The 142,921-nt window shown below is 51.6% G+C and overlaps 1 protein-coding gene across 4 annotated transcripts; it reads right to left on the bottom strand.

The window, feature by feature from the left end:
* Positions 1 to 61,487: 61,487 nt before the first annotated feature.
* Positions 61,488 to 119,659, bottom strand: ADCYAP1R1 (ADCYAP receptor type I). Of its 4 annotated transcripts, none has more exons than XM_066238867.1 (17): positions 119,525 to 119,659; positions 109,860 to 110,014; positions 108,311 to 108,416; positions 98,635 to 98,742; positions 95,416 to 95,436; positions 94,426 to 94,467; positions 91,721 to 91,833; positions 91,014 to 91,111; positions 90,306 to 90,438; positions 89,363 to 89,516; positions 88,919 to 88,979; positions 88,349 to 88,418; positions 83,048 to 83,139; positions 77,507 to 77,590; positions 69,259 to 69,388; positions 67,697 to 67,738; positions 61,488 to 66,235 (listed from the first exon to the last, which is right to left on the bottom strand). In XM_066238867.1, the coding sequence occupies exons 2-17, from the start codon at positions 109,923 to 109,925 to the stop codon at positions 66,047 to 66,049; spliced, it is 1,509 nt and encodes a 502-aa protein (XP_066094964.1). In that variant the 5' UTR covers positions 109,926 to 110,014; positions 119,525 to 119,659; the 3' UTR covers positions 61,488 to 66,046. The 4 variants fall into 4 exon arrangements, with proteins under 4 accessions (XP_066094964.1, XP_066094963.1, XP_066094965.1 ...); XM_066238866.1 differs by lacking the exon at positions 77,507 to 77,590 and adding an exon at positions 72,862 to 72,945; XM_066238868.1 differs by lacking the exon at positions 77,507 to 77,590 and adding an exon at positions 72,862 to 72,942.
* Positions 119,660 to 142,921: the final 23,262 nt, after the last annotated feature.

Genomic DNA, 142,921 nt, shown 5'->3' with positions numbered 1-142,921 from the left:
TTTTAAAATTTTAGTATCTCAGGTTGTTCTTACATAATACAGTAAGGTTTTAAGACTTATAGTTTTTAACATATTTAAATAACTGACTTCTGGTTTCTCCTAATTGTACTTCCTTATTTCTCTTTTTTGGGAGGGGCTACTTTTTTTACCCATTTATCTTCCAGCTGAACTTTCAAAACACTTTTATCAAGTTCCAAACTGGGATTTTGAATGCATTGCCATCAATATACCAATTATCTTGATATGCCTTTTAATATTGAATGACTTCATACCAATATATGGTAAATCTGCTAATATAGGAATCTTCTATCTATTAATTTTTAAGTTGGGTTTATTTAATTAACATATACTTGTGAGGGTTAGTCCTAAGTTGTATTTTGTTAATATAGTAAATAAGTGCTCTTTTCTCATAATATTTTCTAGGATTGATCACTGCTATCTATGTAGCAAATTTATTTATGTAGTGATTTGCAACATATTGACTTTTTCACCTCACTTGTATTTATGGTTAGTTTAATAGGCTGTCACAGTTGCTTTTCTTGTGTTTTCAAAACTGATTCATATTGTCAGCAAAATCCTTATTTCCTTTTTATTTTTATGCTGCTGCTGCTCCCCCCCCCCCCCATTTTCCTCCTTGGACTTCCTGCATTGGCTGAAATGTTACAGACCAATGTAAATAATCATGAAGACGGATGCACTCTTATTTCATTTCGTAAAGTAAAAAACTGTAGCACCACTGTTGTTATATGGAATTCATTTCAACAAGGACTGCGCAAACACACACACACACACACACACACACACACACACACCAAAGAGCATGAAAACATACAGTAATTCAGTTTATTAACTAAAACACATACTGGAGCATTTAATAGTCTAATGAAAACAGTGAAATTTTGAGACATGAGAATAAGCAGCTTTTTCCACTCTCTCAACTATCCAAGTCTTAATCCAGGACAGCGATTAATATATCTCAGAACCAGTGTTTCCTGAAACACATTTTGGTCCATCAATTATTAACATGACTTTGACTGTTGGTTTGAAAGCTGGCTACTACCAAGGCTTTCATTCATTTATTTATCTATGCATTAAGCCCCTACTATGTGCCAGGGCTCTGACAATGATGTGCCTGACTTCCAGACCTCCGGTGTAATAGGAGATACAGACAGGTCAATACAAAATGACAAGACCGTGGAGTGGAGCGCCTAAGGAAGAGAACGGGAAACTATTCAGGGAAGGGATGTTGGGTTGTTTTTATTATTATTATTAGATTATATATTTTAATATGACAAACCTCAATCTTTTATAAAATATATTTGGAGGCAAGAGTGGGTGGGGGGAAATTTTTACATATTTTTTGTGAGGTAATGATAATGGTAATAAAATTGTTAATAATAAATATTATCCTCATTTAAAATTCAGAGCAGCTAAGTGCTTTGCCCATGAGCACATCTATAGTGAATTTCAGGACCAAGATTTAAATCTATGTGTTTCTGGCCCCAAATCTCACACTATTCTATTCTCACCTGCTTATTTGGCAGGAGGACTTTAAAAAGCTGAACTGAATGTATGAGTCTTAAATTAAATTTAAAATAAAATTAATATTAAAACTGTAAGAATATACAATGTACACATATACAAAATCATCCCATTATATACTTTAAATTCCTAACCATTTTATTTGACAATCATACCTCAATGGTGAAAAAAATAAAAAGTGAAAATAAGTAAAAACAATTCTAAAAGGCAAAATGACAGCATGAGAAAGAACATGTTTTAATAAAAACATTTTAAAAGTGTAAAAACAAAAAAATAGTAATGGAATTAAAATGATTTAGCCAAGTGATTTCGAATACATAAAAAATATATATGAGTTCTTTCAGGTAGATGGGGACCCCTGGATTACTTTAATTAACAGGGTTTTTCTAAGGCTGCATTCATAGCCACACTCATGGACACCGGACTGACTTTTAAGGCACCAGCCAGGTTGAGCCACCTGGTTTCCAGTGCCTCTCCGTGGCAGAAGAGCGTCACTTCCCATTTCAAAGGTCCGTCATGATGGACGCACAGCTGCCCTCTGTTTATGAATACTCCACTACAACTCACTGTCACTCCAGTCTCTATAACAGGGGTCCCCAAACTACGGCCCGCGGGCCGCATGCGGCCCCCTGAGGCCATTTATCCAGCCCCCGCCGCACTTCCAGAAGGGGCACCTCTTTCATTGGTGGTCGGTGAGAGGAGCATAGTTCCCATTGAAATACTGGTCAGTTTATTGATTTAAATTTATTTGTTCTTTATTTTAAATACTGTATTTGTTCCTGTTTTGTTTTTTTACTTTAAAATAAGATATGTGCAGTGTGCATAGGGATTTGTTCATAGTTTTTATTTTTATAGTCCGGCCCTCCAACAGTCTGAGGGACAGTGAACTGGCCCCCTGTGTAAAAAGTCTGGGGACCCCTGCTCTATAATCTTCTCCCTCCCTCCAGGCTTTTGATTCCTTGTGGCTCCCACTCACCTAATATCTTCGCTAAACTTCTTGGACAGTCATCTGAATCTTCAGCTTCTACCCAGATTGGAGCATCTCCATTTGGCAGAGGTATATACCAGGTCACCTAGACTGCTGATTGGCGTAGTTACCGACTCCAGGCACCTGGCCAGGGGACCTGGCTGGGGCACAGCACGCCACTGCATTGGCACGTTGTGAGCTGACGGAGGAGGTCATGTTCTAGGTGTTTCTTTGGTAGACTGGAGAGACAAACTTTGTTCAGCTCAAGGACAGAAATGCAAACAGTTTTTAATGGCTAAAGGAAAGGTAAAAATTTTAAATTCAAATTCTTTATAATAATGAGACTTGGTAAGTCTCGGAATGAGATCCTAAAGGGTATTCAAAAGTCTCCTCCATACAAATTGCTGAGATTTATAGAATTAATGTCTAAAGTGACAGCACTGAAAACCAATTGGAAATTTCCAACTGATCTCACATTTCTGTACTTTGGCCATATATGGTAATTACCAATGAAAAGAACACGTATCGCCTGACCTGTGATGGTGCAGTGAATAAAGCGTCTACCTGGAAATGCTGAGGTCGCCGGTTCGAAACCCTGGGCTTGCTTGGTCAAGGCACATATGGGAGTTGATGCTTCCTGCTTCTCCCCCCTTCTCTCTCTCTCTCTCTCTCTCTCTCTCCTCTATCTCTCTTCCTCTCTCTCTCCTTTCTAAAATGAATAAATAAAATTTAAAAAAATTAAAAAGAAAAAGAACACGTATCAGTCACTATATAGAGACATCAACTCATCCGCCTTTCGCTGCAGCCCGACACGCTCCACGTCCCCGACGTCCAGCGCACTTCCTTCCCCCATTACGGAACAAGCACGCATGTCTGAGCCCGGGGCCACAGCGCAAAGACAGCTGGTCAGTGCTGTGGGACACGATGACCCAGAGAGCAGTGCAGACCCCCTGGAGCAGCGCTGTCACATCCCAGGCCCCTTCAGCCCTGACCACTTGGATGGAAACGGCCAGGCTTTCATCTGCTACCCTTGCATCTCTAGGTCAGAGGGCTTCCTCTGACCGCTGCCTCCAGGCTCATCAGACCAAGCTAACGACCTCACTGCCACCAGCAGAAACGGACTTCCACTAATGCCGTGCTTACCTCCACTCCTCTCACCCCCAGGGCGCATGGCTCTGGGGCATGTGCTCTCCAGCAGTTCCCAGTGCTTCCCAGTAGAATTAGGTTCCAGGTGCCCACAGGAACAACTTGCTTGCCTGTCTCATTTCTATCCTCTCCTACAGCTGTTTCCCGGGACCACCTCCCCGTAGACTACTTGCAGTAGTATCCTTGACTCAGGACCTGCTTCTGGTGGGACCCAAACTAACCATCCAATATCACCTTCAATCCTTGTATTTTACTCAGTGATGCAGATGTTCATTTGTTGCCTTTTGATCGGACAGATAGTTCTCTGCATTTGGGGTGACCCATCCTGGTCCCATTTGTATAGGACTGAGGGGGTTACCAAGATGTGGGACTTCCAATGCTAAAACCGAGAACATCCTGGGCAAACTGGGATGAGGTTGTCCCCTACCGGCAAGTGGCCCTGGTGAATACATGCAGCCATTTTCTTCTTACAGGCAGACAGCTGGAGGTTGCTCTAAACCGACCAAGGATGGAAGAATATCATTAGCATGTGGGTTAATTAACTAGAAAAGCAGCAGAATTCTTCACCCATTGTGCACAACAGGCGTGCGGAGGAAGGAGAAGAAAGGTCCCAGAGCCAGAGTGGACCACACAACAAGCCGTCATTGCCCCGAGATACAGACAGTTGGGCGCCATTGAACAGTTATTAATATTACCTAGCTGTGCCTCGCACAAGGATCTCACATTTTTCCCAAAGTTCTGCAACACATCATGGGATGGGAAGAAAATTACGATGTTCGTTGAAAAAAGTGTCACTGGGTATTATGTTCAAGTCTTAAACACATCAAGGTGTGTTCAGGTCTCTTGTGCATTGTGATTTTCTTACTAAAATCCGAAATGGGCTCCCAAGCACATCCTTTCAATGGAAAAATATAAACACAAACAGTATTTCCATAATATTGCAGGACTCTGGAACCAGGAACATCAGCCCAGATCTGACCGCTAGGTTCTACCTGGAATGTCCCAATGCTTCCATAAGCGTACTTGGGTTCTAACGATGTATGAAAACATTCTGTAAACCATAAAGAACCATGTAAGTTGATTAACCCATCATTCATCCATCACATACCATTGTAGCAATTAAAACTATAAAATTTTATATTAATGTGCTGGAATCGTTTTAATTTGGACTGTGAGCAGGGATTTATTTTTCTTTTTAATCATTCAGTTCCAGCCCTAGAAACATGAATGGCACAGGTCAGGTAATCAACAAATGTTTGCCTCATGAATATATAACCAAATAGATGGGTTAGTGCTGCAGGCTAAACCCAGACCTGTGCATCGAGGTCTAGTGACCTGGTAGGAAGCCTTTCTCCTTTCTAGGTTTAAAGGAAAAGACTTATTTCATCACAGTTCTTGAGTTGTACTGCAATCCACCACATTATAAACATCTTAATCTATTTCTTCCTTCTTTCAAGGGTCAAGTCTATATCAAGTAACTTTTCAAAATTTGTGTCTTAGCAAATACTTTTTCTTCCTAGGATTGTGCTTCCTTCTTTCTGATAATGAAAAATTATGTAATTTTCCACATTTCCCTTTTTGCTTTGGTTTCAAGGAAGCCCAAAATAAACTTGATACATATTTCTATTCAAATTGAACTTCCTTTTTTTTTTATTCCTTTGCATCTTAATTTTTTTTAATGACTTTTCCTTTAAGATATTCCTTAAGTTTCTGGAAGATAGACTATAAACATACATACATTGGTGCCACAAACTTAAAAGTAGGTGTTTATTTTATCAAGTCATTGTTCCAAACCTGTGATAGTAATGTCATTCTTACTTTTCTCTGCAAACTTTTGAAAGTCACCACAAGGTGTCCACAGAACCTAAAAACTTCACTTTAATTCTCATGGAAAGCTAACTTTCATGTTTCAACCAAATTGAAAAACAGTTGTGTGGCCTCACTTATGCAATGTGAAAGATGTTGGGAATCTGTCCTTCAGATGCCGACAATATCCTCAGTGTGCAGGTAAGAGACCTCGCTCCCTCTACTAACTGATAGTTTGAATTGGGGTTTCTCTACTAGTTGAGGAGCTAAAGCTCCAAACCCCATGTGGTCAATAGAGTAGCCAAATCTACAGTCTGATACCCTATATGTTTGTGGCCAGTCTCTGGGCCTCTTAAATAATATAGTCAATACAATTTGGCTTCAGAAAAATCCAGACTCTGCCACTCACAAAGTTTCCTTGGACAAGTCACTTAAGCGTTGGTCATGGTGTGAGCCCTCAATGAATGGTTGTTGTTGATCTTCTTGCAGTCTTTTTGGCCTAAAACATCTACTGTCAGAGATCATTTTCTCCTATAAAAGGTTCCTGGTCGCTCTATATTGGGTGAGGTGTTCCTACCATATGTTCCCTCTATCTTCTATCGTTCCCACACAGACTGAGTTGTCTTTGCTTGGCTAATCATCTCTCTCCACTGCCAGACTGGAAGGTTTGGAAAGGCAGGGACTGTGTCTATTTCATTCACCATTGTACTCCAACAGGGAGCCTAATATCTGTCACATAGTAGGCCCCTGGTAAACCTGATGAATAAATGAATGAATAGATAGATGGGTGAGTGAGTAAAGGAAGGACCTTAGAAGTATTCTGATGCAGTCCTTTTATTTCCCACAAGTACCTTAAACTTGGGCTACAGAAGGAGAATTATCAACAGGCTCCTAACCTATGACCATCTCAACACTTTAAGCTCCTACCCAAGCACACTTGAACTCACTAATAACAGAGTCAGCAAATCTCTTAAGTGCAAGATATGGAATCCATCCGAGCCCTGCAGCAACCTCGGCCTTTTTCGTAAGTGTTGGCCTCTCCAAGGCCAAGCCCCAAATAAACCAAACTTGCTCTGGTAAAGGTAAAGCCAGCTTCTGGTGATTATCACAACTATTCCATCTCCAGGGTTGGAACCCTCTCTGTGTCTGTCCTTCCAATAAACCCTTCATAGATCAGAAAGAAAAGAGAAGAGAGCTGCCCACACAATTCTCAGCGATGTCCACTCAAGGGCATGCCTGTAGGTTTCATCAATCGGGGCTGGCACACTCAAGCACCAGCCGTTGTTTGTCGGAAAAAGTCTACCTATCCTGATCCTTGGGATTCGTCTTCCTAACTGGAGTCTATGGACACCAAGTTGGTTATGCAGCTAAGTTCTCCGACCAACCTCAATGCCGGGGTGCTGGCTCGGCTACTACTTCTCAGAGGAGGCCTGACCCACTAGGCAATGATCCACACTGGATGTGGTTCTGAGCTCCAGCTCCAACCACCAGGCATTCAATGACCAGATGACCCAAAGGTGTGTGTGGTACCAATACACGCCTGTGCAATCCCATCCTCCCCAGCTGCTGGGGATTAGGGGAGTAGAAAGTCGTAACACGTTGTCTAACATACAATTCTCCAACAGGTTCATGATTGATGAGACAGAATCAACAAGGTCAGGGGACACTGTTGGGACCTTTTACCTACATCTTTCTTTACACCTAAAACTCCTTTTTAGTAACTTCCCCCAGAAGAAGTCACCTCCCTGGTCCTCCTGAGTGACTGACTCCCAGGTTAAACTAAGTCAATTCTCTGTGGTCCCTGGATCAATGTACCTCTCTTATCACACAACACGTATATTATTATGTGTCCTGTGTACTTTTAAATATAGTAAGAGTTTCGGCCCTGGCCGGTTGCCTCAGCGGTAGAGCGTCGGCCTAGCGTGCGGAGGACCCAGGTTCGATTCCCGGCCAGGGCACACAGGAGAAGCGCCCATCTGCTTCTCCACCCCTCCGCCGCGCTTTCCTCTCTGTCTCTCTCTTCCCCTCCCGCAGCCAAGGCTCCATTGGAGCGGAGATGGCCTGGGCGCTGGGGATGGCTCTGTGGCCTCTGCCTCAGGCGCTAGAGTGGCTCTGGTCGCAATATGGCGACGCCCCGGAGGGGCAGAGCATCGCCCCCTGGTGGGCAGAGCGTAGCCCCTGGTGGGCGTGCCGGGTGGATCCCGGTCGGGCGCATGCGGGAGTCTGTCTGACTGTCTCTCCCCGTTTCCAGCTTCAGAAAAAAAAAAAAAAAAAAAAAAAAAAAAAAAAAATATATATATATATATATATATATATATATAGTAAGAGTTTCAATATATTTAATAATTTAGCAATAAAATTATATTTGTATATATATTTGTCTCCCTTCAGAGTATGATTTTCTGAAGTTCAGAGTCTATACCTGACTCACCCTGCCCCTCCCTGGCGAGCACAGTGCCCGAGAGCCATGAAGCAGGCAAGAAATATGGGCCGAACGGTTCGGATTTCCTAGGGAAGAACAAGGCGATACTTCTCCAAGAGTGATTTTTCATCGTGAAGCCCTACATTAACGTGCAACATCAGAACTATAGTTTCGGCAGACCAGTAAGAGCATCTATTCTGGTATATTTCAGATTAGTTCCCATGGGTCACCCCCCCCCCAAAAAAAATACCTTAGTAAAATTATTTTATCATCGAAACTGTTCTATCTCCTAAGATAACGTTATGCTGTTGAGGAAGGCACATCAAACGCCCACATCACCTTTGATAGGATTCCAGCGGATAACCTTTGGAGGTTCTCCTCCACATCCCTTTCTTTCATCTTCAACTAAAAATAAATAAATAAATAAATAAATGAGGTGAAAAGTTAAAGTAGAATAATATTGCTGTGTACACAGTTCCCCCCCCTCCCCCTTCCCTTCCGAGTGTTTTTCTCCTCAATGTGCGCAATTGGTAATTAAATATATTTTCTGCTGGCCTTGTGGCCATATGCCTACAATATGTAAAAATACATTTGCGCTCCACCCCCCACCCCCCACCCCATTCCTTTTGTTCCCAGCGCTGAGTGCTGTCAGAGCAAGCCGTCCAGATCCCCGTGTGCTGGTATCCACGGGCTGCGGCGTGCCAAACCGCCAGGCTGGAGCGTCACACCTTACTGCCTTTAAAGATTACCCTGCAGAGATAGAGGGAAATGGCAATTTTTACATGATGCAGTCTGGCGACCCAGGAGATTTGAAGTCAGAACTGGTGCCAAGATGTACCCAGGAGAGCAAGCAGAGGCAAAATCAGAGAACCTGGGCCAAGAGGAAAAAAAAAAAAAAGAGAAAGAAAGAAAGAAGAGGAGGCTGGGGGAGGAGAAAACCACAGTGAACTCTCTCCGGGGGGGTTCTCTCAAAAGGCCGGATCTTAAGGCTGCAGCGTGGGTGATGGCTGTGTCATTAGGAGTCTGTGGGTCCTAGAGAAAGTCAAAGGGAAGAGGTTGGCTTTTTTTTTTTGCATGCCCTAAATTGTAGTAGATTGCAGAATGTAAATGAGACAATTATTACACCAACGCTCATCAAGCTGGGCTGGAAAGACTTCAATAGCCTGATGAATATGCATGCAAATTTGTTAATTAAGTTAATTATTCTGCTGAAAATTCATTTGTCTTCCAAGGACATTTTCCCAATGATTTTAACATGCTAGCGCCATTAGTCATGCTCCATGCTATTTAACATTACTTTTTGTCCACTTTCGTTTCCCCAAACCTTTCTTTCTTTTAATATTTTCAAGTTTTAAAAACAGTTGATTGGTTCTTTTAATTGACCCCTGCAACGTTGGAAGCTGCCTAGAGCCAGCTCTGTAGGCATTCTCGGAAGCACATTTCAATTAAATATTTCCTCGATACGTAAAATGTCTGCAAAAATGTCACATTGGTGGGGAGGCGAAGGGCTCTATCTGGGATCATTAAAGCGAGTATTTGAATCTTTCTCCATAGTGACTACAAGAGGGACTCTGCCCCGAGGTGGGCGATTTCCCCAGCTTTACCTTGCTGTGGGATGGGCGGTGACTCCAGCCCCCCTCTGTCGTCCCGCTGCAGGGCAGGAGAGACCCAGAGAACATGTGTGTTCAAACAGGAACCGGTACTGTGATACTTCTCTGTCACCCATGAGGGCCCAAATCTGTTACCATGGCAACAAAGGGGCATAGTGTGTTTAAAATCACATCTAAATGGCAAATTGAGATATTCAAAAGAAACGGGCATTTGAATTTGTTAGCCAACACTAGCCAAAAACATTGTAGGATAGTATATTTTTTTTTCTAAAACTGTCGGTTATTTTGCCGGGCAAAGCAGGTTTATTTAATGGAGGCCTTCACTGTGGGGCTTGCTCAAAATCAGGACCTTTGTGGGCGTGGGTGAGCTTCACTCTACCAGATTCTTGATGGTTAAGGCCCGTAGACACACTTGAATTACCCCCTGCAAACCTCCCAAGGATCTGGGTACAGCCATTTCAACTCAAAAATCTCAACATGTGGCCTTACAAATGTGAGCATTTTTAGTGGGACAGTAGAGTAGAATATTTGAAATCAAGACTATTCCAGAAAAGCATGGTTGTCTGCGTGCCTTATTAGGCCATCCTATTGAAAGAAGGACGATGCATCTACGCCTCACTCCGAGGCACTGCTCTATGCACGCTTCGAGGCCTCTCTGGGGGCCGTTTATTTCCTTTAGAAAAGAAGGTAAATTTGGGTTCTCCTCGCCCCTCGGGCATCCTAAAAGAGGCTGCCCAGTACGGCTTCAGGTTGCAACCTGTATCTTCCCAGTTAGTGTTGATCAGGTTTGCTCAGAGCCAGGCTGATGGAAACACAAGACTTCATTGAAAGAGTTAAAGAAACATTAATTAGCTCTCTCTTTTGAGCCATTTGTGTGTGTATGTGTGTGTGTGTGTATTTTTTTTTTACAGTATGAATGGAACTGTGTGTCACATAGATCGTAAACCAATTAAAGTGATATTTTAAACCCTGTAATTTCTATAATTCCATCTGTTTTAGAAGGTTTAATTAGTGAAGTTGCAAAAGCCAAACATGTTTGAATATTTTGAAAGCGGGCCAAGCCACAAAACTGAAAAGTTCCCGTAAACAGTTAACCGCACGACCATGTACATTTCATGAGAAGATACTTCAGATTAAAGTGGTACATGCAATTTTTTTCTAAATTTGGCTCACAATAAACTGCATCCAAAGAATATCATGCTCATATATTAGGCTGTGTAAATCAATTCACGGTGGGTTGGCTTTTTGTATTTATTTTTTTCCGTTTTTCATCAAACTTTCCGAGATTTCTTCTGATGAAAATCCCATCCCTGTCATTTAATCTTGATGGGTGGAGCCAAAGGTACAACAGCTACATAAAACTAACGCTGTCGAACATTCTTCCTTAAATATTCTTTCCACAGACTTATGAGAGGGGTTTATCATTTTGCAAGTAGAAGAAAATATTTTTCAGATCTATCCAAAAACATTTTTCAGCCAACCGGTAACCTATTTTGGAGAAATAAGATTACCAGCAGGTTGTGTCATCTTTAAAATTTGAACACAGCCTGACCTGTGGTGGTGCAGTAGATAAAGCATCGACCTGGAACACTGAGGTCGCTGGTTCGAAACCCCAGGCTTGCTCGGTCAAGGCACATATGAGAAGCAACTACTATGAGTTGATGGTTCCCACTTCTCCCTCCACCCTCTTTTTCTCTCCTCTCTCTAGCACTGTCTCTCTCTTCTCTCTAAAAATCATTAAATAAAAAAAAAATCTAAAAAAAACCCAACAAAACAAAAACCCAGCAGAATAAAACTCAAAAAAAAAAAATTTGAACACCAAATCCAAATCTACAAAGTAAAGAATCCAACCCATTTCTCCACAATCAAAGGAAAACACTATTTTGAATTTTTTCAGAAATGGTCAAACAGAAGCTCTTGCTCTGTTCTTTGGTTTGGAGGCTGTGCTGAGCAGCTGTGTGTGATTCTGGGCCTCATATGGTCTCAGTCGCCAGTGATTGACAGATCGATGGTGACAATGTGACGTATAATATTCTCTCTTATCAAAATGCTGGCTGTACCATGATTGTGACTCAGTGGGTGTCCAGCTGTCTTTCCTTTCTGCTGGATTTTTGACATATAACAAGGTGTGATTAATTTTTTTATATGCTTGCCTTTTTCATTACCAGAAATTTGGTGAGTGTAATTTATTAATTCTGCTTCTGTGTGTGTGTGTGTGTGTGTGTTGCTACCTGAACAAACTATTATTGTCTCCATTTGCATTGTAGACTGTCAAGTGGGTAATAAAAGAAAGGAGAATCAAACCCTTGCGTTAAGTGTATACATACGCTGGAAAACTAACATTTATTGAGGACCTACTTACTATCTGACGAGTTTTCTATGCATTGTCACTTTTAACTCAACCGTCCAAGAAAAATGTATGTATCCTCATTTGACAAGGAAACAAAAGCAAAACCCAAAGAGATTAAGTCCCTTGCTCAAGCAATGAAAAAGAGAGAAATGAACATTTCCAATACGCAAGCAGCAGGAGCAAGATTCGGAGTCAGAAAACACTATCAGACTGTTTGCCTTTCCCAAAGCTTTCTATTTCTCTGATATGTGCCTGATACTCTTTAAAAGCTCACCTTGGAAAGCCAGAATACACCCGACCCTGAATAGTTTTATTAGAAGACAGTATCTACTATAGTCACAAAATACTACCTAGACTTCGCACCTTGATTCCATGTTGTTATGTTAAGTTTTATTCTCTTAGGGGTTTTCTATTTTTTAAAAGAATTATCTTTTCTACTTTGATGTATTTTGACTTAAAGGAAAAAAAAAAAAAAGATGGTGAATTTTCCCAAGAAGGAGGTTAAATAGATTTTGTTTGTAAATAGCTCAGCAGTTGCGGGTGGCATCTGTTACTTTTTGCCTCACCTGCACTGACTGCTCTCTGTCTTTGGGTCTGCATTCCCGCCCCACCTGCCAGGAAGGGGCCTGTCCCCCACCCTGAGCGCACACTGCAGGGGGCGGGGCTTCCCAGTGTCCGGAAGAGGGAACGATGCCTATGTCAGAGGAAGGAGGTTCTTTCTCCTAAAACAGTAAGAAGGGTCTACGAAGATAGGAGGCCATCTTTGCTGCAGTGATGAATGAGATTTTTTTTCCTAATAAAAACCAACCTAGTGGGAAGCAGATGAGAAAGAGACAGTCAGAAATTTGATGTCAGCTCAACTTGTCTAGAAGGTCTTAGTGACAAGGGTCTAAAATTCCCTTTTGAAGCTACTTTGAGTTAGATAATTATCCTATCAAATACAGGCTTCTGTAAAAGTCAGAAGAAATATCATGCATCAATTTATCTTTCCTTTTTAAATTTATTCATTTTTAATGATGACATGGTTCTCCAAACCATGCAGGTTTCACTTGTATGACTCAGTATATAACACCATCTACACACTGCATCGTGCAGTTTATCTTTCTTAACTCTGTAGTGTTTTTATGCAAAATTTCCAAGCTCAAAAGTGGATCAATATCTCAAAAGCTACATATCTGCTGATTTTAAAAGGGTATTTCCACGGGCCCATCTTTAATTGCCTATGTATTTTTTAGTCATTGACTTGACTTTACCAAATGTTTCAGTAGTCATGGGGAATCGTCCATCCACCATAGCAATGCATCAATTTGTAATTATGTGCCAGAGTCGAGTTCTATAGTAGCGAAATTGGCCTTGAGACAGAACTAAGTCTTTTTATAGTCTGTGCCTGTCGGTAACACTTTCAGCATGACATTTGGCAATGATCGCTGTGAAATGTTCGCCAGAAAATTCAGATCAAAGAATCCATTTTGTGGCCTGACTGCTTAATTTGCTTGTTTGTGCTAATAAACGTAACATTTTTTTAAATCTTGTGTTCATATTTCCGAAGTTCTAAAATGGATCTAGGGCTTTACTGCCCCTTAACTTTAGGAGTTAATGGGGTTTTTTTTTATTTGTCAGAGATATTTGAACCACATTTTGTAATAATTAGAGAATCTTACAACTTATCGTGAGAGAAATGAATGAACAAGCAGATAGAAATAGTATAGAATCTCAGAGCTTGGAGTCAAGTTATAAATTGACTTGGGTTCCAAACCTGACTCTTTTTTTTTTCTTGTGACAGAGACAGAGAGAGACAGAAAGAGGGATAGGTAGGGACAGATGGACAGGAAGGGAGAGAGATGAGAAGCATCAATTCTTCGTTGCAGCATCTTACTTGTTCGTTGATTGTTTTCTCATATGTGCCTTGACCGTGGGGCTATAGCAGACTGAGTAACCCCTTGCTCGAGCCAGTGACCTTGGGTCCAAACTGGTGAGCCTTGCTTGAACCAGATGAGCCTGCGCTCAAGCTGGGGACCTCGGAGCCTCAAACCTGGGTCCTCCGCATCCCAGCCCAACAGTCTATCCACTGCACCACCACCTAGTCAGGCTGGCTCTGTCTTAATGGCTGGCTCTGTCTTAATGGCATTGCTTCAGCTCTTTGTACCTCAGTTTTATAATGTCCAAAATTGGGATAATAATAGTTTTCCTCTCACAGAGTTGTTGTGATTATAAAATGAGTGAATATTTTTAAAGTGTTTGAAACAGTGCCTGGCACATAAGCAGGGCTCAAGAAATGTTGTAATTATTGGGTTTTAAATGTACTGTGGCCCTCTGGTTGGTTGGCTCCACAGTAGAGCGTTGGCCTGGTGTGTGGATGCCTCAGGTTCAATTCCCAGTCAGGGCACATAGGAAAAGCGACCATCTGCTTCTCCATCCCTCTTTCTTCTCTCTCTCTGTCTCTCTCTCCGTCTCTCTCTCTCTCTCTCTCTCTCTCTCTCTCTTCTCCTGCAGCCATGGCTCAATTAGTTCAAGCACATCATCTCTGGGCACTGAAGATGGCTTTTTGGAGCCTCCACCTCAGACGCTAAAAATATCTCGGTTGCGAGCATGGCCCCAGACGGGCAGAGCACCAACCCCAGATGGGGTCGCTGGGTGGATCCCAGTTGGGGCACACATGGGAATCTGTCTATCTCCCCTCCTCTCGCTTGGAAAAAAAAAAGAAAATAATTTACTAATGGAACAGCTTCCTTTAGGGAGTTCATTCCTACCCCATTAACAGAATGCACAGCAGTTAATTAGTGTACTCAATGCTAATAGTGTGTAAAATTCTGGCTAAAATTCTTCATATTTCTTAGTGGAAATATGAAATTTGGAAGAATTATCCAAATAATTGACACCTATTTAAATCTATTTACCTGAATGTATAGTTCTTATTGTCCATATGCCAGATACACCTTATAAAAAGTTCTGGCCTGGCTGGATGGCTTGATTGGTTGGAGCATCATCCTGATGGCAGAGGTTAGGGGTTCGATCCCCAGTCAGGGCACATACAGGAACAGATCTATGTTTTTCTCTCCCCCCTTCTTTTCTCTCTAAAATCAATAAATAAAAAATAAAAAAAAAAACAATACTCTTAAAAAAAAGAAAAAGTACTAATTTATTTTCTATTCATCTTTTAAAAAGTGTGACATAGCTGTTGTGTGCAAGGAGGTACTGTTTTGAGAGTTTATGGGCTTTACACGGACATATGTCATAACGAAAATGTAGACCCTGCCCTCTCATATTAAGAATATGGCAGGAGATTGATAACATGTACACACACACACACAAAGGAAAAACAGAACACTCTAAGGTGAGACGTGCTGCAAAGATAGGGATTCGGGGCTGAATGATGCCCCCTGTAAAAGTCGAATGTTGAAGCCCTAGTGCCCCGTGTCTCAGAATGTGATTGTCTGGACAGGTTGGTGCTCTAAAGAGATAATGAAGTTAAAATGAGGTTATTAGAGAGGGCTCTAATCTAATGTGGCTGCTGTCCTTTCGAGGGGAGGAGATTAGGACACAGACACACACAGAAGGAAGACCGTGTGAAGACATAGGAAGAACAAGCCATCTACAAGCCCAAGAGCAATGCATCAGAAGAAAGCAGCTCTGGCAACACCTTGATGTCAAACTTCTAAGCCTCTAGAACGGTAAGAAAATGAATTTCTGGTCCTTCATTGTGGCAGCCTTAGCAAACTAACACAATAGGTAAAAAGGCGTTATCGCATGGACTCGGAGAACTGGAAGTGTCTTTCCAACTGGGAGCCTTGGAGAAAGCTTCATCTGGGTGGCTTCCACAGTGGCCTCTGGAGGAGAAGATGGCCACGTGGAGCTGGAGAGGCTGGGGTGTTTTCACGTGGGAAGAGCATGTCAAAGCACACGGCTGGGGAAAGAGGAGAGGTTAGCTCTTCACCTTGGTGGAGTGGGAGAAAAGACCTAACGTGTAGGGTAAGGCCAAGATAACAAAGTTTGGATTTGGGGCCAAATGTAATGGAAAGACAGTGAACTATCTTGATGGCACTCTGAACAAAATCATAGCGATGCTTGAAAAAGATTAAACTGGAAGTCACGTGAGGCTCCGTTGGAAGAGGGAAGCATTGAGTGGGGGCAGAGTGCTGACAGCCCAGTGCAGTAGCGTCAGAGGGGAAGGAAGAAGGTTCAGAAAAGGCAGGCTCCAGTCAGGTGAGGTCCCTGGGACCTGGCTGATGGCTTTGCTATGGGAGGCAGGGAAAAAAAACTGGATAACTGAGAGCCAAATGAAAGGAACAGATTTTGTGGTCTGGGAGGATGGGGTGATGGAAAAGAATCACAGAAATAGGAAGAGAGTAGAAAAACAGGTCTAGGAAGCGTGATGACCAGAACAGTTTCCAAGGGGAGTTCATCCTTTTATTTTGAAAATCATAGTAATAGTATCCTTTAAACTTTCTAACAGTGTGAAATTTGAACATGAAATTGGTCTAAGTAAACAACTAAATAAAAGCCTTAGATGCAATCTTTAAAAGTCAAAGTTTCAGACAGGATTATGTTTAAATAATCTCAAACAGATGGATTTCTATCATACTGAAAGCCACTCCATGAATAGGCTCCTTAACATACTTCTAGAGTATCTGTTCCAGGGGTCCCCAAACTTTTACACAGGGGGCCAGTTCACTGTCCCTGAGACCATTGGAGGGCTCCCACATATAGTGCTCCTCTCACTGACCACCAATGAGAGAGTTGCCCCTTCTGGAAGTGCGGTGGGAGCTGGATAAATGGCCTTAGGGGGCCAAATTGCGGCCTGCGGGCCATAGTTTGGGGATGCCTGGCCCAGAAATAATTAATTAAACAATAAACTCTCAATTGAATAAATCGAGTTTATTATTCCTATTGCAACATCTTGGCTATTAATATTTATCAATGTTTGCCTACAACCGCTCAATTAGCTTTCTGAATAAACCTCTAAATATTTTATAAAATTTGGATGTATAGGAAACACAGACCATATAATGCAGTTGAAGAAAATCTATCATTATTTCTCTTTCACAACTAGAAACTAGCAGCTAGGAAAAATGGAAGGTTTTGTCTGTTTGATCAAATCAATTCATAATCACTGACCTGAGTGTGTCTGTCTGTCGCCGCCCAAATAAGATTTGAGAGTGACTATCCACAAATAGTGTCCATTCAATAAGTTTATATATACACAGAAAATCAGAGCCATGACTAATGAAATAACAACAAATTGAAATCAACAGCAAAAACAGAAAGTTATCCATTCTTGTATACACAGTGTGTCCGTAAAGTCATGGTATACTTTTTTTTAATTCATTTTAGAAAGGAGAGAGAGAAGGAGAGAGAGAGAGAGAGAGAAGAGAGAGAGACAGAGAGAGAAGGGGAGGAGGAGCAGGAAGCATCAACTCCCATATGTGCCTTGACCAGGCAAACCCAGGGTTTCGAACCAGCGACCTCAGCATTTCCAGGTCGACGCTTTATCCACTACGCCACCACAGGTCAGGCCCATGGTGCACTTTTGACTGGTCACAGGAAAGCAACAAAAGACCATAGAAATGTGAAATCTGCACCAAATAAAAGGGAAACCCTCCCAGTTTCTGTAGGATGATGTGGCAGCATGTGCGCATGCACAGATGATGATGTAACACCATGTATACAGCGGAGCAGCCCACAGCCATACCAGTCGAGATGTGGATGGTACAGAGGAAAGTTCAGTGTATTCTGTGGCTTGCTAAATTTGAATCCGTGACCAAAGTGCAACGTGAATATCGGCGCGTTTATAACAAAGCGCCACCACATAGGAATAACATTACTGGGTGGGATAAGCAGTTGAAGGAAACCGGCAGTTTGGTGGAGAAACCTGTTCTGGTAGGCCATCAGTCAGTGACGAGTCTGTAGAGGCTATACGGGACAGCTACCTAAGGAGCCCTAAAAAAATCTGTGCGTGAGCCCACATCGAACTGCACTGAATAGGTATGAAACTGGGAGAGTTTTCCTTTTATTTGGTGCAGATTTCACATTTCTATCATCTTTTGTTGCTTTCCTGTGACCGGTCAAAAGTGCACCATGACTTTACGGACACACTGTATTTCAGTAACTGCAAACTGGTGGGGTTCAGGACATGCTCCCTCCAAATATGGCACCTGGGTGTATGACTGTCTCAGCCTGAAGGTGTTTGAGAAGACAGAAAAAGCAGGAAAATCACTTTGACCCACTCTTCTGCTCCTGTCCACTGAACCAGGTCATAAAATCCCTCACCTGAGAGGTGCCCTCCCTGCACCTGGAGGAAAGGAACAGCCTTATTTTGGAGACAAAGGGACACACACCATCCTAACAAATGACCTTGTTTCCTTTCCCCCAGTTGACTACATTTACCTCATCTATTAACCGATCCTATTTCTTCATGACTACCCGCTCTTCACCAAACCGACCATCGACATGCACAGTTCCGCTTGCTCTTTGAGCCTTCATTTCCTTAGGAAGTTTTCCTGTGTCATGAAAAACTTATAGTATTTTGTTTGTCAATTGAATATTCAGACCCAGCCAGAGATTCTAGAGGGTCTAGGAAAACTTTTTCCTTCCCTAGAAAGTCATCAAGTCAAGAAAGGTAAGCCTCAAAATACATTTGCTAGTTAGTGTTCAATTATAGAATAATGCTGACCATCTCAGGGATTCAGTTAAAAATGCTTAAAAGGATTTTCTCTCCACCTGCCCCATAGGGCATAGTACTGGTGCTCTCGGCACTTCCGGAAGCATCAATAATTAGATTGAACATCATAATCATCATAATATGTTCTATCCCAACATTTCTTCCCCTAAAAAAACCTTTCTGAATGTTTTATCTCAACAAAGAATTACTTTCTTGGTGTCCTAAATGGAATTTGTACAAAACCACACTATCTTTTCAAGCTGTGTACCGACCAGGTAGCATTCCTGATATTAAATTTTCCTCTTAAAAAAGATGGCAACCTTGAACTTGAGGATGTGTCTATAAGCATTGGTGACTCAGTGACAGAGGTGTTTAATTACAGTGGTGCAAGAAATTAATATGCATCTGTTCTACAAAGATGAATTTCAGAATGTTTATCATACGTGCATTGATGTTGCAAGCGGAAAAGGTGAAAAGGTTGTTAGAGATGCAGTTTGCTTTGGGGGGGTGGGGCAGAAAATTGGGTCAGTCACATTCACATATTAAGGAGTTGTCTGCCGGCTACCACTTTGGCTGTCACGGTCTGTCTCAATCAAGCACGACAATAGCAGATCTCCGAAAAGCTGTTATTGATCAAAATTTTTTTTAAAAATCTACATTTTATTTAGGTTCAAACAAACAGCCAGTGTCGATAGCAAATATATTTGATCACCAAGTGTGCGACAGTTAAATATTTAGTTTTACTCTATGCGGCTTATGAAAATAAAATTTTTAAAAATTGGTCTCCTTTGAAACACAGATAGGTTTGATTATTCAGCTCAGTTTGAGAACATAAGTGATGGCGAAGGAATGACTGTTTCTTTGATGATGTCCCATCTTCAGATAAAGAAAACAACAAAAAGAAACCACAACAAATTATAAAAACAGTTAAACCTCATCACACACACACAAAAAACAAACAAAAAACTTCTGACTTCCGTAATCAATCAGTATTTCCTGCAAACACATGTGCTTCTCTTCATCGTCTATCTACACGGCTCAAAAAACAGCCTCACGATGGACAGACTCCCTTGTTAGAGGAAACAATGACTTGGTAGTGTGGGTTATTTTAATGGACGTATCACTTTAAATGGAGCCATTACATCTGTTTCGCCTTCTAATTACAAACGCAAAAGGAATACAATTCACCAATGCGTCATAAAAAAGTAAAGCCTAAGTGATTTAAATGCATACGTATATTCCATAATCAGTGCAGCATGCAATCTGCTATGTTTCTTACATGTTCTGGGCACAAATCAGATGGCAAACCTGTTCTCTGATGAAAGGGGACTTCTCGCCGGATACGTTTGGTGCTGTAACAAAGCAGTGGTTTGCACAAACGGTTTACAGTGTACACACTACTCATCTAGCAAGTGATCCTGGCTGAACTCTTTCTGGGGACTGGTATTTTATGATTAAGACAATGTGTGGCACCATTCTGATGCAGGTTGAGTATTAAATATATATTGATCTAATGTAAAGGAGAGATTTTTCACTGATATGCAAGAAATATTTTTTTTCTTCATAAAGAGGGAATTAGCAAAAGTATTTTCATAGGTTACCCACTATTCTTGCTCACAGGGGTGACTAAATAGTATTGACTGCTCCCCAATGGTCGTTGAAAGAATTGTGTGTGACCCTGGCTGGTTGGCTCAGCAGTAAAATGTTAGTCCGGCCTGTGGAAGTCCCAGGTTCGATTCCCGGTCAGGGCACACAGGAGAAGTACCCATCTGCTTCTCCACCCTACCCTCTCACCTTCCTCTCTGTCTCTCTCTTCCCCTCCTACAGCCAAGGCTCCATTGGAACAAAGTTGGTCCAGGCACTGAGGATGGCTCCATGGTCTCCACCCCAGGCACTAGAATGGCTCCGGCCACAATGGAGCAATGCCCCAGATGGGCAGAGCATCGCCCCCGGTGGGCATGCCAAGTGGATCCCAGTCAGGCGCATGCGGGAGTCTGTCTGACTGCCTCCCCGCTTCTAACTTTGGAAAAATATAAAAACAACAACAACAAAAAATTATGTGTAATTCTCATATAAAATAGTAAATACACATTGGTAAATGATATTAGTTTCTTTAAAAAAATAGATTACTTGTTCCTTGTAAAAAAAAAAAAACAGCACCATTTAAAGAGAACATTTGAGTGGACTTCCTTTCCCCAATATCTGAGTGGGGCAGGAAGGCTAGAACTTGATTAGACCAAGGGGAGGTAAAATTCCAAACTTAATTTGGACAAAGCAGCAGCTTCATCAGAGTGTGATTATTGTATCTCTTCCTCAGTCAAAGTTGGATTCACCCAGGGTTTTTTTTACGCATTTTTCACCCAGACTGGGAGTGTTCTACCATTGGACATCCACTGAAGAAGAGGATGTTAGTAATTCGGCGGACAATGGGACCTTGTCCCCAAGTGTTGGGGTGGCTGGAGAAAGAAGTTAACAGATATCCTCCAGATATGGTGACCCGACGTGACATTCTGAGATATCCATTCGAAGGGCTGCAGAAGATTCAGTAGCTTCTTCTCTGTTATGCTTTGAACCAATGTAGTAATAGTAATAGCAATCCTCATACTAATAACTGCTAATAACATGTTTATTGAGCTCTTATTCGATGTCAGATACTGGGTGAAAAAAATAATACTTCCTCTGCCATAACTAAATTATTTTTCCCCTAAACCCTATAAAGTTCCCTTATATAGCCCCCAATCTCCGGATATCTGCTAGCTTCTTTCTCTAGCCACCCTGACACTTGGATGACAGTCCCATGTACAAGCTGCTCTGGTGGCAGAGAGAGCGTTGAGGCACAGACACTAGGATACGGACTTCCCCTCGCTGAGGGCGCACTGCACTACATCCTTTGCTGAGGACTCAACCATCAGCAAAGACCAACCGGGAGCCTCCACTAGGACACCTTCCAGGGCAACAAAACAAGTAGAGGATGTGTCCTGAAGTCAAACAAATCCACTTTAGAAAGATCACTCCCTGTTCTGAGATTAGGTCCTTCTACTGTTTGGTGTGAAATATTTTATTTGATTATATATATAATAATGGTAGAAAATACTAGGGTTTGCTTTTTTAATATAATTTGTTTGTTACTCGATGTTTATACTTGGCAAAAAAAAATATGACTGCATTGTGTTGGTTTATGGGAATTTTATGAGTTTGTGAAATCCAAAGGTCCAGAAACCACTGGTGTATTGGTTAAGAGCACTGTAGTCCCTGGGAATAGAAAATTCCAACCCCAACTCTACCATCAATATCTGGAAGAAATTTACTTACCGTTTCTGGACCACAGTTTCCTTGTTGATTTGATAGAGTTGGGGGGAAATTAAATCAGTTATTGCACAGAAAGTGGGTTTTTTTTTCTACCAATATCTGACACATAATAAGAGCTCAATAAACATGTTGTTATCAGTTGTTATGATGATGATTGCTATATTATTACTATTACTACATTGGTTCAAAGCAGAAGAGAAAAGAAGCTATTGAATCTCCTTCACCCCCCTGGGTGGGAATCTAAGAATGTTACATCACCTGCTCTTAGGATACAGTGTGATTACCTGGATTAGACACTGACGTAAGAATCGAGCAACTTGGATACCTACCCGGTCCTCTCCCTAACTTCCTGTGCAACTACTGCATCACTTCACATCACAAATGAAGGATGGGAGGAGATGGTTTCTAAAGGCCCCTTAAACCAGTGACCTCGTTTGGCTATAGGAATCATTGCCAAGATGTTTCTAAGCTCTCTGTAATCTCTCCATCAGGAAAACGGGGATGGGGGCGGCAGCGCATGACTCAAACATCTGTGCTTTCTAGTCGCTTTGGGGTTTTTTTGGGGGGAAGTTCATTTAACATGAAATTAGTCATTTTAAAGTGTACAATTCAGGGGCATTGGGTACATTCATAAAGTTGTGCAACCACCACTTCTATTTAGTTTCAAAACATTTTCACTACCCCGAGAGATGACCTCATGCCCACGAAGCATTCACTCCCCAATTCCCTTCCCTTCCGTTCCTGGCACCAGCCCGATTTTTGTCTCTATGGATTTGCCTATTCTGGATATTTCATAACGATGGGATCATACACTAGGTAACCTTTCGTGTCCGGCTTTTTTCACTTAGCCTGTTTTTTTTTTTTTTTTGGAAGTTTGTCCATGTTGTTGTAGCACATACCAGTACTTCATTTATTTTTATGGCTGAGTAATAGCCCATTGTATGTATATACTATAATTTGTTCATCCATTCATCCATTGATGGGTATTTGAGCTGTTAGAGCCACTTCTTAATCACTCATCATTATTAATGATTTCCTGTGTGATTATTCCCTTTTGTTTTTCATTTGCCTTTCTTATTTCACAATGAAAGACATCCCAGACCCAGTCGACGCATTGGGCAACGTTAAAGGATTCACATTCCAACAGGACCTTGTTTCAAAGGGTAACTTTTGGTGCACAGTATCTTCCATGGCTCAAATCATTGTCTTTTCTCACCGAGAGCGGCCCCATTTGAAACATGTACTTTAAAAACAGCAAGAAGAAACACTGACTCCATAATCTGCAGTGACCAATATATATATATATAAGCAAATAAGTAAATATGTTCTGGAGAAAGAAAATCAAAGAAGAACCAGGGTGTTTCAGCGAAAACATTGGAGGACCAATGACATGGAATACGGGCTTCCATATCAGGAGAGAACCTTGGCCCAGTCTATAAAATGGCATGAGAGGCCCGTCTTCACAGCACTTGTCCCCTCTCTGAACTGAGATGTCATGAAAACGGTCTACCCTCGGGGTCAAAGGGCTTTTTCTCACCTCTTCTACTCTGTCTGGTCGCTCAGTCTCCTCGTCACAGACCAATAGCATGAGGACCATTTCCCCAGTTGGATAACCCACTCGCAGGAAGACAGTGAGGAGCATGGCTGCACAGCAGCATTTGGGAGGTTGCTGGGTTGATTATGGGATTTGGACGTACACTGAGTCCACGGCCTCTTGTAGGAGCTATCCAAGTGTAAGACGGTCATCATCACTTCCTTTGTGGCCCTTTTTCCCCTCCCACTTCAATCCCGCCGCTTCACGTGATGATGAATATCGTCCCTGAAAATGCCTCACCCAAAAAGTTGTGTCTACACCCCACGGAGGGAAACGGAGGTCTGGCAAGGCTCCAGTTCATTTGATCAACATAGCTGGCGGAACCAGATCGTTTAAGCTCCAAATTTCCCCATTAATCAAAATAGTCTGATGACGGATACATCTGCTTTTACTTTGGGCTGTGTGGACACAGTCTAATTGTGCATTTCCTAAAAACAGAACTGTATCATCTGTACCGCTCACCGAGCCCTTCCTGCCCACATTCCTTTCCCAGCTTGTTTAGCTGAACAGATAACTCAGTAATTAAAATTCATAATCAACACATGTTGAGTATTTTTTTCCTCTTTCCTCTGTTTTTACAATCCTTTACCCTGACTTCTGGGTGGCTTGCCAACTGTTCCACGTTTCAAGAGTGAAGATGAGAGGCTATCTCCCATGGGGCCGCCACCTGGGTCATCTTCCTTAGCCCTTTTCTCGTGCCCCTGCCTCGACGGGCACCCCCCATCACCTCCGAGGGCAGGAACTGCAGCGGCATTGACAGTTCTGAGCACACCTTAAAGGGCCAGTTGCAGAATAAAGTCCTGAGTAGTCGGAGAAACAAGGAGTGGAGACAACAGAGAGTTTGGTTTCAAGCCAGATATACCACTGGGTTCACCAGCAACATCTCCCTTCTCAGAAGGGATGTGAGTCCTAAATGTCCCCATAGTCTTTGGCCCCTGGCATGGAACCTGTCCGAGCCAACCTTGCGTGGAACAAACGAGGAACGGGTCTGGTAGAGGCTGGCAAGCAGCTAAGTTAGTGGGAGGTAAGAGGGTCCCTTGTAAAATGTTTTCCTGGGGACATGTTCTGCAAAGGAAATTCAAGCTCATGAGCCTGACTTAGGTGCTTTGGGAGCTGACTACATGAGAGCCATGCTCAGCTTTAGAGGGAAGAGCTCCCCCGGCTTCTACAGTAAACTTGAGCCACGACGTCACCAGTTTCCTTCACTGGAAACGGACCCCAGAGCCGCGATCTTCTGGAGTCCTCGCATCCCTTCCTCCAACCTGCTGCTCCCTTCTTTCTCAGCACTTATGGGATAGCCTTCCCCATAAAGTCCTGTTACTCCATCTTGGACATGAGGCCGCCACCAAAGTCACACCTTGACCAAGCTGCCAGCCCCTCCCCTTTTGATGCCCCAAAGCCTTGCTCCGGCCCCACTTTGGGGTTCAGAGGAGGTGGCTGGTTCTTTAACATTTAAAGCAATGAGATCCAAAAGCTGTTGTTGCATAATCCAATTAGAGAACCACTTTTAACTGGCTCGTGCATTTCTCCCAGACTTACCTTCATCAGGGAACCAAAATGAGGATGCTACCTCACAGTTCCAGGAAACTGTGAAGCCGGGATGGTATTTTTAACGCACCCGTTTTAAACAATGTCTGTGCCAGGGCACTTTCGCTCTCGCTGTAGGTGCAGGTGAGGAGCCACCTAACAGCTGAGCTCCGGAGCCGACATGTGCGGCCCAGGGCGGGCCCGGGATCTTTCAGAGACGAGCGTTTTCACGTGCGGGAGAGCGCGCCAGTGTTTTCAGCAGGCATGGCTCAGGATAGCTCCTCCGTGTGCGTTTCGTAGACAAAAAAAGAGGCCTCTAACAATGGAAATTCTGCCACCTTATCTGTTTCACTCTGCCTCCCATCTGGGACACACACACACACACACACACACACACACACGGGTAGTTCGCTTTCTTCTTGAACTCCAAAAAAAAACTTTCACGATCGTACTTAGAATCTTCTCAGAGGGCCCAGAAGGACTCTGCATGTTCTCCAAACCATGAAGAAAATGAGGTCTGGAATTCTTTATCCCGGGCCAGAACCAGGCCTAGGAGCAGTACAGTTTCCTGGTTACCAGATAAATAGGACACTATCTTCCTAGCAAGGGGAAGGCCATGTGTCCTTTCCCGTGGGCTACGTGGAAATGCAGGCGCAATGCCCTTTCTTCATGGTGCAGAGAAGCTAAGGTTGGCCAGACAGCACATCCTCAAAGCAGGGCCGCCTGGTCAGCTCTCTCTGCAGAGGAAAGTAGAAAAAATAGGCCTTTCCAGGGTCTTCCACAGGCCACGCTAACTTCAGTGGCGTTGAAGGGCTCCAGAGCACACCATGATGGCAGAAAGGTTATTTTGAGCAGAGGCATTTGTATTCCTGGACAGAGCCTCTCAAAAGAACTCAACTGTCCTAAGTTTGCTCCCCAGAATTTCTTACAACCAGGGGAAATCGACTCTTCCCCCCAGAGGGAAGATGATACAGTAGAAGACCTCATGGCTGTCAGTGTGCAGGGGACCACAAGGCATGTGGCCTGAGCAGCGGAGGGGGTGGGGTGGGGAGGAGAAACAGCCGTCGCTTCCTTGGAACAGGACCCTCTGCAAGGTCAGGAGGTGCCCGCTCCCCTGCAGAGTAAGCAGCAGGCGGTAAGGGACAAGCAAGCCTCCACTAGCTCCTCGGGGAATCAGGGGGTCAGAGTCGGAGCCGCTGCTGCAGCCCTGCTTCCGGAAACGAGGAATGGAGGGGGAGAGAGGCTCGAAAGAGGAAAGAAAGAGAACAGAGAAGCCCGTGCCATTCTTGAAAGTGTAAGTCTCTGAACTCCCACAGTGTCCTAAGCTGAGCTCTAGTCTCACACCCTCTGCACCTTTCTGTGGCATTCCAGAAACCTGGCCAGACCCTGCAGCTGGTGGGGGGGGGGGTGAGCCGGGGGGGTATCCAGAGGTCAGGGCTGGGAGAGGGGGGTTCCGGGCAGTGCTGCATCATGGCCTCCCCCTCCCCGTGTGCCAGCCTGGGGTGCTGAAGCCCCAAAGGAGCAGAGGGGCTCTGGGTCCTTGTGTCCTAACTTCAGGAGAGACAGCCCCTCCTTCAGGATTTCCTCCGTCCAGGACCCAAAGAGGCAGTTCACAAATGGAGAAACAAAAGATCCAACAGCACATGTAATGCTGGACAACCTCGCTGCAGACCAAAGACACGCAGATTAAGGCAAGATCCAGCTTTTTACCCATCAAGCTACCAAACACTGAGAAGAAAGGTAGGGCCCATGACTGGGGAGACTTCAAAGAAACACAGCCTCTTATAGATTACTGGCGGTCACAGAAATCAGAACTGTCCTCCGGGCGTTCCTTAGGAAGTATCGGCCCGAAGAGTGGCACACCTGTCACCTAGCCACCCCACTTAATGGAATTTACCCCAAGTGATTAATTAAGGATACGACTAAGGTACAAACTCTTATTGCATAATTACTTTTTGTACGATCCTCAATCGTCCACACTGGAGCACCGAAGATAGTATTTACCCTCTTACCCAACAATTCCTCCTATGTCACCAGCTGAGGGAGGAGTGCACCCCCCCGTTTGTGGCAGCATTGTTCACAATAGCGAAGACCTGGGAACAGCCCAAGTGTCCGTCAGTGGACGAGTGGATTAAAAAGCTTTGGTACATTTACACTATGGAATACTACTCAAGCCATAAGAAACGATGACATCAGATCATTTACAACAACATGAATGGATCTTAATAACATTATACGGAGCGAAATAAGTAAATCAGAAAAAACTAAGAACTATATGATTCCATACATAGGTAGGACATAAAAATGAGACTCGGAGACATGGACAAGAGTGTGGGGTTACGTGGTGGGGGAGGGAGAAGAGGGAGGGGGTTAGGGGAGGAGAGGGGCACAAAGAAAACCAGTTAGAAGGTGACAGAAGACAATTGGACTTTGGGTGATGGGAATGCAGCATAATCAAATGTCAAAATAATCTGGAGATGTTTTCTCTGAACATATGTACCCTGATTTATCAATGTCACCTCATTAAAATTAATAAAAAAAAAGAATGTGATGGTAACAGGGGTGGGATGGGGGGGTGAGGAGAGGGCGAGGAAGGAGGGGGGGAGGGGAGGGGCACAAAGAAAACCAGTTAGAAGGTGACAGAAGACAATCTGACTTTGGGTGAGGGGTATGCAACATAATCAAATGTCAAAATAATCTGGAGATGTTTTCTCTGAACATATGTACCCTGATTTATCAATGTTACCCCATTAAAATTAATAACAAAAAAGGAGTGGTGTTTAATAAGCACACGCATGACAAAAATATTCCTTTAATGGCCACGTAAACTAAAGTTCCAAATCCATTAACTTGCTAGGTTAGGCCTTAGTCCTTGACTTTGTTTCCACTGCTGCTTTCTGGGAAGAGTTCAACTCTTCACATTCTTTTTTTTTTTCTAACTGAACAGCCTTATATAGTAGACGGTGTTGTCCTGAGTTGTACCCTTGAAACCTGCATGGATTTGTGAACCAATGCCATACCAATAAAGTCAATTAAGATATAGATAGATAGATAGATAGATAGATATAATTTAATATGGATTTGGCCATGCTGGGCTAGCCAGGAAAGACTAAGAAACAGTAACAAAAGCCCTTCACATGTTGTGGTTTGCCATCACAATGCCTTCTTCCTTGCTCATGCTCCACTCCCACGTGGGTCAGCAGGAGGGTCTGGTTCCCATCTCCTCACTCGGGGACCCAATGTGCTGAGGACCTACTGCTTGTCCAGGTACAGGAAAGGAACAGCCAGCGTCGCACAGGTAATTCCACTCTCCAGCCTGGGAGAGACACCCATCACGTCTACTCACAGTCTTGGAACAGAGCAAGCCACTTGGCCACACAAATAACCTCAAGGGTTTGGGGAAGCGTGATACCACCATGTCTGGAAGGAGAAACCCAGAACCTCAGTGACTCACCTCATGCCACCACACAGGCCAGGACCAGGGAGTTGGCCTCCCAGGTATCAGACTGAAATCCATGCCTGAAATGTTCTGAGTGCATTGGGATGGAAGAGGAAACAGGATCTGCCCCTTTAACTGATAACTCATTTGGCGATTAACTACTGTGTATTTATTCAGCATTGTGCTAGGAATTAGGAAAATACAAAGAGTTACAATCACAATGTTTCCAGGTGCTGAAATCTCAATCCAGAGGTAATACTTCACATGTGAAATTGCACGTAAAATGTAGGGTCTCAGTAATAACATCCTACCACAACGGAAGACGATGGCCTCTTAACCCGCTCAGGTATTAAAATCACCCAGGTAGCTATTTCAAACGATACACAATCAAGCTCCAGCACCAGAAATGTTGAATCAGCAAATACTCAGCGAGGTGAAGACCAGGCGCACGGATTTTGATAAAACTTGTAAGATGACTCTGCATTCACCCCAGGTCAAAAATCCTTGAAATACGAGAATTCAACAGGCACGCTCTTTTTTTTTTTTTTTTTTTTTTTTTTTTTGTATTTTTCTGAAGCTGGAAACGGGGAGAGACAGTCAGACAGACTCCCGCATGCGCCCGACCGGGATCCATCCGGCACGCCCACCAGGGGTGATGCTCTGCCCACCAGGGGGTGATGCTCTGCCTCTCCAGGGCATCGCTCTGCCGTGACAGGAGCCACTCTAGCGCGTGGGGCAGAGGCCAAGGAGCCATCCCCAGCGCCCGGGCCATCTTTGCTCCAATGGAGCCTTGGCTGTGGGAGGGAAAGAGAGAGACAGAGAGGAAAGAGGGGGGGTGGAGAAGCAAATGGGTGCTTCTCCTATGTGCCCTGGCCGGGAATCGAACCCGGGTCCCCCGCATGCCAGGCCGACGCTCTACCGCTGAGCCAACCGGCCAGGGCACATGCTCTTAAAGGAAAAGAGAGTATTACAGATAGTAAATAGAGGTTTAGAGGAGAAAGGGGAAACTATAACTGGATCCTTGTGATCAGGGAAGATTTCAAGAGAGGGGTAGGTCCTGGCCTTTGAAGAGGGTGCAGTGTTTGGCTAAGTGGTTATAAGAGGTGAGGTCTGGCCAGAGGTCCCAGGTAGGTATATGTAGATATAAATCATACGTGGATGGGTAAGAAATATTTCAATCAAGTGAAAACTTCAGTTGCGATGAGGATAAAGATCTCAGTTTCCTGAAAATGAGTACTGAGTCTCTCTAGACCAGGGGTAGTCAACCTTTTTATACCGACCGCCCACTTCTGTATCTCTGTTAGTAGTAACATTTTCTAACTGCCCACCGGTTCCACAGTAATGGTGATTTATAAAGTAGGGAAGTAACTTTACTTTATAAAACTTATAAAGCAGAGTTACAGCAAGTTAAAGCATACAATAATAATTACTTACCAAGTACTTTATGTCGGATTTTTGCTAAGTTTGGCAGAATACATCTTTATAAAACAACTTACTATAGTTAAATCTATCTTTTTATTTATACTTTGATTGCTCTACTACCGCCCACCATGAAAGCTGGAATGCCCACTAGTGGGCGGTAGCGACCAGGTTGACTACCACTGCTCTAGACCAATAACTGACTGTAGAAAGCCTTTGAATTGGCACCCTTCCTCAGCACTTTGGACAGTGACAGGCAAATGATAAGTGCTTCATGAATATTTGTTGAATTAATTAAATTATTAATTAATCAATTCTGAATTGAGCAACTGAAGATCAAACTTCAAAAGTCTATGAAGGTAATTAATGGCTGTTTATGAATCATTTATGTCCAACTTCTCCTTTGGTTCTGCTTCTCCCAGAGAGTGAGACAAAAAGTTCTACGGCTCTTTTGTTCTTTTTAATAATATATATGCTGCTCCTACTTCCACAAAGCCTTCTCAGCGCTCACTAAATGAGCTGAAGGGGCCTGGGAGATCTCCTTGAAAGGCTCAAGCATGCCGTGGGGGGGGGGGGGGGCTGGTGCAGGAAAACGGGCAAAGCCATAACTGCTGGGGTCAAGCAGACCTTGCTTTGTCCCTTACTAGCTGTGTGACCTTGGACAGATTAGTCACCGTCTTTGGAAAGTTGGGATAATAATACATAACTCATAGGAGTGTTTTGAGGATTAAACAATACCAAGATCATAAAGACAATTCAGAAAAATTTAGGATAACGGCATGGTCAGGAGCAGTACATCTTAACAATCACCTGGATCCATCCCCCAAGACCAATGAGGATACAAAGACTCATCTTCAGCGAGAGCGGCAGAAAGACCTGCATGATGAAACTCAAAACATCAGACCACACAGAGGCATGTGACCCAACACCAGTTGATGCTGGGTTTTAGATTTTATTGACACCACTGCACTAAAAAGGCTGGAGAGGCCTGACTAGGCAGTGGCGCAGTGGATAGAGCATTGGACTGGGATGCAGAAGACCCAGGTTCGAGACCCCGAGGTCGCCAGCTTGAGCACGGGCTCATCTGGCTTGAGCAAAAGCTCACCAGCTTGAGCCCAAAGTCGCTGGCTCAAGCAAGGGGTTACTCGGTCTGCTGAAGGCCTGCGGTCAAGGCACATATGAGAAAGCAATCAATGAACAACTAAGGTGTTGCAACGCGCAACGAAAAACTAATGATTGATGCTTCTCATCTCTCCGTTTCTGTCTGTCCCTGTCTATCCCTCTCTCTGACTCTCTCTCTCTCTGTCTCTGTAAAGAAAAAAAAAAGTTTAAAATAAAAAAAAAAATTAAGAAAAAAATAAAAAGGCTGAACATTCTGCCATCTGCTTCAACTCCTTGCTGATAGATGGAGAAAACTCTCCACATTTCATTTCCGCAATCACCGAGACACAAATGCTTTAGCCGACATCTTTGCATTGGCCTACCCCGTATTTACAAGGTCCTCTGCTGGCCACCCCACCTGGTTCTCTTCCCAGCCTGTGCCACTCGCTTAAACAAACACGTGCATCTGCTCAGAAGGGACACACTCAGGTCTTTGTCTCTTCCAGGCAAGGAAACAAAACAAACAAGTCAACAAAAAAGGTTGATATGATAAAAAACGAGCCAGCCACGATTTTTGGCTATGGAACACCAAACTGGCTAAGCTAATTTGAAAAATCAAAACAGACCTGACCGGGTGAATGCACAATTTAGCAGATACGAATCCAGTTGAGTGGGTTCATAACTGGCCAAACAAAAGTAATAGTAAGCGTAGTTAACATTTTTAAGCATCATATTCTGTGCCAGGAATTATGCTAAATGCTTTGTATGGAGTATTGTGCTATCCATGCAACCACTTAATAAAATATAGTACAAGTTTATCAACATTTTTCAGACAAGATGGTAGTAATGGTGAGACAGTAAACAATCAGCAGAGAAAGAGGCAAATCACTAAAACTCAAGTTGTGATACACTAACCTCATTTCCGATGCTTGGCCATTTATTTGAATATCAGGAATGCCATGGAGATATGCACCTTGATTTTAACATGGCAGTCAGCAGAATGTCCTGAAATCCTGCGGTCAAGATCAGAACATTTAAGCTAGGTCTTAGCAAAATGACATAAATGTATGGTACACTGATAGACTCTAGTCAAGCAGTGTTAATTATTGTCATTATTGTTATTAAATTTTATGAAGAATTTTGTCTAGTTATGTCCTATGTAGCTCTGTCTTAATCAAAATATTACTCACTTGAGATGAAAATATAGAACATTTCATATGTTTACATGTAACATATTTACATATTACAAATAATGTTCTAAATGATCATGAATAAGAAACTTTAGAGCCAAAGATCCTCAGTAGGCTTGTTCCTTCAGTCCACGAATATTCGTTGTTGTCAATCATCTATGAAATGTCAGGCGCTGTGATGGGCACTAGACACGCAGAGTTGAGAGACAGTCTCTGACCTCCAAGAGTTCATAGTCTGGCCAAGGAGACTAACAGTCTGCAAAATTAACAAGTTGGTATTGCTGGATAAATATAAAATCCAATTTTTAGCCTCAAATAATCAGCCAATCAAGGACAGGATGGGGAGGGATGTGGCTCAATGGTCACTAAGGTGAAAACGACTTGGGGTTCATTATGCTACAGGTTCCACCACTCAAGAGCACAATGCTGCTCTGAGAATGTACTCCAGGAACATGCTAATGACAGCATGGGTTCTGAGTAAGGCAAGAGGTAAACCAGAACTCTGGGAAGAGCCGATCTGATTGTAGGTAGAATCCATAGTTCTGGGTTCTTCTCTGGGTACCGAAATCTAAGAGGTGATGAGAGACATTTACAAACTGGGGGAGATCTAGACGCTAGTGTGACCAGGATAATGATGATTCTCTGAATCACGCTCTGTGAGGAGTGGGGGAGGCCCAAGAAGGGAGACCTCGAGGAGTGTTGGTGGCTGTCTTCACGCATCTCCAGACGTGCCTTGTGAAGGGCGGGTTAGATGTCAGCCCTTCTTCAGTCGTAGGCAAGATCTTCAAATACTCCAAATGGTAGGCAAGATCTTCAAATACTCCAAATGCAGCCAAGTCGATGGAAAGAAGACAGAAAAGCCTGAAGACACTGGTCTATTGTTGGATTGACTTTCTTATTAATCTGATATAGGGCGTCTGCACAGAAAGACTGGTCCCCGTGTCTGTGAGGAGGAGACTGCAGTGAGCGTCCTCTCCAGCAGCCACACCCCAGGGAAGCATTTTCATAAGAACGCCCTGTACCCAGCGCCACGGGCGGGGCGGAAGCTCAGCCTTCTAGGAAGCTGCCCTGGGGTGTAAACAATGTGCAGCTAACTGAGCCACCGAGCAAGTCATGAAATACCTGAAGTTTCTGCGAAGGTCCTGATCCTTTGGGATTTGAACTTGAGGGAGTTGCTGAATTCTGGGAATTCTTCCTTGAAAATGTCTCCTGGGCAGATTGCCCAATACCTGCTACCCTGCCCGTTATCACCCCCGCGCCCGACTCCTGCACCGGGTTCCCGGGGGACACTCCTTCTGCTTTAGTGCCACACTGCGCTTGCGTGTGAGACGGCGGAAGGACTCACAAAGTGTGTTTAAAGAGGATCACTCCGGCCGTCACATGTCACACGGGAGACAAACTGGACAGGGTTCTCACCCCTTCCTCCAAGTTCAAGGACTTCCCTTGCAATACTTCTGATCTTAATTTAATGTCAGCCAACATTCCTTGGGTGTTTACCGAATTCTTCTGTAGGGCTTTAAAAAAAAATGAATCCAGCTCATTTATCCTCACTTTACAGAAGAGTAAACTGAGGGACAGATAGGTTAAAGGCTCAGGACTTTACAGAGAGTGCTAACCCTTTCCCTCCCCACCCCGTCCGCGGCTGAATGCAGATAATCTACCTCTGAGGTCTGCCAAGTAATTACTAGGCCATATTTGTCCTCTAACCACCTAACAACTGCTTTGTACTACAATTCTTGGCCTTGACAACTAATAAGCATTCATAAGATTTTTTGAAAATAATGAGTAAGAGCAGTTAGTGGAGCTAACCCTCAGTTGAGACTTCCTGTGTGAATGTCTGTCTGCTTCTCCTCTGGACCTCAGTTTCTTTGTCAAAGGGTGGGTCGATCGAAGGGGTCCTGCAGCCTCGCAAGGCGCTAACACTTTGATGGCTCCTGGGATGCCACGGGCTGAATATGACGCAAGCCAAAAATTAGAGATTTATTACAAATATTACTAAGCCGTCTAGATCCATGTTTTCTGTTTTGGATTTTGTTTTCTTAACCTTTGTACCATTAAGAAGTGAGGTTAACCCGAGCCCTTGATGAAGGTGCAGAAAAATTTGCCCTCTCCGGACTCGACAACGCCCATGCTGAGGCCAGGAACCGCGGGAAGGTGACTGAGGCCGGGCAGGCGGAGCGCAGCGGCGGGGACAGAGCGCTCGCTCCGCGGCTCCGGCTCGGAGCCCAGCGCCAGCCAGCCGCTGCTGGAAGCCGCGTGGTCCCGGGCGCCCGGCTCCCCTTCCGCATCCAGCGCGGCGCGGGTCGGGACAATCCCTGGATCAGACTGACCCCTAGGGGCAGCGCGGCAATCCGCAGCCGCGGCTCCAGGCACACAAAAGGCGCCGCCCGAGCTTCCAGCTGGAGCCGGCTGAGAAATCTGCCAGGAGTGCTCTCAGATGCAGACACTACAAAGCCAAAACATTAACATTTTGCTTGATATTTATTCAGCTTCTCCGTCTTTAATTCCCCCTCGCCAAGTAGCCTCCAAATGTGTCTCTTTGCGTATCAAAGTGATCACTTTGGATTAAAGTATTCCTTCTCGAAAGATACCTTAATTAAAATGTTTGCGATGGCGGAGGTGGCCGGGAAGAGACCTCTGTACTTTTAATTCCTCTATAAGAAGGAACAGAAATAGTTAAAGGAAAGGGAAGATGGCCTTTTCACAACACAAGGTGCAAAACAAGTTATTTTTAAGCCTCTTATCTGCTTCTTTCTGATAATTGTTCAAACACTCTGGATAATGGAGTCAATAACAGCAAAAGGAAGGCCGTAACATTTACTCAGTGCTCACTGTATGCCAGGCGCTGTTCTAAGCGCTTTCATGGGCCATACACCTTTCATTATGTGGCAGCTAAGGCTCAGAGAGGTTAAGTGACTTGTCCAAGGTCACACAGCTGGCAGGTTGCAGGTTCCTTCTAAGCCCTAGCTCTTGAGGCATATTGCAAACCTGAATTTACACTCAACGACTTTATCCAGCAATAGCAAAGTTCTGTTAACACTGAATTCTGTTATCCTGCACCCCTCTACTTCACAAGGAAAAGTCAAGACTTTCTCATAGAGAAGGAAAGGAAGGGAGTGGATCCACAGGGCTGGCTCACTGTCACAGACAAGGACTCAACACTGGAGACCAACCCCAGTTACATGGGGCATCACTTAAAGTTCCCTTGGGTGAGATTCTTAAACTCTCTCTCATCCTATTTCCTCCTCTCTAGAATGTGAATACCCAGATACCTTTGTCAGAAGTCTCCTGTGAAACTATGCGGGGTGATTCACATTGAGGGCCTAGCACCGTGCCCGGTACAGGGTCAGCACTCAGAGAAGGTGCCTGATTTTACAGTGTGGTCGTCACCGATTCTTACTGAAGTCTGGCTGTGCAGGTTCAGGGTGGTGGAGAAAAGGATGTTTATGAAGTTGATTTCCGTAGGCAAGGTTCCCTTGGGAAGCCCACCACAGAGAAGGGGAAAGGAAGAGTCATCCCCAGAGCTCTGGTACCAGTCAAGAAATTATCAGTGAGGTGGATCCTGCAGGAGGAGAGTCCAACCTGATGTGGGAAATGTGATTATTTAATTAATCAGATAAAAGAAATAATCAAAGATAGTGCTGGCCCTGGCCGGTTGGCTCAATGGTAGAGCATCAGCCTGGCGTGCAGAAGTCCCAGGTTCGATTCCTGGCCAGGGCACACAGGAGAAGCACCCATCTGCTTCTCCACCCCTCCCCCTCTCCTTCCTCTCCGTCTCTCTCTTCCCTTCCTGCAGCCAAGGCTCCATTGGAGCAAAGATGGCCCGGGCGCTGGGGATGACACTGTGGCCTCTGCCTCAGGCTTTAGAGTGGCTCTGGTCGTGGCAGAGTGATGCCCTGGATGGGCAGAGCATTGCCCCCTGGTGGGCATGCCTGATGGATCCCGGTCAGGTGCATGTGGGAGATGTTTAAAGAAAATAATTTCTTCTAATCATCATTGCTGGAGGGATTGGGGGGTGGGGTGGACACAGATGCAATTATATTTGATGTAGCTATGTTGAGATGCACTTTATTTGCCGTGGGTTATATTCAGATGTCTTTTGACAAAAAGATGTTTTGTTTGCCTCATGACTTTTACAACATCATTATCTATTTAATACCAGCTACAAAATTGGAAATGGACATGTCTTTTCGAGAAAAAAGAAAAAGTAGGCATGGATGTACTTTTGTGTCTCACAATTCTGGGGAACCCTTGGATTCCAGTCTGCGAAAACGGTGCTGCCTGGAGCAGGGGCCTTCTTGACAGATCTGGAAAAGATGGTTAGAACGCCTGGAGCTTGTTTGTTGAGGGAGAGATCTAACAGGCCCTAAGGAAGAGGGAGAACCTTTCTGAGCAGGTAGAAATTGAGTCTCTGATGCTCCAGTAAGCTCTCCAGGCACCATTCACTAGGAATGGAAGGCACTCGTATCTCCTATAAAATGAGCTTGAAGCCCAGAGAAGTGAGGTGACTAGTCCGAAGTCACATGGCTGGACGTTGGCAGAGGCAGGCCTAGAAGTCAGGCCTGAAATTTGTATTCCACGGGGCCTTAAGATTTCTAAAATCTTATTTCATTGCCCCTCAGGAATAATAAAAACAGTCTTAATACTTCCTCCATGGAGGACTAATTTTTCATATTTTTCCAATTAAGAAACCAGAAAAATCAAAAGCCAGCTTAGCTGTGCAGGTGCTGGCCCTTCCAAGGATCTGCTCCATAGCTTCACAGAGGTGAACATGATTAACTGGCATTACCCTGGGTAGGACGCCTGTGCTGTTGATCCCGGGCGTGACACTCGATCACCATGGATACAGTCTACACCTACTTGGTGAAGCTGAGATGTGGAGTTCTGAAAGAATGAACTTCATCTCATTACATCTCCACACCAGGACAAGATGGTCTTCGTGAGGTTTTGCTCATTTATTTTAAAGGTCTGCTGATAAATGAACAAGCGCAGATTTTCTGGGACCTTGGCAGGCATCTGAGAACTCTGACAGTGTCGGAAAAGTCTCTGTCTGCAGGGCAGGCAGGAGAGTCGGCTCCGGCACCTTGGCCTGGCATCCTGACGGAGGTACCCTGGGAGCGAGGGCAGTGCCCAGCCTGCCAGAGGCACTCAAAGACATCTGGTCACTCTTGTGAGAAGGCAGAGGCTCAAAACATCCAGGAAAATTAATTTAGAGAAGCAGGATGAGCAGCTCCATGCTGCTGACGGTAGACCTCAGCCGAGCACGTGTGCATCAAAGGCGGGCAGAGAGCACCAAGACATGGGCCCAGGCTTCCTGTCCAACCCGATTCGGCATCTGGACCAGGTTGAATAGTAAGCCTTGGGGTGTGCTGGTAAGTCACCAAAATGGGATGGAAAGGTTAGACAGTGTCCTAGTAGGAACAGTCAGTGGTACCAGTAGGAGTCAGTGTGGCTTCTGCCACCTCGGCTGCTGTTATTTTACCCCAGAGACTTGTAGATGAGGACTTGTATCCCCTCCATGTGCAGAAGGGTAGCACTTGTGGGAGAATTTGGTCATGCAACTGGACTGGTGGTTGATCGGTATACATTATGGATGCCTGACCTCACTCAGTTGTTCACTTCCTGGGACAGCCACTGTGCTAAAAATACTAGACACACAAAAATAAAAAGGACTTAAGTTCCTACCCTCAATGGCGTCATGCTCTAACGAGGAGTCCAGATAAGCAGTTATGTATAATATGCGGTGGAGTCCACAGGTGAGGCATGGAAACACAGTGCCGTGGGAACTTAGAGGGCAGAGCGACTGGAGGGAAACGATGGCTGGGACGGCTGCGCAACAGAAGTGACATCTGAGTAGACACCACGTGAGATCAGTTCACCAGGTTGGGACAAACGTTGTTCCCAGGAGTAAGATCAGCACGTGCAAAGGCACAGAGAGTCTGCAAACAGAGGAACCGCGTCCGCCGGCCTCTTGCGATGGCTTCACCACCTTCTGTCCGGGATGACCCGGAGCTCTGACGAGTTCCCTCCCAAATGTGTGGTTTGGGTCACTCACAAGATTTGTTTTGTTTGTGGTCATTCTTATCGATGCTCCTGTGTGGGCCAGTGATGGCACAAACAACATGGCAGAAAAGTCAGTCCTCCCTTTAATTTACAAAAGTACAAGGAAATGTGTCTGACCAGGCGGTGGTGCAGTGGATAGAGCGTAGGCCTGGGATGCTGAGGACCCAAGTGCAAAACACCAAGGTCGTTGGCTTGAGCACAGGCTCACCAGCTGTGCGTGGGGTCGCCAGCTTGAGTGTGGGATCATAGACATGACCCCAAGGTCACTGGCTTGAGCCCAAGGTCACTGGCTTGAGCAAGGGATCATTGGCTTGGCTGGAGCCCCCCGGTTAAGGCACATATGAGAAAGCAATCAGTGAACAACTAAGGTGCTGCAAATATGAGTTGATGCTTCTCATCTCTCTCCTTTCTTGATTGTCTATCCCTGTCTGTCCCTCTCTTTCACCAAAAAGAAAAAAAAAGAAAAAAAAAAAAAAGAACAAGGAGATAAACCTTCAAAATATGCAGCTAAAATGGACACTAGTAAACACGTCCCTTCCACTCAGACACATTAGGACTCAAGAGGTATTTGTAGCCTATTTGTAGCCAAGCACGTGCCCTCCAGAACACCTCTCTCAGCATTGCAAGAGCAAGGAGGTCATTCGTTGGTAGCTAGGGTTTTCTAGTTCCCCGCACGAGTTTCCAGTCACCTTGGATTGTTCTGCCATGACACTTTTCAGGAAAGGTTCATTGCTTGTTCATCCATTCTTGCAATGAAAGGTGTTATGCACCCTACAAAATTCTATTTTTATTTTAAATGCTCAGTTGGGAACCTTAAACTTTGTTTTGCTAACTCATTTGTAACTGAAACCGTGCAATAGCATATGATCCGAATTCCGTAATTTTTTTTTTCTCCTCGTTTCAAAGACTTTCACTCCCAAGAGCTTGAACTCGGGCACTTTACACAGCCACGTGGTGCGAATGTGTCAGAGGGCTAAGTGTAAAAATTTCCATCAGAATAGCATTTGGGGCTTTTAAAAAAAAGTCCCACAGTCACAATTGGGGCATCCCCGCCCTTCTGTCTGCGATTTTTGCTGCCCTCACCAGTCATTCTGACTCCCAGAAGGAAAGGAGCTAAAAACAGAAGAAAAAAGAGAAAAAGGAGCTCTCTGGAATATAAAAATACAATTAAAGTTCCCTGTGGGATTCCTGCATGTGCCCCTCTTCTCAGAGCAAAAGCAGCCCCAGCTACATCATTGCACCAGTGGCGAGGGAGATGCCCTCCCAAAGAGAGGCGTTAGGAGACAGGTAGCGACAGGGACAGAGGTAATGCATTAGGCAAGGTTCTCCAGAGAAGCAGAACCAGTAAATAGAACAGAATATAGATAGATACAGCTATAGAGTCACTTTTGTACATATTTTTTTTTGCAAGACAATCACCTAATGCAATATTTTGCTGAGAAAATATTTTTTTCTTTGCAAATGCATGTTTCATTAGGATTAGAAGAGATCTGAATATAAAAGCAGTTTCTAAACCGTGATAAACCACATGTATCAGCTATATTATTCTATCTTAGTAACCCCTTGACATCATCAACAGGACCAGTATCCACTGATCCACAGCCTCGTGATGAAGAAAACAAGAACTGTCACTGATAACGGCTAAGAAACCTCCAGTTCCAAAAAGCGTGCTGGGAAACCCAGAGCAGGTTACAGAGGGGAGACTTCAGCAAGTTAATGCAGAGCGGCGACAGACACTTAGGCAAAGGGGACATCCTTCCAAAGCAGCTGTGAGACTTAAGCAAAGAAGGAGAAAAAAAAAAAAAAGAAAGAAAGCAGAGTCAAAATAGACGTGATATTTTCTATTAGTTAAAAATATTTAATTTTATTTTTTCTTTCAGCAAGAAAATGGGCTATTAATAAAAAAAAAAAAGCAAAGTGGTACTGGTGTTTTACATAGTATTTCTAGAAATATGGAAATGTAATCATTTAGTGCCTAATATAAGACTAGTTGATAAAGCCAAACTCTCCCTTCTCCCAATAGCTGTTCTGAAAGTTTTCTGCCAAAGAACCAACCACCTCAACAGAAAGGAGTCGGCCCACGGTTACTGCGCACGCGCGGAGAGCGTCTTCTCCTACAGGAACCTGGCACCCAGACATTCAGCGGGAACGCTGAGAGCGCCTCTGGGCGCTCAGAGTCAGAGATGAAGTTTCCTACTGGAAATCTGAATGCTTTGGATGGACAGGCCTTCCACTTTACTGGCTATGTTTCCACTGCTGTGCGATTCTTGACGGCGTTAAGAAAGGATCAAAGGCGGGGAAAATGAAGTTTTGTGGAAACCAGAGATACAGTGATCGTTCAGGGACCCCATTGTTGACTATTGCAGTGCGCTTGCCAGGGGAGGGGCTTTTCGGAGAATGCCCACTGGGGCGGAGCCTGTACTCGGCCTACATCTTCAGCTTCCTTTAGAGACAAAGTAAAACATCTTCAATGCCTGTTCTCTGAGTCTGAAACACCTAGAACAGCAGATCCCAACAGGTTAAATCTAGACGGTTCCCACAATCGGAATAAATTTGTTTAATATCTTCAATTGCAGGGAGATTTTTTTGTTTTGTTTTTCTTTTATAAACGCACTGATTCCTGTTTGTGAAATACAGTTTCACTCCCGGCAGGCTCTCTGCCTGCACAGGGCTGTGGAGAGCCTAAGATCGGCATTTCTCGAATGTTTCTGAGGTCATTCCTTGCAGAACAGAATTGAAACCACATGATCTCCGTATGGACTGACACCTGCGTGCACACACAAACACACAGAGACATAGCTCTCGCTCTACATAATTTCCCCCACTTCCTCCCGTTCCCATACTTTCCTACCAGTGCATATGCATTCACATGAGCTATGCCAGTTGTAGCAAAATGCAATGCGTTCCCTGGAATCCTTGCAGGTAGCTATCCTGAAAGCACACAAGTGCAGGCTGGTGTTCAGAAAGGACGCAGGGTGTGGGGTAAGCAAGGCAGTAGAGCCTGGTGGTCAGAGCAGGAGACTCAGATTCCCTGCTGGTTGACCTGTTGTGACAATTTGGCCAAGTTACCTTCGCTATTCTCTCAGCTATGGAAAAGGGAAACAACAGTATTAACTCATAGGAGAGGCACTGCCCAATTGTGCCAGGCACTTGGTAAGCTCTCAATGTTATCAATTACCTTATGCTTTCACTAACTTAAACTATAAGTCATTTATTATTTCTTTACTCCCTCCTTTATGTTCTTCCAAATCTCATGACTCAGGAACACACAGATTCATGAGACGTGAAAGGAGACAGAGACTCCAATTCAAGGACAGTCCAAACAGGTGGTCACCTGTCTCTCCTGGAGTCCTTCCTGTAGGACCTCTAGGATGCTCAGCATGTTAAACTGTCATGAGGCACCACAACAGGAAGTCCTGTTGACATCTTCCTTTAGGGAAGAGCCATGCTAGTTCTTTCTAAATCTGTGGGGCACTCGTTTCAACTCACGTGGACTGCTGAGTCATTTTCTGCTCTTCCCTTTGGACACTGATTTTCTGCAACTTTCCTGTTTGACCTAATCTTCCTCCAAAGTTAATTTTAACAACAACAACAAAACCGGTGTTATATTTTTCTCCCTTTCACATTTGTAAGTTTCTTATTTCTCCTGGCAGGGCTTCCAAGGATTGTTTATCCTTCTCTTCACTCAGTGGCCAACACTCATATCTCCCTCCCTTTTGACCCACATAGTTGCCGAAGACATGTCAGTCACTCCCAGAGGAACTTGGCCTTCAGATGCCAAGTACCGGGAACCATGGGAGGAAAGGGAAAGAGGAGAAGAACTATTTTGCCAAGAAGAAATTTTAGAAAACAAAACACTGCTTCCATACTTCTGCAGGCAAATCAGCTCCACAAATGTCTGAAACTTCCTGTTTCTCCCAAGAAACAGCCGACAGGTTTAATTTTAGCACAATCCTTGATAGAGCTTAGGGAGCCCAGGATAACTGGTTGTACTATACATCCGTGATACAACAGGACAGGAGGGGTGTGTGTCCCCTAATAAATATTGATACTGGCTCTCAGATTTTCCTATGATGACTGTGTTCAAAGGCAGAGTCATTTATCTGAAGGATCGGACTGACAGATAGTGATTCGGAAGCTCTTTCATCCACAAAGTGGGTGGAGAAACATGAGTCCATGAGTATAATCCTCGTCTTTGCTGCTGATTTGTTCCCAGACCTAGGATTCCACAACTCTCAATTCACTTGCCTCTTTCTGAAGTTCATTCCCCAGCTGGTCAAGGAAGGTCTACCAACTTCTTCAAGGTCAAACAACAAACCCGTGGGAGATCTGAAGTCAGGCTGCCTCTGCATGGTCGTGGCTGAGTCAGAGAGGAGCACGGGGGTGGCGAGTGTGACCCTCTGCGGGCAGCCGGGGACCTGTGGCTATCAAAGCACCTCAAACCCAAGGACTATTTCCAGTTACACAATTTCACAGAGAACAAGTACAAACCCAGGAGAAACTTGGGGTGCAGCCCCTGGGAATCCGAATAGAAAACAGAAGGGAGTGTAGGTGGTGTGCCATCTCCTTCCCTAGAAAGTCTTGACTCTGGGGGGACAGGAGTAGGGGCCAGTTGCATGTGATGTCTAAGGTACCCTTGACAATGCCAGCGTGGTGGCTATCAGCTGGGGGCAGAGTGTCTCCCGTGACAATCAAGGAGAAATTTTTGGCCAGATTCTCCTGAATGGAGCAAGAGAGAAAAGTACCCACTCGGAATGGTAAACACAGAGATTGACAAAAGACAAATCAACATTAGCATATAAAAGAGAACATTTGGCTACTTCAGAGAATACGTTAAAAATCCTAAGCTCTTAACATTATTCTTCTTACAAGAGCTTTGTGTAAACCATTGACAGTATAAAATTCATGACTTACATTCAGCGTGGAAAAGACTTTCAAATGAATGTGATTTCACTTTAACAGGAGCAAACGAGATGATGCACGCAAAGAGCTTGTTAGCCCAAACTGTATTCATTCACTCGCTCACTGACGGGTTCTATGCAGATTTACTGCTCAGCAACCCCACGTCAGACTCCCTGCTATAGGCAGTGCCATCGTGTGGGTAAATATAACCACGTATTGCTCTTAAAAAGCTTTTTAGCTAGTGAGCGCTCCATATCCATGTCATATCAGAAGGAGATGTGATTGATGTCAGAGAAAGGGGCAAAGGATTACAATACGGGTCACGTGAAAAAAAGACCACAGATTACAGCGTTGACTTGAGAAAGCTTTGAAGTCATCTAAGCGAGAATTAAACGCAGTCCAGTGCAACGATTCAGAGAAGGGGTCTTGTTACCTGGCAGACCTTCTGGAGAGATGATCTCATCTGTGTGTCTCTTCCTCATCATCTGGAAAAGAGGAATAATAATGCCCATGTAAAGAGCTGTTGCAAGAAATGAATGAGGGTATGTATATAAAGTGTATGGGGTGTGGTAAGTACCCAGCAAACAGAGATTTTTTTTTTTTTAATGAAAGAAATTTCTACTCTTTGTTATATATTTCTGTATTACTTACAGTTTCACAACAAATATGTAATACAATAATCAGAAAAAAGGAGGGAAGGGGGACTAACCAAAATACGAAGAAGTATGAAAATTAACCCTCAGAAAATACAAGGAAGTGCAGAGGTGAAATGCTGATCCCCAAAACAAGGGCAGAATTATCCCAAGCTAACTTCTGTTTCCTCTGTTTCCTAGAGGTCATGCTACGGACCGAAGCACCCACCCAATCAGCATCACGACCTGAAGTGGAGTCCCACGTGTGGGGATGCTGCACTCCAGCATGGCTGTTTGCCACACCCACCAAGAGCCTGCCATTGTCAGATACTGAGAAGGGAAACCCAGGCCCGCCGCAGACGGGGCAAAGCAGGGGTTCTCTGGGGGGTCGAGCTGCACAGAGGCCTTACACATGGTAATCTGGGGGAAGGAATCCGCTTTTTTCTGGTACCCATAGAACTGGACGTTAAAGGGATGCTTGTGCCACATAAGGAAGAAGGAAGCTTCAGAAAGCAGCTATGCTACTCAACCGGTACAGATCAGCCCAGGTGCATTATTCAGGCCATTAAGACGTTTTATACAGCAATTTTTCCAAATACTCTGTGTTCTGCAGTGGAAAGGGTAGGCCTTGGATTGAGACAAGCCTGGTGTCAAATCCTCTTCCCCGCTATGCATAGGTGGTCACCTGTAGTTTACTTGTGAAGGAGAACATTCATCAAATAAATACCACAAAATTTTTAAGTGTATGGAAAAAGATGCTAAGTCTAGGCAAGAAGAAAAATAAGGTGACAGGGAGTTCTATTTTATGTGATGGTCAGAAAAGACTCGCTATGCAAAGAGTTTGTTTGAACAGGGACCTTACAGTGGGGAGGGAGCTAGCCATGTGGCTCTCTGAGGGCCAAGCGACCCAGAGACAGAGAGTAGCACTACAAAGCCTTGACATGGAGCTTGCTCGGTGGCAGAGACCTCGGGGAGAAGATCACAGAGATGGGTGGACTACATAAAGGTGAAGAATTTTAGGAGAGAATGTTGGCGAGACAGCATTGGACCAAATTACGGGGGGGGGGGGCACTGCAGGTCACTTGAAGGACTTGGAAGAGTCTTACGGACAGGAGTGTTATGGACTCATTTGCTCCCCCAAAATTCACATGTTGAAATGTGCCTGTATTTAAAGACAGGGCCTTTAAAGAGGTAATTAAGGTTAACTGAGGGTGGGCTCTAATCCAACAGGACTTGTAAGAAGAGGAGGGGACACCAGAGATACACAAGTGCAGACAAAAGGCCACGTGAGGACACAGTGAGGGGCAGCCATCCGCAAGCCAAGGAGAAGGGTGTCAGCAGAAACCAGTCCTGCCCGTACTTCAACCTTGAACTTCCAGCCTCCAGAGCTCTGAGAATATTCTGTTGTTTGAGCCATCCACTCTTTAGTATTCTGTTATGGGAGCCCTAGCAAGCCAAGGCAAGGAGTGACGTGATCTGACTTCCATTTTTCCTGCAACCAGTTCTTTCTTCCCAGTATCTTCCTTGCAGCTTAGAATATCTTCCTATCACTCTGCCAGAGTCTTCGCCTCTTACATCCAAGGATTGTGGGTTCCTCGGAATGGTCCAAACGTGGACTGATTTCCTGTTGTCTCTTTACAATCTGGCGTTTTCAATCTTGCATAAAATTCCTTCATATTTCCGGCACGGAGAGGCGTCTTCTCTAGCTTCCATTACTGTGGTATTTTTGCCCTGTTTTATATTCAAAAGGCCGTTTCACTGAGAATCTGCAAACACTGTATTATAGACACCTAGCTTTCTTCTTCAGCTTCCTAGGAAGTCTGGCGAACAGTCTTCTTGAATGACTGTTGGCGATACTGGCAGATCTGTTAAATTTTGAGGTAGCAAGGTTTTGCATTTAATAGTCTTTCTGGTTTATGAAAATCTCCTAACCTACCTAGTAATGAAGCCGCAGACAAACAACATCTGGGCAGATATTTATCTTGTTAAGTTAAACATGCACCTGGCTCCTTAATTATCAACTGTAATTGACAACTTCATCATCGCAGAGCACTTTTCTGTCCATGGCACAGTGGTGCAAGTAATTAGGTAATAATTAATGATTCTTTAAGTGCATTATTTCCTACGAGTTCCATTTTTACTGTATGTATATTTAAAGAGCAACAATTCTGTTTGTTTTGCCCATATAGACAAATGTTAGAAGGAACGGCTACGGCCTTGCTTCTCACGGGCCCCTCAGAGGATCGTCTATAATCATATCTGACCTTTTTCCTACTCCATATAGGGGCTTATTTCCTTTTCATTCAGTCTTACCAAATAATCATAAAGGTTTAGAGCTAATTACAAACACCGAATAATACAGCACAATCAAATGTCAAAATAATCTAGAGATATTTTTTCTCAACATATGTACCCTGATTTATCAATGTCACTGCATTAAATTTAATAAAAAAAAAAACAACACCGAATAAATACCATCGCCAAGATATTTATCATCACGTCACACATACTTAGGAAACATGTAAATGTATAAATAAACCAACCTTGGGGAAAGGATAAGTCGGTTATGGTACATGAGCTAAACAAAATACTATACAAAATTTTAAAACAGTTCTGAAGAGTATAAAAAATATGAAAAAGTTATCATATGAAGAAAAAGGACATATAATTTTCTGATGATAAGCACATAAACTAGGTATGTTACTCGGTTAATAATGGAAGGAAAAAGTTTGGTCATGTCCACAAATGGAAATTCTCTCACTAGGATACAGGAAAATGTGTTTTCTTTTTAAAAATAACTTATTTACATTTTTGAGCAAGTTACACATCCCAAAGAGGTACAAGGATACGCATCGAAAAGTTAGTGTTCATCTTGGATCTGACTCCCTGGGACCTTGTTCCATTTCCTGGGAATAACTTTGCTAGAAAGGACTATCGTTTACTAGTTTATGCATATTGTCCCAAAGACAGTTTGTAAATTTATTTAAAAATATGCACACATAATTTTTTTCATACGCGTGGCAGCAATAACAGGACGCACCTTGCTCTACACCTTGCTGTTCTCACTCAATATCCCTTGGAATAATTCCATGCCATTACATAGAAAGCCGCCTAATTATTTTGAGTGGTTATGATGTTTTATTATATGAATTTATCATAATTTATTTAACCACCCTGTATTCATGTACAGTTAGGTTCATTCAGTCTTTTGCTATTTGAAATAATGTTCCAGGAAATAGCCAATGTGATACATTTAAAATGCAAATGAAATCAGACTTCAGATGTGAAGATAGTGTTATAAAGCTAAAATTTTCCCTTTATTTCCCTGAAGTCTTTGTAAAGTGAAAAGCCTTGGAAATATAAACATAGAAATCATAAACCTTTTCATTGTAGCCATGTTAAAAAGAGAAAAATCCCACATATATCTATCCAGTTTATAGAAAAAAAATAAAGATTAAATGAACTTACATATCAAGCCCTAGGTCATAAGAAAATCTTTACCTAGCTTTACACAGAGCCTTTAATATTCTTCTATAGGAAGCACTACAATCAAAACTTATTGCACGTTCTTTAAAGATTTGTAATCAGAGATTTATGCTTCTAGTAATCAGAGAGTAATGGTTTCAGACCAACTCTCCTGCTAAAATCAAGTAGAAATGCTTGGGAATATGGTTTTTTAAATATGTATTTGCAGATACCAAAGAACTACAAAGGCAGTGAGGACTTAAGGAAACAAAATCCTGGAGAAAGAAAATTTACAAAAAGGTGAGCTTGACATTAACTTAATATTGCTTTTCTGATCAAGGGATTTAATAATTCACAAGTGGGAGCTAAGAGACAGAGAAGCTGAGCAAGGATTTCCTACATCAGGGGTCGGGAACCTATGGCTCGCGAGCCAGATGTGGCTCTTTTGATGGCTGCATCTGGCTCGCAGACAAATCTTTAATAAAAAAAATGTTAAAAATATAAAACATTCTCATATATTACAATCCATTCATTTCCTACTGCTCATGTTCATGGTTGCAGGTGGCTGGAGCCAATCACAGCTGTCCTCTGGGACAACACCAAATTTTCATTGGATAATGCATAACGTACACAGGTCATTGTAAGGCTCTCCTGGAATTACATTTTAAAATATGTGGCGTTCATGGCTCTCTCAGCAAAAAAGGTTTCTGACCCCTGTCCTACATGCTTATAAGACTTGGGGGAAATAATTGAAGAAGGTGTTCTAGCAAACATCCCAGAATTTCAGTTGACAAGCCTAAAGGACCTATACTGTAGTGACAGCAATGAACCAGTAATAGACCATCCCTTACAAAGACTGAAGCCCAGTTTCAAACCAATTCAAGATCAGATTGAATCGAAATGATGGTATCCTACCCTAACCACCACCAGAAGCACAAATAAACCATGTTTAGGCATTGATAACACCACCCAGAGCATCTCTAACATGTTTTTATAGTCAATAGAGGGATATAGTCAAACATTTTTACATCAGGAAGTAAAACCAGATGGTTGAAATCATGGGGGAAAAGACAAATAACAGAAATAGAGCCACGGGTAATTCAATTCTGGTTTTGATCAGACGTGGTCTTTAAAATAAGTGACTATTATTGTTCAAGAAATTAGAGAAAGAGAGTAGATTTTATTAGAAAATTTTACATTGTAAAATAAAACGTAAAACTGAAATAATAAAAAAAAATTTAAAAAGATGTGCCTGGACCTACAACACCACTTCTGTCATCACAGCAAAATTGGCCACCAGAAGACTGAAAGACCAGGAGAAGCTCCACAATTTGAAGATTGCTAGCCTATTATAATTGGGTTAACTTATGTAACAACATAAAAAAACTCAGGTGTGTCTAACGGCAATGTTATGTCTATAGAGAGAGATCTATAGACAGACGTACATAGAATAAGTAGAGATAGAACACACAGAGAGAGAGAATTCATTAACAAGGAATAGATCAGAAGAAAATGTTCAAGGTGAAGCATGATAAAAGAAAGAAGGGTGGAATGAGAGACATAAGACATAGCAAAAAGTTGTAATATGTATAACTGTAGTCTAGGAGAGAATGTTAAAAAGTGAATGGGATCGAAGTGATACTTGAAGTGATACTAGATAGAAATGCTCTAACCCTGGTGAAAGATATCAAGCCACAAGTTTAAGAAGCACGATAAACCCCAAGCAGAAAAATAGAAAGAAAAAAACACAGCTAGATTTATCACGGTAAAACTGCTGAAGAAAATATAAACAAGGAAAATGTGTTGCAAACAACAGTGGAAAAAGGAAACCTTCAATAAAGCAAAATAAGAATAACCCTTAACTTCTCAATGGAAATAATGGAACCAAGCTGACAACAGAGTAACACCTTCAAAGTATTAGATGAAAATAACTGCTCACCTTGAACTCTTCCCGGGGGGGGGGGACCTTAAAAAAAAAAGACACTTCAGACAATCAAAATCTGAGGGAATTCATCAGCAGCAGGTATATAACCTATGAAAGACCAAAGCACCTAAGGAAAACGATCCTGAATTAATCATGGAATGCGTGAACTGAAGAATGAAATTAAACCTGAAGAGAAGGGGGGAGGGAACTGTTGAGAGGGGGGTAAGGGAGATGTTAAGAAAAAGAAAAAGAAATCATGGAATGCAAAAAAAGGATAAAAAAACTAAAGAAAAGTCAATATGAGAAGTAATCAAAATAAACGTGATTGTGTAAAAATAATAACCATTCCAAGGTCTTTGCATTTAACAGAGAAGTGGTAAAAGTACTCATTTACGTTCCATTTTAATGAGTCAGCATTTGAAGGTGACATGATTGTGTGCAGAAAATTTTTTAGAATTACAGATAAATTTATAATGCTTAATGAATACATTTAACAAAATTGTGCTGTGCAAAAATTAATTGTATTTCTTTAGACAGGCAACAAAAAAAATCAGGAGAATCATAAGATACCAATATTTTTCTAGACAAGGCCTCATCCAAAGCCATAACTGACATTGTGCCTATTCGTTCACTAAGTATTTCCAAGGCTCTACAGTTCCCACCAGTGGCTCTCAATGACCTTTACGATAAAGCCTCCAGCGGCTCCTATGGCTTCAAGAACGCACTCTTCATTGGCCTTGAAGAGTCTAAACGCCTGATGCAACTCTGCACGGTGGGTCTCCAGCCACAACCCCCCACCTGTCCTCCCATAATAAAAGTATTCCAGTCCTTTCGAAAAAGCCACGTTCTCTCCTCGCCTCTCTGCTTCCTCAGTCGCAGGGTTTTTCTGCTTCCTCAGCACTGCTGACGTTTTTCAGCTGAATAATTCTTTGTTGTGGGGTTGCCCTGCTGTGCACTGAGGATGTTTAGAGGCATCCCTGGCCTGTACCTACTACCTTCCCTTCCCCACACTCACCCCGCCCCGAGTCCGGTCATAACAACCAAAAGCCCCCTTTTGAGGAAGGAAGAATTGGGGGGGAACGAAGGGGGGGCAGAGAGCAGGCACCCCTACATGTTCCAAGAAACCAGGAGGAAGAAGGGAGTGTCCTTGAGAAATACCCGTGTGGGCACTCAGTCCAGAACCCACACGGCTCTCAGAAGTCCTGGCAAATCCTGCTTCCACAAACAGGCCCGCAGCAGCAATGGGCCGTGCTTCCTCTGCGGGTGCACACATACCTCACTGCTCTCTAGAGAATGCTCTTACCCCATTTGCCTGGCTAACGTCCGCTCATCCCTCACACTTCATGTTTGATGTCCCTGTTGCATCCCCAGCGTCAATACCTCGGGTACATTCAAGCGCACAGGTGGTCAAAGGGCGTATCACTCGGGGCACGTGGAGGGAATGGAAGGATGCGAGAGGCGCCCCGAGCTGGAGCTGCTGACAACTCTTTGGCGGCCGGTGAGACAGGAGGGCAAGAGTCGTGTGAATAGGACAGGTTTTAACTTCCGGAACTGACTGATTATGAGAGTCTAGGAAATGAGGAGGGAACTCTAAAAACAAGAGTAGACGGGGATAGGACAGGATGGAGAGAAGGAAGTAGTGGGTTCAGCCCAGTGAGGGCTCGGGATATGAGAAGAGGAGGCGTGGCTGGACCTTCTTTCCTGCCCAGAGTTAAATCTGTGCCCGAAGAGTTTCAAAGTTCCTGTGGGCCCCACACATGCCCTCTCTCCTCACCCCCATTCCATGCCAATCATTCGTGGCGCATGTGCGCCCACACGCACACACATTTATCCTCGGCCTTCAGAATCACGCAAAAGCTGCTGCTGGAAGAAACCGAATTTTTAAATGGGCTGAAGATGGACTGAGAACATGAGGGGAAGAAGGGGAGGACGAGAATGACAGCGGCAGCTGTCTTCAGACCCTTCCGTCCCCCACCAGGGAGGGACCCAAGGAGCCCATCTATAAAGCGCTTTAATCTGAACACCTAGTGCCATCTAGTGGCTGCTTCTTGTAACTAGTAGAATTGTTACCTGCTGTGAAGACCCAAGCCGGCAAAGGCAGCCAGAGGGGAGGAATGGGGAAATTAGGGAAGCTAGGAAGGTGAGAAGTAACGATTGGAAAGCCAGACATGAGCTCTTCTTCTAGGACCCAGGATTTAAACATTTAGCTTGGAACGGGGCCCCTGAACTACATTCAGGCTGTCCAATGGCGGTCCTCGGCCGGCAGCGGCCTCTCCGGGGAGACTGGCTTCTCAGAGCCACGTCGTTGCGGGATGGTCTTCCTCCGACCCTTAGTCCCTTTTCTTTGCCTGATTAGAAGATCCCTCAGGTCTGGTTAATGTCCTCCCTTGCTGATGTTTTTGTCCTGGTTATTAGCAGTCTTATTACCAGTGCTGGGATACAGTGTTTCTTATTTGGAAATCCAACCAGCTTTTAATTAGAGAAGCAACAGGAAGAGATATTAAGCTGTATTAATGCCTCTGAAAACCCAGCACAGCTAAAAGAAAGATTATCTCATAGATAACAACAGCACGTTGGAAATTATGGGAACAGCTCCCAGCAAATAACTAAATGGAAATTCCCAGAGAGGGTCAATTATAGTTAGTTAATATTTGTAGCCAAGTGCAGCTCTTACTAATGTGTCTGTTTCTTACCCTTGTGGGCGGCAGATCACAGGAGTTGGAATTTCCACTTTAGATGGTGATTCTGGTTCCATTTCCAGGGCCCCAGATCCTGTAATAATGAATCTAATAAAAGTTTGTCTTAGAAAAAAATCCCTTCACCATCAACTCTCAGAAAGGGTCTATAATGCCGGCGGCCGAGGCCAGGCAGGTCCACATTGGATTCCGGCAGACGGTAGAGAGAAACTGCGGAGCCAGAAAGCGATGGGCCGTTCCTGTTTAGTAGAGTCTTGCTTACAACTGTGGACGAGCGAACAGGTAGCAGAAAACAGCTTCTCAGGCAAACAGAACAGCAAAATGGCCCCTCACAGTGTCGGGCAGGCAATCCGTAAAACGCTCTGAGCGCAAGCACCCATAGCCTTACATAGACTATCCACACATGGTGCTGCCATGTGCTCACCCACTAATCAAGCAAAGTGCTTGCAGCGGGTAAACGAGCGAGCAAGCCTAACACAGCTGTTTTCCCAAGAGGCTCCTAAGTTGCTTTTTCTTTCCAAGGAATGTCACAAAATGACCATAGGTTAGGTTATGACATAGAACCTGAAAGAGATTGTTTATTTTAAAAAACGGCCACCATTATTTCTTTCCTTGTATGTACTTGAGTCTGGGCTGGCTTGTTTTGTCCGATTAAATACAGTGGGTAACGCCAGTTCTGGGTCTGGGCCTCACAAGGCCATGCATTCTTCAGCTCTATCTCTCGGAAACCTGCCAGCTGCCAAGCAAACCCCTCCAGGTCAGCCGGCAGCAGAAACGAGCCATTCTAGAAAGGCACTGACACATGTCGGAGAGGGCCCAGCAGGAACCAGATGAACCGCTCAGCTGAACCCAGCCCGAACTGCCCGTTTTCAGAACCAGAACCTAAATAAATGGTGATTTTTTACAACTCTATGTGTTGAGGGGATTTGTGACGCAGCAATAGCTCACTGATATAAACATGGCAGTCGAATTGCATCTTAGAAAACTGGTGTTTTCTGACTGAATAGGAAATCATGATACAAAAACAGAAGCACATTTTGAGCAACAGGCCAGATGGAATTAAGGAGGTTGGGCTTTCTTATGTCACCAGTTAAAGGACTCCTGATATCCTTTAGGAGTCACCTGACCCTGGCCTTAGGGGACTCTTATTTGATCATTAGTATACTCTCATTAAGCAGAGGTGAAGTTTTAATAAACTACTATTTCTGTTGTTTCCACACCTACCTGTGTCCTCACTTATTTCACACGTAATGTATTGTAACAGTTGGTTTTTCTTACTCAAGATGTATTTCTACTTCAATGTATACTATTGTCTACAATAGGACCACATTTTTTAAAATGTCTCTTGTAATATATTGTTCCACTGCTCAAAATTCTTAAAAATCTCTCTATTCCCTACTGCATTAAAAAGAATGCCTCTGAGGATGGCTCTGTGGCCTCTGCCTCAGGTGCTAGAATGGCTCTGGTCGCAAAAGAGCGAAGCCCCAGATGGGCAGAGCATCGCCCCCTGGTGGGCGTGCTGGGTGGATCCAGGTTGGGCGTATGCAGGAGTCTGACTGCCTCCCCGTTTCCAACTTCAGAAAAATACAAAAAAGAAAAAAGAAAAAAAAAAAAGAATGCCTCTAAAAACAAAAGTAGGAAAATAAAAGTTTTAATTGACCAATTGGGCTTTATCAACATTTTTAAAAGTCTAAAGTCTGTTCTTCTAAAGATACTATTAAGAAAATAAAGAGAAGCCACAGATCGGGGGGAAATAATTTGTAAATTACATGTGTGACAAAGAATTTGTATGAAAAAAAAATGTTTTTAACTCTCCATAACTTAATAAGAAGGAAACAAATACGTAACTCATTTAAAAAAAAATAGGTGAAAGGTGTGAACAGATATTTAACTGAAGGAAAGATATGAGTAGCAAAGAAACACAGGAAAAGTTATTCATCCGCATAATTCATTAGGGAAATACAGATGAAAGTTACAGTGAACATCACTACACACTGATTACAAAGGCTTAAAAAAACAACTAGCGGCCCTGGCCGGTTGGCTCAGTGGTAGAGCGTCGGCCTGGCGTGCAGGGGACCCGAGTTCGATTCCCGGCCAAGGCACATAGGAGAAGCGCCCATTTGCTTCTCCACCCCCCCCTCCTTCCTCTCTGTCTCTCTCTTCCCCTCCCGCAGCCAAGGCTCCATTGGAGCAAAGATGGCCCCGGGCGCTGGGGATGGCTCCTTGGCCTCTGCCCCAGGTGCTCGAGTGGCTCTGGTCGTGGCAGAGCGACGCCCCAGAGGGGCAGAGCATCGCCCCCTGGTGGGCGTGCCGGGTGGATCCCGGTCGGGCGCATGCAGGAGTCTGTCTGACTGTCTCTCCCCATTTCCAGCTTCAGAAAAATAAAGAGAAAACAAAACAAAACAAAAAAACAACTAGCAATACCAAGTGCTGACAAGGATGCAGAGCATCGGACCCTTGTGCATAGCTGGTGCTGCACTGCCACTTTGGAAAACAGTCTGATGACTTTCTATAGAGGGCAGAAAGACTTATGACCTGAACCTTAGCACAGTCATGCTTAAAACAGCTAATTAAAAAAGCTAAATTGAATTATTCAAAAATGCTGAAGACAAATTAAACATAAAAGGTAGGATATATTCTATGGCAGTATTTATCGAAGTACAGTTTAAGTTGGATAAAGATGAAAAAACTGAACTTTTTATTTTTACAATTATTACTAATAGCATTAGTGTTAGTATTTCTTAACCCAGCCTTTACAGATCCTTCCAAATATGTCTGATCTGACTCAAAACTCCTCAAATCTACTCAACAGCAATGTTTCTCCTTCTCAGTGGTGTTTCATTTTTTTTTAACTTTTTAAGAAACAGTGTTAGTGAGATAGAATCTGCATACCAAACAATCCACCATTTAAAATGTACAATGCCATAGTTTTTAGTATATTGGCAGATGTTTGCAGCCATCACCACAGTCAATTTGAGAACCTGTCCATCATCTCACAAAGAAAGCCTACACCTCTCAGCTGTCACCCCTGCAGCCCCCAGAACCCACCCCCAGCCCTCAGGGACCATGAATCCACTCTCTGTCTCAGAGATTTCCCCGGTCCGGACATTGCCTTCAGCGGAACCACATTTTCTGTGGCCTTTGGTGACTGGCTTCTGTCACTGAACATAACGGTTTCAAGGTTCAGCCATGTTCTAGCACGGATCATTATTTTATTCCTTTTTTATGTCTAAATACTATTCTAGTGGCTGGACAGACCACATTTGTTGATTTAGCAATTGATCGACGTCTGAGTTGTTTCCACTTTGGGGCATTACGAATAATGTTGGGCGGGTACCAACTGCACCTGCTGGGAGGACCCGTCTCCCTGTTCGCCCGCTTTTAGCTGCTTAGTATTTTCTGTACAAACAACACACTCCTTGAGGCCAAGAGACGCATCCCTTTCCCAAAGCGGGGGAGGGAGGGCGGGGCAACCATCTCCATGAAAATCTGAGGAATGAATGAATGGGTAGATGAGTACACACGTGTTTACAATGAAGTGTGAACATTCTTACACACATGTTCACTGCTTGAATGACACCAGACATGTTTCTCACATTTACATGGCCTTCAAGAAAAAAAAAATTAATCAGCGTGAATGAAAGGTGGGGTGTGTACCAGTTTGGTGACTGAAAGTAACCTCACAGGGTTGTATGGTATTGCCCCTCCCCCAATGGCCCAGCATTTCAACGAGCTGATGGTAAATTCCTAACTGGACAGGTGGGTCCTCACACCTCAGGCCCAGAACTTCTTTAGTAAAAGGTTTTTAAGCCAGTCTGTCCTTTGTTCTTGCGAATCTAGGTTAGCATACCTCTGAAAGGCTAGATCCTTTTTCCAGACCCCTCAAGATGTAACCACCCTCAAGAAAGCACATAACCTTGTTCATTAGCCTGTAATCCCCACCTAGCTTTCTCACACCATCATATAATCTCCCTCTTTCCCTCCTTAACTCCACGTGTATGAAAGACACTGCAGAACTGTCCCTCTCTGGAGCATTGGAGATCTTGCTCCCGGGCATGTCGTCAGTTTGGCTCAGATGAAATCTTACAGAAACTGTCTACAGTTTTTGGATGCTCTCATTGCAAAATCAGGGCGGGGGGTGGAAGGTTGGAGGGAGTTAAATGTATGTATGCCTCAGCTACAGGGAAGGCAAAGAGTTAAATCCACCGTGAAATACTCCCTAGGCCACATTCTTTGCACAAAGAGAGTAAGACATAAGTTTTTCCTCCTGATGTTAATTATAGTAAATATTTGAACTTGCTCTGGCCCCAGGTTATGGTTATCTCATGTATGAGTCACGGTGTGCAAACAGCTCTTTTGATTTCCAAACAGGGAGCGCTGGGCTGCCCTTGCTGGTAACCAAGTGACCAGCAGAGGGCAGTGCAGACCCAGCCACTGATATTCCTCCCAAAGAAATCACGACGGGGAACTTGTCTACTGACAGGGGAGAGAGTTTGCTTTCAACTCCTGAGGCTTTTTATGTTTGCTGTTTCTTCACCAGCTTGCCGCTCAGGTTAAATAACCAACTGTGTCATGACCTGGTTTCAACATGTCTCTGCTTGCGACGCAAATGAAGAAGGAGGCTGGTCCTCTGGCCAGGCCATTTGCAGAGCCCAGGAGGCCCACCCAATAAAAGGACTTCTTTCCAGAAAAAAATAAAAATAAAAATCTTATCCTTAATTCATGGTTCTAGTCCCAGACATCTAAAGCACATGGAACTGACCAGATGCGCCATTCATATTTCCTGTGTGAGTGCATCAAACTCAGTGTGGCTTCAGTGTGGAATTTTATAAGAAAGCATCAGAGGCGTTTCACCGGATTTGGGCTCACAGAAAGCTGGTCAGTAGAAAGTGAAGTCGTTGCTCAGGCCCCTTTCTTTGCTTCTAATGTTGTTTCCTTCCTCTTTTCTTCTCCTTCTTTGCTCATGAACACTCAGGCTCAGGAACAAATTCTCCTGGGAAAGTTGGCTGGCCAGATCCTCCCTCCCCCAGGGTATCGGACGCCTCTAACAGGGCACGCCCTCTTGCAAGGGACTGAAAACTTAACACCGTCTCATATGTCTGACAGTCTTGAAGCCACCGTGAGCTCTCAGGGGATCCAGCTAAGGGGAAGTTAAGTTAGAGGTCCATTCAGTTTGGATAACAAGGATCGCGCCGTTGGTTTATTACACAGTTGGGCTCTTCCTGTCCATCCAGGGATACTCCTGTGTTCTCTCCGCATCACATACAGAGGCAGAGGGCCAGAGACCGCGTCATGCTAGGAAGAAGTCCTACAGGGTCAGAGCAGAGGTGCGGAAACCAAGTTTGACATGCACGGAGCCGGGGAAAACGTTTCCTAGGGTAATCAATACAACTATGATATTATGTTGGTTTTCTGGATTTTATAGTGCTGGTGATGGTTGTCAACTTTTCTCATTCTAAAAACAAACAAATAAACAAACAGAACCTCACTGTTATGCCAATGTGGAATTCAAGTGTTCGCATTTATATTAAAAAAGCCTCCCTCCCCCAAAATCATATGAGTTTCAGGGCCCATAAAACCTAGATCTATCTGCCTTGGTTCACAGCAGATGCGATCGGCACACGAAGATGCCCGGCTCCGGGAGGTACGGGATCTCGGAACTGTCTGTGGTGCTGGAACGCGAGTTCACGTGCCTCTCTCCATGGTACTCACTGCGTGAGCACGCCTATGCCAACGTGCTGTGTCTGGAGGCCAAGAGCCCAGATGGTCAACTGAGGTCACGGTTAATATACAGGAAACGATGCATTGCCCATGCAGTGACTGTCTGAAGACAAGTGAGTTAAAGAAAACACCACAAAATGTTCCTAAGTGTCAGGGAAACCCAGAAGACAGGGGCCTTCCAATAGTATCAGCTCAAGAAAAGCACAGACCGCCGAGCCATGCCTGAGTCTAGACCAGGGGTAGAGAGGAGGGACCTGGTGATGAGGAGGAAGTAGCAAGAACAGGGTAAGCCAGGTGGGTAGGGAAAGAGAGAAGAAGAGTGACTAAGAGGGAGTCCCGGGGGCCAAACAGAGACTCTTCCCGTGAGCTGGTGGAGGTACGCTGTCTAGAGCTGCGACTTGGCTCCCAAATCCCCATCGGAGAGCCCGTGTGTGTCAGAACGGATGTGAAGGATGGCTCTGCCTCCTTTGTCCTCCACCAGGAGGTGTGGCTGGCTGCGGAGTCTTGCTTTGGCTTGCTTTGTTTCTGCTCCGGGAAGGGCACTCAGTTTCTTGGAAGTTGGAATTGTTCGGGCAGTGAGAGAAGGTCAGTGTCCAGCCCTGGTGAGCAAATTTCATCCGGCTCGAGTGGCTGAGACTGGGCCCCGGCGGGATGTGGGCGCCACTGTGGAAGTTGTGAGCCAGCGGGCAATGGACTCTCAGGAGTCCCTTTCCATGAGAAACGTGACAAAAGCAAGGACCACACTGGGGCCAGGGAGGACCAGGGCTGGTGGATGTGTTTGACTGAGACACGCTGGTGGTGACAAGAGGTGGCTGTGGGTGAGAGAAGGCTGTCAGCCCCTCTTGCCACCAATCCATCATCAACCCCCACCACTTCCAAACAGCCTCAGTCAAAGCCGTGTGTCAGCTCAGCCAGAGAGCCTCCAGGTTCACCTGCCCTTGTTGTGGGTTGAAACGTTCCTCCAGCCCCAAAGGAACGTTGAAATCCTAACTCCAGGCACCTGTCAATGTGATCTCATTTGCAAATAGGGGCCTTTGCAGATCTAATGAACTACTATGAGGTCAAACTGGGTTCGGGTGGGCCCTGAATCCAGTATGAGTGGTGTCCTTGTAAGAACAGTAGCAGACAGACAGAGGGAGAAGGCCACACAGTGAGCGGGGACAGCCCAGAGCCATGTACCTGAAAAGCCAAGAGATGCCCGGTTTGCCAGCAACACTGGAAGCGAAGAGAAAGGCAGGGGACCGCCTTCCCTGAAGGCCTTCAGCGGGCACGGTCCTGCCTCCGCCCCACTTTTCCACGCCCGGCCTCCAGCACTGCGAGAGAATTGATTTCTGCTGTTGTAAGCCTCCTCGTTGATGGAAATCCTGAGGGTGGCCCGAGGGAAGTGGTACGCCCTCCCTGGGACATGTGTGTTTATTTCATACTGCAGTGCGTTTTTTTTGCTGGCACCTCTACATGAAATGCTCTCCCCTGAGGTGTTGGCAGGGACCCCAGGCGAGGGGCCCACGAGGCTCGGGGGCTTTCAGATGATCCCATGCTGCATCTCGGAGAGACCTTCCCCGGCTGCGCTCTCCAAACCAAGCCACCCCCTCCCGGTCCTCCGTACTTCCCAGCTGAAAGCTTGTCAGCTTCCCCCTGATTCCACCTGAAACCATCCCGTTTCTTTCCTTCTTTACCTAGAAGGCAAGCCCCTGATCTCCGATGCTCCCCAGTGTCAGAGCAGCTCCCAGCGCACAGTAGGCACTCAGGAAATTGTCAATAAATGGAGAGTGTCACTCGCAGGGGTCGTCCAACTTTTTATAAAAACCGCCCACTTTTGCAGTGCTGGTTAACCTGGTCCCTACCATGCAACCAAACAGCGCTGCGATTGGCCCATCATGAAAGCTGGAATGCCCAATAGTGGGCGGTAGGGACCAGGTCTATCAGCACTGCAAAAGTGGGCTGTTTTTATAAAAAGTTTGACGACCCCTGCAAGTTGCCGCCATCCTCCTTCTGATATAATAAGCTTGACAACCCCTAAGCCTCTTCTTTATAGAAATGTAGGAAACAGCTATTGAACCGGCCGAGAAAAACCCTCTCTACGTTAGCCTTGAAGGTTAGCCTCAACCACGCTGCATCGTGAAGGTCAGACGAGCTGCCCCAGACCGAGTTTCCCAGGTGGAATCATCATCTTGGCCTCCAGCTCTATGTTCAGACCAGAGAGGCGCTGCCATGGGCGTCCACCAGGGGGCAGTCTAACAAAGCTGGAAGGCTCAGACGCATTCAAACTGGGTTCACTTGAGGGTAACCGACAGAAATTAAAAGACCAGGAAAAAAAAGGGGAGGGTGAGGAAAAAAGGGTGAACTACATCATTACTCTGATAATCACCCAAATTAAAAAGAGATTAAATAATGTGGAAGCCACGAGGGAACAGAAGGCGCTCGGCAAACGCGGTCTTGAGAGAGCAGGGAGGGAGGACGCAGAATGTGGCAGACGCATCCTCACACCTCACTGCAGAGTGGCGTCCCCCCCCCCCCCGCCGTGGGCGTCAGCCGGTCCCTCTGATCTGACGGAGGACCCCCGCAGGGTGATCCTGCAGTTCACGTTAGAGATGGCATCCCCCGGATTGTCCCCAGTGTAGTGGCCCAGGAGATTGCTGAGCCCAGTGACGGCCACCTGAACCCCCACAGATTTGGGGGTTTGAGACTATGACACGAATTCCCGTTTGCCAGCCAGAGTCGTCTTCTTCCAGTGTCATTAGGGGTGCAGTGAACGGTGGCCGTGTGGCCCAGTGAGATGTGAGCAGACGTGAGGCTGCCTGAAACAGAAAACGGCTGGGCTAGAGAGAGACACTGTCCACCTCCTCCTTCCAGCCCCCCGGGCCTGCGTCTGAAGCTGACCAGCCAGCCTCCCACCGGGAACACAGCCCGAACGCCAGGGCACATTCGGCAAACGGCATTTCTGGTTGCCGGGCTGCCATGCTATCGTCCACTGACCTGACGTCCCGAGTGGCCCACCCGGTCCCTGGAGGTTGCTGGCTCTGCCCTCGCTCGGGCCTGCAGGGCCGGCCACGTACGATGTCAGGACTTTGTAATACAATCGCTACGCTGAGAATCTGTCCAGCCACCGGAGCCTGACCTTCCCAGGGTGGAGTCCCAAGCACTCAAATGTCCGGCGTCCCCTGCAGAAGTGCACGGCGACCCCTGTGGACTCACATGAGGCGGGTGCAGGAGTGAGTGACCAGCAGTCACTCACCAGCAGTGGGACCCCCCCTGGTGAGGGTGGCGGCCAAGCTGTCTGCTCTCTGCTCTCAGACAGGGCGAGTCTGGGCCCCAGGCCCAGAGGAAACCTCACTGGGCTAGCCGCGCTCAGTGCCTTTGCCACCCGGTCTGTGTAGCATGAGGTGGCTCCCGACACCCTTTCTGACATCTCCCAGCCTCACGGGTTCTATGAGCTTCCCGGTATTTCTTTCCTAAACTGGCAAAAATTCTCTTCTGTGACAACTAACAGTTTGGACTGACGTGAAAAATGGGCGCTGGGGACTGCGAACATCAACAGACCCTCAGGGAACGGGGGTCACCTGGAATTGGTTATGTAGTCTGGCAGGGGCTGATGGCTCTGAGGACCCAGAGGCATTATGGAATGGGACTCTGGAAGCCAGGGGCATAGCTGCGGTGCCCTGGAGTGAAAGGCTCACTCCTGGCAAGCTTTGGGGACTTCTGGTGGCCACTCTCATAAAACAATGTGGATCCCATGAGACAAGAAGGACTATGAGGTGAGCTGCTTCCTTTGCTGGAAACACGAAACATCCAAAGTGGCTGTGAACCACTCACACTGCATGATCCTCACAGGTCCTTTTGAGGCCGGGGTGTCACTTTTCCAAGTCCACTCGAAGCTCACTCAGGTCCATTCTCATACCTGCCCTTTGACATCCAAAAGGCGACAGGACTCAGGACATTACATCTGTATCCTTTCCACCTCCTCTCCTCCCTGCCCTCCACTTCTGCCAAGTTACAGCCACCAGGAAAAATGATAAGACATTTATTGAGTCATCTACAGCAGTTTGACATCCCCAAAATCCCAGACAAGGTTGTGAGCACAGCATGAATGGTGGCCGCAGTAGCAGGGAGGTCTGTGGGGCTTGTCTGTACTGTGGGAGAAGAAAGCCAGGCTGACCCGGCTCCCATGAGGGATCCCGGAGCCACGCCTGGGATGCCAGGGGTGGTCCCACTCCAGCCCTCACAGGGGCAAAGCTACAGAAGACGGACACAAGACAAGACACACGTGGCCAAGCACAGACACGCCCCAGGACTCAAGTTCAAGGCGGGGAGAAGGAATGAGCACCTGGCCCATTCAAGGGATGTTGCAGATCTTTGAAGGATTCCCTTGGGGGTGGCAGGAAAAGGCTGACGTCACCCACACACAGAAGTCTCCTTACCCTAACGGCAAGAACAAATGGAATCTGTAGATGGAGACGAATCTGGAATTCTGTGTTCATCAGAGCCCCTGGCCTCCGCTTTACCCTCAGTTCTGGTGGCTTTTTACAAATGGGACAAAGGTTAACCCAGGAGGGCTTGAAGCAGTTAACAGCACAGGGAAGCCTTCAGGGGTCTTCACCCCCATAACCAGCACTCTCCTGTGTGGTTATCAAAGCCCTTCCACACACAGGGCATCTCGCTTCAACCTCATCCCTGTCCCGTGGGACAGAACGCAACCCCCCCCCCCCGGTTCCTCAGGTGAGGAAGAGGGTCAGCCTCGGAGCGCGGGGCAGGGGGTGAGGCCCAGGGAGGCACGCAGGTCTCGCCACATCCCAGTGACTCGGTCCCCCTCCTGTACTCTGGAGTCCTGACAACTAGCGCCCTCTCCTGTGCGAGGCTGCAGGCTCTCCGATGAGCTGTGTCGAGGGGCCCGTTCGGGCCCCTGTGCAGGGCTGGGCACACACGGGCGGGCCCGCCTCCTCACTCGTGTGTCTAAAGTGTGTTCTGCGTCCCACCCACCTGCATTTTTTTTTTTACCAGCTCAATGGGGACGTTTGAGCCGCAGATCTCCAAGGTTCCTCCCAGCTCCAGGTCTTCGTGAATCTCCCCAAAGACGCATGGGAAGGAGTGAAGGCCAAATGAAGGTCAGAGGCCAAGCGGGGGGGGGGGGGGGGAGACCCAAGTCCCCTGCTCCTGGCTCAGGGCTCCCCCAGAAGCTTGCACGGTCACCAGGCTTACGGAAGAATTTAAGGTACCAAGGCGCTCAGTGCTTTCACTTTGGAGTGACCTTGAGGGGTCAAAGGTAACCACAGAATGACAAAGAAAGCCTCTTCTAGCTTCCCCTCTGGGAAGGGAAAGGGTCAGGAGGGGAGTCAGCAGGCAGGGCGGGTGACGGTGGACAGAGGCGCACAGCGAGCCTCAGGCCTGGCCCCAGCGCCTGGCCCTGTTCCCCGGAGCAGCCAGTCCGGCGGGGAAGGGGGGGTGGTCAGAGAAGGAACCACTGCAGGCCCCTGGGTGTGTCATGGGTGTGCCAAGGTGGCTTGGCCTCAAGCATGGGGACAGTCATGAGGCCCACAGTGCTGGGGACCACCAGAGCCACTGAGCCCCGCAAACCTCACTCTGACCCCTCACAGGCTCCCGGGCAGCCTCAGCATTCCTTACTTGGTGACCCCTTCCCCCCAGGGCTGGAGACTTTCTCCACACTGCCACGCTGGGTCACAGCTGGGACGGTCATGACCGAGGATGAGCGATTTCCCCTCCCAAGGACTCAGCCTTCCCAGGCTGGGTTCTGTCTTTTAGGATTGCCCCGGCCATGAGGAACTGCCTTCCCGGTAATGACCTTCCGGAGCCGTGGCGTCTGGGGCTTCACTCCTCCCCACTCCCCCCACTCCGAGGCCCTCAGCCTCTCCTCACCCCGTGTGCCTGCTTTTCCTTTCCTGGACCAGACAAACACCACAGTCCCCGCCTGAGGCCCCTCCCAGGGGATGACTGCTGTTTATACAGAGAATCCAACCAGGCACTGGGCTCGACAGATCATCTCGTCTTACCGTCCATTTTACAGATTTGAAAACAAAGGATCAGAGAGGGAAGGCTTTTACCCAAACCTCACGCTGTCTCCCCCTCCACTGCCCGTGACCCCGAAGGCCAGCTGCCTTCTCTCCCGGAATATCCAAAATAACAGCAGGTGCCCCTTCTCACAAGACTGGCAAGGGTAGTTTCAGATTGGAAAACAAACCGACAAACCAACAGGAAGCTGGACCCTCTGTGAGGACCCAGGCCCAGGGCTCCGGCGGCCACACAGGGGTTTCGGGGTTGATTTTGTTTTTGCTGTTGTGCGATGATCTATGTGTAAAGTCAAAGTGTCTTCCACGGTGAAGCAGATACGCTGACGGGGGCAAGGATGGAGGAATAAGGTCTATCCTCGGGGGACCGCTCCCCACTCAGTCATGGCACCCTGCCCTGCCAGGCCCGGGACAGGTCTGCACCTCGTGCCCCAGGTGCCTGTCCACCTGCCCCTGGCCTGGCCCTTCCCTCGGCCCACCAGCTCCCACTGTCGTGTCCAAAGGAAAGAGACACATGTCCCATTTCCACAAATAACAGCACCACACACACACACACACACACACACAGCAAAACCTTCGTTGACACGCGTCACAGTGGTGCATGCCCTTTTCCCTGCTCTTGAGCTGAACGGGAGACTCACTGAAGGATAGAGCCTGGAGAAGCTTGACATGTGCCCTCCTCTCACAAATGGGGAAATTTGTCATGTGCCCAGACAGGGAACGCTCCGTCTGCAGGTCTCACTGGTCTGGGTCTGACTGGGACAGACCTTATGTTCCGAATCCCAGCTCGTGGCCCCTTCCAAGCAGCTCGGGCCCCGCAATGGGGCCTGAAGTGCCAGGTGGCCAGCGGACACCCACTTGGGTCACGCACTGATTTCCCAAAGCAGGGGGCGGGGGCCGTGAAGCCAAGTGCCTGACGGAAGGGCCGCTGCACAGCCCACGGCCAGCCTGAGTGCAAAGGGTCCCAGGTGATGGCACCCGGCTCGTCTCTCCCCGGCTTTGCCAGGGACCCGGGGGGCCAGCGTCCTCTAAACCAAGCAGCTAGGCCCGTCCCCAGTTGCTCCGAAGGCCTCCCCGATCCGAACAGTTCCACCAGCCCCCGGGCCCCTTCCTCCTTCTAAACCAGGCAAGGCCCCCCACCCGGCCTCTGCGAGCACCCCGAGCGCGACCACGACACAAGCCCCCGAGCGCTGGGACAGGAACACCCGAGTCGCTGTGGCACGAAGCCGCCCCACACGCGGGGCCCAGCGGGCCAGCACTGTTCCCCCCGCCCTGAACCGGGTCTGGCCCATCTCATGCCCAGGCTGTGGGGAGTCAGGACCGGCGCTGGGGTGCCCCACTCCTTCCAGAAGCTTCTGCAAACAGGCACGGCGGGCGAGGCTCCCCCTCGGGGTCCTTCCGCGGTGATTCAGTGGCGAAAGCACATGGGGGGAGGGGTCTATGGAGGTCTCAGGGGTTTCTGTAGCTGAGTCCAAGCCCCAGGAGCTGGTGGCCGGGGCCCCTCGTTGTCCATGGGGTCGGGGGTGGGAGCCCGGGCCCTGAACTGGGCCCACGGAGATGTCAGGGGCTTCAGAGTTCACTGCCGCCGCAGGAAGGCGTCTGGTTCGTCGGAGTCATGGCTTTGACTTCACAGCAAGTGGGGGGGATGATTAGGGATTCCGTGTGGGAGGCGTGGTGCCCGCCTCTCACCTCCCACGACTGAGGCCAGGGGCAGGCGGGGCAGGAGAGAGGCTCCCAGACGAACTCCTGCCCACCGTGAGGCGGGGGTAAAGCAATGGACGTGGTGAGGGTCTTCTTCCGCGGGTCCTTGTGCACTCTTTCCATCTCCTTCCCAATCATATCCGCGCTCCCAGCTCCCGGCAGTTTTCCTTGGGCCGCGTGAAAAGCACCAGAACGTCCCCTGACCTTGAGCGCCGTTCCCAAAGGGCAGTCTCCGATGGGAAGAGCCCCAGAGCTGTCCCATTGCCCTGATCGCCAGGAGCTGGGCACCCGGACACCACGGCGTGGCTGAGCTCGAGGGCCCTTCATACTGGCCAGCACTGAAGGACGCTCTGGGCTGTCCAAGCCGGCCTTCAGGCTGGCCCCAGGCACTGGTCCAGGCCCGGGAAGGGCCCCAGAGTGGCGAAAAGACTTGAGAAGTCCACACTGAGAGTCAGACACTTCGAGAGACTGCCAGGCAGGCCCCCGGAACCCCCAAAGCAAGGTCGTCGGCCTCGTGACAGGGTCAGGGGTCACTGAGGCTGGTGGATGGGGCAGGTGGAGCTGGGACACTGGATGAAGGGATCAGGATGGGACAGTTTTCCAGATTTGAGGGGTATTTACATATCTGGGGTCAGGGCCCAGGGGTCCATGGTGGGTGGGACCAGCGCCAAGACGGGAAGGTGGTGGGGGGTGTGCCCACCTGCACCTGCGTCGTCCCCCCCTCGGGGGGCCCAGCGTCCAGCCCAGGGCCTGCCCGGAGGGAGGAAAGAGGCTCGACATGCACGGCCGGCCCCCGCCGGCAGCCCCAGCCTGCGTGTGGAGGAGAGGAGGGCGGAGGGGGCTCAGGTGGCCAGGTTGTCGGCCGGGAGGCCGGACATGCGGATCTGGGAGCTGCTCTTGCTCAGGATGGAGAGCTGGGTGCCCCCGTTCACCCCGCTGCTGGCCAGGGACGGGTGCCGGTGCTTGAAGTCCACGGCGAAGTAGCGGTTCACCTTCCAGCTCCGCCACTTACGCTTGATCTCCGCCTGCACCTGCGGGGAGCAACACGGCGGTCACCCACCCCCGGAGGGACGTGCCCTCCGGCCCCGTCCACCTGCCTCCGGCCCGGGGGCCCTCCCAGCCAGGCACTGCGGCCAGCAGCCCCCGGTCCCCAGTGGGAAAGGAGGCCTTGGAGGAGCTGACTGCAGCCCCTGGCCCGGTCCCCGTCTGAGCCAGGCCCGCTAACGGCTTCCTGGGGGCCGTGAGCCTCGGCTCCTGGCCGCTCTTGTCCACAGTCAGAGACTGTGGCTCCTGAGGCTGAGACGGGCTGGGGCCTTCAGGGAGGCTTTGAAAGGGTCAGACAGGCCAGAGCGAGGGGCCCCCTCCTGCTGACTGTCAGCCCCATAGTGGGCTGCACGTGAGACTCGTCTGGACAGCTTTAAAAATCCAGATGCTCAGACCACACCCCATAATCGTCACATCACAAGCTCTGGAATGAGGCGTCCACGTGTTTTAAAGCTTCCCAGGGATTTCTGGACGCAGTCAGAGTCGAGGGCCACTACTTAACGCACCCACTTGCTCTGAGCCCAGCGTGTGTTTCAGCCTCCGATGCCACCTCCATCCAGCCGGCCCCTTTGTGCGGTGCTCGGACCGCACAGCCAGAACTAGAACCAGCACCCACCCCTCCAGCTCCAGCTCCCTCTTCGACAGCAGGCCCAGGGGCTCCCCCTGCCTGTCCTCCCGTCCGCCTCTCCTGATCTGACCTTTCTACAGGGTGTCTGGGCGATCCCTGAGCCCAGCCCTTGTGTTTCTCGGATGCAGAAGTGGAGAAGCCTGCTGAATTCTCTCAGCCGAGACGCTGACCATCCTCCAAAGCCTTCCCCCCGCCCCCCGCACCTCAGCGCTTCTGTCCAGGGCTCTGCTCAAAAGCATCACCCAACAGGTTAGCTCTGGAGACCCCAAGAGCACCACACTGGAAGGGGGGGCATTTCTAGACGGTTCCAGGCCCCTCCCCCCATCTCTGCCACGTCCTCACAGTCCCCTCTGGACAGGGGATGGGTTAGGCGGTCAGGCTGACCGCCGGAGGCAGTGCTGAGCCTCGGGCTGCTCCCTGCTCATCACGCCTGCTCATCACAGCCTCACGGCCATGGGCACCATCTCCTAGGCCCGGCCCTGCCTCCTCACTCTCAGTGCTCTTTTACTGAGGCGCATCTTACAGTGCGAGCCCTCCCCGGTGCGTCCGCGCTCTGCAGTGGACGCCTTCATGTGGTCGGAGTGTGGGGGTCTCTGCCCCTGGGCCCTGCCTGGACCACAAAGCAGGAGAGAGGCCAGCACAGGGGGGAGCCTGCAGGAGACCCTGGCTCCACGGCCACCCCCCCGCCTCCTGTAGTCCTGGGAGTCTGGCAGAGCACTGGTCTGGGCGACAAGCCCTGTGTGGCCGCAGGCCGCCCCCTGTCTGCTCCTCAGCAAGCCCCCACCCCCACTGCTAAGAAGCCAGAGGGCCAGGATCTTACCTCCCCATTCAGAAAGCAATAGAGAACAGCCACCACGAAGCCCTGGGGAGAGAACAGAAAGGCCTGAGCACACGGGCCAGGGACCCTCCACGCAGAGGGTGTGGGAGGGGGCGGGAGTGAAGGTGACACCAGGAAGCAGAAGAATACGATCACTTGGCAGGAGGGACACCAGCCGCCCAGGAACCACTGGCGAGGGGCCCTCCATGCAGAAGGTGTGGGAGGGGGCGGGAGTGAAGGTGACACCAGGAAGCAGAAGAATACAATCACTTGGCAGGAGGGACACCAGCCGCACAGGAACCACTGGTGAGGGGCCCTCCATGCAGAGGGTGTGGGAGGGGGTGGGAGTGAAGGTGACACCAGGAAGCAGAAAAATACAATCACTTGGCAGGAGGGACACCAGCCACCCAGGAACCCGGGGTAATGGGGGGGGGGCAAGTTCTGCTCCAGCAAGATGGCCACTGCCATGGAGCCAGGTGGCTGGCAAGAGAGTCCCCTCCCGATGCCCCTGGCTTCAGAGCTCACTTTTCATTGGTCAAATCCTTCCCATCCTAACGCAAAGAACAGCTCTATCACGCTTCCTACAGAGGCCTCCCTGAAGGCCCCAGAATGTTCTCTGGGCTCTCCAACCAGCCTGCAGGCGCCCTGAAAGCATACCCCACCGGGACAGCACAGACCTGTGTTATCCCCCCTCCCTGGGCCACTCTTGCGGACACCACACCCAACACCACGTGGGTGAGTGCTTGGCACAGAGGAGGTGCTCGGCTACCCTACCACGGTCTCTATGTGTTTTCTCTGTGTGCAGGTTTCTCGTGCTGGGACAGGAACCCCAGGCTAGGGTTTGTCTTTATAAATCGGACCCTTGCCAGGCCGAGAATTAAATGGAGAGAGGGAAGAGACTCAAGCCAGAAACACTTTCTGACCCTCCAGCTCAAATAAACGTTTAAACAGTTGGGCTCAGGAACAGTGGCTGTAACCTGGGGGCATTTGAGGGGGCCACGCCTGCTCCCTCATGCTCCCATCTGATCTACTCATCCTCGTGCCAACACTCCTTTGCTCACTTGTTTACGACCCTCCTACTTATTCCTTCACGTACGGAGTCCCATGCCCCCCCCCCCCCGCCCCGGGTCATTTAGTTCTGTGTCCACACGCGCATCCACCAGTTCCGCTCGTTCAGCACTCTGTGGCCAGGTCCTGCTCTGGGCACCCTGGCTTTGGCAAGACAGACCTCCAGCGCTCCTGGGACACGGTCTATGCTGAAGTCAGGACGTGGACAGAGAGGTCCCTGGTGGACACTCTGCCCACGCCCAGAGCCGCTGGTGAGGGATGAGGGGGCTACTGTCTTAGATCACCTAAGAGAGGCCTGGCTCAGGACACCCAGACCCAGGGACAGGAAGACATCAGAGTGTAGTCAGAATGGGCTCTCTCAGCTCCCTTTGAGTCTAGGGCTCTTACTGCAGAGATGGAAGCCTGGAGGCCCTCTTTAGGCTAAAGAAGTTTCTAGAACCACGAGCAGGTTAGGGCCAGGGCCCTGGATCCCGGTGAGTCCTGCCCCCAACACGTACCTGGAAGGAGCCCAGCCCCAGCTCAAACACCAGCCTCTCCCTCTTGCTGACATTCTCCGGGGAGAAGGCGAACACCGTGTAGTGGATTCCAAACAGCGGGATGAGCAGCAGGGTGGACCGGGCCAGCCGCCTGTCGGGAGAGAGCAAGGCACCTGCTCTGGGGACCACCAGCACCTGGGCTGGAGCCGTGGGGGGCAGAGAGCCCTGGTCCCAGCCCTGTCATCTCCCCCAGAGCTGGATCCCTGTCCACAGACCTCCCTGGGGTTCTCCCCAAGGTCACGGGGCTGGGAGGGATGGTGGCCCGCAAAACCCAGGCTCAGAGCTCCCTCGTGGGCTCTGCAGGGCCCCTGTCCCTCTGGGCCACGTCAGGACCCTGCAGGCCCACTACACGCACACCTGTGAGTGTGGACGCACTGACACCCCTTGTGGGAAATGTGAAGGCAGGGCCAAACACGGAGGCGGGACATGGAAAGCTTGAGTGACAGATGTGACGGGTAAGCGGACCAATGGGGGGCTCTGAAAGGAAGCTCCAGGTGCCTGTAGAGCAGCCCCGAGGGGCCACACGGACAGGTGGGTGTCTGCGTCCGGGGCTGGCCAGGGACACTCACAGAGTGGCAGGGAGGTGCTGACGACAGGAAGGTGGGGCGGGGTGGGAGCATGGTCTCTCCCGGGGTGGGGGCCACAGCAGGAGAGACTGGGTGGGGTTCTAGGAAGGACACACTGACTGTGGGCATGAGTGATTCCATCCAAGCAGGAGGAACTCACCACCCGGGAAACCGAGTCAAAAGGAGAGAAGGCTGTCTGCATGGGTAGGGGGGGCAGGGATGCGTCAGCGGGGGACCCTCTGCCTGACTCTCCCCGCGACCCGGTGGGAAGGGCTCTGTTCCGAGGGGTGGGGCACAGAAGCCACAAAAGACAACAAGAGCATGCGCCGTGCGGGTCCCTGTGGGTCCTGCTCTGTGAGGAGGGGGCCCCCAGAGGGTCTCCAAGCGTGTGACCCATCTCCATCCACCCCCGGAATACCGGCTCCCTTCGAATATCCTCAAAGCGGGGGCCTGTCCGGGAGGCGTGGCCTGCCTCTGCGGCCCTCTGCGTCTGGGTGTGAGTGGGAGGGAGGTCAGGTCTCCCTGCAGCCCTCGGTCCGCGGGGTGGACAGCTGGGCGTGGGGGGCTTTAATAGCTGCGCCCCTCCCTCTTCCCCATCCCAGCGTTTCTGGGGGAGAATGTTCTGTTGAATGTGGGCTCTGATTTCAGAAGCAAATCCATAGAGGCCAAGTGAGGCCCTTGGCTTCCCAGAGGGAAGGAAGGAGAAAGTGGGGAACAGAAGAAAGGAAAGGAGGGAAGGAGACACATAGAAAAGGGCGGAGTGAGCCGGGGAGACCTTCCTGTGGACGGAGGACCATCCCTGGAAGGAAGAAGGCCCTCGAGGCCTAGGCACCCGCCCACCCTCGCCCGGCTTGTGGGCAGTCCGTTCTGCAAGGCCTGGGGTCCCGGGACCAGGGCTGGGGCCGGCGGGATCTGGGCAGTGCTCACTCTGAGCCCAGCTCCGGAGCTGGAGCGGCCGAGCCTCCCACCTGTCTGTTCTCTCTCGAACTGCGACCCCTCGGAGGCGGGCCTGGTGGCCTCTTACCCCTGCTCCCCTCTGTGGCCCGCACAGCGCCCACACTTGGGAACAGCCTGCCCGTGGAGGAATACTCGGACCGCACAGGCCCCGTGTGAAAGCTTCAGGGCCCTTAAAACTGAAGGTGACCTGGGCCCTGCCCCTCTGCTGACACCCAGGGCGCCAAAGACAGCAGGGACAGTTGGCTAAATAACAACTTGAAAAGAAGAAATGCAGGCACAAGGGCCCCTCGGGGGCCCCTCTGTGGCCCCACCTAAAAAGACGGCTTTACAAGGACAGCTTAATTGAAGGAACTTGGAGGGATGTGGCCCCAGGACGTGCCCGCGGTCCCGGGCTCGAGAGGGACAGTGGCCCCGGGACGTGCCCGTGGTCCTGGGCTTGGGAGGGACGGTGGCCCTGGGTCGTGCCCGCGGTCCTGGGTTCGGGAGGGACGGTGGCCCCGGGGACATGCCCACGGTCCTGGGCTCGGGAGGGACGGTGGCCCCGGGACGTGCCCACGGTCCTGGGCTCGGGAGGGACGGTGGCCCTGGGACGTGCCCGCGGTCCTGGGCTCGGGAGGGATGGTGGCCCCGGGATGTGCCCGCGGTCCTGGGCTCGGGAGGGACGGTGGCCCTGGGTCGTGCCCACGGTCCTGGGCTCGGGAGGGGGGGGACAATGGCCCTGGGTCGTGCCCGTGATCCACTTCCCTGTTCTTCCACAAATAGGTCTGTTTCCAGGGTCCTATCCTTGTAGTTTGAAAAGTGCCCTGGACACCAAAAGGCCACACTTTGGCTTCTGTGGTGGCCGTGCACAGGACAGGACATGTGTGAGAAAGAACGAACCTTCAGGTATTGGCGCGGGCCCTTCCACGCCTGACAGGGGTGGTGCCTGGCATGGGGTGTGGTGCCTGGCACCGGGGTGTGGTGGACTGGTACCGGGGTGGCCCATCACACAGTCCGAGGACGACACCTTCCCTCCCCAGCAGCCCTGAGGCAGTCCGGAACGGTGGGGACTTCTGCCAGGGACTCAGGGCACCCCAGTGAGCCTCTGACCAACGGGGAAGTGGAGGCAGATGAGGAGGTCACCGGGGCCCTGAGTTCTGGGGCCTCCGCACTTCAGAGCCAACCAGAGGCCTTGCAATGGGGACAGAGGGTGTGAGCCTCAGGACACCTCTTTGAGAACAGCCACAGAATCACTGTATGATCTGATTCACCCAGAAAGACAGCGGCATCTGTTCCTCTGCCCTGAGGAGGCATCCATGGAAAAAAAAAAAAAAAAAACTGTCCTAAAAAATACCAAGAAAAGCTTCCAACAGCCAGAACACTTAAAGAGATGCCCAAATGAGGCCGCAGCTCCTGTCCCAGGGTCCCCTGGGGCCAGTGACAGGACTCCATGGGTCCAAATCCTCACCCCGCCAATTATGTGACCTGGAGTGAGTCGCTCCACCTCTCTGTGCTTCAGTTTCCACATCTGCAACATGGGGACGATACAAGGACCCACCCCACAGGGTTGTGACGGAGACTAAGACAGTGAGCACCAACCGGACACGTGAGGGGAGAGTGGGGTTCACTGTAGTGAGGACCCAGGTCCTGTGAGGGGGACGGACCACATAAACCCAAGCTCTAAAACTAGCAGAAATAACCTGGCAGTTTCAAAGACCGGAGCCCAGAGCACGAGGACATTTGGGAAAGACGACACATCGAAGCAGCAGGGGCCAAGGCTCCCGAGACCGTCCTCAGCACCAGCAGCCAAGCCCTGGCTGTTCCCTGAAAGGCTGCAGCTCCGTCCCCCCACCCTCCCTTCCCGCCTGCCGCCACGAGACTGCAGGGAACTCACAAGACACACAGACGTCAGCATGCAGCAGCCAGGAAGGGGGTCGGGGCTGGAGGCGCAAACGGCCCTCTGCTCCCCTCCGGCCCCCGCGAGCAGCAGGACGCGGGCTCCAGGCGGTGGCGGCATGCGTCCCCCTCCCCTCCAGGACACGGGCCGCAGCCACGCACTTACAGAGTAATGGTGGACAGTTCTGACATCTTGCAAGGGTGCTGCGGAGCCCGCTCTGGCTTGCAGTAGCATTTCTGCACGCAGCTGCTGGGTGTGACAAGATCAGCAGGTCTGTCAGCTGAGGGCATCGGGCAGTGGAGACACTGAGGTGGGGGCTTAGAGCCACACAGTTCACGGGGAGGGCAGAGACAGGACCCGGTGGTCACACGGAGAATGAGGAAGCCGAGGGCCAAGACAGGGTCAGCTCCGGACACAGAAATGCACGCCCACACGTGGACACGTCTGTGCACGGACATGCACGCACACACGAGCACGCACACTGGGACCACCCACCGACGGGGTGGGGCCTGGGCTGGGTCTCAGGGGGCCGGAAGCTGTCTGCGGAATCAGCTCTACGCTCAGTACACAGCCTCGCTGGAGGTCACCCAGAGGGCTGGCAACCGGGGACTCAGGCCGCGCACCTCTCGGTGGCCGGCCTCGGCGGACGGAGCCTGGAATCAGGCCAGATGTGGGCGGCTCGATGAAGTAGCCCAGCTTGATGGCCTCTGGTCTCCCCGCTACACCCCTCTCGGAACAAACTGTCCGTCTAGGTCTGAACTATCCCGTATGACAGCCACTGCCCAACTATGGCTGTTTGAGTTGCATAAGGGAAAAAAATTAAATCCAATTAGAAATCCACTTCCTCACGGGCCCTAGCCACACCGCAAGGACTCGGCAGCTGCATGAGGTGAGCAGGTCCCACGTGGACAGCACCGACCGAGGGCATTTTCATCCCTGATGAGTGACCCACAGCACTGGTCAGGCTAGGCTGGCTGACAGACGTGCATGGGCAGGGCCAAAGGCTGAGGGGGCATGTCTTGGGCATGGCCCCATTGCCTGCAAGAAGTCATCTGAAGGAGGCATCTGCTCGCGGGCCCGGGGTGCCTGCACAGAGCCGCCGCCTCCTCAGCTGGGGGCCTCAGGCTGAATTTCCATCTCCTCTAGCCTTTCTGTCCTCCCTACATGGGGCGGCCCGCACCCTGGACACTCCTTTTCCTTCTCTGACAAACATGCGAGCGAGCGAGGAAGGGCTGTGCCCTCTCATCAGACCTCAACCAGGGTCCCCTACAAACCCTCCTCGGGCACCACGTGGCACTGAGCTCCCGACACCTGCTGCTGCCGCTGGCCTGCCCGAGCTGAGCGAACCAGTCACGACGTGGATTCCAGCTCTTCGAGAGCAAGTCTGAGGTCCTTGGCATGGGGGGTGGGGGGCGCACCACTTAGCTGGGGCCAACATGTGCATCACACACGTCACAGACGGAACAAGCCGGTGTCCACCCAGCACCTGTGCCCCCGTGGGGGCTGCACTTCTCACTTCACAGCTCACGCGGCACGGGGAAACGGGCGAGGCCGGCCCGTCTTCTAGAGGAGGCGTGCGGGGCACGAACCTCGGCCGCCCAGACCAGCGCCACCCGCGAGCGTCTTAGAAAGCAGAGTCACGGACGCCACCCCGGACCTGCTGGCTCGGAGCCGGGCACTTTGACAAGATGCCCAGGTGACCCACGGGCCAGTCAGAGCTCAGAGGCACCTGCCAGGAGGCAGTCACGTATTTGGGAAGTTTCCCTCTGTGCCCTCAATGAATGCCCCAGGCCTGTGGGGTACGCAGACAAAGACACAGGTGGACACGCCTAAGTATGGTTTTGTTTTTGGTTTGCTTTAATTACATACACACGTGAGTATGTAATTAAAAGGGCTGCACTGGGAACTTGGGAATGGAAGCCTGAATCTAGCCTTCACAGTGATTTCCTACCTTGCCACCATTTTTTGGCTCCACTGTTTCTCTACCGTCTGCCTGAATCCAATGAAACCTGCATGTGCATGGCTGCGGCCACTGGCCATACAGAGGGCAAAGGAATTTAATCAAGAGGAGGACAGAAAGCCAGGCTGGCTGAGGAGTTCAGTTCTGATTTGAATCCAAAGGAGTATCCAGAGGAGCTCTCCTGGAGTCGGTGGCCCGATCCTCCAACCTGGGCCTCCAGGAAGCATGGAAAGCAGGGTCCCGTACCTCGAACCTCGAGTGTCACCTCCCACACACTCGGCTTAAACCCTCACCCAGAATTCTATTCTAAAGCCTCGGCTGTTCTCCTTGGAGGTGTCTTCCCCTGGAACTCCCAAATTGTCCCCTCACCCTTCCTGGAGCCTGGATGCACTATAACTAGAGTCCTCTGATTTCTTCCAAGTGTGCTCAGGGGCAGGTGGTGGCGTGTTAGCCTGTCAGTCAGCTCCGGGTAAAGATGAGTGCCTTGAAGGGGCCGGAAAGGGGGAGGGAGAAATATGGCGGCGGACCTGGCACCTGGGAGGGCTCTCAAGAGAAGGACCTAAGGACAAAAGCAAGGGCTCTTCTTCCCAAACACTCCCCTTCCCCCAAATCTTCAGCGACTCTAAACAAAAGAACCCACTGGAGAGGAACACCGGGAGTGGCGGCAAAGCCAGAGAGAGGTGTGAAAAAGAAAGCGATGTCAGGTCCTTTGGAAAGTCACAAGTTGGGAAAGAGGGTGTTGGTCAAATAAATTTGTAAAATATGATTTTTATGTTTGCTCGCTTATAGTTTGCATTGGGGGCTGGGCAGTGCCAGGTATGTGATCTGTGAAATTGCAAATGACCTTCCTGCTTGGGAAGGGCCATTGTCTTGCTAATGTTTGTTGGAGGAGAGCTTTTCATGCAGGCAAGTTTTGAAAAGAGAGAAGGAGAAGAGGAAAAAGAAGCCATGTTTGCAGAATGAGAGCAGAGGGAATGCAGAGTCCTGAGGAAGAAGCCAGTTTGTGCAGAGAGAGAGAAGGAGAGCAGGTGGGGAACCAGGGCTGAGGGCCTTTGTGAGCTCCGCTGAGACTGGTGGGGCCTTTGATTCTAGGAGGAACCGGAGAAGATTCTCCTGGTTGTGGAACCGGAGAATGTGTCAGGGCTTTGGGAGCCCTGAGTGAAAGGGAAGTGTTTCCCTGTGTGTTTGTTCGTCGGCCAGTGCGAGACTTTAATAAAGGGACGGCCCACCATTTTTTGGCTCCACTGTTTCTCTACCGTCTGCCCGAATCCAATGGAACCTGCATGTGCCTGGCCGCGCTACTGGCCTTACAGAGGGCAAAGGAATTTTATCAAGAGGAGGACAGAAAGCCAGGCTGGCTGAGGGGTTCAGTTCTGATCTGAATCCAAAGGAGTATGAGAAGCTCAGACAGGGTGCTGGGTGGGGGCCGCTGGGGGAGCAGCCTCAGCCAGAGTCCGAGGGGAGCCCCGTGGCAGTTCCGAGAGCCCTGGCTCCCGGGCCGGGTCCTGCCGAGGCTGTGCTGTCTGTCTGCAGGAAGGCCAACGCCATGTCCAGGCCTTGGCCCTTCCACCCAGAAGCCAGGGATGCACGCCTGGTTTCTTGGGCCCCTGCTTTGGTCTCAGGCGAAACTCCACGAATGCTATGGTGCCTGCAGTGTGCAGGGCAGCCTGCTGTCGCCCTAGGAAGCACCTGGCAGGATGCCAGACAGAGACCCCTGCAGGGAGACCGGGGTGGGCAGCAGCCCTGTATTCCCCCGATCCTAGTGATCAGCATAGCCTTGGACATGGCAGGCCCACAGAATGCCGTGATCTGAGCTGAACATCCTGCGTAAGGTCCCTCCTGATGCTTAAGATGCTGCGAACCCCCAAAACTCTACCCAGTCCCCAGGGAGGCACTCCACACCACACCGGTACCCCAGCCAGAAGCCCCCCGCTCAGCAGATCTTGGCTTCCCTGCCCAACCCCATCAGTATAGAGAAGCCAGTCCTCTGTGTCCCTGCCCAGCCTGGGGGGCGGGGCTTCTGAACTCAAGTCTCTGATTGGCCACTGACTTGCTGGGTGATCTTGGGTGGTACCATTTTCCCTCTCTGGGCCTAAGTTTGTCTATCTGCACATTGTGGGTAACCATTCCCTGCAGCTGATCCATAACCAGAGCTCCTAGACAGTGGGGGGGGGGCTGCCTCAAAGGTGGATGATGCAGCCCCACGTGCACCGGAGGCCTTAGAAGGTGGCTGGGTCCCCGGGCTGACAGCTTGCTGGCTGCACTCCCACCTAGCCACGGAGAAGCCCGTCTTCCGGGATGAGTGTCGTCCTCTGACCCCGGGGACATTCCAGCCCTGCTGAGCCAGCTACCTCCCAGAGCCTGCTCTCTTCTCCCTCCTGTACCCCCTCTGTGCAGTCCCTACGGGGGACACAGATGGGGCTCCCCTCCCTCACGCCAGTCCCCAGAGGCAGCCTCCAATGCCCCCCTTGCAGTGGGAAGACTGCTGGGCATACAGCCAGCTGCTACAGGGAGCCTGAGATGCTCCCAGCATACGCTTTGTCTGCCCCGGAGCCTCCCCGGTCCCCGTGGAGCCAGCTGGCTTCCTGCAGAGGCAAAGGCAGGCTAACCCTGACCCCAGCCCCGGGCTGAACCCTAGCCCCTGCCCAAGGCCAAGGCCAGTTCGAGCCTGAGCACGTGCCCACGCTCCATGCCCATGCCCTGACCCCAGATGCTCGTAGCAGGAGCGTCAGGCGCGAGCGTGTGAGAGCGTGTGAGAGCGTGTGAGCGGCTCAGTGCCACCGCCCAGCCCCCACTGGTCCTGCAGAGGCGGACAAACCCTTATCATCTGAGCGGCTGGAACCAACCTACAGGAAAGGGAGTGAATGCTGGTCTGAGGGCACAGGCAGGGGGTCCTCTCGGGCTTTCTTGGGGACTCCCAGGCTTAAATTTGTTCTGGAAATAGAGGAAAAAAACCAAAAAGCTGTTGGTAGATCTGAAGGGCTTCTCAGCCCAACACATCATTCTGGTGGCCCAAGGGGACTTGGGGCACCGCCCTAAAATCCTCTCCCACCATGTCCCGCCCTTTCCAATCCCCCCCCCCCCCCCGTGCCGTCCCCTCCCCCACAGCAGGCACCTTTCTGCTCAACGCCCTCCAAGTGGGCCATCTCATACAAGGCTGCAGCCCGCTGGGGCCTCTTCTTCCAGGAAGCCTTGTTTATAGACTTGCCTAACACCCTCTTCTCGCCTGGAAATTGCCTGAGGACAGGAATGGCGGTGTAAATAAAGCTTGAGTCCTGCCCGCCATGTAGCAGCCACGCCTTCACTCCTTCCTACTGGGTTCGCTACACTCGACTGACCACTCGTCCCCTCCGCGGGGAAACAGGGGACAGTTTGCATACACGCATTTTCTCTACCTATCTCGCCGGATGCTCCGGGTGTTCTCGAGCATTAGCTGAGCATGGTCTGAGTTGCAGGTGTTTCTCAGCGCTCTAAATGCTTAGCAGCCCTGTCACCTTGTTTACCCCTCACTGGCGCCAGCCAGGTCTCCCTGTCCCTGGGAACACCCAAACAAGCTGCCGAACTTAATAGGATCAAGCTAATCCCTTGTCCTGCGCTGCCCCCCCACCCCCTCACCCCCTCACCCCCCCACCCCCGAGTTTGCAGACCACATCCGTCAGAGTGTTTAATCTTTGGGGCTTAAGATGAATACACGTTTCACTCTCTCTATAAAAAGGATTTGCTGAGATTGTAAGGGGATTTTTTTTTTTTTTTTTACACAATAGAAGCAAACCAATTGGCTGGTTCTTCCAATGTTTGAGCTTAAAAGTACAGGCACACCTCCTCCCTTTACGGCACTTCGCAGATAGACCATTTTGTTTCTAAATAAACTGACAGCTTGTAGCAACCCTGTGTGGAGGAAGTCTATCCTTACCATTTTTCCAACAGCATTTGTTCACTTTGTGTCTCTGTCACATTTTGGTAATTCTCGCAAGATTTCTAACTTTGTCATTATCATTATATTTGTTATGGTGGTCTGCGATCAGTGATCTCTGGTGTTACTATTGTAATTGTGTGGGACGCCACAAACCACACCCGTATGAGACAATGTTGTGTGTGTTCTGACTGCTCCAGCCACTGCCTCTTCCCCAGTCTCTCTCTCTCTCTCTCTCTCTCTCTCCCCCCCCCCCAGCTCCCCTACTCCCCGAGACACAACAATATTGCAATTTGGCCAATTAATAACCCTACAATGGCCTCTAAGTGTTCAAATGAAAGGAAGAGTGACACATTTCTCACTTTAAATCAGAAGTTAGAAATGATTAAGAGAGAAAGGCATATCGAAAGCCGAGACAGGCCAAGAGCCAGACCTCTTATGCCAAACGGCCAGGTTACAAACACAAAGAGCGAGTTCTCGAAGGAAATTAAAAGTGCTGCTCCAGTGAACACACGAATGATAAGAAAACGTAACTGTCTTACTGCTGATGTGGAGAAAGTTTTAGTGGTCCGGAGAGATGGAACCAGCCACACCCCCCTGAGCCAAGCCCTAGTCAGAGCAAGGCCCTGACTCTCTCCCATTCCATGAAGGCTGAGAGAGGGGAGGAAGCCGCCGAGGTGGAAGCCATCAGAGGTTCCTGAGGTTGGAGGGAAGACGCCGTCTCCATGACAGCCAAGTGCAAGGCACAGCAGCAGGTGCTGATGGAGAGGCCCCAGCAGGTTCTCAGAGGTTCCCGCGAGATGATTAGAGAAGGTGGCTCCCTCTCCAACAGAGTTTCAGTGTAGAAGAAACAGGTAATACTGGAAGAAGATGCCGTCTAGGACTTTCATAGCTAGAGAGGAAAAAGTCAGCGCCTGGCTTTGAGGCTTCAAAGGACAGGCTGACTCCCTTGCGAGGGGCTAATGCAGCAGGTGACTTTAAGTTGCAACCAGTGCTCATTTGCCATCCTGAAAATCCCAGGCCCCTTAAGAATTTTGTTGAATCTACTCTGCCTGTGCTCTACAAACAGAAAAACAAAACCTAGATGACAAACAAAACCTATTATAAACAAAACCTGTTTATAATATATTTTTTTTTACTGAATATTTTAAGCCCACTGTTGAGACTGACTGCTGAGGGGGGAAAAAAATTTTCTTTGAAAATATTACTGCTCACTGACAGTGCCCCTGGTCACATTGGAGCAAGAGCTCTGATGGAGATGTACAATGAGATTAACGTCGTGTTCACACCTGCCAACACAACATCCATTCTGCAGCCCGTGGAGCTAGCAGTGATTTTGACTTTCAAGTTTCATAATTTAAGAAATCAATGTCATAAAGCAATAGCTGCCACCCATACACAGTGATCCTCTGATGGATACGGGCAACATCAACAGAAAACTCTCTGGGAGAGATTCACCATCCTAGATGCCATTGCGAACATCAGCGCGTCACGGGAAAAGGTCAAAATATCAACATTAACAGGAGTTTAGGGGAAGGTTCATTCCAACCCTCGTGGATGCCTTTGAGGGAGGGGTTCGAGACTTCGGGGGAGGACATAACTTCAGAGGTGGTGGGAACAGAACAGCAAGACAACCAGAATCAGAAGTGGAGCCCGCAGACGGACCGAGTTGCTGCGCCCTCGTGACTGCTCTTGAACGGAGGAGGCGTGGCTCCTCACGGATGAGCAAAGAAAGCGGCTTCTTGAGATGCAATCTACTCCTGGGGAAGATGCTGTGAGGACTGTTGAAACGACAGCAAAGGACTAAGAATGTGACCAAAGCTTAGCTGACAAAGCAGCAGCAGGACTTAAGAGGACTGACTCCGGCTTTGAAAGAAGTTCTATGGTGAGTAAAAAACGCTATCAAACAGGGTCACCTGCTACAGAGAAATCATTCGTAAAAGAAAGAGTCGATCGGTGTGGCGAACTTCACCGCTGTCCTATTCTAAGAAATTGCCACCGCCCCTCCGACCTGTAGCAACCGCCCCCCGAATCAGTCAGCTGCCATCAGCACGGAGGCACGACCTTCTACCAGCAAGAAGATCCGGACCCGCTGAAGGCTCAGATGATGGTTAGCATTTTCTAGCAATAAAGCGTTTTTTAATTAAGGTATCTATCTACATGGTTGCTTTAGGCGTAATGCTATTGCACATCGAACAGACTGCACTATAGCGTCAGCCTAACTTCTTTATGCCCTGGGAAACCAAGGCATTTGTGTGACTCGCTTTATTGCGATTGTCATTGTACTGCAGTGCTAGGGACCTAACCTTGCAATGTCTCCGGAGCACACCTGGGCAAACGACGTGCTAGTTACAGATGGTTCTCATCTACGCATTAGGAAGGCTGGTCGGGCTCCACAGCTCCAAGCCTGTGACAGCTTCAACGCCCTGGCCCCACACTTTTCTCCTGGCAGACCCCGGTGGTGCTTGCTGCCTGGGGCAGGATGTCTGAGCTGAAGTGTGTTCTGGCATCAGCAGAATGTGCTTAGTTAGGCTGCGGCTGAGCCCTTGTGTGTCCCTGCACAGTCGGAGTGAGGGGAAGCTGGAAGAACCCCCAGAGAAGAGGCCGGTGTCCCTGCACAGAGTGAGGGGAAGCTGGAAGAACCCCCAGAGAAGAGGTCCCAGGAGCTCGGAAGAAGAAACAGAGGCAGGTGACCAAGGCTGCGAGAGCTCAGAGGGGAGACAGGGCGCACTGGCTCCCCCTATCCGAGATACCTGATATTGGGAGCCAGTGCACCCCGGAGCAGGAGAAACGGGGGCCAGACACCAGGACGCAGCTTCTGATGCTGGACAGGGAGGTGAGGAGAACGGCAGGGCCCTGTGGGGTGGGTCCTTGGGCTGACTGACGGCAGGAACGACCTCTCTCAGGCAATTAATTAGTCAGTTGCAGAGAACAGGTCCCACTGGTCCCCCAGTGCAGGGACTCACTCAGAGACTTAGTGACTGAGTATGGATGAGTCATTTTTTACTTACATTAGCAGACAGATACAAGCATGGGTTACAAAAGTATGGAAAAATGAAAAGACACAGGACATGGATAACACACAAGGGGGGGGGGTCTTTCCCAATATAACAGAATCATCCTTTATGCAGAAAAAAACAAACTTCCCCAGCCAGGCCATGGGCTGGTCCCCCGCCCCCAGGGGCTGCGCTTCCACAGGGGCGTTGCTTGGGCCAAACGGACAGACCAAGGACCACGGGAAGCCCCAGGGAGTCTTAGGGAGGTGCCTAAGGTGGGTCGCTGAGCAGTTCCTCTCTCTCTCTCTCTCTCTCTCTCTCTCTCTCTCTCTCTCCCTCTGTATGTGAATGGTTGGGGGGAACCCTCTGCTGGGACTCTCTGCCACCCCACTTGTCCACTGGGAAACTATTCAAGTTCTGAGCCCCATGCTGGGCCTCGGATGAAGGCTGGACAAAGCCCCCCCCCCCCAATGCCATTGGACTACTTCAGCTCTTTCTAACCTGCTCTCTTCTTTAAAAAACTGAGGCAGTAACACATACGGCTTATACGGTGCCCGTGGACGGACCCCAGAGACTGTCCCCGATTCTATGCATCCGTCTGGCCCCTCCAGCCAACCTCAGGGAACTGACCTTCTTCCCCAGCACTGGTGTCCCCTTACCCCACAGAACTAGCGGGTCGGACTTCCGATCCTGAAGCAGAGAGAGGCAGATGGGAGGTGGTGGGACTCAGAACGGGCTGAGGGCCGGCAGAGGGGGAAGACAGAGCCAGCGGGGAGAGCTGCTAGAGCCACGACTACAAAATCACCTTTGGAAGCAATCCAAAGGGCAGGGGAAGTGACAAAAATGCTCCACCAGACGGTAAGGGGCTGCCTGCACACCCCATCAGTCCAAAACACAGTGGAGGTCCCTTGGCTCGGGGAAGAGGGAGTTTTAGGAGGAGGACCAGACCCAGAAGCAGAGCTGCCCTGAGGAGAGGAGAAGAAAAAGAATCCCCCCTTCCAACACTCAGTCCGGCAAGAATGCCCACGTGCCTCACTGGCGAAGGCTGAAGCGACCTGTACACACTGGGTGGGGATGGCAGCAGCAGGCAACCAGTGGCATTCATGAGCTTCTCAAAGAACCAGGACCCCCTACCTAAAGGAAATCCGGCTTCTAAACCAACTGAGACGCTGACTCCCTTAGGGAACCTGGCAATTTCCCATCTTGCATTTCCCCGGGGGGATATAACATCTGCCAGTCTCTGCTTGTCTCTCTTTTCCCTTCTATATAAGAAGAGCCATATGAATTAGGAGCTCCTGGGTTGGCTGAGTCCAGATGGGCAACTAGATTTTAAAGGCACTTTAATCAGAAATAAATCTTGCAAAAAAGCCCACGCTGGGTTACTCTGTCAGCAAAACCCAAACCTCTCCTCCTCCCTCGACCTGAGTGCAGGGCCCTCCCCGCTGTGGGAAGTCGCTCCGACATTCACACGGTGGTACTTACAAGTAGATGCTGGACTCGTTGCCTCCCATGTCCGGAGACTGGAGTTTCTGCACCAGGATGACGATGATGCCGACAAAGAGCCCGAAGTTCACCTGGGGAGCAAAGGAAAGGCAGACGGAGATGGTTCTGAGCCGAGACTCCCCCTGCCCTTGCCTCTGCATGGACTGTCATTCCCCCCCCCAACACCGCCCCCTCTCCCCGATCTCCTCGCGATCCCATCTAGTCTCATAACCCAAAGCGGCGGCGTGAGAACGCTGGCTCCCGTGGCTGCGATGACGGGAGAGAGGGAAGGGGGGAAATAGTTCCATGGGAGTACTGAGAAACGGGAAGGGTGGTCATGAGCGAGCCAGGAAAGTGAGCAATTTCTGGAAGAAAGAGAGAGCAAGCAGGGTCAGGGTGATGGAAAACTTCCAGAGCCACACAGATAGCGAAGAGGATACCGCAGAGGTGAGAGCTGCCCTCTGGGGGAACTCCAAGTTCAGAGGCACTGAAGATGGACAACCACACGCATTATTAATTAAGAGCCTGTCTGGGAATAGTAGAAGCGGCATTTACCTTCAGATAAAGATCAGGGTCAAAAGCTCTCTAAAACCAAGTGAGACGCTGGCGTAGAACGAGAAGGGAGGAAAGAGGCGGACAAATAAATAGCGAGGAGACACCCCGCACGAGGGGACTGCACAGCGCCATCTTCTGGATACAGCCGAGGCAGCGCTCTGAGAAAAACACGGAGAGCCTGACGCTTCCTTACGAAAAAATAATCACATGCTGAAGATAAAAATATTTAAGCATTCAAATAAAAAACTAGGGAAAGAGTACCACAAATTTAACTTATACAAGGAGAGAATTCATAAAGATAAAAAATTCATTATTGCCTGACCAGGCGGTGGTCAGGCGCAGTGGATAGAGTGTAGGACTGGGATGCGGAGGACCCAGGTTTGAGATCCCGAGGTCGTCAGCTTGAGCACGGGCTCATCTGGTTTGAGCAAAAGCTCACCAGCTTGGACCCAAGGTCGCTGGCTCGAGCAAGGGGTTACTCAGTCTGCTGAAGGCCTGCAGTCAAGACACACATGAGAAGGCAATCAATGAACAGCTAAGGTGTCGCAATGTGCAACAAAAAACTAATGATTGATGCTTCTCATCTCTCCGTTCTTGTCTGTCTGTCCCTGTCTATCCCTCTCTGACTCTGTCTCTCTGTCTCTGGAAAAAAAAAATCATTATTAAGAAACGAGGGGGCCCTGGCTGGTTGGCTCAGCGGTAGAGCGTCGGCCTAGCGTGCGGAGGACCCGGGTTCGATTCCCAGCCAGGGCACACAGGAGAAGCGCCCATTTGCTTCTCCACCCCTCCGCTGCGCCTTCCTCTCTGTCTCTCTCTTCCCCTCCCGCAGCCAAGGCTCCATTGGAGCAAAGATGGCCCAGGCGCTGGGGATGGCTCCTTGGCCTCTGCCCCAGGCGCTAGAGTGGCTCTGGTCGCAGCAGAGCGACGCCCCAGAGGGGCAGAGCATCGCCCCCTGGTGGGCAGAGCGTCGCCCCTGGTGGGCGTGCCGGGTGGATCCCGGTCAGGCGCATGCGGGAGTCTGTCTGACTGTCTCTCCCCGTTTCCAGCTTTAGAAAAATACAAATAAATAAATAAATAAATAAATAAATAAATAAAATTAACTTCGACATTAGGTCTTGTTGGGATCATCTGTTTGTTCTCACAGATCTGCTAGAACTAGCAAACAGCCACAGGAGGGCACGGGTCTGCCGGCCATACTCTCCACGACCTGCCCAGTGTCTGGTCAGTCCAGGAACCAAGCTCAGTCATCACAGCTAACTGCATGGGTGAGTCCCTCCAAAAAGGCAAAAAAGGGTAAAACAACAGATGCATAGATTATTTTAAACCATGAGAAAAAAAACAAACAAAATGGGAAATATAAGTTAACAAAAGCAAATTGAGGACACCTGAACAGAGCAACGACCTCAAAAGAAATTGTAAAAGGAATCAAAGAGGAATGCAGGAAAAGGCACAGGCTCGGATCACTTTGCAGAGCAGCGTCCGGACACCTCTAAGGAAGATGCGGTTTACACGCTGCTCCATTGTTTAACAGCAAAGAAAGAAAAGCTCCCAAATCACCCATGAGACGAACAAAACCCTGCGACAAAACACAGACGCACACGCAGGCATACGCCTAAAACCAGACAACTTACAGAGAGCAGTGCAAAAGCTACACGAAATAGGAGCACATAGACTTTAGCGGTGTACTAGAAGAACAAACAGATCATGGCCAGAAAGGATTCATGTGAGGAATGCAAAAAAAACCCACTAATATTTGCTATAGAAACAAATTAAAACAATAAGCTACCATCATCCTTCAAAAGATTGGCAAATTGGTAATCATTACATCAGCAAAGACACAAGAAATAAGTGCTCTTGTACTCGCTAGCGGAGGGCAATTTGATATTCATGAAAATGTTAAATGTACACAGCCTTTGTCCCAGAAATCCCACTCCTGGAGGTTTCTAAAGACACATCCACACATGCTCAAAGATATGCACACATATGTCCATTGCAGCACTGTCTATAACAGCGGTTCTCAACCTGTGGGTCGCAACCCCGGCGGGGGTGGAACAACCAAAACACAGGGGTCGCCTAAAGCCATCAGAAATACATATTCCCGCCGGGGTCGCAACCCACAGGTTGAGAACCGCTGGTCTATAACGAAGAAAAATTGAAATACTAGAAATATCCATTACTAAAGGATAAGTTACTGCAATAAATGTCTCCAGATCACATTTGCCAAAATGTGACTCCCATTCCCAATTTTAAAAAAATACACACGAACACAAGTCAGGAATAGAAACCTTGCTAAATTCATTGAACAGTAGTTTCCCCAAATTACAAACATCATCTTCAACAAAACCAAGGAATCGATGGTATAAATATTAGAAAGGAAGAGGAAAAACTATTTCCAATTAACGATTATATAATTTTCTACCTAGAGAAAATCCAGAAGAAACAACTGAAAAGGGATGAGAACTAATAAGAATGTTTTTAAAGGAAAAAAAAAAAAGACAAGAAAAAAATAAAACTAAACTAAAACCTTCCCTCTTTATCAGTAGTAATCTACAAAAAATACAACGAAAAAATGAATCCTGGACACAATAAAAGCATAGACCATCTGGATTTATCTTGGAGATAAATTTAACGAGACAACTAAAAAATGGTACAAAATGACTCTATGAGAAAGACTAATAAATGGAGATTCGTTCCATGCTCTTGGAGGGAAAGACAGTATTTTTTTTTTTTTGAGAGAGTATTTTTTTTTTAATTTTTAAAGACTTTATTTATTCATTTTAGAGAGGAGCGAAAGAGTAGAAAGAGAGAGAGAGAGAAGAGGGGAGGAGCAGGAAGCATCAACTCCCATATGTTTCTTGACTGGGTAATCCCAGGGTTTTACCGTCGACCGGCAACCTCAGCATTCCAGGTCGACGCTTTATCTACTGCACCACCACAGGTCAGGCTTGGAGAGAGTATTTTAAGAAAATCAGTTACAAGCATCCCTCCTTATTCACAAGGGATATTTTCCAAGACCCCCAGTGGGTGCTTGCACAGATAGTACCAAATCATATATATATATATATATATATATATATGATTTTATATATATTTTATGATATATTAAACTATATCATATATATATGATAAAGTTTAATTTATATAATAGACACAGTAAGAGATTAACACTACCTAATAACAAAACAGAGCAACTATAACAATACACTGTAGTATAAGTTATGTGAATGTGCTCTCTCTCTCTCTCTCTCTCTCTCTCTTTCTCTCTTTCTCTCTCTTTCAAAATATCCATCTGATAACCAAGAGAGCTGCTAAGTGACTCTCAGGCTCATAAGCCTCTCCAGTGGGTCTGCACTGGACGAAGAGAGGGCTCGCGCCTGGGAGGTCCAGTATGGGACAAAGCGAGATTTTATCACGTTCCTCACCGTGGCCTCTAATTTCCTATTTAAGACTTACGAATTGTGTATTTCTGCAATTTTCCATTTAATAATTTTCCCAGACCACAGTTGACCACAAGTAACTGAAAACTTAGAAAGCAAAACAGTAGATGGGCAGGGAGGGGGTGTGGGGTGGGATAATTGAATCTGCCAAATCAGTTCCTCAATTCAATGTCATTCCTATAAAAATTTCAACTAGGCTTTCTTTATTTTTTTTTCTTTTGCAATTTGCAAAGGGATTTGAAATCTACCTGAAAAAAGAACAATGAGCAATAAAAATTTTGAAGAATAAAATAGGGGAAATTAGCATACCAGATACAAAAGCATGCTACAATATTACAGTAACTAGCCCAAGGGGTATGGGTCATGGGAAAATCTATAGGTATAGGTAATTTCCTATTACCACAGAATAGGAAATCTGGAACCAAACAGAATACAGTGAATGTTTATGGTACAATGGCATGTCAACATAATGAAGAAAGGATGAGCTATTTAATAAAAAGAATTGAGAGGGTAGAACATTAATCCATTAAGGAAAAAACTAAAATTAGGTATCATTTCAGATCAAGGAGATAAAATTTCAGCTGAATTAAAGCATGTAATAACCCAATCCACAAACATGTGCCAAAACAATTAAGAAGCATATTTTTTTTATCTTAGGTCTGGAAAGTCCTCCTTAAACAAGAAACAAGGCTCAGAATTTGTGAAGAGAAAGTCTGAGGGTTGGACTGTACAAGAGTTAGGCCATCTTGGAAACACACTTACAACATGTATACCAAATAAAGTGTTACCATCCTTCAAACAGTAAGAAAGACAACCAGTGGGCTAGAAAAATAAGCCAAAATAAGTAAGTAAAATGTAATAACCAGAATAAAAACACCTTGTCAATAAACATCTGGGAAAAAATACCCTTTGGCACTAACTAACAATATGGAGAAATATGCACATTAAAGCACTGAGCAACCATTTTCCCCCATAAGACTGTGTAAAAATTTAAATGACCGATGATAGTATAAGTGTAGTAGACAATTGACCCAGCAATTCCACTTTTAAGGATTTATACGAAATAAATATCCACGTGCACTCAAAATTATGCACTGAACTGTCCCTGGTAGTATCGTTCATGATGAGGAAAACTGAGACAATATAAATGACAATGCTATCAGGATAGCTAAATATGCATATCCGTGCTGCGGTTACAATGCGGCCATGAAAAAGGTTGGTTTAGGTTGGCCTCTATATTTCTTCTCCTGCCTTGTCTTTCTGTCCAATCCACCACCTCTTCCCTGCTCCTCGTCCCAAGGACACTCACCATTATGGAACCGATCACGGGGCCTTTGATCACCCACCACAGAGCCGTGTTGTCATTCATATCCCAGCAGCTGAAAGACGGAGAGAAAGAAGAGAGATTATGCGCAGGGGTAGGACGCCTGCAGGACCATGGCTCTCTCTGGCCCCTAGCTGGTGCTTCTTTTCCTGCAGCTACCCGAGGAAGGCCGGCTGGAAGGAGCACTCCCAGGGCCACGGTCCTTCCCTCCGTCTCCCTGTCAAAGCAGAGCTGGAAGCCCAAGACTCAGGATCACCAAAGGTCTCCTGGATAAGGGCCATATATTCCCCCTGTGGGGCACAACTTATCTTTAAACCCCTTTCTCCCTTCCCTAAAAGGAAAACAGACACTGGGCTCCGGGCTCAGGAGCAGAGCGGGGCTCTGAAACCCTGCGTGTTCTCACTGCCTTCCACTGTGGCGGGCTCAGGGCATAGTGGGTGCCCAGGGTGCGGTGCGCAGTTCGGGCGAGTTAATGTGGAGCCAGGGCAGCCGCGGAGAATCCACGAGGCAGACCCTCCCTGGGGCTCCTGCCCCAGCTCTCAGGCTCGCACTCACCCGATGTCGTCGAAGTAGAGCCTCAGCACGGCCCACACGGCCACACACACAGTTGGGGTCCCTGCAAGAGCAGGAAGAGGAGTGCTGTGATAACAGGAACCCCCACAGGTCCGGCGTCCTTCTCAGGATACTGTTCCCACTCAGACAGGGGGCTCCGACCTGGAGCCCTGGGGACCCTGACTGTCCCTTAGACTCAGGCCTCCTAGGGGTTCACGTCTCCCCCAGACCGCGGGGCGCCTTGTGCCTCCCAGAGGACTCCTGCGCATACCCCCCAGGCAGTGCGCTTTCTGCGGGCAGGAAAAGCAAGAAAGAAAGAGTCCAGGAAGCGGGTGCGCGCCATCAGTGGGGGGGCGGGGAAGTCCCTCCTCCCCTGACCTGGCACTCCCTGATGGTGGCACCAAGGACACGCCTGGCCGTGAGCCTCGAGCCTGGCCAGTGACCTACCCCAGCCAATAATGGTGTACCAGTAGAAGTATCTTCTCTCGGGGAAGAAGGTCTCCACCAGCAGGGTGAAGAGGTACAGGCCCTCGATGAACAGCCAGAAGTAGTTGGACACAACGCAGTAGTGAAAGAAAACCATCACGGCCTTGCATTCCACCTGCCGAGAGAGAGACAGAGGGAGCCGGGGTGGGGTGGGGTGGGAGGGGACGTGAGCCCCCAGCCCCGCCCCGCAGAGCCCTGGAAGTCCAGCCCGGCAGGACCGGGCAGGATCCCTTGGGCCCTCCCGCTCTGGCCTCTCGGGCTCACGTATCTGCAGGGACTGAAATGCAGCATTCCTGGACCCGAGGAGTAAAACCGCAGCAGTCTGTGACTCTGAGTCGAAGCTGCCCATAGCGGCCACACCGCCCGTGTCAAAGAAGGACAGGTGAGCAGGGAGGTCCCTGCAGAGGCTCCTTGATAAAACGAGGGCTTTAGGCATCCCGGGCTGGGGTGACTCTCCTGGCCCCCACAAATCTCAGAGAGACTTCCTCTACCTGTGCTCTCCGAGATCAAGGCCCTGTGCTCTGAACTGCTTTTTCTACCCTATCTCATCAAAACCTATCTTCTCTGCAAAGGCCCAAGGCCCGAGGAGGTGGTCTAGAAAGAAGGCCAGCCCATCAGCCCCTGGACTCTGTCCGTCCTGGGCGATTAATGACCGGGGGCCAGGCCAGGCCTCTCTCTGAGCCCACGTTCCTCCTCAGCCAAGTGGAACCCGGCCTTCCCACCCAACCTTCACCCGCCCTGCCAAGAGCACGCCCGCCCGTGCTGAGGGACAGGAGGTGGTGCCGCACGGGGGACTCCTGGGCCGCCGCAGCCCCGTGATCGTCCCCGGGTTTCTGTGTTCCCTGGGGACAGTGCCCGAGAGCGGTGGGGGGCAGGACGGCCCGGGAGGGCTCAGCTCACTCACGGTGGAGATGGAGCAGTGGCTGCTGTCCCGCTCCGCGTAGAGGATCCAGTCTTTGATGAAGACGGAGATGGCCCTCAGCATGAAGGACACGAACAGGTTCATGTGGATGAAGTTTCGGGTGCAGTGCAGCTTCCTACACCAGCGGAAGAGGCGGCCTTGAAGCGGCGACCGCACGGCATTCTAACCCCCCTCCTCGGGCTCTGCTCTGGGCCCCCTGCATGGCTCTGTCTCAGTGGGGTCTCCCACCTAGACCACCCCTTCCTCCCACCTCCCCGAGCTTCAGGCCCCTGTCACCCGGCCCCATGACTCTCCTCAAGGCTAGACTTCTCCCTCCGATGACCTTTCTGTCTGGACCAGGAAAAGACGAGGGAGGCACGCAGGTCTCCGGCCCTGGGCGGACCAGCTGCCCTCTCTGGGGTTTCCCACATTATCCTAGAGACGGGGCTGACGTCCAGGGGACTGGGGTTTCCCACGTTATCCTAGGGACGGGGCTGACATCCGGGGGACTGGGGTTTCCCACGTTATCCTAGGGACGGGGCTGACATCCGGGGGACTGGGGTTTCCCACGTTATCCTAGGGACGGGGCTGACATCCAGGGGACTGGGGTTTCCCACGTTATCCTAGGGACGGGGCTGACATCCAGGGGACGCAGCCACAGCTCTGAACCGGGACATGCTGAGCTCCCGGGCACCCTGCGGAAGGTCTCACCGAAAGCGACACAGGATGACCATGGCAGTGGTGAGGGTGACGAGGGACGTGCTGTAGCCAACTGTGTACAGGGCCTTCACCGACAGGTAGTAATAATCCTGGAGCAGGGCACAGAACAGGCAGAGGTCCACAGGGGCTGCCCCAGCCCCCGGCCCAGTCTCCCAGGCCAGGGCCCGCCCTCCTCTGGGCCCACCACCCAGCTCCTCCTTCCTCCCTTCTCCTCTTGCTGACCTCCCTTCCTCCACGCCCCCAGCAGTGCCTCTGCCGCCGGGACCTCCCCAAGCCTGCGTCCCCTCCGCACAGTGTCCACACTCGTCAGTGCTTGTGGAATGCAGGACCCCTGACCAGTCCCAACGGGCACCCGCCTCGGCCTAGGAAAGGGTCCACGAGGACCCCTGCTGGGCCTGGCAGCAACCCCCCCCCCACTTGCTGGGCCACAGCAAGGCTGGGTATCCTGGGGGAGTAGCCAGGGAGGTGGGGGACACATGAGGAGGGCTGAGGGAGCTCAGGCAGCAAACCAGCCGCTTCCCAGCCCAGAATGAGTGCATCTCATTGGCCTCCGCTCGTGTCTGGCCCGGGTACACAGGGCGTGCTCGTGAGTGCTGCCAGGGGACCTGAGAGTCCCATAGTCCCAGCGGGAGTCAAGGCCTCTTCAGCACCACCTCCACTGCTCCCAGGTGGGGGCGGGCGGCAGGGCAGACACTCACCTGGTCCCAGCTCTCGTATTCGCCATAGTCATCCAGCCCACAAGCATCTGTGTAGTAAGGGAACGGCTCCGACCAGCCGTCCTCCGTGCAGTTCCGGCTGACCACCCTCAAGCCTGCAGCAGAAGGAGAACTTAGAGGCATGACAGTGATTCAAGAGGTCCCTGAAATTCTTGTTCGGAAGTTACTTGGGAAGTGGGGATGCCTGGAAACCCGTATGCGCCTCTGGGAGGCACGGCGACTCCGGGGTCCTGAAACCCTCCGCTGTCTAAAGGCACACAGCGATTGCCCGTGGACGCGGGCTCAGCCTTCACAAAGGACTTGGAGGTGGGGGGGGGGGGGCAGTGCAAGCTGATTCCATAACAAGTGGACGGGGCTGGGCTGAATCCATCCTCCCTAGCTTTCAGGACCGGCAAAGGCTCAGCAGGGAAATGCCTGAGCACGTCTCAAACTTCTGTGAGCTGAGCACCCTGGGATCAGAAACAGACATCCCAAGACCACTCCCCCAAGGGATTCTGATGCAGAAGTCACCTTGAGTGACCTTGGGCTGTGAGTTCCCCACACACCTTGAGAAACTCAACCCTAGGTGACACTTTCCTGGGAGCTCTGGGCCTGCCAGCAGCTGCAACACCCCGCACTGAAGGGACACAGAGCGCTTCATTAACAAGAACCAGACCTCCATTAACCCGGCACAAGATCCTATTAGGATATATACTTGGGTTGTTTGTTTTTTTTTTCAAAAGAACTTCTGTCTTTCCAGGTTTAGAGGTCTGTTTCCTGTCACTAACATATGTTAGTTTTCTTTTGATTGGCTTTAAAGGGCCATTTTGTGGGACGCTAGAGGGGACAGGAGTCATTGGGTGTAGTGCAGTGGGGGCCAGGCTGGTTTCACCATGCCTGGGACTGTTTTAGCCGTTAAGGGTTACTTAGTTCATCCTCCCCTCTCCTGATCGTCTGTAAGGGTGACCCACGGGTGTCCAGGGAGAGGGAGGAGGCAAGCCACTGCCGCCAGCCCAGCCCCTGAGGGTGGCCCCAGATCGACCCCTCTTCCCGCACTGGCTTCTTGGGAGTCCACACAGTACATTAGGACAGTGGTCCCCAATCCCCGGGCCGCGGACCGGTACTAGTCCGTGGACCATTTGGTACCGGTCCACAGAGAAAGAATAAATAACTTACATTATTTCCGTTTTATTTATATTTAAGTCTGAATGATGTTTTATTTTTTTTAAATGACCAGATTCCCTCTGTTACATCCGTCTAAGACTCACTCTTGACGTTTGTCTCGGTCACGTGATCCATTTATCCGTCCCACCCTTAAAGGCCGGTCGTGAAAATATTTTCTGACATTAAACCGGTCCGTGGCCCGAAAAAGGTTGGGGACCACTGGATTAGGACACAGGGCATGGTGCTCTCTTTCACAGGATTTTGTGCCCAGGACTTTGCCTGCAAGAGACACCTGCAGAAAAGGGGCTCCGCCTCCCAGGTTGTTGGAAGAACGCCCTCACTCTGTGGCCGAGACCACCTCTGGAGAGCTCTGGAAGGAGGCGAGGGCAGAGGCCGAGACAGAAAACCTTGCTCCCACCTCTCTAGCCTCAGGCCCTTGCTGGCTGAGTGGGAAGCTCTGAAGCCAGTTCTTTTAGCCAGAGAGTTAGAAAGGCACATTCCCGGGCTTCAGGGAGCAGCAGAGGGGCGGTGACCCTGCCGTGAAAGAGCCGTGGCAGAGGGGGCCCTGGTCTCCACAGCCTCTGGGACCCTGCGTCCTACCACACAGGACAAGGAGGATGCCTGGCAAGCCCAGGGAGGGATGGAGTCCCTTCCACGTCAAGTTCTACGCCAGCTGTTCCTGCTCCCAGCAGACCCGTCTCGCCCGCTCCCGGCAAGCTCCTCCCCAAGTCCCCGTGAACACCTCGTCCGTCCAGAGTGCCCACACCTCCCGGGGACACGGCCTCACCCCCTCTCCGCCTTGCCCACGTCCGGGTGGTGGGGAGAGGAAGGGGAAGCCACTTCGGAAAACAATTTTTTAAAAAGTGTCCTAGAGGTAGGCGCCATTTCCCTTCTTTTATTCTCCTTTTTTCTTTTTATCACACAGTGTGGGCGCAGGGGCAGAGAAGCCTCTGTGCTCAGAACTCCACCACGAGTCGGCCGCGCTGTTACTGTTCCAGCGCCCTCCCGACTGTCGGACGCCGTGACTGCGCAGGTCCCTTTCCGAGGCTCTTTCGTCCCCAGTCACAGGCGTACAGGACCTCAGGGCAGCGGCTCTAGACCCGCCCATCCATGGCACCTGGAGCCCAGCCAGAGATACACCTTCTCAGAGCCCCTCCCCCCAGGTCTACTAAATTAAAGACTCTGGGCGAGGGCCCAGGCACCTGCGTTTTAACAAGTGCACTGAGGGACTGTGACCCCAGTGAAAGGAGGGGGAACGGCCATTCTGCACATGGGAGTTCGAAGCTAGGGGCCACCTGGTCCAGCTCTTTCTCTGGGGCTCCAAGAGGTCTGTGTTGCCCCCAAAATTGGATGCACAATGTTCTGAGCCCCGGAGTGCTAGGTGCCAGGGAGAAGATCCAGGGTTTTATCAGAGAGGACAAGGGACCTGCCACAGAGCACATAGCCACAGAGAGGCACAGCCTGGCCTGGCAGAGGGGTCCCCACGCTCACGCATCAGCAGAGGCCCCCCTCTTCCAGCCAGCCCAGGCTTGACCCCAATTTACCTGAGAGATGCAAGGAGTTGCTGTCTTCAAAACCAAACTCTCCTGCAAAACACAGACGCGGGCATTGAGTCCGAACGCCGGGCCGTCAGCTCGCCGGGGCTGTCCACACTGGCTCTCCCCACGGGAAGGCCAAGGCTGCCCGTGGTCTGGGGGCCCAGGGCTGGGGTCTCAGCCAAGAGGCCGCCCGGCAGCTGCCGGCACCCCCTTCTGACACACGGCACGTTCTGACTGCAGTCACATTGCTTTGTATTTCTGTGGTGCTGATGCTTCCGATGACCCAGTTCCCCCTCAGGACCACGGGAAGTGGAAATGGGACCTTGTCAGGGTGACAAGCGGGCCCCCTCCAGAGTGGGAGAGGAAGGAAAAAGGATGACCAGGCCTTTTCGAGGAAAAAACAGGGAACAGCCACACAAGTCCTGGGCTTGGGGTTGCTTCTTCTCTGCTCAACCCCACCCCACCCCCACCCGGGACCACTCTCCTCAAAGGGGACCCGGAACCAAGGACGTAATCCTCAGCTCTTTCCCTCCGGACCCTACTCCCACCTCCACCCATGCTGACTCCCCTCCTAGCAATGAACCTCCATGTCCCTCTATTTCTCCAAATCCTGCTTCCGAGGTCAAGCCTGCTGTGCATTCCAACTCCACAGCCACCTGGGGATGTCAGTATCTGAATGGGCACACGCACACATCCAGGCTTGCACACACGCCCCGCCCCCCGTGGGCTTGTTCCCAACCCCTCCGTGGGTGAGTCTCATCCTCCCAAAAAGAGCCCATGAGCACCCTGAGGCTAAGGGCCACGTCCTCCGTCCCCCTGCCCACCCACCCCCACCTCCAGGATGCCCAGCAGGAAGGGGGGAGGGGGAAGAACTGGTCCTGATGAGCCTCTCTACCCGCCCCCCACCACCCATTCCCAGCAGCCAGGGCTGGGTTCCAGCTGGATGGACAGAGGGACAGGTGATCAGCAGTCTGTCCCCTCCAGGGCTCCTCTTACCGATGGCCTCTGTCTCCCAGACTGAAACAGAGAAAGAGAGAGAACGCAGAGGTGAGCAAGGGCTGAAGTGGGGCCGCCCACCCTGGGCCCAGCCGATCCCACCCTGCCCCTCCCTGCTGCCCACCCCGCCCCTCAACTCCGGAGACTGGCTCTGCAGTGAGGGCCACAAGCTGGGGACCAGCCGGGCCCTGGAGACCGCTACCGCCTCCTCTCCAGCAGGACACCGGGACAGAGGAATGAGCGGAGACATTTGAGAGGAGGAGAGAGAGGGCTCCCCCTGGATCTCCACGGCCTGCCACGGGACCCAGAGATAACAGGAGACGTGCCATTCTCAACTTTCTAAGTGGGTAAGGCAAGTCTCACTAATTCAGCTTTGTGAACGGAAATGCTAAAGAGCCCTGCCTTAAGAAACCATTAAGAATCGGGTGTCAATAACACATTCATTGTACAATTGCCAGACGGAAGGGTAGAGTTTGAAGGAAAGTTTTGGTTTTTTTTTTAAGTCTTATTTTACTGCTGAGTCATTTTGCCTTTTTTTTTTTTTAATTGTTGAAAAGAAGCAGGGTTGGCATGGTACCCAACGCAGAGTAGATGTTCAATAAACTTCAAATAAATGAATGAATGAAAGGAGGCCATGAATGGAGGGTGTGACTGATGTGGTTTCTATAGCAATGAGTTAGAGATCGGGCTGTGTCAGGTCATGTCCTGGGGCTGCCGCGGGGCGGCCACACGCCTGACATCCCACCTCCCACCCTGCGCTTCCCTCCTATGTCTCTGCTCTCAAAATTCATTTCCTACCCTGTTCAAGACAGGATGTGGCCACACCCAGTCCCCTAGTCGTCAGGATGAGAGAGATTGACTGCCACCCTCCTTCTGGGCTGGAGATGGAGGGGGTGTGGCTAACAGGCCCCAGAAGGGGAAGGGGGGAAGGGGGAGGGGAAGGGGGGAGGGAAGGGGGAGGGGGAGGGGAAGGGAAGAAGAAGAGGAAGGGGGAAAGGGAGGGGGAGAGGAAGGGGGAGAGGAAAGGAGAGGGGGAGGGAGAGGGGAGGGGAAAGGGGAGGAGAAGGGGGAGGGGAAGGGGAAGGGAAGAGGAAGAAGGGGAGGAAGGGGGAAGGGGGAAGGGGGAAGGGGAGGAGGAGGGGAAGGGGGAGAGGAAAGGAGAGAGGGAGGGAGAGGGGAGGGGAAAGGGGAGGAGAAAGGGGAGGAGAAGGGGGAGGGGAAGGGGAAGGGGAAGGGAAGAAGGAGAGGAAGGGGGAAGGGGAGGAGGAGGGGAAGGGGGAGAAGAAAGGAGAGGGGAGGGGAAAGGGGAGGAGAAAGGGGAGGAGAGGGGGACGGGAAGGGGAAGGGAAGAGGAAGAAGGAGAGGAAGGGGGAAGGGGGAAGGGGAGGAGGAGGGGAAGGGGGAGAGGAAAGGAGAGGGGGAGAAGAAAGGAGGAGGGGAAAGGGGAGAAGAAAGGGGAGGAGAAGGGGGAGGGGAAGGGGAAGGGAAGAGGAAGAAGGAGAGGAAGGGGGAAGGGGGAAGGGGAGGAGGAGGGGAAGGGGGAGAGGAAAGGAGAGGGGGAGGAAGAGGGGAGGGGGCTTGCAGCTACACCCTGCCTTCTCTGATCTAGGTGTGGAAGTCTGAGAAAAGCCTGGCACCTCATCACACGGGACCTCTCTCCCACTGCCACACTTCCTGTAAGCACCTGCCACGCCAGGGAGGGTCCCGGTTGGTGGAGTTCCAGATGCATAACAGAATTTGCCTCTTTCCCTCACAGACAGGACAGGGTGGTGGCCGGCAGGACTCTAGTGGAGCAGAGCTTGGGAAATCTCTGCTTCTAGAAGGACATCAGCTGGGGCCTTAGGTGAAGGCAGAAGCTGAGGTCCAGGTCTCAAGGGACCCGTTCATGGCCACACATGTGACCAAGGCCCCAACCCAGGGCTCAGCGGTCCGTGGGTGGTTCTCAGTAAACCACCTGTCTGGAGACTGGCCCCACTGTCTCTCCCGCCCAACCCCCTGCTCGGTGCCCTCAGCTTGCCACCCGGCTTCTCTTGACACAGGGGTGCCGTGGAGGGCCAGGGTCTGGCTCTAGACTCTTCCTGGGTCACTGTTCTAACCAGACACCTGCCATCTCTGGGAGTCTGCAGGCCTCAGCTGAAGGCAGAATTCGGCCTGGAGAGCCCACCAGTCTCACAGCCAAAGGGGAGACCTGGTCTCAGACTGCTTCCCAGAGATGCGGTCAGTAAGGCCTCGTGCCTACGGGCAGAGCGCTGCCCAGTCCCCGCTCCGTCTCCCTGCACCCGGAGTCACAAAGCCCACCCACAGCCCACCCTAAGGACCCCCTACATCAGCATGGGGCCCCTAAATATCTCCAGAGCACTTGGTAAACCACCCCCCAGAGACCTCAAACACAGACACGCCCCAAACTGAGCACTTTACAACTCTGTGCCCACCCAGCCCTTCCTGGCAGGGAGGGTGCCGTCACACACCGCTCGGCCAAGCCGGCAGCTCCCGTGTGCCCGCTCTCCTCTCACAGGCAGCCCGGGAGCTCCCCCGGGGACAGGACCCCTGGCCTTTCCTCTCCTGAGCCCTCATCGCTGCCTGAGGACAGCGAGGACCCAGAACACGCTTCGCTTACTGCTCACAAGTGTGCCTGACCCGCTGTGGGGGTTGGGGCCCCATGCGAGTGTGGACTTGGGAGGACATCATGTGTCCAGCTGCCTGGGGTGTCTCATTGTGTGTCTCCCTGGGTCCCTGAGCTTCTCTATGAGTGACAATGATAATAAGATCAGCTAACAATTACCACCGAACAAACATTAAAACGTGCCCCGGCCTGCACTGAGTGACTCCCACGTGCACCACGGTCCCCAGTGACCACACCCGGTTCCTATCTGACAGACCAGGGAAGAGGGGACAGAGGAGGAAATGCCCTGCTCAAGGCCCGCAGCTGGGTGAGTGATGGAGGTCACGGGTGAGAGCCCAGCCTTGCCCCACCCATCACGATGGTCCCCAAGTGGACCTGGGAGTCAGGTCTGAGGGAGGCCTCCGTGACCCTGTGTGCAGGTCTGTGGTTTTATCCCCCATGCCCACGCCGGTATGCCAACTCCAGAGCAGGGAATACCTATCTGCCCGCAGGGCACCCAGCATCCCTGGTACCTGTGTCCCAGGATGGTCTGGGCCCCGAGCGCAGGGAGTGGGCTGGACTGAGCGTGGCCTGAAGAGGCCCCGGGGCAAACCCACCTTGGTCTGGATCGAAGACTTGGAAGAATTTGGGGCAGCTGACGATGACAGTCTCGCCCACGTGGGCGGGCTTCCAGCACGTGAGATTGTCCCACATCCCAGGGCAGCCTGTGGGGGAGACAGCCATGAGAGCCAGGCCCTGGCAGTGAGCACCCCTCCGTGGCCTGATCACCTCGGTTCCCCTGACACGGTCCCTAAGGCCCAGCGCCATGGGCTTGGGGGAGGGGGCGATGGGATGGGAGCTCACCAGGGAGAGGACCTAGATGAGGGGACCCCGCGGGCCCCGCTTCCGGGTGGGCAGAGGAAGGGCACAGGATGGCGTGATCAAGGCAGAGGCGAAGGAGGAAGAGGAGCAGCGGTGGGATTCCGCCAGTTCTCACAGGTTCGGCAGAACCGATCCCTAATTTTTTTGTTGACTCCGGCAAACCGGCTGTTAAAATGGCACCTGTGATCAGGGTTCTCTCTGAGGTGGGCGCCTGGACAGCCGCCCAAGGTGGAAATCACAAATTGACATTCCTTACTCTTTTTTTAACATTCATCTGCACAACAGCACATTCTGATCGTCCGTTGTAACATTCATTCCGTCCATAGGTAAAAAAAAAAATTGCAAGTGAGGACGCCAATCAAGAAGTAATATAGAAATATCTTAAAGAACAGTTTTGTTGTTTTCTGTCGGGTATTATTTAATGTTTTTTTCATTAATATTTTAAAGCTCTTTCTTATAACATAATCTAGTTTTGTGTACCTCCTTTTTTGTTCTTATTTAAGTATTAAATGCATGAAATAATAAACTACCTTTTGGTATTTCATTTTTTTATATATACTTAAAATGGTCATTAGGGCAGAGAACCGGCTGTTAAATTATTTGGGGTCTATACACATGGGCTGTGGAGAGGACTCCCTGCCAGGTAAAGGACAGCCAGCAGGTGACAGGCAGTGCCCCGTCCCCAGGGCTACCGTGAGGACTAATAACTTCACACATGAAAAGCTCCCGGCGGAGCACCAAGCTCACTCAGGGCGCATCCCCTACTGTTGTCATGAATTTCACGATGCCGATTAGGAGTCCCTGGAAATCGTTCTCCTGCAAGAAGCCCGGCAGGAAGATGGACCCGAGCAGCAGAGGGCTCAGAATTGAGCCCGGGCCGGCGCTGGGCAGGGCGGGGCCCGGGACAGGCCACATGAGCCCACGGCCTCTCTGCGGGGGTCCAGGACCACTCAGACTGCTTGGACAGAAGTGGTCTGTCTCAGAACTGAGAGCTGGCTACTTGGAGGTCCCGCCCAGTCACAGTAACCTGTAGCACTCTGCTCCTGGAATGACTGAGTTTGGGAACCCGGAACACCACAGAAAGCTCTGAGGACAGAAAATCAACAAGTCAAAGATGCTGGGGGCCACATGATAGGGGCCGTGTCCCAGGTGTCACAGCAACAAGCCAGTCACCGATGGCTCCTGCCCACTCACCCAGCAGGACTCCAGACCGCACACACTTTGTTGTGACATCAGGTCCTTAAAAGGGACCCAGCAGCACATCGTTGGCTGCCGTGATCTGCGTTGAGCATGGAGCAGCAGGGTCACATCTGGTCCATGTCCCAGCAGCCCCGTTCACAGATGTTCCCTTAACATGGAACCTGGGACCCTGGCACAGCCAGCGTCTAGTGTCAGCTGATGTTCCTGAGGTCCCAGGGCACGTGAGATGGAGGTGAACAGTCAGGAGGACTCAGGGACAGGCAGGGGTGCAGGGCTCAGGCGGGGGCGGCACAAGGAAGAAGTGGCCCCCAGGTGGAGGTCCCAGGCCTGGAGGCAGAGCAGGGGACTCATTCTCTTAACCATCATTCTCTCTTAACAACAATTCTCTCTTAACAACCATTCTCTCTTAACCACCATTCTCTCTTAACAACCATTCTCTCTTAACCACCATTCTCTCTTAACAACCATTCTCTCTTAACCACCATTCTCTCTTAACCATCATTCTCTCTTAACCACCATTTTCTCTTAACCACCATTCTCTCTTAACAACCATTCTCTCTTAACCACCATTCTCTCTTAACAACCATTCTCTCTTACCAACCATTCTCTGAGCCCCGTGTGCCAGGGCCCACCAGGCCCAGGGCTACAGAGGTGGAGCAAACACGTTTGAGAAGTCCGCCTTTGCGGAGCAAGAGAGGGAAAGGGCACAGCCCCCTCAGTTTCTGCACAGCGGCCACGAGACCTGAGATTTGCCTGCTTCTGCTCAGGACTCAATGTATGGCTCTGGCAAGTCTCTACCCATTCCATCCTGACTCAGTTTCCCTGTGTGCACCCTGAGGGCTGGCTACTCTCAACTCTGAGAGACTTGAGCTCCAACCAGGAACAGAGACTCCCCCATTACCCGCTGGTGCCCACGAAGATGCCCGGGGAGGCCGGGGACCTTCCCTGGCCTCACTGCCATCTCCCACGGGGCATCCGTCAAGATTTCCTCGGGGCAGTGAGATAAAGGGCGGGCCTCCCGAGGGGAAGTCCAACCAGAGGAAACGCGGGGAGTGGTGGGCAGAGGGTGCTATCTGTGTCGGGCTTTGGGCCTGGATGAAGGGTCCAGTGAGAAGGCGTAGATTTGAGAAGAAAAGGGAAGAGGGCCTGGCGTCGATGGAAGAAGGAATGCCAACAGCCAGAGAGGAGCTGGCCAGAGGCCGAGGAGGGGTGGCCGGAGACACGAGGAGAACCAGGAGAGGTTCTGCCACAGCAGCCGGGAATGCGTGCTTCGGGGGGGGGGGGGGGGGGGGGTCGAGTGCAGCAGACACTGCTGAGCGGCCCAGAAAGTTCCCTCATCTTCCTGCCCCCGCAGAGGAGGCCGGAAATCAGGACCACTCCGAGTCCCTGGGAGCACTCTGCACTGGACACCCCAAGCCTCCCTATTCACCTCTCCCATCGTCAGAGGCATTCAGGCCAGGGCGAGGGGGGTGGGTGGGAGGGGGATGCCAGCTTGGTGGGAGAATGCCCACTCTCCGGGGCTGCTCCCACTAAGACATCGACACAAAGCAGCCAGGAGAGGCAGCGCCTGGTGACAACAGCAGGGGGTGGGGAGGAAAGACCACTTGGGCCAGCTGAACAGAGAGGACGCAAGAGCCATTAGCTTCGACTGGAACAAAATCAGACGCTAATCTCAGGTTGTCATGGCGACAGTTCTGTCCAGTTCCACGCTGTTCAAACCCCGTGAGACCAGCGGCACCGAAGGGGCTCAGAGAGAGGCGCAGTCGTCCCTTTGAGGAGCCACCTGAGGGGGCGTGGCTGTTGCTAGAACGCGGGGCTCATTCACGGGCACATGGCTGCAATGGCCTGAGTTAGGTCCAGTCCGTGTTTCTGATCTGTGCAAAGCGGACGAGCTGAGAGCCCCGTGTGGGGCGTGTGGGGAGGGCACTGAGGATGCAGCCCGCACCTGGAGGTCAGCGGTTCTCACAGTGTGGACCCCGGACCAGGAACACCACTGGGGACTTGCCATAAATGCAGATGCCCAGGCTCCACCGGGACCCCCCGAGTCAGGAAGTGTGGAGCTGGTGTGTTTTAACAAGCTTTCCAGGAGTGGGGGCACCCCCGCCAGAGTGAGGGTCCCTGCAGACCTCACTCCTCCCTGACGCTGAGTGCCTGTTTAATCTCAGAGAGACAGAAAAGCTGATCTTGCTCCAAGGACGGGGACCCTGGGCCCAGCCCTGGGGCGGTTCCCTCCTCCAGGCCTCTCCTGTCCGTGAGGGTGGGGGTGTGGCTGGGCGCAGGCACTGAGCACCCTGGACTGGTCCCAGAGGCGGGTCAGAATAGCAATAAGCAGGCCTTCTTGTCCTCCTTACAAGCCTCCTTACCCTCCTGCCATGGCCGGCCACTGCAGGCCTCCCTCTTCCACCTTCCCCAGATTCCTGGGACCCCCCAGGATGACCATACTTAACCAGCCTACAAAGGGGAGGCGCGGCTGGACTCCCCCAGGCGGGTGGGCTGCCCGGGGTGTGCAGAGATACCAGAGCGACCAGCCCGGCGGGCAGGGTCTGTGACCTGCGTGCGTCTGGGACCCTCATCAGTGGAGACGCAGGTGCCCACGCACAGGACTCCTTTCTCCTTCTCTCTGGCGCGAGATTTCCGCAGCACAAAGAGCACCCCCGCTGGGGCCGCGGAGCTGGGCCCTGTCCCAGAGCTGGCTCGGCCCCTCCGTGTGACTTGGCCGGTGACTGCTACCTCTGGTCTCAGCCTCTCCGTGTGTCACGTGACCGAACTGGGCTCAGGTTGTCTCAAGTCCCATTGCGCAGTCAGGGCTTTGGAATGAGGGACAAAACCACTAAACACAGCTCCTCATTAACGGTCCCAGTAAACATCTTTAAAACACGCCAAGGGTTTGCAGTCCAAGTCGGAGGCCGGCTTTCACTCTCCGTTGCCGTGCGGAAATGTGTTGCCTCCTCCGCCCGCCTGTTCCTCTCCTCTCCTTCCCCAGCGCGACCCTGTCCCAGGGCTTCTACTCTGAAGGCCACCACACACATTACCCCCCGCTGTTCTCTGGGGGTTGCAGGTCCTGGCATCAGTGAGGAACCAGAATTTAAGGGGTGCAGGTGTCTTCCTGGGAACCCCAACCACAGGCAATGCCACACGGCTGACCTCTAACAGACCAGCACCCTCATCAGATGCACTCGCTTCACCGGGTTTAAGAGATACAGGAAACATGTATATATATATAAATACATAAAAAATGTATTAAAACACTCACAGTCTCTGGAGCAAGCTGACAGATTTTCCTTGGTCATTTTCAAGTGTGTTTCAGGGATGCTGGCTGACCTGTGGCCAGCGTCCTAGGCACAGTGTGTGGGCTTAGGGACAGAAGGGACAAGGCAGGAGCACAGACGGGGAACAGCAGGAGGCCCGGCCTCTCTCAACTCACCCAAGCACAGATTAACATCACGCACAACTGTGGATTCTCAGTTGCACTCAGATTTGGCCCTTGGCCCCCGGCCTGGCTTACCCATATCCCGGGAGCTGTTCTCTGGCCTAAGAACCCTGGTGGAGGATCTTCTCCGGCCAAATCAGTGTTTCCTGAACTTGGATACGCTTTACAATCTCCGACAGGCTTTGAACTCGCACTCTCAACAAGCCCACTGCCCCAGTGCCGATCACTGGTCCGGGGAGGGCATTTTAAATGCTCTCAGTTTCAACACACCACCCAGCGCAACCACCAGCATGAGACAGCCTGCTGCCCGCAGTTCACCGACATGTCCCATCTGAAGCCAAGGATGCCCCAGGGACCCAGCCTGAGGCTTCTCTCGGGCCCCAGCAAACCGTCCGCTGGCCGCTGGTCCACACTGTCCCAGAACAGTGGCACTGACGAGGTGCCCAGAGGCCACCTGCTCTGAAGGCCCCTTGAGCGGGGGCTCCTCCAACCTCAGTTTGCAGGAACCTAGAGGCCACACGCCTGAGCTGAGCTAAGCGGAGCTGGACACTCCGTGGCCTCCCTGTCCCTCTCCCTGCCCCTCTCCTTCGGCTGCACTGGGATAGGGGCCTGGGAGACCCGGCCAAGGAGACCACCGAGGCTGAGGCCTCATGCTATCCTGGCCTTTAGAAACATAAATGCCCTTCAGCCTTCTCATGGCCAAGTAAAGTGCAGGCCTCGGGGGACACAGTGACGGCCCCCCACCCCCAACTCCTCTCTCCAGCCTCATTTCAACTTCCTCTGCCGTAGGATCTCTCATGGCAGGAGGGGGACCTGGGGTGCGGGTGTCTCCTCGCTCCTCTTCTGGGCCCAAAGCAGTGGTGGTTTAAGAACCAGAACTCTGGAACCATCGAGTGCACATCCCGGCTCCACCTTCCTCGTGTGTGACGTACCAGGTCACAGGCGAGCAGCCCAGCCCCTGTGACTCTGCAAAGCCTCGTCTGCTAAGGGCAGGGAGAGCTACCCAGGCCTTGGGGTGCTCAGGTTTAAATGAGCCACACCTTGCCCCCACGTGTGCGTGCGAAGATTTAGATGCCGGTCCCGCTATTTAAGTGCCAGCGGTCCCAGGCCCTGCCCACTGCACTCACGGCTCCCACTCTACCCTCAGCTGGGTCAGTCGTCCCCCACTAGACCTTTCTCTCCTGCCTTCCCACGCCTCTCCATCTGCCCTCTGAAACCCAGATCTGGTCCCCAACCCTTCCTCAGCTCCTCCAGAAAGTCTTTCCAGAATGTCCCAAACTGCACTTGCCGCTCAGAGTATATCACCTTCCGAGGCAGTGCATCCCAGTGGCTGAGGGTACAGACTATCTGAGTACAGGTTCTACTTCTGCCTCTTACTAGACTGTCTCCAAGCTGGGTACATGACCTCCTGTGCCGCAGTTTCCTCGTCTATAAAGCAGGGGTAGTAATAGAGCCTGCCCCCTAGGTAGCTGCAAAGGGAGATAAGCACTAGAGCAGCTCCCGACACATGGTAAATCTGTAATGTAAGTACTGGCTCTGAACAGGATCCATTCCACCTCCTCATTTTAATAGCAGGAAAGGGCCATGGAGGTGGTGGTCCAGCTAGACCCACCGTCTCCTCTTCTTTTCCTCCAAACGTTTGCCTTTTGTCCTGCTTACTTAGGCCTCAGCTCTGTCCCATAGAGCCTCATCCTATGATTCAAAGCAGGGGGATTAGGAAGAGGTGGGGGAAGCTCTCTTCAGATAGGCCATGGGAGGGGCTGTTTCCTCTCTCCTCTGGGCGCCCCGGGTTGGAGGAGAGCTGCTCCCTTGCCTCCAGGAGACCCCTTCACACCCAGCCCTTGTCCATGCCCAGCCTGAATTCCCCTCCCTCCTTGAAGCCCTCCCTGATCCCACCACCTAGACTCACCAGCCCCATAGGAAGCTCCCTCTGGAGTCCCTCCCCCTGGTCTTGCCCTCACTCCACCGGGCTGAACATCTAAAGACTCCGGCTCGTCATGTAATTGGCTCCTGCTTTCTCTTTGGAATAGAAGATCAGATCCACCTGTTGTGGCCAAGTGACGATGTCTGCGGAGCATCCAGACACCTGGAGGTTCCAGCTCATCACACGAGTTAAGACAGTGAGGGGATGGGTGAGTGAGTGAGTGAAATGAGTTCCTCCCACAGGCTTGGGGTCGCTCACCCAAGTTCAGGTTCGAGGGGTGGCCTGTGGTCGGCCTTGACTCACAGGCCTCTGAGGCAGAGCTAGAGGAGGGCCAGGTGGGGTCCTAGGAGACATCGGTGGGGATGCCAGCCTGGTGCAAGTCACCCACTGCTGTCCCCACCTACCTCCAGCATGAGTGGAGAGGGACCAGGACATGCAGACGCCGGCTCCTGGGGCCCTCAGCCAGCCCCTTCCGCTCTCTGGCCCACCCCCACCCACTCCCTCCCTCCAATAAAGAGTCCGGAAACAGGAAGCTACTCCCGCCCCTCACCACCCTCCATCCCCAGCTGCTGCAGGTCCCCAGCCTGGGCTGTTCTCCCCAATCACCCATCCCTCAGTCTCACTGGCTGTCAGGTGCCTACTCGTCCCTGGGCCCTGGCTCAGGGTTTCTCAGCCCAGCCTCTCCTCAGAACTGCCTTAGGAACCTTCAACGTCCGTGGTGACCAGGAGGGATGAGGTTCTGCTGTAACTGGCTTGGGCTGCGGCTGCAGCGCACTTTTCTGAACGCACCCCGGTGACTTGGACGTGCGGCCAGGTTTGAGCACAAGGATGGGATTTAAATACCATCTTCCCCATGAGTCCTTTCTTTCTCTCCTGAGCACACGGAGGGGGGGATCTCCTCCCCAGCACTGGCCTGCCCCGTCCTGGGAGGGCGGCCACCTCAGCTCGTCTCACTCCCGTGTCTTCCGGACCACCCCTGTGGGCGACTCTCCCGTCCTCTCCCAGCCCAGGGCTCCACACACTGTGCGGTAACCCCACCTGCCGCCTCTACCCTTCCCTCCCGCAGGCTTCTAGCTGCCAACCCCAATGCCCCAACACCCAGGCTGCAGGACCCCAATGCCCCCGACACCCAGGCTGCAGGACCCCAGTGCCCCCGACACCCAGGCTGCGGGACCCCAGTGCCCCTGACACCCAGGCTGCGGGACCCCAGTGCCCCCGACACCCAGGCTGCGGGACCCCAGTGCCCCCGACACCCAGGCTGCGGGACCCCAATGCCCCCCCGACGCCCAGGCTGCCCGACCCCAATGCCCCCCCGACACCCAGGCTGCCCGACACCAATGCCCCCCCGACACCCAGGCTGCCCGACCCCAATGCCCCCGACACCCAGGCTGCAGGACCCCAATGCCCCCGACACCCAGGCTGCAGGAACCGTGGCCCTGGGCTGGGCGGCGGCACACCTGCGTTCCAGGTCTGCCTCCGGGCCCCGCCTTCCCATCCCGGAGCCTTAGACCAGATCTTATTTTGGTCTCCTGCAACCCGGCACCTAGTTGGAGCCCCTGCCTCAGTTTCCCAGGCTGGCAGGACCTAGAATCCCCTTGCAGCCTTGGTTATGGCTGAGCCAGGGCTCGGCTGGAGGGCCAGGCCAGGCCAGCACGGCTGGGAGCGGCTCCGTTACCAGCTAATGTTCACTGCCTGGCTGGGGAGCTCGGCCTGGGGGGACCGTTACACATAACTGGGCTGCAGATTAATCAAGTATTTAAACAGATGGTGCTCAGAAGAGCTCCCTGTAAACGGGGAGGATCCGGAGGGAGAACTGAATCCTTCTAGCCTGAGCAGAGAGCCCCGCCCTCCAGCGACTGGAGAGTCTGTGAGGCCTCCCGGGATGTCCTCTCCCCCAAGTCCCCAACTTTCCCACGCTGACCCTCTCCCTGGCCCCGCTGGGAGTCAGGCAGTCAACGAGGCCCTTTCCCGTCAGCCTCGGCATCCCATCTGCACAGTGAGGGAGTCAGGAGAAGGGGGTTACACGGGACCCCCGGTTCTCAGCCAGACAACCATGCCACGGCCTTGGGACATTTGAAAATGCTGCAAGGCATTTTGGGTTGCCACTGGGATCAGGGGAGTCATGGCATCTATTTAATGGGGAGAAGGGAGGCAGCTAAAGTCCTGCAGTGCATGGCCCTTCCAGCAGAGGGGGCAGTGCCCCTCCCCAGGCTAACTGCGGTCCCGGGAAGTACTGCTCAGACAGGTAGGTGGAGGACTGGGCTTCCTGCTGTCGTCCCCTCCTTCTCTGGCTTCTGATGGAGTGAGCAGAGGAGGTGGAAAGGGCCCCGTGTCTCCTGCCTCAGGGTGGCCACATGTTCTCCAGCTTGGGCACCAGCAACCGCTGTGTCCCTGCTGCTTCCAGGCCCAGGCTGCCTGCTAACGAGTTCTCTGACAGCCAGGGTCCTGCCAGCCCAGACCCCAGCTCTGAGCTAATCCCCCTGGGATCAGAGGTGGCCACATCCAGCCACCCAGAACAGACCTTCCCACGGTGAGGCACCCAGGGCAGGCCATCCCCAAGTAGGGCGAACGTAGTGTCACTGCCCAGAACAGGTCCAGGACTCCATCACCCAGAGGGCTTTTTGCAGGACCCAGGACCCAGGACCCATCGCCTCCGCCCTGCTTTACAAGGTGGCTGGATGCGGGAGTCACCGTTCTCTCGGGGCCAGCCCGGCACAGGACGCCCTCCCGGCGGGAGTCGCTGTTCTCGGGGCCAGCCTGGCTGTGCTGGGGACCTGCGCCCTCCCGGCGGGAGTCGCTGTTCTCGGGGCCAGCCCGGCTGTGCTGGGGACCCATGCCCTCCCGGCGCCCGCCTCACCTGCGGAGGAGTCGTTCAAGCCCATCAGTTCGTTCACCCTCTGGATCTTCTCCAGACACAGGGCTTGCTCCTGCTTGAAGATGCAGTTGGAGTGCATGGCAGAGGTCTGCAGGGGACACAGGGATGGGTGGTGAGAGGGAGCAGGGAGGCTCCCCTGTGAGCACCCTTCCCTAAGCCCTGCGGGCTGTGAGGGAGAGGGGACAGAAGCAGGAAGAGGATAATGACACGGAGACTTCAGGGCCAACAGGGGTCCTGACACCCACTCTGTCACAGGTCCCATGAGGGCCCTTCTTTGCCAACTCAGTGTGTGGCCTTGGGTGGATCCCACCCTGGCCCTGGGTCTCAGTTTTTAAGTCTTATAAAAAGACTAGCAGATACATATATAGATAGCACTTTACCACATGCGTGCTTCATTCTGTCATAAACTAGGAGGGTATGAATATGTGTGTGTGTGTGTGTGTGTGTGTGTGTGTGTGTGTGTGTGTATCTCCAGAGTACTACAAAGTAGATGCTCTTTCTGCCACGCCTCATTTACAGAGGTAAACACAGAGATATTAAGTAATTTGCTCAAAGTCACCCAGCTTTAGCACACTGTACAACCAAGACTGGAACATAGGCAGTCTGGTCTCAGAGACCAGGAGACAGCTATTGCACTTTAGGGGAAGAAGCAGAGGCTGGGCAGGAGGAGGGGCTGAGAGCGCTTCCCCTCCCCCTCCCCTGCGGGCTCAGGATGGGGCCACTGGCCAAGGAGTGGCGGCAGCATTCATCGGGGCAATGAACCACTCTCACTTACTCTTGCGCCCTTTTACAAAAGAGGAAACCGAGGCTCAGAGAAGTCAGGACATGCCTGCCCGAAGCCCCTCAGCTGGTTAGTGGCAGAAGCTGGGGTCGAGCACGGGACCAAGTCACTACAGAGCCCACGCATTGCTCTCATGACCGCTGTGTCCCAATGGTGTCAGTAACTCAAAATTTGGAATGGTTCCATAAGGGAGTGTCGGGGAGCGCAGAGGCAGGCACAAGGCGTCTGAGCCACCACGGGCAGTGTTCAATCCGGCCCTGACTGTTCACAGAGGTGCAGATGGCTTCGGGGAGAGGGGCGGGCCTGTCTGTGGTCACACAGGAGGGCAGGGCAGAGGCAGGACATGGATCCGGGACTCTCAGGACAGCTGTAGCCACTGCGGGTCTAAACTCCCCGCTCGGGGCAGGGGCCAAGGCGGGGAGCCCCCCACCGCCCCTGAGCTGGGGGAGGCTCGAGCCTAGAGCAGGCTTCTGAACTCTGAAGCCTGCACAGTTGAGCAGGATACGTTCTGCAAGATTGCCACATGTGTCTCCATTCTCACAGATTTGTAAACTGGGTGCCAATTTCCGATCAAGTCAGTTGAGGGTCCTGAGAATGGGGTACCCTTTCTAATTCACACAGAGGTGCTGGGTAGTCCGGCGGGAATGCTACCAGCTGAGGGCATGCCCAGGACACAGGCTCTCTCGGGTGAGGGCTCAGGTGAGCCTGGGGCTCCAGCTGGCCATGGAGGGGACGGTCCTGGGTCCTTACCAGGGGCAGCAGCAGGAGAGTAGCCAGGACGGCCTGCACGGTGCTGGCGGCCATGATGCTTCTCATCCCGGAAGAGGCTGCGGTTGGCCCGCCGGCCTCCCACTCCGAGCAGCCGCGGAACAGCCACTGAACAGCCGCTGGTCAGCCACGGGCGTCTAGGGGTGGAGAGAGGAAAAGGCGTGAATCCTGGCGAGGAGGGGCAGAGATAGCCTGCCCTTCCCCCGGGCTCCTCCCCACCTGTGGCAAAACCCACAGCCTCTGCAAACACCCACTGAGCACCTGCCCAATGAATGCTAGGACCGGGGGACACGCGGGGAGCACAGTGGCTCAGGCCCCCACTGCACTACTGGGGTGGTCCGGATGGCTTTCTCCTCTGCGGCAGACGACTGCCTCCCCAAATCTCCCTCGACAACAACAGTTTATCTGTCACATGTGTGCCCACCGGGGAGGGCATTTCCCTGTCCCTGTGGCTCTCAGGTGAGGCCATCTGAAGAAGTCCCCACTTATGGAATGGGGGTGGCAGTGTCATCTGCCACTTGTCCATGAGGCGTCCCATGCTGCCCTCTTCTGCTCCTGCATCCTTCCCAGCCACCGGACACCACTGGGCTTTGACAGGGCAGCAAGGATGGGAGCTGAGGGGCGGGGAGCGACACTCGGAAGAGAACCAGATGATTGGGGGAGCTTTTCGAGCCGCCACCACCGCCCCACCCCGGCCCCAGACCACAACAAAAAAGACCTGCGCTCCTAACGTGCTCACTCACAGGCGGCCGCTTGGCTCCGGCCGCTGAGCCTGGGCCCCTCACAGACAGAGCCCCCTTCACCCACCTCAGCCCACTGGGCCCCTGGGCAGCCTTCACCTCCACGACCTGCAGAGATGCCGATGGCTGAGTGGGGGCCTCAGAGCTGCAGGAGCCCCGAGGTCCTCGAGGGTGGAGGTCACGGGTGGGGACACCAGGGTGTGGGAGCCGAGCGCAGAGGCGGTGGGAGCCCCAGCACATGCCCAGGGGATGGGTCTGGTCTGCTAGAACTGCCCACTAGCACGTGTCCCCAGGATCCGGTGATCCCGCGCCTGGAGGTCGACCCTGGGGAAGTATGTGCACCCCTGGAGGTCGACCCTGGGGAAGTATGTGCACCCCAGATCCCGCGCCTGGAGGTCGACCCTGGGGAAGTATGTGCACCCGTACAAAAGGAGGCGGAGGCGAGGATGCTCCCTGCAGCGTCATTTAAAAGAGCGGCAACAGCAGCAAACACTGGGCAACAAGGCGTCCAGCAGGGAGGTGCTGCTTCTAGGCCCCGGCATGGCCGTACAATGACATACTACACAGTGATTTAACAATTACTTTTATCGCTATTAAATCATTTACAGGTTGGACTAGGCCCATGTCAGGGTCACCACTAACTCACAGGTGCCTGGCTTGGGAGGCATGGCTGCCTCCTGACCACTAGTCTGGACTCTGGTGCTCTCGAGGGCCAGCAGGTGACAACAGCAAGGAAGCTGTCTGTGCATTGAGGATGGCTGGCTGGTTTCTGATTCACTCTCTCTCTCTCTCTCTCTCACCACACACACACACACACACACACACACACACACAAATACACAGGTCCACAGAGAAGATCATAAAGACCTGTCAGAGACAAAGAGAGACATTTATTCCCCAGGGCACCAGCTTGAACGCACCAATACAAACAGCCATGTGTGGAATCCACAAAGGAGGAGATTCCTTTAGGGGCTGACAGACAACTACACACACACACACACACACACACACACACTCCTTCCCAGCAGTGCAGAAACACGCTCACAGAACAAAGATGTATGCAGACGAATCACACCGCAACTGAGGTATTCAGGTGTGTTTAACAGACTCTTGACGTATGTAATCATACACACACTTAGACACGCTTGTTATGCAAAGGCACTCGGCTATATACAGAGACAAGGAGGCCTATCTGGATTCAGATGCAGGCGCAGGGGCACAGACATACACACACACACACACACACACACACACCTGTGCATGTGCACACACACATGCTCACCCCTCAGTCCCGCCGCTCTGGACTGAAGACACGCCGGAGCGGACGCCCCAGCCCAACCACCCCAGTCCCGGCTCGGTCAGCGCGCTGCTTAGGCAATGACAGGAGCCAGGGGCCAGGTGTGGCCCCAGCCCGGGGACACAGGACGGACGGGTTAGACTCAGGCCTGTGCATTCTCCCTATTGTCCTCTCTCTTTTTTGTTCAGATGTAATTGCTATTGAGCGTTATATTACATGGTTTCAAGTGTGTGACACAATGATTCAATATTTTGCAAAATATATTGCGAAACGACTGCCACAATAAGAAGTCTGGTGAACACCGGTCACCATAGTTACAAATTTCCTTCTCTTGTGAGGCGGACTTTTACGATCTCTTCTCTGAGCCCACTGTTGCCTCGTTGTTTACCCTCCCCCACTGCTGTCTACCCCCCGCCCAACTGGACACAGACACACCGGCGAGAGAGACCCTGGAAGCCCCCAAGCCCGGACCGTCCCACTCCCCCACCTCAGCTGGGGACCCCAGGGGTCACCTCCTCAGCCTCCAGGCACCTTGCTGCACAGCGCTCAGAGTGTGCGATATTAGGCCACCTGCCCCAAATTTGGTACTCCCCTGGGCCACCCAAATGGCTCTTCTGCCCTTAGGTGCAACCCCGGGGTTTGCCACCCACAGCTCTGTCAGCTGCCCCTGTCCTTTGTCCTGTCCTGGCCTGGCCGACCCCCTCCGCTGCCTCCCTCAAGCTGCCAATGACCTTGCAGGACAGGGCCTGGCTCCTGCAGCCTGGGGTGGACTCTCCCTTCCTTCACGATGCATGCAGGACCCTTCCGGATGCATACAGGACCCTTCGGGGTGCACACAGGACCCTTCCGGGTGCACGCAGGACCCTTCCGGGTGCACACAGGACCCTTCTAGGTGCACACAGGACCCTTCCGGATGCACACAGGACCCTTCCGGGTGCACACAGGACCCTTCTAGGTGCACACAGGACCCTTCCGGATGCACACAGGACCCTTCCGGGTGCACACAGGACCCTTCTAGGTGCACACAGGACCCTTCCGGGTGCACGCAGGACCCTTCCGGGTGCACACAGGACCCTTCCGGGTGCACACAGGACCCTTCCAGATGCATACAGGACCCTTCCGGGTGCACACAGGACCCTTCTGGCCGAGCCACACAAGTGGCTCAGGATGACCTCATCACCGATATTCCCAGGGTCTCTCTCTTGGGTCCAGGCTCTGCTGGGGCAACGTTGCAGCTCATCTGAGGGCAATAAACTCTTATCTTCTGGCATTTACTGTGGTGGACTTAGGGACCATTTGGCTGGAGTTTTTAGCCTTGGGGTCTCAAGCAAGCCGCTTAGCTCTTCAGTGCTTCCATCTGACTATCTGTAAAGTGAGAGTAATAGTAACACCTATCTCATAGATAGGACTGTGAGGCACCCACAGATTTATGTAAGTAAAACAGCGGGGTATGCGGTACAGCCTGGCTCCCGGTGCGGGAGTGCGCACGCTGACTACTATTATCGTCATTGGGCCGCTTGCATTCAGGCTTTCGCATTGTGTCACACTCAAAATGGGAACAGCAGGCCAGCTGCACCTTTCTCTACTAATGACTGACACGCTTCCAAGCAATAAATATGCATTAACTCATTTCACTTGCCCGAACCTATGAAGTAGTGACTACTGTTATTCCATAGCCGATGTGACTGAGGTACAGAGAGGCTAAGCAGTTTCCTTGAGGTCACACAGCAAATATGTGGTAGCGTTGGGAAGTGAAACCCAAGCCACCCGGCTCCGAAACTGGTGCGCTCCATCCCTATGTTCCCGCCAGCCTCTGCTACTGCCGAACGGAAGGTGAGCCCAGAACCCACTGGTCCCCCCCCCCCCCCCGCAGCGGTCCCTCTGACACTCTTGGGGACTCGGTCAGGCCCTCTGCTACCCTCTGCCCATACTTCTCTATCTAAAGAACCATCCAGGGGGAGATTTAACCATAAACATAGCACTTCACACCTGAGATGGACATTAAAGGCCACTTCCCTGGGGTACTGAGTTACCTTTGGGGACAGAGACAAGAGAAGGGAAGACACTTCCTAAGGTCACACCGAGGACAGTCGTGGACCGCTGCCTGGCAGGAATGAGGCGTGACAGATCCCTGGGCCAGAGTGGAGTCTGCTGCCCCTTCCAGGCTCAGGAAGGCCCGCCCTTCGCAGGCCCCCCAGCCCCATGGCAGACCAGACAGGAGGGGCCGAGAGCAGCGAGTCCTCGACGAGGCTGTGCAGGCATGCAGGAAGATATGTCAGCCGTCAGCACACCGGAGCCTGCGTGACTCACTGGGCTCCCACCTTTCCACATGGAGTGGGAGAGGACTCGGAGACCCTCTACCATCCTCCCACTGCCCGACACCCTGCAGGACCCTGCCTGCAGCACCCAGATCCTTGGATGGGGTGTTCACACCTCTCCAGCGGCTGGTCCAGGCCCCCGAGGGGCGAAACCTGACATCTTCCCCGTCTCTCCAGGTCCTGCTTTGCTTCATGGAAGCCCCACAGCGGGAGGGCAGCACCCCCCTTTTTGTGGGGACACACAGCCTTGGGGCCCTCCCCTGCCCTCATGGGGCTGGGGCCCTCTGGGCCAGCTCCTGCTGGACTCCTCTGGCTGCCTGGCATCCCTCCCCAGCACCGGGCAGTGTCAAGCCCGGGCGCCAGGCAGAAGAGGACCCAGGAGAGGTGGGTCACTGGCCTCTCTTGCTCTCCCCACGCTCTCTTGATTAATAAAACCTAAGCACACCCCTCCCCCCAAGCCCTCCTCTCCCTCTCAGTGTAGCGAGGCAAGGGGCGAAGCTGAAAGATGAAACACTGCCCCCACCCTCTCAAAGGGGAAGGAAGAGGGGCACCCCCCCCCCCGGAACCCCTTCCTCCTGCAAAGGGCAGAGCTGAGAAAGGGCAGAGCCCAGCACCGGGGAGAGGCGTGTCCTGACAATTGCAGAATCCATCATAAATGCCATGCTTCTCTTCGGTACTCACACCTTCCACTTTCAGAGCATGGCCACCGGGGTCCCGTGCCCAGCAGGTGACAGAAGCCAGATTCCCAGAAGGGACTCCAGCAACGATCTCACCCAAGCTCTGCATTCAACATGTGGGGAACCCGGGCTCAGGGCAGGAAGGGCAGGGCGCAGCACACATGTGGCGTTTCCCCTTTTCACTGCCAAGGGCTTGGGTCCCAGGAATCCAGGAGACTTTCCCAAGGCCCTGCTGCAAAGCCTTTTCACACTGGGTGGTCCAGGCTCATCTCTTGGCCTGGAGGGGGTCTGGGCGGTCCCTGCCAGGGAGAGCCCCCCCTGGACCATGCAAGAGGGAGGAGAGGAGGGAGAGGAGGAAGCAGAAGATAAATGGAAAAGAGGGGGAAAGAGCAAGGCAAGAAAGACATAGTGGAAGGCTAGGGGAGGTGTGGAGGAGGGAGAGGGGGAGAGGCAGTGGAACCAGGGGCAGGCACCTGTCCACTGGTGTTTACGGAGCCCCTCCCGGCACAGGGTGTGGCTTAGGGACAGGTGACCCCTCTGAACCAGCAGCCTCTGCTCAGAGGCCCAGCTCTGAGGCCCTCAGCACTTGGCACAGAAAGGGCAGGTGGTGGGGGCCCAGAAAACTCTGATGAGTGCCTGGTGGATGTGTTTGGGAAGGTGACCTGTGAGCGTGGAGGGGCACAGAGAGGTATCAGGAGGTGGGGTGGACAAGAGGGCAGACGGCCGTGGACACCCCAGGGACACTGCAGCCTTGTTCCATGGAGCAGGAAGAGTTCTAAGCAGGGGAGTAAAGTGACCAGCTTCCCGGTTAGGGGTTATTGCTCAGAAGGCTGGGGAGCTCAATGGGAGGGAAAGCGCAGGCAGAAGCCACACGGGGGATTTTTTCTGGATTCAGGGGAATAATGGGGCCTGGGTGGGGAAGGGCCGCTGGAACGGAAAAAGAGATGGAGCATGGAGATGGGAGAGGACAGTCTCTGGCCCAGCCCCCGGGAAAATGCAGGGAGGAAATGGCAGGTGGGGACAGAAGGAATAGGAAGACACCAGGGGCAGGCCCTGGCTCACCACACAGCCTGAAGTCAGAAGCTGGGAAGTTCAGAGATATCTATAGAGGAGCTTATATCTTCACCCTCACCAACCCCCTGCTGTGCCCATTCGCCAGGGGGGAAAGGTAAGAACAGTTAAAGCAATGCTTGGAGCTGAAATGAGAGCATTCAGGTATTTCTCAAAGTCAACCTGACCTCCTACCACTGCCTCCAGGAAACCCACCCTGACTGCACCTGCCTCTACTGACCTCACCCTTCTCTGTGAACCACCCGTCCCTCACTCCTGCTGGGGCTGTTTCACGTCTCATCCTGCCCATTGTGAAGTTTCAAGTCTCATCTGGAAACAAGGGACCTGTCCAGATTTCCCTGTGGTCTCCCTCCTGGTGGAGGTGGGCACAGACCTGGGCACAGAGGGTGATGGAAAAGGAGGCTCCAGGGAACTCCAGGGATGTGATGTTTTGTTTTCAGTCACGACTGTGGTCTCCAGGTGTGGTGTCCTTCGAGTGGGACACTTATCACACAGACATATCAGAGGCCTGTCTGGGGTGGGGTGCTCAGGCCAGGCGGGGAGCCCCAGCTGGCACTGGCCCACTGAGCAGAAGGGCCCTCTGAGCTCCACACAGAGAGGGCAGCTCCAGCTCTCAGCACTCAGCCCCTCCGTGCTCCTACCTCCTAAGCCACCTCTCACCTTACAGCCCAGGTCTTGGCAAACCCCTGAGGCGGATCAGATCCAGCCTGCCACCTATTTTTGGACAGGCAGTGTGAGCCAAGAATGGTTTTTACATTTTTAAATGGTCAGGAAAAAAAATGTAAAGACTCCTTTTTCATGACACACGAAAACTGTATGCAATCCAAATCTCCGTGTCCATAAATAAAGCTTATCAGGACACAGCGATGCCGATCTGTTTCCACACTGTCTGTGGCTCCTTTTACGCTACAGCAGCAGAGTGGAGGGGCTGCCACAGCGAACGGCCAGCCGGCCAAAAACACTGACAACCTGGCCCTTTGCAGAAAGGTCGCCATCCCTCGTCCTCATCTCATGCAACACAGGCACTTCTTGCATTCAGTTCAACGTGCACATGGATTGGCACTGAGGAGGGCTCTCGTGACATCCTTGGGCAAACGCCCGGGTCCCAGGTACCCCTGGATCTGTGCGAGGTGTGTGTCCCGGTGCCTGTCTGTCTTTCCGCTGTCGCATGGTTCGCCCCAGCTCTCTGCCCGGCACCATGGGAAGCCCACATCCCTCCCCGGCTATGTGTCACTCCTTTGTGTGTCACTGTGGGGGTGGCTGTCACCATGTGCCTCTGACGGCATCCGGGGCTCGTCACAAACACGGCCAAGGAGTTGCCTGCATGTTGGCCGGCAGCTGGACCACTAGGCCCAGCAGCTCAGACCCTGTTCAGCGGTGACCGAACCTCTTCTAGTCCTACCTGAGTAGAAACGCCCCCAGGTGGCCCCTGTTTGGGGCATCACTCATGTTCACATACCTCCCTGACAAGAAACCCACTGTCACCCAGGTGTGTGTAGGCTTCGCGCTGGTACTGAGCGGAGCGGAGCTGGGCCTTGGCTCTGCCCTCTGGCAGACAGCACAAGGTGTCTGTCCTCTACCTAATCGGGGGCCAGCCGCTGGTCAGTGAAATCTTCCTCCCAGGGAGGCCAGACACCTGGGAGACCTGAGCCATGTGCCCGGGAGGAAGGCCTTATCTCCTGTCTTTCCAGCCTCATGGTTGCATAAGCTGATGGTAAACACCACTGTTGTGGGTTTGTTTATCCAGCACAAACTGAGAGAGTATTCCAAAGTAGGGACGTGGCAGAGAGGGTGGACGCAGGAGAACAAAACGGGCTCTGAAGCTTTCGCCAGTCAACCCCCTGCCAGCCTTGAGCCTGATTAATCCTTGGGATACAGAGAAAGGTCCTTCCAGAGATTCCCCACAGATGCCTGCCCTCCCTGTGAACAGGGGCAGACAGACTCTGGGGTCCTGTCCCCGACACAGAACCAGGATGAGCTGCCCACTGGCGGAGGAAGGTGTGGGCCGCCTGCCTGCTCACCCCACACACACTTGTTGATGGATTGGTTGGAAGATCTGGCCCAGGGCCTGCCCAGTGTCTTCTGTCTCTAATTTATACATTCAAATTTCGGCTTGTGTCCAGACTGGCGCCTCTGGCTCTACCCAAGGTCACCGGGAAGCAGGGGCTGGATTTACTTTGTAATTGTGGGCCCAACCCCACCTGCGCTGGGCACCAAACTCAGATTAGGGCCTCTTGGTAAAACCTGGGTGCTGCTGCTTCCCCCCACAAGGTTCAAACAGGGTTTCATCCCCTTCGGAAGCCCACAGCCACCCAAATGCCTCTGGTCTGACCTTCAGGACGCTTACCTGTATCTGCCCAAGTAGCCCCCCACAGACTCTGAAGCCCTGTCCATCCCAAGACCCCACACACACACACACACACACATACACACTGGGCTGCTCACAGGAAAAGCCAAATGCCTGTCTCCTTTTTCTGAGTTTTTTTTTTCAAGGAGGTGGCTTTGCGGACATTGTGAGGCTGGAGGAGGTAGAGAAAGGGGAAGCGACGCACTTGCATACATGTGGGCTGGAGCCCAAGCACTAGCAGGGGTCTACCACACTACCCCAGCATCTTCCAAAGGGGGTCTGAGCTCCTTCCGGGGGTGAGGCTCCAATCCCCAGCTCCACCTGAAATACAATCAGCTTCTGGCTGGGCTCCCTTCTGAGCGTCTAGCTCCATCCATTGGCACCCTGGCTCCTTTGATGCCCCAGCCCAACGATGTACCGCCAGGATGTGCCCCCCTCCTTCTGCAGCTGCCGCAGGAACCAGCGCCTTTAAGGCAGCCGGCAGGGGTCTCAGACCCGCCCGCTTAGGCCTCCGAGGCAGGTGTATTTCTCCCACAGGCCCCCGGGGGGCGTTTCCTCGCGGGACCACCAAAACCATCCTGACCCCAACCCCTCCACGCTGCGGGAAACCGAGAGACGACGCTCGTTGGAATAATCCCGAATGTGTCACCATGGGGGACATTCTACGCTGGCCCCTACCCCACTTCCTACCGACCACATCACTTGCTCACCCTTCAAACCTCCTGAGGCACCCGGGGACCCTCCAGCGTCACCTTCCCAATTCGCGTAGGCGCGGCCGAGTGCCTTGGGAGTAGAGGGACAAGTCCGTGTGGGTCGCTCTGGGTCTCTGGCCGCAGTGCATTCCCAGCTTCTCTGGTCCTGCCTTCTGGCACCGGAAGGGGCGCGAGGTAGCTAGGCCGACCCCACCCCCTAAGGACTTCAGGGATCGGTCGCCTCCAGCACGAACCAGCAGACATTTGGGGGGAGGGGGTGTCAGACAGTCGCGCAGGAAGGGAGCAGCGACGCGAGGGGGCTTCATTTCGTATTCAGGAGGTTGGCCCTGCGCTGCCCTGGGCCGCTCTCCGTTGGTGGAGGACACGGTTTGCAGGGATTATCGAGCTGCAGGAGGAGGTCCGCAGTCCCCGAGGGGCGAAGATTGTGGAGCCTGGGGAGGGCGGACGAGGCGTGGAGGGACAGGGGCAGCGGGATGGCCCTTACCTTCTCCCCGCGGGGCCTCGCCGCGGGGCCGCGGGCTGCGGGTCAGCCCGGGGCGGACTCCTCCGGGAAGACGCGCCGCGGCGAGTCGGCGCCCCGCGCCGCCGGGCGATGGGGAGCTTGTGCGCCGAGGAGCGCGCACCGATCCCGGGTCTCCGCGTCCGTGTGTCAGCCGGCGGCCCGCGGCCGTGAGTGCCTGCCCGGCGGCGTGTGCGTGTGCGCACGCGGGGACCGCGCTCGCCTGAAGCCGCCGCTGTCAGTCACCGCCCGGGGCCCGAGCGCGGCGCCCCACGCTGCCCTCGCCCTCCCCGCGCCCCGCGCCGGTCCAGCGTGTCTGCCCTGCGGGAGCCGCGCCGCCTCCGCGGTGAAACCAGGCTCCGGGCGGGAGGGAGGCAACCGACCACCCCCCCTCTCCCCGCACCCTCTCCCCCACCCCACGCACTTCGCAGGCTGGGCTGGGGTGCAAGCCAATGGGCGCCCGGGGGAGGGGTTAGGCCGGGGCGGTGGAGGCTGGGGTGGGGTGGGGGAGCCGGACCCCGCCTGCCGCTTTCGCCTGCTTAAAAGCTTACACCAGCAAGAGCTGCGGGGCGGACAGCGAGAGGAGGATGCGGGGGCGACCACCCCCCCCTTTGTCGCTGGGCTTCCGGGCTCGGAGTCAGGCCTTCCCCCGGGCTCACCGCCCTCCTATCCACCTTCCCCAAGACGCCCAGAGCGAGAAAGCCCTGTTCTTTCTCCCTCCCACATCCTCACGATTCCGTGTCTGTCGGCTTGTTCCTCCTCCTCCGCGAAGCCTTCCTTAGCCAGCAAGTCCTAGGACCTAGACTCTCCTTGGGCCTATGCCCCCACAACCCTGCCTGAAACGATCAGCTAGCTTGGGGCGTCTGCCTGGATGTCTTCAAATGTCTTCTACTGGGGAATGCCTCAATGTTCCGGAAAGGGGTGGGGGTACACAGGGAGCCTCCAGCAGCTTAGAATGATAGCGCTGCGGGGTCCGGAGTCCCACCGCTTGGGCTGCCTCCCGGATGCCAGAGCTAGCTATGCAAGCTTGGGCTGGTCACTGTATCTCTCGGAGCCTCAGCCTCTTCGTGGTCTTGACATCCCCCATAGTGGGTTTTCACTGGTTTTATTTATTCACCGAGGAGTAAATTACCATTGCTACTGTTTTTGTGATCCTACTGAACTTCTTCTTGGTACAGATGGGTACACTGAGGCTTAATAAAAAGAACTAAATAAATAGGTCAAGGTTATGTAGCCAGTTAGTGGTAGAGCCAATTCATAACTGAGAGCCCACTCCCCAGGCAAAGTGTTTACCCTCTGCCCCCAAGAACCTGCCATCTCTGCTCTCAGTTTCTGGTCACTGCCCAGGTGTCAGCACCCCAAGAGCCCCTGCCACACCCCCATTCATCTTCCTGCCAGCAGGCTCTGTCCTTCCCCGTTCACACTGTTATTGTCCAGCCTCCCTGTGAGCCCCAGTCGTGGGTGTGGCCACCTTGTTGAGGAAGCCTCAAGAAAGAGGAAGGATGAAAGACTGGAGCCTTTCGCTGGGGATTCCAGTCCAGCCCAGAAGAAGACTGGAAAATGGAGCAGGAGTCTACATGGAAACTCAAAGGAAGTATCTGATGTCACAGAAAAATGCGAGGAGTTCCCCAGGTCCACACGGCAAGCCAATGGTATCTTTTTACTGCGTAGTGAACTCTGGCCTTGCTAGTATACTACATTGTTGGTCACCATGACTCACATTGTTTTCAGTCCAGGAAAGCTTCCCGGAGAAGGAGAATATCAGTCTTCTGTATCAAAAAAGAGTGAAAGCCTTCTGGAGAGAAGAGGGCCAAGTGTCATGCTGGAGTCAGACACAGACAGACAGGACTTCCCTCTGGACCTGGCTTGTTGCGCTAACCCCCGGGGCCTGCTCCCTTCATTTGGGCAACCCTGGCTGGTGAAGAGCAGATGAGAGGTTGAGTGTGAAGGTGCTGTGTAAACTGTGAAGTGGCTGCTAAGGAAAGGAAAGCGCCAGAGTCAGAAGGGAAACATGGAGTGAGGATCACGGGGGGCCCAGGAGTGTGAAGAAGCATGGAGATCAGAATCATCTACCGCAGGCCAGTTCACCCCAGAGGGAATGTCCATGGCCAGAACCCCCCAGAGGGGGGTCTGAGGTCCCACTGGCTCTGAGGTTTCCATTTAGTGCTGGGTTATTCCCCTCTCCACACTCGAGTTCTCCAGGTCCCACCCGCACTCTATTCTACAACCCCAGATATATGTCACGGTGTGGCAGTGAGCAGGCTGGCGTGGGCACACCTCTCTCTGCCCGGGCAGTAGCCCACCAGGGGAGGGGCCTAGCCATGCTCTGCTCACAGCCTTTCCCTTCTTTCCCTTCCCCTCTTCTCTTTTGCTCAGGCCCCGGCCGAAGGGTGGGATGCTAGCTGACCATATCTAGGGGCCAGTTAAGTCTCCAGGTACCACTGTGCAATTTGTGCCCCACGCAAAGGGACTTGGCCAAGAGGCGAGCGGGGTTAGAAATCCACCTTCTGCTCTGCCCCACTACCTACCAACCCAGGTACATAGAGTCCACCAAAAAGGGGCTGTTTTTTTAGTCAGTCCTGGGGGAGGCACCCTTCTAATCTCTCCCACGTGCTAGATGGGCCAACAGTCCTTACAGATAGATCTCATCAGAACCCCACTTGGTAGCATCGGCCCGGCCTGGGGGGAGACAGAAATAAACATCAAAACTGGGACCCAGGTGTTTGTCTTGTCACCTGCTCTGTGAACAAACTGCCTAAGCCCAGAGGGGCCCCAGGACTAGCTCAAGGACATACGGGTCACTTCCTTACCAGCCTGGGGACTGAAGCCCATGTCCTGGTGCCCACCTTCACATTGCTCTGTCTGGTGGGCTGTCCCCATCAGGCCACAGGCCCAGGCTGGGCTTTCTTGTCCTGGACTGTTTTTTCTGCCTATCCAGGATTATGGCTGTGGTCCTTCCAAACAACCTTGGTTCTCCTTGAGCAGGAGGCACCGAAGCCAATTCTGTTTCCCAGACTGGTCCTCCCCAAGGACAGGACCAGAGCCTCCCTCTTCTTCTAAGCCCATTCCCCTGCCTGCCTGGCTGCAGGAAGACTAAAGGCTGAGGGACCAGCCCTGGACATGGTCTTCTCCCAGAAGACCTCTTGCATGGCCTTCTCTCCCCACTAGGGAGGGAGGCTGGGGGGTCTCCTCAACAGCTTCTTCCTTCCCCGAGGTGCTCACTGCCTCAGCTCTCTCCCACTGCCAGCCAGCCAGCCAGGCGGGCAGCAGCTAAAAAATATGGGTTTTAATTCAATTTTCTGAGACGTGGCTGAGGGAGATAGATGCCAGGCCGCCTTACCCAGCATCCATCTCTCCTGAACAGTTCCCTGGAAGATCCAGCCCTACCCACCACCCCACCCAGCCCCTACCCTGCTCAGGCAAGGAGAACAGGACCTTCCAGGACACCGAGGGGTTTCTATTGTAAATAGCCAGCATTTGCTGAATGCTCACCTTGTCTTGGGTCAGAGCTTCTCAACCCTGCTGGGGTTCTAGCACCCCTAGGGAGCTTTAAAAATATACCCATGCCTGTGCTTCCCCGCCCAAGATCATTAGACAATTGGTCTGTGGTAAGGTCCGAGAACAAGTATGCTTTTAAAGCTCCCCAGGGGGTAGCAATCCGCAGCCAAAGTTCAGAACCACCCCCAGAGGCCCTTTGCTAAATGCTTTGCACTGAGCATCCCAGCGTGGCTCGTGGCTCCCGTGGCTCCCTCGGGTTTCCAGAACCTGGGGTGCTGAGAGACGGTCCCTCAGGCCCTGGGCCGCTGTGGGCGGCCTATTCCATCCTCCCCGGGAGCTATATAAGTGGTCATTTCTTTTTTTTTTTTTTTTTAATTTAAAAAAAAATTTTTTTTATTTATTCCTTTTTGAGAGGAGAGGGAGAGACAGAGACAGAGAGAGAGAGACAGAGAGAGAGAGAGAAGGGGGGAGGAGCTGGAAGCATCAACTCCCATATGTGCCTTGACCAGGCAAGCCCAGGGTTTTGAACCAGCGACCTCAGCATTTCCAGGTCGACGCTTTATCCACTGAGCCACCACAGGTCAGGCCAGTGGTCATTTCTATGTGCTCCAGGACATGAAAAGGGTGGGGACTAACTGCCTTACCTGCCTTAGTCCATTCCATTCACATCTGGAGGCGGGCGGGGGGCGGGGTTACGGGCCTTGAATGCCAGACTGTGGAGTATGGTTTCCTTCCACGGCGAAGCAAAATGTTGGTCCTGGGTTACTTCCCACTCGAGCCAGTGGGAGCCACAGGCCTACACTGAGCAGCTCGGAGACAAGTTTTATTCCTAAGGCCCTCTGGTCACTTCCTGCCTCAGTCCGGCAGGGAGGCCCGGAGGAGCCACAGTGCCTTTGCATGGACCCTCTAGAAGGCCTGCAAGCACAACAGGGCAGATCAGGGAGGCTCTGGAACACTGAGCCCCTGAGGATGTGCAAGCCCATTGCCCCCTAAAAGTTCCCTCTCCCCAGATCCACAAGCGCAGGGGCATTCTAGGGGGCAGAGTCGGGGCTGCCCCGGCCAGCACCCCTTCCAGAAGCAGACACTGCAGGCCAGGATGCCCTGACCCTGTGCCCGGTCAACCTGGAGGCAGCATCCTCATCAGAGCAACCACTGCCGTCTAGAGCCTTATCCTTTACTCCACGGACACGGACCCGAAATCCCGGGGATCCGCTGATGTTATCAGAGTGCCTCGACCTGTGGTGTTCAGGCCGTGTTCTAGGGGCCCGAGCACTCCCTGCAGCGGCCGCCCACAGACCTGACGTGCAGGAGACTACTGGAGGGAGGGAGACCCGTCTTCAGAACTGCCCAGGAGCTCCTCAGAGCTGAGCAGTCCCAAGTCTCTCTGTCCCGCCCCCCACAGGGGGTGACTGTAGGGAAGGGTGAGCGAGGGAGGACCATGCAGAGCAGGGGAGGTGGGATCAGGGGGCTGGGAATTTCCCACCCTAAATTCTAAGTGCTGAAGTTAGCAGCCCATCCCACCGAGGAAGCCTCCTCAGAGAACAGAAACGAGTGGCTCAAAGTGAGCAGGCTGACCGGCCGAGCCGGGGCCGCACACCTGGTGTCTGGACATTCAGTCCTGCGCTCTCTCTCCGCCCTGAACCGTGAGAACTCTCAGAGGGAAAGACGCACTGTCTGGGAGCTGGAGAGAGCGGGTGTTTGGGAAGTAGGGTGGCAGAGGAAGGAATACCCTGGACTCCTGGAGCTTTGAGGAGAAGGGAGAGAGATGTGAGAAGAGCCAAACGCCCTCAGTCTCCTCACCCACGTGCGTCAATATGCGCACGTACACACTCTGCCGTCCGGTGCGAACGCCCAGTGGCACACACAAGGGTGCCATCCAGAGCTCTGCAGTATAAAAGCGCATCTTCTCTCTCAAGACAGAGGTCTTTCCTCTCCTGCAGAATCGCGTGCAGACAGCGAAGCTTCGTCCCTGTCAGGCACTTCTCATCAGACGGTGACACGTCCCATCCCATTCACCTTGCCTAGTCCCCTCCCCAGGGACTCAGCTGTTTACCCAGGGGGAGCCGGATACCCAGCAGGGGACCCTGCTCGAAGGAGAATGCATTATTTCCATTCTCTTCTCTAACTCTTCTCCGTCCACGAGCTTTCTTGTCATCTCTATCTGACTCCCTGCCTTCAGCGTGCTCTGGGCTTGGTGCTCAATGTTCTGCGGAAAGGACCGCTCCTGGCCATCCTACAGATGGGCCACGTTGCGTGCAGGTCAGAGCCACATGTCACGTGCCCTGCCCTGTGATTGTTAGGGGGTTGATCACCGCCCTCCCCCCGGCCCCAGCTCGTGCCCGCACCCCTCCGCCTGTCCTCTCGTCACTCTCGCAGGTCTCACGGTCAAGGCCAGGTCCCACTTACTGGTGATCCAGTTTCCTGACTTGGCTGAAAATAACACTGCACCGGGCTCTAGGTTCTGGCTTTAAGGCAGGGCCACAGCCAGCACAGAGGTGTGGAAATGACAGATAATTCGTGTGGGCGGAGCAGCCAGCATGAGGCGACAGCCGTTCCCAGCGGAGCAGCTCTGGATAATGGGGGGGCCTGTGACAGGCTGAGCCCTGACTCAGAGTCGTGCAAATGAGGCTGATAATTATATTAGGAGTAGGGCAAATAGAATATTCTTTGACGACCAACTTTGGGAGCAGGTTGGCAGCTGATGAGACAATCCTTTGCCTTGGCGGATGGGATCATTGTCTATGAGGAATTCACGGGGCGCCAGGGCTCTGGGCCCTGAGCAGGGGCTTGGAAGATAGCTGCAGATGGTGAGATAGGGTCAACCCAAGGCCCCACACATGTATATCAGGTTTCTATTTCCTTTTATTATTGAGAGGCAGGGAGTCAGAGAGACAGACTCCTGCATGTGCCCCGCCTGGGATCCAGCAGCAAGCCCCCTACGGCAGCGGTCCCCAACTTTTTTTGGGCCATGGACCGGTTTAATGTCAGAAAATATTTTCACGGACCGGCTTTTAGGGTGGGACGAATAAATGCACAAAATAAAATTATGCGACTGGCGTAAAAACTGTGATATTTTTAAATATAATTGTCGAACTTACGAGACAAGCGTCAAGAGTGAGTCTTAGACGGATGTAACAGAGGGAATCTGGTCATTTTTTAAAAATAAAACATCTGCCTGACCTGTGGTGGCGCAGTGGATAAAGTGTCGACCTGGAAATGCTGAGGTTGCCGGTTCGAAACCCTGGGCTTGCCTGGTCAAGGCACATATGGGAGTTGATGCTTCCAGCTCCTCCCCCCTTCTCTCTCTGTCTCTTTTCTCTCTCTCTCTCTCTCTCTCTCTCTCTCTCTGTCTCTCCCTCTCCTCTCTAAAATAAACAAATTAAAAAAAATTCCAAAAAAAAATAATAAAAAAATAAAAAATAAAATAAAACAAAAATAATGTAAGTTATTTATTCTTTCTCTGCAGACCAGTACCAAATGGCCCAGTACCGGTCCGTAGCCCAGGGGTTGGGGACCACTGCCCTACAGGATAATGTTCTGCCCATCTGGGGCCACTGCTCTGTTGCTAAGCAACTAAGCTATTTCAGCACCTGAGTCAAAGCCATGGAGCCATCCGCAGTGCCTGGGGCCAACTTGCTCGAATTGAGCCATGGCTGTGGGAAGGAGAGAGAGAAAGCGAGAGTAGGAGAAGGGGGAGGGGTAGAGCAGACGGTCACTTCTCCTGTGTGCCCTGTCTGGGAATCGAACCTGGGACTCCTACATGCCAGGCCAACACTCTACTCCTGAGCCAACTGGCCAGAGCCAGGTTTCTATTTCTGTGCAACACATTACCACCAACTTAGCAGCTTCAAGTGAGACCCAAGGGTTTTCTCACAGTCTCCTTAGTGCAGCAGTGCAGGCGGGAGTGTCACAAGACTGACATCAAAGTGACACCCAGGCCTGGGGTCTCATCTGAGGCCCGGAGTCTTAACCCAAGGTTGTTGCAGAGTCTGTCCCTCCTGGCTCTGGGGCTGGGCTCTCAGATCTCGGCCACACGCAGTTTGCTTCTCCAAGGCCAACAGAAAGAATGCTGCCTCTCTTTAACTTCCAGACCCTCTTTTAAAGGGGTCATCTGATTAACTCTAATTTGACAAATTTAAAGTCAACCCATTTGGGACTTTAATAACATCTGCAGAGCCCCTTCCTCTTGGCCACATAACTAGTCTAGCCAGGAAAGTAAAATCCCCTTATATTTCTAGGTCCAGGCCATGTTCAAGAGGGTGGGCTTGTGTGTGGACTTGGGCATCAGAGGACGGGAGTCTTGGGCCTCACAATTCTGTCCTCCATGGTCCCTATCACCTAGAGCAGGGGTCCCCAAACTTTTTACACAGGGGGCCAGTTCATTGTCCCTCAGACTGTTGGAGGGCCGGACTATAAAAAAAAACTATGAACAAATCCCTATGCACACTGCACATATCTTATTTTAAAGTAAAAAACAAAACGGGAACAAATACAATATTTAAAATAAAGAACAAGTAAATTTAAATCAACAAACTGACCAGTATTTCAATGGGAACTATGCTTCTCTCACTGACCACCAATGAAAGAAGTGCTCCTTCTGGAAGTGCGGTAGGGGCCAGATAAATGGCCTCAGGGGGCCCCATGCGGCCCACGGGCCGTAGTTTGGGGACCCCTGACCTAGAGCCTGAAAGGTGACGGGTGGGATGGGGACAACCAAGGGACCAAAGCTCCCTGAGATCAGAGCATATGTTCCAGCCCCAGTGCTTGGCATGAAGCTAAGGAAATATTGATCGGTCGGATAAATGAGTCGCCAACTCTGATCTCCATTGCACAGGTGAGGAAATCAAGCCTCGAAGAAATGAAAGAAATGTTTCAAGTCATCAAAGGCAACAGAGGACGAAGCTGAAACAATGATAACATTACCATCGACTGAGCACTGACCACATGCCAGCCGCCTTGCCTGGTTATTGTACTAGCTCCTTGAATCTTTATAAGGCTGTGTGATTGGGCATTATGATTATCTCAGGTTTTACAGATGAATAGACCAAGTCTCGGAGGTGAAGGGACTTGTCCAAAGATGCCGCTGCCGTAACTGCAAAGCCGGGACTCAAGCTCGCTCGGCTCGATCCCGACGTCCCTGAAGCTCCGTCATGGCCTGTGTCCACAGGCAGGACAGATTGGGGGCAGTATCAGGAGGCCAGGTATGCGGGAGGGTCAAGGAGGCTGGGCCACCACTCTCCCTCCCTTTCCAGGGGGATTAAGTCATCACCTTGTTTTACACGGGGCCTGACAAGGGGGAAGGCGACTCTCATTACTCATAATTAGCCAGCCTGATTAGTCCCGTCACCAAGGGATTGTCTCTTTTAGCGCTTTTCTTTGTGTTCTGGGGACACTTTTCTGTAAAGGAGGGGGAGCCGTCCACATGACCAGGGAGGAGAGGACACAGAGGGACCAGACCGGGCTGGGGCAAAGGTCTGCTATGACCACAGAGGCAAGCATCTCTCCCGGCCTGCCCCCTCCCACCAGGTCCCCACGGGAAGCCTTTTCTAGCCCCTGAGCAGAGAGCACACAGGTCCTCCCTGCTGGAAGATGGGACCTGAGCCAGTCCCCAGGGGAGCATCCTTCCCAGCTATGGAATATGCACCCTCCCTCCCCTTACCGTCTGCAGGTCTGTGGTCAAACGTCCCTGTCCTCCCTGTGGGGGAGACCCCTCACCACATCACTCTCCACCTCCTCACTCTGCGTCACAACACAGTGGTTGAGCACCGACTTTGGAGCCAGACTGCTGGGTTCAAATCCTGGGCTCTGCCACTAAGACAAGTTATTTAAACTTCCGTGCCTCAGTTCCCTCTTCTAGAAAGTGGAACTGAAGAGCAGCGTCTACTTTTTAACATTATTATAAAATATAAATTAGTTGCTACATGCAAAGCTTTAGAGCAGTGTGTAACACAAAGTACAACAAAGGTATGAATTATTCCTTTGTTCGATCCTTTTCTTTAATGCACCCATCACTATCTGACATGTTGCGTGTTACTCGTCTGCTGAACATCTGTCACCCTACAATAATGGAAGCTGCTTGGGGACAGGGTCTTTCTTTGTCACAGCTCCATCCACAGCACCCCGAGGGGCTGGGCAGGGCTGGCTGGATCAGTGAGCGAATCCCACCTCCCTTCTTCCCGGGTGGCAGGTGCATTTTTCGTTGCCGCTTTCAGGGGTTCCAATTTAAAGAGCAGAAAAATGCAGCTTCTGTGTCCTCATCATCTTCCAATCAATCACTCTGATTCATGACACACGGGCCATTTCTGGGAACCACAGACCCCTCCGGAATCCAATAACCAAATTCTAGAATACCGTTAACCGCTCTGAGACTCATGCCGGAGAACCCCGGAATTATAGAATTTATAGATTCCTGGAATGAACCCCGGGACATGGAGAATTCCAGAACGGAACTGTCGGATCTCAGAAGGCAATCTGAGGGTGGCTGACAGGTACCCAGGAATCTTGGTACGGAGGCCACGATTTCCGAAGAGACTCTGGGAATCGGGTCACTGGGAGAGTCTGGAGCCTCCAGCTGGCTTGGCTTGCTGGTGGCCCCTTTGCAGCGATAAAAACACAAGTGGTCTGGGTGCTCACAGGAGGGGGGCAGGAGTAGGGGCCAGGCTGCGGTGGGAAAGGGCTCCCCGGGAGGGTTGCTAGGCGCTGGACTGGCCAAGACAATGAGGCTGGCCGAGTAGGTAGAGCAAAGGGCTGCATCCTAATCAGGATGCAGGGGGAGGCAGGGAGGGAGGGGTGTGGGGAGCATGCAGGCGGGGCCAGCCCTAATCCCATGACAGCTAGCCAGCCAGCTGCCAGGGCTGGCCGGGCACCAGGCCTGGTGGTGGTCTCTCTTCCAATTGCAGGCTCAGGCTGCAGAGGGCTTTGAACTCAGAAGGTCGTCCATCTTGTCCTGAAGTCCACAGCCCATAGAGCAGCAGTGTGGCTGTGTCCCGAGCTCCAGGAGACTAAGGGCTAAAAGGAGGATGGTGGCAAAGGGGCGAGGGGGTGGAGGAATCTCTTCAAAAAACGGATTGACCCATGGTAAAAAAAAAAAAAAAAAAAGGTTGGACATACAACACAGGTTCAGTTAATGGACACCAGACACTACTTCTACCCTGAGAACTGACTCAACCCCAGTCAGCACTTTGACCCAGGCTGGACCATGAACCCTGACCTTGTCTCAAACTAGCCTCTAATCCCAGTCTCAAAGGAAGCCCCTGCCTCAACCACAGACTTACTTCTCACCTTTAACCCTAACCCAAGACCAAGCTCTGATCCCAGCTACAAATTCTTCTAAATAATGCTTAACAAGCTCACGGGACTCTGAAAATAGGATTCACATCAAAGAATCCAAAAGACCACTAGTATTCCTTAAAATGTTAAAACAGAGCCCCTGGAGACATGCTGGCTTTTGGAAACTCACAGCTACAGAGACCTGGGCTGACCTGTGGCTCAAAGCCCAGAGCACGCTGAATCCCCTCTCAGTGGTTGGAAGGGTCTGTCCAGGCGTGGCTCTGCCCCACCCTGAGCCCTTCCCAGTATGAGAAAGAGAATCCAGAAGGCCAGTGGACCGGGGCTTAACCGGACCCAGAGTCAACCCACTTTTGGAGGTGGCGATGCTCCGTGTGGTGAGAAGGTTGGGTGAGTGACACTAGAGGTGGCCCTGGTAGGGTTGGAGGTAGAGATGGCCATGGGATGTTGACCTTCATGACTCTGACAAATGGAGATGGTGAGATCCGTGAGTTCCCACGGCCTGCAGGCAGCCACGTACCCCAGGTGGGCTCCCCGACTTCTCTCCCCTCCACTGCACTTCCCTCCTCCTTCCTGCCCCCCACTGTCTCGGCTTCAGGTCACATCACTGCTTCTAACCAGGTCACACTCATTTCTCAAGGGGGGTAGCTATGGACACTTTGGTTAGGACACTCCTTCGTTGGCAGGCTGTCCTTTACAATGCAAGCCATTTAGCATCCTTGCTTTAGTCTCCAGTCTAAGTGGCAGGGGCATTACCCAGTTGTGACATTAACAACATTCCACACATTCCCCACACTGCCCATGCTCTACCCCCTTGAGAACTATTCAATATTTGGAGAGACTGTCCATGCAAACCTTGCAAAGGGAACGGCCTCAAAACTGTTCATCCAGCCTCATGCCACCACCTGCCTCCAGGCCACATGAGAGAAGGTAAGGAGGTGAAGTGAAAACTAGGCAGGATACATTTGGGGGCGGGGCTCCCACAGCAGGGCAGGTAAGAAGGGGCGCTTCCCCTCACCACAAGCAAGTGGGAGGAGCTTGAAGAGACTCACTTGGAGAGCTTGGCAGCTCTTGAGACTGACAGCTGACTGTACAGAGACACGTCTCAGCATGAGTTGCAAGAAGAACTAGACCAAGAAATTAGCTTTATTCATGGAGGGTGCAGAGTCAGGGAAGAGTTTCAAGCAAGGGATGGTAAACAGACTCATTTAGGCAGCAGGGCGGGGCATGCAGAGGAGGCAGGGAGACCACAGACACCTGCAGCCCTGAGGACGGATGAGGAAGGGCTGAACTGAGCTCAGGCAGTGGCAGTAGACAGACTAGGGCGGGGGCTGGATCTGAGAAGACAATAAGCTAAATGAATGGGTTTTGAAAACTCCAAGAGCAGGACCCATAAAAGGAGCTTTTGTTATTGTTATTTTTTTTCTTTTTTTCTTTTTTGTATTTTTCTGAAGCTGGAAACGGGGAGAGACAGTCAGACAGACTCCCGCATGCGCCCGACCGGGATCCACCCGGCACGCCCACCAGGGGGCGATGCTCTGCCCCTCCGGGGCGTCGCTCTGCCGCAACCAGAGCCACTCTAGCGCCTGGGGCAGAGGCCAAGAAGCCATCCCCAGCACCCGGGCCATCTTTGCTCCAATGGAGCCTTGGCTGTGGGAGGGGAGGAGAGAGACAGAGAGGAAGGAGGGGGGGGGTGGAGAAGCAAATGGGCGCTTCTCCTATGTGCCCTGGCCGGGAATCGAACCTGGGTCCCCTGCACACCAGGCCGACGCTCTACCGCTGAGCCAACTGGCCAGGGCCTGTTATTGTTATTATTCAATGAAAAGATATGTAATACCTCCCCCTCCCGAGAGGAAATATATTGAAAGCCTTTATCAGTCATTTACACTTTAGCATGAATTAGCTGACTCAACCATGGAAGAGTTGAAATTTAGCAAGAATGGTGTTCTAAAGAACCTGGTGGGATGAGGGAAAAGGAAACCGTTAGGGAAGCGAGAGACATAGGTGGGAACTAATGTGGACACCTGCCGGTAGGAGGTGATGCGGACAGAGAGATGAGGATGATGGCAGACAGACCGCTCTGGGCTGGGAGTCTGCAGGTCTGAGTGTAAGTCTCAGTCTCGTCCATAATCCACTAGCCCCAGGATCCTAGCAAGTCATCCTAGGGTCGTTGGTGACTCATGGATGATACTACATATTTTATATCACAGGATTAAGTTCTGTAAAGGACCTTTTAAAGTGCCAAGCTCTATGAAGGGCTATTACTCTGCCCGATTGCTGAAAATTAATCTAGGAAGCGGTTACCCCTCCCCTTTTACTGAAATGTGCAGCTAGCCCATCAGCTGCCTGTCTTCTTAAAATTACTTTTGTCTCTTCCAAGGCAAACTTGATTAATCAAAATAGGAAAGAAGAAGGACAAGAGAGAGGTGGGGGATACATTATGGACCTCAGTTTCCCCTCAGTTACCCACTAGAGCAGGAGTCCCCAAACTTTTTACACAGGGGGCCAGTTCACTGTCCCTCAGACCATTGGAGGGCCGCCACATACAGTGCTCCTCTCACTGACCACCAATGAAAGAGGTGCCCCTTCTGGAAGTGCGGCGGGGGCTGGATAAATGGCCTCAGCGGGCCACATGTGGCCCGCTGGCCGTAGTTTGGGGACGCCTGCACTAGAGTGACACTTGCTAGCTTCAGTATTACAAGGGGATAATCAAAGGGCCATAGTCTTCCTTCTTTATGCCATGCAAGAGCTGTGATTCTGTTTTTAACATTGCGTTGCCTCAGTTTCCCTAGCTGTACACTGAAGAACGACGGCAGGAGGGCTGTTGTGAAAACGTGTAAAAATGGTACTGGTATGGCGACTGGTATGAGTGAGTCCTCTATAAACAGTAGCGATGCTCCTCTGCGGCTACCACCAGCCTCGTGACTGAGCCCCGCAGGGCCTGGCATTCAGCAGACCGGCCATGCGGGTGTGCTGAACGAGACTACTCGTGGGTGTGGAGCACGTGAGGGGTGTGCATTGTCATGCAAGCGGGCGAGCACAGATTCCAGCCCTCCTGTGCTTGCTACAAAGAACCTCAGCTTCCCGGACAAGTCAAAGGGCTCTGAAGGGAACCCTCCCAGAATAGAACTCGGTAAGGAGAACTAGAGTTGGGAGTTCTTCTGGTTCTTCCACCCCAGTTCCTCCCCTCTTCGGCTGGACACATTGCCAGGATGCTCATTCCCTCCCCCCACCCACCCACCCACCCACGTGGCCGCCATTCTGGTGGCCTTGACCCATGATCATCACCTTGGGCCAGATCAAGAATCCAATACCAGATCTACCTGTCTGATAGCCTGCGTCAGCCCCAAGCCCTGGATTCCCAACACTGAACTCAGGACCCCTTTCCAGTCAGCAGCCCCCTCCCAGGGCTCCGGCTCCACAAACGGTACCACGTTCCTCTCCTTGGTGAGCCGGAAACCCGGGAGCCATTCCTTGCCGTTCTCCATCCCTCGCAGTTCGCCTAGGCTGCGTACACTGAGTGAGGACCTCCTGAGGGCCAGGCACTGGGGTTGCAATGGCCCCTGCCTCCCGGAGCTTGCTGTTAAATGGGGTGCACGGAAGTTAGGCGATGATTACACAAATACCAAAATCCAACCCACGATATTGAAATTTAAAAATAGGGTACCATAAGCCTATGTAACGAGGGCCCTGATTCATCCCCAGGTTCAGGGGAGTTTCCTAGAGAAACAGCCCATTTATTTTTTATCTGAAGGACAACTGTGCCTGACCAGGCGGTGGCGCAGTGGATACAGTGTCAGACTGGGATGCAAGGACCCAGGTTCAAGACCCCAAGGTCGCCAGCTTGAACGCGGGCTCATCTGGTTTGAGCAAAAGCTCACCAGCTCGGACCCAAGGTCACTGGCTCGAGCAAGGGGTTACTCGGTCTGCTGAAGGCCCACGGTCAAGGCACATATGAGAAAGCAATCAATGAACAACTAAGGAGTCCCAACAAAAAACTGATGATTGATGCTTCTCATCTCTCCGTTTCTGTTTGTCTGTCCCTATCTATCCCTCTCTCTGACTCTCTCTTTGTTTCTGTTAAAAAAAAAAGAAGGACAACTGAAAAGGGCTGGGATTGGGGGCGGGCGGGGGCGGGGCTGGGGAACATTGCAGCAGAGAAAGCACCGGGAGTGCAAAGGCCGTGAACAGTGATGGAGACACCTGTCCTCAACCTGCTGGACTCAGACTAGTGTGGCTGGAGGACAGACAGCAAGGGGCAGAGGCTCAAGCTGAGGCCAGAGGGCCAGGTTACATCCCCAGCAAGGCTCTGGGGATTCATCCCAAGAGCGGTGGGAAGCTGCTGAACAGATGACCAGGTCTCCTTTGCATTTCAATAATATCCAGGATGCAAAGTAAAAACCAGGCTGGGGGATGTGGGGAGACCTACCAGGAGGCTGCTGCACTAGATGAGTTAGAGAAGTGGGCAGATTGGAAATTCAAATAGGACTACATTTCCCAGCTTCCCTTGCAACCAGGTGTGCGCTTGGTTAGGTCAATGGGACCTGAGCAGAGATGATGTGAACAGCATTCGGTTTAAGCATCCCTTCTAAAAGGAGCGGCATGACCTCTCTGCCTCCTCCCTGGAAGGGAACAGGAATGTGGCGGTGGGAACCAGAGGAACCATCTTTGACAGAGAGAAGAAAGCTGCTTATGAAAGAGAGCAAGGATACACAATTAAGGAGGAGTCTGCCCCCCAACCCCCAGTGATGATGGAGCCCCTATACCAGCCCTGAATTGCCAACCTAAACTTTCACGCGAGAAAGAGGTGAAGCTCTGTTTGGTTTGGGCTCTGCTATTCTGGGTCTCTCTTACGGTTGCCGAATCCAACCTTGATAAAGAGTCACAGATCAGACACGAAGAATATGGACTCGTGAGTGAGGCGGGGCTGGCCTCAGGCCGCTGGCTCACACCACTGGCTGGTGGCGGTCAGTTCCCTAGGACAAGGAGCCCCGGGGAGAAGCAGGCTTCGGGATGGAGTGAGGCGGGGGTTGCACAGATTGTGAATTTGACTTGGGCAAGTTAAGTTTGAGGCAACCTAAGAAGAAGCAAGAAGGGAAGTCCAGGAAGCAGGTGGAGAGCTGAGAAGAAAAATCAGAGCTGGAAGAAAGTGTGAGCAGAGGACGAGTCGGTTATCAGTCCTGACTGCACAAGGGCACTTAACAAATTCTCCTACTTGGGCCCAAGCCCAGAAACTCCGATCTGTTAGCTCTGGGACGGGGCCGGCCATTGGTGTTTCTTATAGCTCCCAGGTGAGTCTGATGTGCAGCCAGGGACCAGCACCACGGTGTGGGTATGGATGGTAGTCATTGAAACCGTGGGGGTGGATGATGGCCCAGGGAAGGGGTATCGAGTGAGAAAGAATCCATCCTCGGGTCCCATCGACTGCAGTCCCTGTCACGCCTCCTGGGCCCTGCTGCGAGATGAGGACGAGCTAAGAAGGAATGGCTAACTGCCAGGCCATCCCTCCCTATCACTGTGGTCCTCTCAGATGGGACAGGGCTTTGGAGGGACAGAGCTGGTTCCCCTTCCTGCCTCCCTTCCTCCCGGGACTGTCTGCCCACCACTCAGGAAGCTGCTCTGGCCTCCCCAGCTGACCTGTCCCGAAGTGCCTGGGGAAAGGGGGCTCCCCTGTCCTCCCGGCAAGGAGCCCTGCCCAGGGCAGTGCCACTGGGCTATCACGGCAGCCTGGTGCAGAGGTGGGGTGAAAGCCCTGGGCACTATTAAGTTGAGGCTCCGGAAAGTTCTGGCATATGGAGAAAGCTCTGCGAACGTTTGATGCATAAATTATACCTGAAAGGGACCTCACTCACCATGGACCCACCGTCCCCCACCCCCCATCTTGCAGACTGAGCAGCAGAGTCCCTGAGAGCAGGGTAACCTGCTGGGACTAGAAGGCGTGCCCGCAGCCCCTCTGGTCCCTGCAAGAGGCTGTTTCCTTCGCACACTGCACTCAGCCGCCCCTGCCAGCTTCTCCACGGGCAGGACGCGCTCTTTCTCAGCTGGCTGTCAACAGCTCCACGCCAGGCCTGAACTCTTCCTCCTGCCCAGGACACCTGGTGACCCTGTGGCGGACAGGTGGCCAGCCTTGCGGGCCCGGAGGCACAAACGATGGAGGGGGAATCTCAGACAGAGTCCCTCCTTGTTAGCATCACCCCCACCGGCCAGCCCCCCGAAGGTGTGAACAAAGAGCAGCAGCTCCCGCCACCCTCCAGAAGCCGAAGCAATCGGATGGCAGAAATCTATGAAAAGAATGGATTTTCTTACGGCGCTCAGAGTCTTTAATTTCCTGTGTTTGCCCCCAAAGGGCTCTTTCATCGACAAAGCACTTTGTTCTGCGGGCAGCGGGGTTGGAGAGAAGCGCTGATGGAGAGATTAGCGGTCGAGACAGGCAGGGGCTGGTGGCTGGGCTCACGGTGGTGAGGAGGAAGGGGAGGAGAGCCAGCCAGCCCGGGCCAGGGGGCGGGAGGAGGGCCAGACAGCCCAGAGGGCGGGCTGAGAACAGAAGCCAGGTTTGCTGCGGTCCGGTCCGTCCGGGGGCCAGGTGTTAGCGAGCAAGCTGCCAAACCAGAAACAAGTGTTCTTGAGAACAGATTCTTGGAGACACAGACCTTTCAAATCAGCTGAGAGAGACAGGGATTTGAGGGTGGGTGCCAGCTGGAAGCTTCTAGAGCTAGAGGCAGGACCCCTGGAGCTCAGGTCAGAGTGTGCCCAGCCCTCCCTGTGTTCTGAACTCCAAACTCTGTCTGAGCCCTGCACTGAATCTGTGGTTGTTGCAAGGAGGAGGAACCCCTCCCCCAGTGGAGGAAGCAGAGTAGCTCTGGGAAGGCAGGTTGATGAGAGGGTGCGGTGGGAAAGAGGGAAAGAGAAGCGTTTTCTGTGTCCAACCGTAGGAGCGATGGGTGTGAGGGATCTGCTCAGGTGACCTACAAAGAGCTGCAGGCTCACTTTAAAGCAGTTAGGATTGCAGTCAGACATAAGGAAGGACTTCCTTACTACCAAATGAAGAGAGCAGCCTGAGTCTCCCTTCCCACACCCCAGGGACTTTATCTCACCTTGACACGGCCCCTCCCCACTCTTTTTAGAAACCAACAGTGCCTAATTCCAGGGACTCACCATAAATCTGGCCGGCCTGCAGGGCTCCAGCCCAGGATGAACCCACAGTGGGGCCAGTGAGTTCTCCTGCCATCTTGCTTCAGGTGGCTAGAGGCTCACGGGTTCTAGGGGGGCCTGAAAACTGACCACACCCTTGTCTTGAGATTCTGTCTTCTCTGGCCTAGTGTTTCTCTGGTCTCACTGGCTCTGCTCTTTCGACCTCCCTTTCTGGTTCCTTCTCTGTGGCTTGCCCACCAAGTGTCACTGTGGTCTAGGGGCTCATGCCAAGCAACCTTCTTTCTGACATCTGTACTTTGTAGGCAACCACTTTGCTACCCCCACCCCATGGCTGTAAATTTCACCTATCTGCTGCTGAACCCCCAAATGTCTATCTCCACCCCAAACACCTTCCTGCAAACCCAACTACCTTATTTTCTTTTTCCTTTTCTTTTTTATTTTGTATTTTTCCGGAGTTAGAAGTGAGGAGGCAGTCAGACTGACTTCCGCATGAGCCTGACCAGGATCCACCCGGCATGCCCACCAGGGGGCGATGCTCTGCCCATCTGGGGCATTGCTCCATTGCAGCTGGAACCATTCTAGTGCCTGAGGCAGAGGCCATGGAGCCATCCTCAGTGCCCGGGCCAACTTTACTCCAGTGGAGCCTCAGCTGTGGGAGGGGAAGAGAGAGATAGAGAGAGAGGAGAAGGGGAAGGGTGGAGAAGCAGATGGGCGCTTCTCCTGTGTACCCTGGCCATGAATCGAACCTGGGACTTCCACACGCCAGGCCGACGCTCTACCACTGAGCCAACCAGCCAGGGCCCACAGTTACCTTCTTGACATCTCCAGTTGGACGTCTGCATTCATCTCGGACTTCACAGGACCAACACAGAGCATGGACCTTCCCAGCCTGCTTCCTCCTCCCACTTCCCCATCTCAGCCAATGGCATCACCTTCCACCTGCTGCTGGAAGCAAACCTTAGTGAGCGTTCTTGGGGTTTTTTTTTTGTTTTTTTTTTGTACTTTTCTGAAGCTGGAAACGGGGAGAGACAGTCAGACAGACTCCTGCATGCGCCCGACCGGGATCCACCCGGCACGCCCACCAGGGGCTACGCTCTGCCCACCAGGGGGCGATGCTCTGCCCATCCGAGGCGTCGCTCTGTTACGACCAGAGCCACTCTAGCGCCTGGGGCAGAGGCAAAGGAGCCATCCCCAGTGCCCGGGCCATCTTTGCTCCAGTGAAGCCTTGGCTGCGGGAGGGGAAGAGAGAGACAGAGAGGAAGGAGGGGGTGGGGGTGGAGAAGCAAATGGGCGCTTCTCCTATGTACCCTAGCGAACCCGGGTCCTCTGCACGCCAGGCCGACGCTCTACCACTGAGCCAGCTGGCCAGGGCAGTGAGCGTTCTTGATTCTTTCCCTCCTTTCCCTCCCCTCCCTTTCCTTTTCTTTCCCTCCCCTCCCCTCCTCTTTCATTTCTTGTGTCCACTCCATCCAGAGTCCTGTGGCTCCGGAACCATCCCACTCCTGCCTGACGGCACCCTTACCACCCTGACCCGGCCATCCTCCTCATGCAGTCTGGTTAGGCACCCAGCTTCAGAAGCCAGCTCTACCCTTACTCCCCGTGTGGCCTTAGGCAAGTCACTTGCCCTCTCTGGGCCACAGCTTCTTCACGTAGAATGTGAGGATAATCACAATATCTCCTTTATGGAGTGGCTGTGAAAATTAAATGATCTATTTAAAAAAAAAAAAAAAAAAAAAAAAAAAAAAAAAAAAAAACAGTTCTTGGCACCGCGGAAGCCGTTTAATCAGCATTATCACCGTGTCACAGCACCGCCCACTAGCAGCATAATGGGAGCCGTGTCTGGAATTTAACATCTCCTAGGAGCTACGTATAAAAAAAAAAAAAGTAAAACAAAGAACCAAGTGGAATTAATTTTAATGGTACCTTGTGTTTAACCCAGTATCTCTAAAATAGGGTTTTAACATGTAATCAAGATAAGCATAGGAATATTCTACACTGTGTTTATTGTACCAGATTTGAAATTCGGTGTGGCACGTCTTAGCCGAGACTAGGCACCTGACAACAGGCACGGGCCCCACGTGGCCGGGGGCTGTGGCGATGGCCCGCGCAGGTCTCAGCAGCCGCGGAGCATCCCTCCTTCTGCAGCCGAGTCCCTCAACCTCTGCACCACTGACATTTTGAGCAAGTGGTGGAGACAGAATTGGAACCCGGAGTATATATAGAAAGAGCTGGATGTGAGGACAGTGACCCCGGGTTCTTCAAAAAGAACAGCGGCCCTGGGGGACACCAGTGCTTGCTTAGTTCAGGGCTCTGTAACCTCAGAGCTATTGACATTTGGGGCCAGCTAATTCCTCGTCATGGGAGCCATCCTGCGACTTGAAGGAAGTTAATTAAGCAGCATCCCTGGCCGCTAGGCCTTCCTCCCCTAACTCAGACATTGCCAGATATCGGGGAGAGGGGGGGCTTAGGAGTCACTCCTGGCTGAGAATCATTGTCCTTGGGCCTCTTCTGTTTACATCCCTCTAACGGCTCCTCACTGTGCTGAGGACGAGTCCACACTCCTCACGGTGGTTGGCAGAGTCCTGAGACCTGGCCCCTGGCGGCTGGTCGCACCTCCTCCTCTCTCCTGGGCTCGCACCGTGGGCCGGTCCTCCCAGCCTCCTTGTAGCTCCTAACGGGGCCAAGTTTGTCCCCGCGGTGGGGACTTCGCCTGGCTAATCCCTCTCCTCACCATGCTTTTCCCCTTGCTTTCACTCTGCTGACTTCTTCTTAGCCTTCAGGTCTCAGCTTAAGACTCCAGGGTGGAGGGACTGCCTGCCCCCAACTTATCATGGCCCTTCACTCACTGCCCCTCAACGTCCTGTAAGTCTCTGCAGGCCACCTGATATTTTTCTCTTTTCTTTTTTTTACAGAGAGAGAGAGTCAGAGAGAGGGATAGACAGGGACAGACAGACAGGAACAGAGAGATGAGAAGCATCAATCATTAGTTCTTCGTTGCGCGTTGCGACACCTTAGTTGTTCATTGATTGCTTTCTCATATGTGTCTTGACCATGGGCCTTCAGCAGACTGAGTAACCTCTTGCTTGAGCCAGCGACCTTGGGTCCAAGCTGGTGAGCTTTGCTCAAACCAGATGAGCCTACGCTCAAGCTGGCAACCTCGGGGTCTCGAACCTGTGTCTTCTGCATCCCAGTCCGATGCTCTGCACCAGTCCACTGCGCCACCACCCGGTCAGGCCATCTGATATTTTTCTGGGTCACTGTTCTCTGTCTCTTCCTCTGACACATATGCTCCTGGACCACGGGGGCCTCATCTGTCTTGGTGACCACTGGCCGCCCAGCATCTGCTGTGCTCAGTGCTTGTTGAAGGAACCCGCACCTGTCCTGCCCTGGACTCCGGGCCTCAGCTTGCAGGTACCAAACCTCCCTGAGCCGCCCTGCCGGGGGTCCCAGTTGACTCAGAGTCCGGCTGCATCTCCAAATTTTGCTTAGCAGGGTGCTTCAGATGGCAACTCAGGGTCTGCCCAGAGAGGACGTCTTTTTCCAATTCTCACAAAGAGGCCACAAGGGCTTACAGTATCCTTGCCCATCTGGCTGCCTAATGCTGCCAGACGCCCAGTCCCAGTGGAAGTCCCCATAATAGCAGTGGTCCCTTCTGGTGCCTCTGGCCTGACTGGGCCCCGTGAGACCCAGCCTGAACGGGAAACAGCTAGATATTTGCTCTGGACCTTGGTGGAGGTGGGATGCCCCTTCTTACCCTGTCCTGTCTGTGGGTGCTGTGGGTGCTGAGATCTCTCCCACCCCCCACTCCTGCCCCCAGCTGTCCACATGTGGAAGCAGCAGACCCCAGGACTCTCCTTTCTGCACATCTGGGCCCCAACTCCCAGGGCCTGCTCCAGCTTCCACAGCTCTCAGGGTCTGAATGGAATGGTACCCTCAATGCAGGAGGGACTGGAACTGAAAAAAGAACCGCCCCAGGGACCAGAACCTGCATACCCTGGCAGCGGCAGAGGGCGAGGCTGCCAGCACAGCCGCCGGGGAGCGAGGGCCAGAGGGTGGCTTCCGGATCCTGGAGCAGACCTGGAAATCGTTCTGCAGACCCTGTCTAATAGATGCCCCTGGGAGAGGCCCCCCTCCCATGTCCTGTTGGGGCATTTGGGACAGTTTTCTGAAAGCTGTTTGGGGCCCATACCGCAGGCCTCTGGCATCCTAGCCCCGTCTCCGGCCATTCGAGTCTGGAGGCCTAGGGATCAGTCCCCACGGCTGTCGATACACGCAGAAACTGAGGTCCAGGGCTATGAGGTGCCAGATGGAGTGTTCTGGAAAGAAGGGGTCACTGAGAGGGCAGTGTTAGGAGGATGAGGTAGGGGGAGGGCAGCCAGGGACTCGGAGCGACTTTCCCAGGACCCCTGGCCCCAGCCCTCCCCCTCCCGCCCCGACTCGGGCTTTGTCTGACGGCTCCGGCGACAGCTGGGGAGGCCGGGCCTCGCCCTGGCTCCTGCCATCAGCCATCTCTGTGTGGCGCTAAAGATGTGTTCGGAGCCAGGCCCAGCAGTGAGCTTGGCAGGCAGCTCAGCGTTGCCTGGGAGACCACAGAGGAGGAAGGTTCTCCACGCGGCTGCAGGGCTACCCAGGGACAGATGGCTGGTGGTCCCAGAGGTGCCTCTCGGGGGTGGGGGCTACAGCCTCCATCCACTGTGCTGGGGTCTCCCACACACCCGTGAGGCAGGCAGGAAAACTGAGGTGCAGAGGGGTGGAGGGGCTCGCTCGTTGTCACACTCTGCCCACCTGTTGGGGCTGCATCCCAGGAGGAGGACACAGCCAGGGGGCGTGTGGGCATCTGAGGCCAGGTCCCCATTCGGCCCCTCTGGGAAGACCTCGGGCTCTGGTCAAGGTCCCTACTGACCCTCGCTCTCGGGAGCAGCTGGAACAGGCGGCCGCAGAGTCCAAGAAAAACTGCCAGCTCTGGACATGAATAAACACCGAGACATGGGGGCTGGACCCTCCGCGAGGCCCCCACGGGGAGCCAGAGCAGGGGTGGGGGGAAGAGAGCTGGGGACGTCCACCCATCCCCCCCACACGGGGAAGGAGATCGAGGTGTGCGTGTTGGGTGGGGACGAGTGCGAGTTTCGCAGAATGGCTGTCTGGCCGGGCTCCCCTCCCTGACCCAGGAGAAGCAGGGGTGGGGCCTCCCTCAGACTCCTCGGGACTGTGTGGTGGGCCGATGGAGGGTTCATTCTCAAGGTGAATATGGGTGTTTGCTGCAGGCGATTCTAAAATAAACACTCCTCAGCCCCGGTGGTGTCATACACGAGCCTTCCAGCCAAGTGCTTGGAAATTCTGAGCCCTGGATCAGAAGAGGACCCCCTATGACCCCCAGAGAGAGCCCCCCAGGCTGGTGGGCTCCTACCCTCCAGGCCCCCCTGGTCCTTGAGTCTGTGAAGAGTG

The sequence above is a fragment of the Saccopteryx bilineata genome, chromosome 7 (genome assembly GCF_036850765.1).
Source record: "Saccopteryx bilineata isolate mSacBil1 chromosome 7, mSacBil1_pri_phased_curated, whole genome shotgun sequence".
Classification (NCBI taxonomy): Eukaryota; Metazoa; Chordata; class Mammalia; order Chiroptera; family Emballonuridae; genus Saccopteryx; species Saccopteryx bilineata.
Note: the sequence above shows the minus strand (reverse complement) of the source record. Positions and strands in the feature narration are given on the sequence as shown.

Bases quoted from the DNA above. Each gene is read 5' to 3' on its own strand.
- ADCYAP1R1 (XM_066238867.1), bottom strand. From the start codon at position 109,925: ATGAGAAGCATCATGGCCGCCAGCACCGTGCAGGCCGTCCTGGCTACT. The intron at 91,112-91,720 runs GTGAGTGTCTGC...GCCCTGCTCCAG, and splicing joins AATACGAGAGCTGGGACCAG to GATTATTACTACCTGTCGGT. The intron at 67,739-69,258 runs GTACGTGTTGGG...TTCTCTCCCCAG, and splicing joins TGGGGCTGGGCTCCTTCCAG to GGCTTCGTGGTGGCTGTTCT.